Source organism: Lytechinus variegatus, chromosome 14 (genome assembly GCF_018143015.1).
Source record: "Lytechinus variegatus isolate NC3 chromosome 14, Lvar_3.0, whole genome shotgun sequence".
NCBI classification, from domain to species: Eukaryota; Metazoa; Echinodermata; class Echinoidea; order Temnopleuroida; family Toxopneustidae; genus Lytechinus; species Lytechinus variegatus.
In genome coordinates, this window is record NC_054753.1 from 22,898,361 (window position 1) to 23,042,539 (window position 144,179).

Below are 144,179 nucleotides of genomic sequence, written 5' to 3' on the forward strand. Positions count from 1 at the left end.
CTTTTCGATCGATGTTGTTATTATGATATAAGTCACCTCTCTTCTCGTGTGTGTCAGCGTTATAATCTAAATGGGTAAACCAGTATTTTATATTCATTTATTTACTCTTTTATCATTGATTTCCTTATTCATTTAGCCCATTGACATGATTGAGCATGTAACAGTTTAGGCCTATCTACTACATTTTCACTATTTTCCTTTTTCAAATTGGTTAATTGTATTAGCGTCCACAAGCTATGAAGAATTTCGGCTGCTAGCTTCAACCGAATTTCTTCTGAGAGTTTGCAACGAAAAGTAATCATTAAAGTGAGGATTCAGGTGGCTTGCTGATAAAAGTGGTAAGTTACGTGTTAAGTTATGATGATACATTACAGAATGTGGTATTTCATATCAGTTTTGTGAATGAATTGATTAAAGCTTGATTATTTTTAAGGCAGTGTATACAGCCACACGCGTGTGTCTTTACCATCCAGCCACACGCGTGTGGTTATATCCAGAACACCTATCTGTGGATACCGCCACACGCCGCCAGTAATAACAGTAAAACGCGTATGTAGGTCTGACCGTCTATATCACGATCAAAATAACCTCATTTCTTCATTAAATTCTTACATTCTAAACCACTCTGATTTCTTTAAATCGTTTCAATTTCATTCTCACCGTCTTCTTTCCTTGTCTTGTTACAAAAGGCCGCCTGTTAAATAGCAAATTTCCACACTTTTTCTACTTGTGTCGATTCTCTACTGACTCTAGGCTATGTGCGTGTACGTGCGTACGTACGAAACTCGGGATTCGTGCATGCTTAACGCTTGGTACGAAAATTATTCGTACCAAACGTAAACGTAACCCAAACTGTGTATGTCTACTGCGCTGCGCTAACGCTGTATGGGTCTGCCACCGTACCGCGAAGGAAGCCAGAATCGACACAAGTAGAAAAAGAGAATTTGCTGTTAAACAGACGACCGTTTGTAACAAGACAAGAAAAGCAAGGAGAGAAGACGGTGAGAATGAAATTGAAATGATCTAAGGATATCAAAGGGGTTTAGAATGTAAGAATTTAATGAAGAAATGAGGTTATTTTGATCGTGATATAGACGGTCAGACCTACATACGTGTTTTACTGTTATTACTGGCGGCGTGTGGCGGTATCCACAGATAGGTGTTCTGGATATAACCACACGCGTGTGGCTGTATACACTGCCTATTTTTAATGGGAAAGTGATAGCTCTCGTAGCTTTATGATGGTGGGCCCCAAGTCTGCGCACCTAACAATTTGAGTTAAGATTTAACATGAATTTCTTCTTATTTCACAAAATCTTTTGGTTAATAGTGTTCCTTACATTATTAAGAGTTAGTGTACCAAATTTCTCATTAAAAAATGAAAGAAAATATAAGATTTTCTTGAAAAAACCTCGGGCAGTCATTTTCAGATTGAAAAAAAAAATGGTATACGGCTACCCAGTTGTGGTGTGTCCGGACAGGTTGTGCGTCCGGACGATCAGTTTTAGAAAGTCATTTGGAAAAATTTACAAGCGAAGTTTCATAAATGTTTGGTACAAATGTTAGGAAATATTATAGAGAACATAATAGAAGATGATTACAAGTATTGAATTCGTATTTTTAGTGTAATCCAAAGACAAAAAAGAAGGCTTCAAAAATATAAAGTGTCCGGACACCCGACCCCCCATCCTACCCCATGTCTGCGCACTCATTCACTTTGCACACGATTCGGGGATTTTGATGACAAAGGCTGCATTTTGAGGCCGTCACATGAAATGCCCTGAATTCATTATTTTTCCACCATTTTGAGTCGGATTTTTTAATGAATACCTGCCTATGTATTGCATGTGTAAAGTTCGTGCCCGTTGCGTATCTTCTTTTACTAGAATCGCGCAGATACGCGGGTGCGCAGACTTGGGAGACCGCGCAGACATGGGGGAACTGACCATACGTCTTATTATCAGATTATGTTGTCCCATGTACCGAATTTCGTGTACTGTACGCCCAGTATAAAAGACAATGAAAGATGAAAATCTGGGCGTCGCCGCGCCGCGCGCGCTGCGCTCTCACGGCCGTGGCTGTTGTGTGGTGTGGTTCAATAATTAATGTTTGTCACATCCACAAGTGGCAGAAGTGGGGAATGGGGGGGGGGGGGGATACAAGAAAGATGTGTCTCTAAATGTCTCCCTAAATTTCAGGTTGGGGGATATCGTCCTTAAATTTTCTGAACTAAGAAAAAGGAAAACTGGAAAAGAAGGTGAAAGAATTAAGTGCAGGGAAGGTTAGCTAAGGTCATAACTAGGTCTAAAAGAAAGAAAAGATAAAAAGTAAAAAAGAAAGAAAAAGGAAGAAAACACCAGAAAGAAAGGGAGAGAGAGATAAAAAAGGAAATAAAAATATGAAAAAAAGTTTAAAATAAAATATAGAAAAAAAGGAAAGCAAAACTTAAGAAAGAAGATTTAAAAAAAATGCAATTGCAGCTTGTTGTAGACCACTTGCTTGTCAGAAGAGGCGTTGTGGCTCATTGAAAAAGTCTATGAACTTTGAACCACAAGGTCCAGGTTTTCTAATGTGACCATGGCACTTTAGTCCTTTGGCAACGCCCTTATTTATATTTGCCACTCTCCACCCAGGTGTAGTAAATGAGTGCCCAGTAGGATGGAATTCCTTTAATGCTCAAGCACTTGATCAGGGTTAATAAATTGAAGCTGTTATTAAAAAAATTTCAGCATTAAGCTTATTATTATTTTAATCAGCTTTTTGTTAAGGGTGGACTTGCTCTTTGATGTAAAGTTTTATGCAATGTGCCCATGGATTCTGAACAGTAAGACTACTTGGAAAATCTGAAAGAAAACATTCCTTTGGCACAGCCCTATTTAAATTTTTGACGATGATTTATGGACTGATACTGTTCTTTATTATCCAAGGTGAGCCATCATGGGGAACCAACTGACCGGTGTTGCCCCTTCTCAGATCCTTCCTGTGGAGCATTACCTGACCGATGTGTCTGACTATGAGTTTGACCACAGTCTCGGCAGTACCCGCTTCTTCAAGGTAGCAAGAGCAAAATACAGGTAGGTGTGGATTCACAACTTGGGCCTGTTTCATAAAGCTGTTGGTAAGTTACAAGCTACTTTACAAACGACCGGTGACCCTCTTTTAGGAACTGAATCAACACCTATGAAAATCTGGTGTATATCATTTACCACAACAGTGGGTTACCAGTCTATCGTAACATTGCTTGTAACTTACAAAGAGCTTTATGAAACACCCACATGTTGCCCGTTTAAAAAAGAACTTAAGGTAATGATAATATGAGGAGCTGCAGTAATTGGAATTCCCTGCCTCCATGGATGTATTGATTTGATTGGCAACTGAGCCATGTTACCATGGTAGTTACCATCGTGGCAGAGTTACCATACATGTAGGTTTTAATGGGGCATTGCAAGAAACTTGCAATCACTTGCATGTCTATTTTCGTTCCCGAGATCAAGCATATGCCGTACAATTAATTTGCGATTGATTGCTAATCTGCTCCATGAAATAAAAGGAGTGTAATCTGATTTGCTATAATTAAAAGTGATCAATCAATTGTAAAATTGCAATGGAATATATGTGATTGATTGCAAATATTTTCTTGCAACACCACCTTAGTCTTTATGAAATGGGGCCCTGTGTTACTTGTGTTCTAATTGTGGTTCTTTTAGCCAATTATCTTTGTGACAATTGTGACCGACAAGCAGCGATTACCTAGTCATTGATTTATAGTTCTGAAGCCTGAACAAATTAGGTTTTGCATCTTAACAAATGGTGTATCTGAGACTGAGTTATACTTATGGCCTGCAAGGCTACTACATGTAAATACTGCATTAAATGAAATGATTAAAAAATAATAAGGTGGATGGATGAGTATATTTAAGATGGGAAAAATGATGAATGAAAAGATGAGAAGGTATAGGTGGAGGGATAAATTAAGGACTGTAGTTTGGTTTGGTGCAATAAGCCAGTTCGTAGTTCCTTTCTGCGCATGATCAAAAGATTCTACGCATGATCAGAGAAAGGTCATTTGTACTAAAGTGAAATGGTGGTTTAAAATCTAATGAGATAAGCACCAATTTTGATGTCTTGATTATTCATACTTCTTTTGAATTTAAAAAACAATGTGTCCACGAACGACTGGTATTTTACAGTTTGCCAAGTACATTGTGCGATATGCTATGATATGCATTCAAAGTAGGAATGCAACAAATACCTTCATAAAGTGTTCATTGGTGTGCTATTTTAGTCACCTGGTCTATTCAATTTCTTCATCCTGCTATGTAAGGCAAGCTTACGTAATATCTTGCTTTGAAATCTGCCTATCATAATGAAAGAAATGAAAGGTCATTTGACCAAAAGTGTTAAGTAATTACGAACTGGTCTGTTCTGTGCTGAAATATATAAAGATTGAATTTGTTCCATTTTCAACTCCATGATCTTTGAATAAACTGGTGTGTTGGCTCAGTTGGTAGAGTGTCCATCTCACAACCAGAAGGTCAGAGTTCAAATCCCGGCTGTGTCAGACCAAAAGACGTTAAAAAATGTGAGTTGCTGCTACCCTGGTCAACAATCCATCAGAAAGAGCCTTGTCAATCTGGCGCTGCACAGCGGCTGCCGGACCTATGATCAATTGGGAAAAACAAATTTTCAGAGTATTTCATTTCTGATGTCTATTTGGAACAATAAACTATGGATAAGTACATATTTTATGTTGTGTTTGTCATTTCAGGGAAGGATTGGCTGTGGTGAAGGTGTTTGTAATCCACGATCCCTCCTTACCACTCAAGTCATTTAAAGAAAAGATCGAAGAAATCAAAACAAGACTTGCAAATGGCTCCAACTGTTTACCCTTTCTTAGAAGCACGGTAAGTTTAGCAGCAAACATAGGATTTATGAACATTTGAGCGTGACAAAATTGACAATGGGAATGATTAATTATATGGGAAGCCTCAAATATTTGAAATTAGTGTAATAATATAACAAGAATCATAATATTGATGGAGGCATCTATTAAAAATACCTGTTTCTTTAAATTATGAATGTGCCAGAGGTGGGGGCAATGGGTTATAATTAATGCATATTACTCTTAAAAGAATAAAATCTATAGATTTTTCTACTTTTTTTAAAGCCAATTACTCTCATTTATTTTTTACTTAATTTTTTTCCTATTGATCAATTTTGTTAACTAATTTGCCTTATTTATTTTTAATTTTATTTTTGAACACTTTATCTCAGAATTGTATTTTTTTTCCTTTTCACAGTTATCTGATAAAGCCGCCCTTTTGTTCCGTCAGTATGTGCGTAATAATCTGTACGACCGTATCAGCACCAGACCGTTCCTTATATCCATAGAAAAGAAATGGATTGCATTCCAATTGCTTTGTGCGTTGAACCAGGCTCATCTTGTAGGGGTAAGTGTTAGTGCTGGGCGGTATTTTTTATATTTTCAGAATTATGCAATACAATACTGGTTTTATGATGATGTTGATATATTGCAGTAATGCAATATACCCATAATGTTATTGATTATGAAAGTTAACCACTATTTATTTATTGACCACAAATGCTGCTCTCTTGCTTTCAACCAACTCAGAACTTTGTAATTTAGTACCCAAATGTCTGCTTTTCATGGACAAGCACCAATGAAAAACTTACTTTTATTTCACCCTTCCCAGTTCTCACGAAATTGCAGCTCATAATTTACGTTTACGTTACATATGATGAATTTTCAGACTCGCAATATGTTGTATTTTCAACGATATTGTACTGGCGATAATCAACTAAAATCAAATATTGACCAGCGCTAGTAAGTGTTGAACTTCTGTAACTTACGAATAATTGTTCAGTACAATATCTTTGTATGTAGGTATTAAGCTTTTACGACTAAACAAACCCCTACATATATCTTTTTCCATCAGCATTCTTAATCTGTTCACTGCAATTTCTTTCTTTTCTTACCCTTATTTACATCCTATTTTGAATTAAAGTACCTTAGTAATATTATCTCTTTTTGAAATTAGGCTTTATTGTATTTGATTTCAACAGATGGAATTTTCTGTTTTCATTTTTTTTGCATTTTCCCTCCCATCTTTTCTTTCAGTACATACAGTATTCTATTTTACTAGTATTTTAATTATATGTTGAATGGAAGTATTATAGTATTTATTTTATCTTTTTACAGCCGCTATGACAGCACCTATAATATCCAATTTAGGATTTTCTACACACTCAACATATAAAATATAATTATTTCTTTAATAGAGTTTTAATAAATTGTTATTGTTTATTGTGAATTGTAATTACTATAGAGAGCAAACTTTGTTAATTGAATTGGAAATTAGTTTTGTGACTTGGATTTGATATTGTGAATTCGAAGTATTGTAAATTTTAATTGGTATTTTTATTCTAATCGAGTGAAATTTATTTGATTTTTATTTTGAATTAAATGGTAATTCAGCCTCCAGGGCTGCAAACTTGAATAAATGTGTTTTTTCTGCATTCATATCAGTTGTGTAATACATAAACAAACTATATTGATTACTGTGTTGTTTTTTGGCTGCAATAAGATCATAAATATATGTATTTTTTTTTAATTCAGGTTTGTCATGGTGATATAAAGAGTGAGAATGTCATGGTTACTGGCTGGATCTGGGTTCTTCTGACAGACTTTGCAAGTTTCAAGCCAACATACCTCCCTGATGTAAGCACCTAATACTAGAGAACTTAATTAAAGGTCAAGTCCACCCCAGAAAAATGTTGATTTAAATCAATAGAGAAAAATCAGACAAGCACAATGCTGAAAATTTCATCAAAATCGGATGTAAAATAAGAAAGTTATGACATTTCAAAGTTTTGCTTATTTTCAACAAAATAGTTAAATAAATGAGCCAGTTACATCCAAATGAGAGAGTCGATGATGTCACTCACTCACTATTTCTTTTGTTTTTTATTGTTTGAATTATACAATACTTCAATTTTTACGAATTTGACAATTAGGCCCTCCTTGCCTGAAGCACAAAATGTTAAAATAATGGAATTCCACGTGTTCAAGGAGGAATGAAACTTCATTTCACATGACAATGATGAGAAAATAAAAATATTTCATATTTCATATAATGAAATACAAAAGAAATAGTGAGTGAGTGATGTCATCAACTCTCTCATTTGGATGTAACTGGCTCGTTTACATAACTATTTTGTTGAAAATAAGCGAAACTTTAAAATGCCATAACTTTCTTATTTTAAATCCGATTTTGATGAAATTTGCAGTTTTATGCGTGTTGGATTTTTCTCTTTTTATTAAAATCCACTCTTTGTTGGGGTGGACTTGTCCACATGACAATGGAGCAACAGGTTAATATCCATGTTAACGTGATTCAACGACCAATCAAATCAAGAATTCCTTGGTAGTTCCAGCTGGGTTGTTACAATTGGATTGCAAAGATACTATAATAGTTACATTATTCCATAGGACCATGGTTTGCTTTCTCATCAATACAAAACCATGACAAACGAGGTTTGTTGGGACATATAAGAATTTGTGTATGGTTGGGCATGTGGTCAGTCGGTCTGTTGCAATTTTAAAAAAAATTTATTCAAACAACTTTGTGAAGTATTCACACATATGTCGTGGAGTGCAAGAAATGTGTGGGGTATAGCAGTGGCATGGTAACAAAATGTGGCAATGAATCAGGGACAAATGATACATTCATTGATATATGTTCCTCACATAAGCCCTGTTGTGATAGGAAAGCGTTTTAATTGTGTTAAATTGTATTCCATTTTCATGGTGAATTTACCTATGTATCTACAATTTGAATAACTTGAGATATTTATCAAATTTTTTGAATGGAATCCTTATCATTTTTAGGACAATCCTGCAGACTTCTCGTTCTTCTTTGACACCTCCCGTCGTCGTACCTGCTACATTGCCCCTGAGAGGTTTGTAGAGGGCAGCAGTGCCAGATCGTCTGACAATGTCTCATCAGAGACTGTAGAGGGCCTCCAAGTCAGACAGGATGTTAAAGGAGGAGAGCTAACTCCAGCCATGGACATTTTCAGTGTTGGGTAAGACCTTGATCATATCGTGCTGGTGGGTGTTTCATAAAGCTGTTCGTAAGTTAAGAGTGATTTTACAAATGACTGATGATACTTTCTTGTGGTAAGTAATACCATTGGCGTTGATTTAGTTCCCAAGAGAGGATCACCAATCGTTCTTAAATTCACTCTAAACTTACTAACAGCTTTATGAAACGGCCCCCTGGGGCCCGTTGCAGAAAGAGTTGCAATCAATCTCAACTCTAAAAAATCAGGCGTAACTTGACATTCAACCAATCAACAGCGCGCGTTTGGGACTTGCGATTGATTTTTTGACTTGCGTTTAAACGCAACTCTTTCTGCAACGGGCCCCTGGTCATGTATTTCTTTGTTTTTTATTACTGTGGCCCATATTCTGAAATCCAGTTTAACTAAGACCATGGTCTTAATCTGTTGAAATTATGGGAAGCCAAAAATTTCAACATTGCATTTACATTATATGGTTTCATTTACATTACATGTTTTCTTTCTTCACTTGGCTCTTTCCTTTTGTTTTAATGGTGAAGAAAAAATTCTCAGTAATTATTCTCAGGCAGTTTTTAATGATTTGAATGTCAAATGAGTTGACAATTGAACTTGAAGTGCTCGAGATACCTGTCACAATTGGCTTTCCATATTGAAACCACAACTTTGTACCAGAGTTTCGATTAAATCTGAGTTCAGAATACGGATATTTGTATTCACTACATGCAATATGCAGTGTTCAATAGTTTGTTTACAGCTCTCATGAAAAAAAAGATGAAGATAAACACTATGCATCATAAATTCTCTTGAAAAATAAATACAATAGCATGAATGAATAAAGGCAGCAAATTACATGGGAAAAAATCATTCTATTTCTATTTTGAAAGACCCTATCACATCAATATTTAGAGTGACAAGTTTAAGATCTGGTAGCTTAATCAGATGGTCTGATGAGACTTTAAAAAAAAAAACCTTCCAAGAATAGACAAAGTGCTCATTTATACACTATATGCAATAATGATATTCTGAAAGAGCAGATGTTTAATAAGCTATGTAGGGTTTCTTTTTATGATTAGGATGGAGCTTCGTTGAATAAATCATAAAAATTCTTCAGATACTACAGTTCATATATTTTTGCCACAAAGAAATGTTATTTAAAACTAATTTTTCTTACAGATATTTAGATCGACACTGTCAGGATGCAAATATCGCAAAGGATATCTAGAAATCACTGGTACAAAATAAAAATGGGCAATTTTTTTTTCTTTCAGGTGTGTAATTGCAGAGCTCTTCACAGAAGGAAATGCACCCTTTGACCTCTCTCAGCTGTTAGCCTATCGGAGTGGAGCATACTCTCCTGACGCTGTATTGGATCAGATTGAGGATGAACATATTAAGGTATACAGAGCAAGAATACATTTTGGGGTGTAGTTTGTGCACAAATTTTAGGCCAGATTTAGCTTTTTTTTTAAAAATTTGCTTTGATGAAAACACAGTTGAATTATTTCTTATTCTCATTTAAACTCTACTCAAATTTCCAACTTTAAACTTGCTGATAATTGCATTTTGAAACATGCTTAGGTCAAAATGTTTGTAGTAAACAAGCATGAGTCACTGTTTGTATGAAATTTCACTTGACATTTTTACATCTGTCATCCATGATTACTGCAGAATCATGTGAAAGAGCTTAATATGCTCTTTCATTTGATGCCAAATTTGTCATGGTAGTATTTATATTTTTGTAAACACTAAGTCAATTTTCTAGAAATGTGTTTGGCAAGCAAACCAATTCCTTGAATTCTATGGGTGTGTGTAAACTTTTGGCCTCAACTGTATATATTAACAAGCATATAGTATATGAGGTGAACCATCAGTTATGTCTCCATTTTCGTGTTTTCTTTAATAGGACCTCTGTAAGCACATGCTGCAGAAGGACCCCTCCAAACGCATGTCAGCTGAACAGTACCTGGTAAAGGGGCGTGGCACGGCCTTCCCAGAATTCTTCTACACATTCCTCAAAGTTTACATGGGAGAGTTTGCTGGCATACCAATCTACCCGGCAGATGAGAAAATAGCGAGGTAAGGAGGCAGGGGGTTTATCAGGAGGGGAGGACTCATTGAGATTTACCTGCCCATAATCTTTAGTGTTTATATTTTCCCAGTCATTGCATACTTAAATACTACATTGTATTGATATATTATTTGTTTCATACAATTCCCGCTTCCCCAGGGCTCTGGAATCATGCTTACTTTTTAATTTTTCCAGGCTACATGTATCTGGTGGAGCTGGTGATGTTATAAGCTAATTTTTCATTTTGTATTTTACAACATGAAACCTCACGTCTCAAAAAATGCAAACTTCTGCTTTAAGAATGATTTAATTCCATAATTCCAAAATTTTCATTATCTTCATTATTGTAACTTATTTTTTTTTCATTGTAGCTTACTTTGAAGAGATTGTGTATGTGTATAAAACCCAAGATGAATGTGAATAGAATTTAACATTTCAAGGGTTGTACCTTTCAGCTGGGTAATATCTTAAGCTACAAAGTATGTTCATCCAACCTCCTATATGCAGGACTTTCCTGAAATGATTAGCCTCATTGTGTTTCATATGAAAAGGTGTTCTGGTGTAAAACTTATCATGGATTCATGAAGTAAAACATGAAGTGAAACAAAAGCTAAAAAAATGAGACAAAAAGGTTGATTATTTTATGGAGTTTCTCAGTATTATCGACACCAATTTTTTTCTCATACCTAGGCTTCGTAAAGACATGGGGAGTATCATGCAGACTCTGGTTGCCAATATGGAGGATGGCGACAACAGTCATCGCCATAGCAACAATGGACTGGTAATAGTCCTGTCTCTGGTAACGTCTTGCTTGAGATCACTAAAGGTAAGATTGAACACAACTGTTTTTGTATTAGTTGATTTTGTTTTAAGACATAAATTATGTGTACTCAATGTTTTTCTTCACTCTTGTCTGTAATTTTTACATTTTTTTTAAACATAAATCACCTCTTTATTGATAAATCATATAAATCTTATAGTAATGAATATAAAAGTGATCTATAATCATTTTATTTCGTATATTTAGTTCTGTGTTTCAAGATTGGGTGCCCTGGACATCATGTTGATGATAGCAAAACATCTACCTGATGATATCATATTGGACAGAATCATTCCCTGTATTGTGAGTATACTTGCTGATATGATGGTGGTGGTGGTAGTAGTGAAGGGGAAAAGGGCGATGATGATGATGATGGTGGTGATGATAATGATGCTGATTCAGTGTTGTTATTAATGATGATGATGATCTTATTCTTTGTGTGTATATAGTTTTCCTTTTTCTTATGTTATGACATGAAATCATTTTTACATACATATGTAAATGATGTGTCTCCATTATGATGAAATAAGTTGCGGCAATAAATAACTAATGGACTTGATAAGTTGTCAATCCAATTGTTTTATTTCTTGATAGATGCTGAATTAACCTAATTTCATACAATAAAATAAAAAAGAACAAGTGGGGATATGACATCATCAGTGCACCTAATGAATATTCACGAAGACATGCCTAGAACTGTTTCACTGGAATACGACAAATCTTTAGAATTTAATAACTTTGTTATTTGTTATCCGATTTTGATCAAATTTTCAGCACATTGCTTGTGAATTTTACTCTATTTATTAAGATATAAATATCTCCAGCCTGGACCATCCCTTTAATGATATCAACATTTATAAATTTTTATTGATGTCATCTCCTCTTACAGCTCCACTTTGTACGTGATCCGTTTCCAAGAGTTCGAGCAGAGGCCATCCGCACCATCACCCAGACCCTAATCCTGGTTAAGTCTGTACCGAGAGGGTAAGAACTGGATATTTATGTCATACCTGATGGGTGTTTCATAAAGCTGTTTGTAAGTTACGAGCGACTTTAAGAACGACTGGTGAACCTTTCTTACGCTCTGAATCATCGCCAATGAACATTTCGGTGTATATTGTTACCACAAGAAAAGATCATCTGTCGTTCTTAAAGTCGCTCTTAACTTGAGAACAGCTTTATGAAACAGTCCACTGGATATATCTGGTGGACTTTGGGGGGTGTTGCAAGAAGATATTTGCAATCGATTGCAAATATTCTGTTGCAATTTTACAACTGATAGATCAATTTTATCTGTAGCAAATCAGTTTACACTCCTTGATGCAAGAAGCACATCAGTAATCAATTACAAATTTGCAATTGATTACAAAACATGTAATTGATGTAGGGACCATAGGCGGCGGAAGGGGGGGGACGGGACAGGTCCCCAAAAAAAATTGAGGTGGGGGGACGACCCCCCCCTAAATTTTTAGTTGGTAACCTTTTTTTTTTCTTTTTTTTTGCTTGTTAAAATTTTGTTTCCTGCATCCCCCCTAAATTCTGGTAGACCCCCCTTAAAATGTATTTTGTCCCCCCCCCTAAAATTTATGTTGATGACCTTTTTTTGTTTTTTTTTGCTTGTCAAATTGTTTTACATGTGTCCGTCAAAAAATGACAGGTAGACCCCACTAATTTTTTTGGCTTCCGCCGCCAATGGTAGGGACCCACTATAGACTTGCCCTTGATCATTAAATTTTTTTCGTTCAACACCATATAAAATATGTTTATCTAGAATAGGTTTTTTATCAACTCCTGCAAAAGCAAGAAATGAAAGCTAGAAAACAGTTTACATTGTATGTACATGTAAGGCTAAAGAATATTTATTAATTTGATATCCATAATATCCATATTTGGGAATCTTCAGATCATATCATGTCAGCACAAATTCAAAACAATATTGATTTTGAAAACAAGCAAAACAATCTTGAAGCAACCGAGCAGCTCAACAAATGCGATGAAAATGGTGCATCTAGCTGTGTGCATGCATTACCCTAACTTTCCTGGCTTTCCTGACCTAGCAGAGCTTCACTCTACCATAACCTTACAATAGAGTGCCTGACTATATACTATAGAAAAACCCAAACCCTCATTGATACCTAGGAATTACAATCACCTGCTATACTGGCCTACCAGCTTAAAGAACTTGCTATGATTAAATTTGCTACATAATTATTACAGTTTGGAGGAGGGGGATGATGACAATAATGATGATAATTACAGTTTGTAGTCTTTTTGGTTCATGATATAAGGATTCAGTTACAAGTATTATAGAAAACAAACCCTTGTATGCTTGTTTTTTCATGCAGGGACGCCAACATATTTCCTGACTACATACTACCAAATTTAGTGAGTTATTTTTTATATCTTTCAATTTTTTTTTGAAATCAACAATTTATTCTGATTCTTCAGTCAATTTTTGAAGCAGTTATTTGAGATATTAGGTACGCGTAGATTTTAGAGGCAATGATGTTTCAATAAAAGGAGTATCTAGAGTTCTGAGATGTTATGATATATTTCATCTCATCAGGATTTTTATTATTACTCTGATGGCCATTTTGTTATGATTAATAATAATGATAATAATGGATATTTAGAGGCGCTAAAAACAAAAATACCATAGCAAATAAATAGTCGGTGAAGGTAAAGATCAAATTGTTATGTCGATGCAAGAACGCCCTTAGCACCACACTTTCCTGCATGTCTTATGCGTGAAAAAGGTCCTTAGCAGCACGCATAAGGGCATTCGGCACTAATGGGGTTCGCGGAAATGTTTTGCTAAGGGCGTTATTGCACCGACACAACAAAATTATCACTTTGAAGACAAGGTGGATGTAGCTCTTTATGAATTTGTATATCTTTTTCATCACATAAAGAGTAAATCAAATTCACTTCAGCCATGGAGCTGCAATGCGTAATCAAGCAATGAAACCTATTAAATTCAATATGAACGATTCGCTTATCTATGCAAATACTTCACTTTAATTTTCATCATATATGTTCCAGTCCAACATAGCTCAGGATCCCATTGACATGGTCAGGATGGTTTATGCCGAGAACATCGCCGTGCTGGCGGAGACCGCCCTCAGGTTCCTGGAGATGGTGCAGCTTGATCAGAACGCTTCCCAGAGCGGGGAAACGGACGGAGTACAGAATCCCGCCCAATATCAGGTACATGTATGGCAAAAGATGTGAAGAAAGGGGGGGGGTCGTGGTCTAATGATTACGACTCTCGTCTTTCAATCAGAGGGACGTGGGTTCAAATCCCCGCGAAGGCGTGCTTTTTTTCAGCAAGAAATGTACCCACATTGTGCTGCACTTGACCCAGGTGAGGTGGATGGGTACCCGGTAGAATTTATTCCTTGAATGCTTTAGCGCCTATAATGCGGCTCAGCCACAGCCAGGGTAATAATGTGATACAAAGTATCAAGCGCAGTAGAGTATATGCAATTAAATTAGCTGCACTATATAAATGGACCATGTTATTATTATAAGCAATTACAGTGAATAAAAAATTTCATTTTCAATATCTTATAACTGCAATGCAGTTGATTTTTCTTAATTAGAGAAAGTCCTTTTGTTAAAACCGAAGTGCAATTTTTCTCTTGAAATGAATTGTTTCCATAAAGAGTATGTTGTAAATTTTACTTTGGTGGTGTGTGGAAAATGAGAAAAGATGGCATGTTTTATATTTTTTGATAGGTTTGTGTCTATCATCTTTTGATGTCAGGTCTGAAATGTTGCCTAGTGCTTTTTGGCTGGATCATTTCTTTAAGGTTGAAGTATGAGAAAGAAAATGGCTGAAGAAAAGATCTAATCAAGTGAATAACATTTCTTTGATTCCAGGCTAGCTATGACGATGAGCTTCAGAACCTACACGGGATGATACAACAGAAGGTTGTCACCTTGCTCAGTGATCCAGTAAGTCTCATCTGAAAAAAATCTATAATTTAGAAGATATTTGTGTTTGTTATCATTTAAAATACATATTGTGAATTGTACTAAATTGTTTATTTCAAACACTTGTCAAGTAATAGAGCGTTATTTTATTATTATAGTTAGTATTCATTTTCTGTTTTATTAGGAAGCATTCATGAGAGGCCAATGGCTATTTGCTACTCCCTCACATCCACATCATCACTTACGTTTTTCTTGATTTTTTTAAAGGATGCGAAGTGAAATTTGAAATTGAATTCTGTTTATTGTCATTACTTCATGATAATGATAAAGTGGAGCGTTGTGGCCCAGTGGATCAGTCTTCTGACTTTGAAACAGAGGGTCGTGGGTTCGAATCCCAGCCATGGCGTAATTTCCTTCAGCAAGAAACTGATCCACAATGTGCTGCACTCAACCCAGGTGAGGTAAATGGAAGTAATTCCTTAAAAAGCTGTGTGCGCTATGAACTCCTAGCTTAGCGGGTAATATAGGAGCACCTTGAGCACCTAACAAGGTGGATATGTGCGCAATATAAATACCCTATATTATTATTATTATTAATGAAAATAACATAATTAGAATTTCAGAGCAAATGGGGAAAAACAATATGTTACAAAAAAGAAGTGGGAAAATCAGCATGGAGGGAATCTTATATCAATCATGTTTAATGTTTTTATTATTATAACAGATATCAATGGTTGATATTACCTTGAGCCAGTGTGTAGCAGTACCTTAATTTCTTAAAATGTCAGAGCTACCAAGTAGTACTGGTTTTCAGTAATTATTACTGAAAAATGAAGAAGAATACTGGTGGTTTCATGCAAATAATGATTTCTAAAGTTGCAGTGTTATGTGTTCTATGGTTTTTCTTTGAAAATACTGATTTTTTCACAAAAATATTTATTTTCAGTCAGTAAAATACTGAAATATTCTTGATCAGGTTGGCCATCTCTAATGTTTATAACAAAAAAAGAACATGAAACCTTGATCAAATTTTAAAACACATCTCAGTTTTAAGAATGAGCGCAATGCACAATCGCATAATCATTCTTTCAAGTTTCACTATTAAATGATAATTTCTGCAGGAAAACATTGTTAAGCGAACCCTGCTGGAGAATGGAATCACCCGTCTGTGTGTTTTCTTTGGTCGTCAGAAGGCTAACGATGTCCTCCTCTCGCATATGATCACATTCCTCAATGACAAGGTAGGATTTTGCCTCGGCATATTTAGCTTTTTGGAAAACCATTAAAATAAAATTACCCAATATTGGCCTGACACTAATCATTATCCTGATCATCACGCTAAACCTTATCCTAACCTTACGACTGTTCCGCAATGAAATTTTAAAAAAAATTGCATTTTGTTTATTTTCTTAAATTCTAAATGAAATGTATCTTTTTATTTGAGGTTCAAATTAATTGTAATAGTACTGATTCAACAATTTTGAATGATAGCAAGCCTTTATTTGGGAGTAAAGATGCAAGTGGTTTCAAATCATTGTACGATTACTGTGATATCATTATGACTAGATATATATTTCTGTTTTATTCCAGCAATGATGGAAGATTAGTCACAGATTTGAAAATAAGTATTTGAACAATGGCATAAACTTCACAGAGAGAGATGTGCCTTATTTCAATATTTGCATCAAATTTGACCATGTTTTATTCCAAAAATAAATCGGCTGCAGACCCTATGAGAGGTTTACCGCTGATTTTTTTCTTCAATATTCTGAAACCCCCCCTCATCACAGGTATAACTTCAAGCTCCGACGGGAGTTACTTCAACAGAACTTAAGATGGATTATCTCGTCACCAATATGGTGATGAAATTGGTTACAATTATGTGTTAGAATTTGTTTGTTATTAATTATGTCTAGTTCATTAAACTTGGACATTAGAGTAATAATAATAACAACGCGCCTCGGAATAGAATATTTCTAGATAGATGGCGCTATATAAATGCCTATTATTATTATTATTATTATTATTATGTCACTTACAGGAAGATTGGCATCTTCGAGGATCATTCTTTGATAGCATAGTGGGCGTGGCCGCGTACGTGGGATGGCAGAGCTCGTTCATACTAAAACCTCTCCTTCAACAGGTTAGTCAATCAGTTGCTAGGTCCCGTTTCATTAATGTTCAATTTCTTTTACCAATTTGCTCTCGTCCAATTAGACTGTACCATATCAGTAGCTTTTAACTGTAGCTTTTAAATTCATTTATACTGGAACCACTTCTTTAACATGTGTGTTGGTCAGTCAGTCAGTTGCCAGGTCCTGTTTCATCAATTTTTTTTTTCTTTTTGATAGATTGGCTCTCGTCCAATCATACTGTACCATATCAGTAGCTTTTAACTGAAGCTTGTATATCATCTGGGCTCTATCATAAATCTTGCTTTAATCATAAGTACTGTATGATAGCTCTCACAGATTGTTTTTATCGTAGTCATTGGATTGAATCAGGCTTCCCCCTCATCCATCCAGTGTATGTGTTTCTCCTGTCCCTGGGGTTTATTTCACCCAGCTTCTGTGTTATCTTTGTATGCCATTAGGAAAAATCGATCATGAGGAGATGGGTTTCCCGCACACAATATATGCGTGTTCTCCACTCCCTGTGGAGTAATTCAGTCCATCACTGTGTTTACAAACCTCAAAGGGATTAGCCGACCATGAAGAACAGGTCATCTGCAGAACCTTTTATAGGCCTTTTTTTGTAATTACTCTAGTTATTGGACTCTAATCCCCCTCCTCTCCACATACAATGCATGCATATTCTCCACTCCCTGTGGAGTAATTCAGTCCATCACTGTGTTTACGTACCACAAAGGGATTGGCCAACCATGAGGAACAGGTCATCTGCAGAACCTCTTACAGGCCTTTTTCTGTTATTACCCTAGTCATTGGACTGTAGTCCCCCTCCTCCCCACACACAATGTATGCATGTTCTCCACTCCCTGGGTAGTAATTCAGCCACTCTGTTTTTGTCTCACCTGCGAAGCAAAGTGAGACTATAGGCGCCGCTTTTCCGACGGCGACGGCGGTGGCGGCGGCGGCGTCAACATCAAATCTTAACCTGAGGTTAAGTTTTTGAAATGACGTCATAACTTAGAAAGTATAAACTTGGCCATAAGGTTAATCAAGTATTACTGAACATCCTATTAGAGTTTCATGTCACATGACCAAGGTCAAAGGTCATTTAGGGTCAATGAACTTAGACCATGTTGGAGGAATCAACATCGAAATCTTAACCTGAGGTTAAGTTTTTAAAAAAGGCATCATAACTTAGAAAATATATGGACCTAGTTCATGAAACTTGGACATAAGATTAATCAAGTATCACTGAACATCCTGCATGAGTTTCACGTCACATGACCAAGGTCAAAGGTCATTTAGGGTCAATGAACTTTGGCCGAATTGGGGATATCTGTTGAATTCCCATCATAACTTTGAAAGTTTATGGATCTGAGTCATGAAACTTGGACATAATAGTAATCAAGCATCACTGAACATTTTGTGCAAGTTTCAGGTCTCATGATTAAGGTCAAAGGTCATTTAGGGTCAATGAACTTTGGCCGAATCGGGGGTATCTGTTGAATTACCATCATAACTTTGAAAGTTTATTGGTCTAGTTCATTAAACTTGGACATTAGAGTAATCAAGTATCACTGAACATCCTGTGCGCGTTTCAGGTCACATACCAAGGTCAAAGGTCAATGAACTTTGGCTGAATTGGGTGTATCTGTTGAATTACCATCATAACTTTGAAAGTTTATGGATCTGATTCATGAAACTTGTACATAAGAGTAATCAAGTATCACTGAACATCCTGTTCGAGTTTCAGGTCACATGATCAAGGTCAAAGGTCATGTAAGGTCAATGAACTTTGGCCATGTTGGGGTTTTTTGTTGAATAACCATCATATCTCTGTAAGTTTATTGGTCTAGTTCATAAAAAGTGGACATAAGAGTAACCATGTATCACTGAACATCTTGTGCGAGTTAGAGTAGTATTCAAAGTCAGCACTGCTGCTATATTGAACCGCGTGATGCAGGTGAGACGGCCAGAGGCATTCCACTTGTTTATTCTTACCATACATCAACAGGTCAATTATAAAGACCTATATTAATAAATATGACTTATAAAGCGCCAAATCCGCTCTGTAGAGTGATCAAGGCACATAAAGAGCTAAGAGTTAAATAAAGAATGTTTTAAGAAGGTTTTTGAAAGTTTTGACAGAGGTACATTTTTCTATACAGACATAAACTATTTAGAAATATTATTAGCCTAGACATTCAATTCATTTAGGGTTTCCACTCCACCCACACTCAAACGATATATGCATGTTCTCCACTCCCTGGGGAGTATTAAATATATTTATTCTGTTGTTCTTTCATTTCTTCACAGGGATTAACCGATCATGAGGAACAGGTCATCTGTAAAGCCCTGAAGAGCGTGACTGGTCTGGTCCAACTTGGTCTTCTTCAGAAGCCTGCATTGATGGAGATGGCTAATGAGCTGGTACCATACGTCTGCCATCCAGTGAGTAATAAATATAGAAGACTTGGAAAAGAATAGCAATTAAATAGTGATCAGAGTGCTTGATTGATCATCATTTCTGCTTCTTCATGTTCAAGAACTATCTGATGGATATGTGAATGAGTAATGAATGATAATACAAAGCTTGATGATGAAATTCCAACTTGTATGAGTGAATAATGAAATTTGTTTTTTTTAACCCTGCATTGCCAATTTAGTAAAGTTGATGATCAGTTATTAAAAAAGTATGTAAAACCAATTATACTTGATTGTAACTTTGTCATCATAGATTGAGATCTGGTACGTTAATATAAAGTGATTTTAATGAATTCATGAAATCTGAGCTGAAAAATGATCACATTTAAAGGGGAAGTTCACCCTGACAAAAAGTTTATTGTAAAAATAGCAGAAAAAATAATAAAAAATATTGCCGAAGGTTTGAGAAAAATTCATCAAATAATTAAAAAGTTATTAGAATTTCAATTATTTGATTTGTGACGTCATATGCGAGCAGCATTTATACATAGCGAATGGTAAAAAATCAATGAAATGTCATTTTCTCAGAAAATTGAAAATGGTTTTCACTGTAACTTTTGTATATCAATAGACAAATCATTTCACAACCGATCATGAAAAGAAAACAAAATTAAGTCATCAGGAACGATACAAAATTTGAAATTCATACATTTTATATTACATAACACATGGGGCAGCTGCTCGTTTATGACGTCACAAATCCCAAATTTTGAACTCTAATAACTCTTTTACTCTTTAACAGATTTTCCTCAAACCTTCACCAATATTTTTTACTATTTTTTCTGCTATTTTTACAACAAAGTTTTCTTCAGGGTGAACTTCCCCTTTAAGATCGCCAACACAGGTATCACATGTGGGACAGTGTAAACATTACCCCCCCCTGACACAGCATGACGTCAATGTCATTCAGACTGTTAGAAACCCTAGAAAGCCTATTGTCGAAACCTGTTAATGTAAGTTTTCTTTCTCAGCTGGTAAGCAGTTTATATGCATAAAACTTACATTGTCTTTCTTTGTAGCTTTAAGAGTTACCATTTTCAGGTTTTGCTCTGGTTTGGGCCTTTGAGGTTTGCCATCTCTGTCGATATATTTTTTCTTTTCTGTAGAATCTATGGATCCGCCAGGCCACAGTTGGCTTCATAGCAGCAATAGCCAAGTCTCTGAACATTGCTGACGTGCATTGTAATCTGACTCCTCTACTCTTGCCATTCCTGAAAAAGCCCATCATACAAATTGATAAAGAGGTTTGTATTCATTTCAATATGCCCATTTTTTTTACAATGGCAATACCAAGAATGCTGTTGGCCTGAATAATGGTCATAACAATGCAAGCTATGCTTTTTGATAAGTTCCTCATTTTCATTTTCTTATGTTAATCATAATCTATAATTTGTTGAATTATCTATATGTATGTTGAAACAGCAATTTATTTGTTTGCCAATCATATGCCTATGATATTATTTATAACTGAAGTATTTAGTGTGATAGTTATTCTGTTTGGTATATTCATATTTGTTTCTGTGCTAAATGTTATATTCATTATTTGAAAATGGAAATAATCAATTAAAACTTGAACAAAAAATGAAATATTGATTTATTGAATTTGATTAGATAAATTCTCTCTCCAATATGATAAAAAGTGATTAAAAAAATTTAGTAGCAGCAAACCATTTCATAAGCCTTACTTTTAATTGCCTCAGGTAGGGATATCTAGGTATTACAAGTCCTTGCCTTAGTTTATTTCTAATTCGTCCAATTGCCAACTCGTCTACTACCATTTGGTCTATCATCAGTTCGTCTACTCACCACATGATCTACTTTCATCTAGTCTAATGCCATTCCGTCCAATAACCAGTTGGTCCAATAGCCATTTAATCCATACACCATTTGGTCTAATTAAACTAAGTGTTTATTGTGCAAAATGAATGAAAAGAAAATGATTATTAGACCTACTGGTTATAAGACAAAATGGTTATATACGAAATAGTGATAGACAAACTGATCATTTGACTAAATGGTTATTTGACCAAATGGTTGCTAACGAAATATTGATGGATGGAATAGAATTAGACTAAATGAAGGTAGATTATGTGGTGATTGGACGAGTTGGCAGTGGACGAATTGGCAATTTACCCTTGCCTTTGCACAGTAGAAAAACACAAGCAAACAATGCAATTAACAAGCAAATAAAAAAAGGTGAACATTATCTATTCATTCTATTGCAATGAATGAAAAAATGAACGTAGATATATACAAGAAACATAAAGAACATTGATATTAGAGATATAACAATTTGAAGTGTGCAGCAAAGATCTGTGGCAGATATATCTATTTAAATATTGTAGAGACATTTGGGATGCCAAACATACCATATCTGCTAGATTAACACAGTGACAAATCATCAAAATAAAAGGGTACAGAATTGGTTATTTCATTATGAAATAGAACACTCTATTGATTTGTTTCCTTGTTTCTCTGTCTCAACAAATTAAGGCAGACTTATGGTAATAACTATGTCAATTAATAGAACCGTAAAGTTTTTAAATGTAATATCCCCTTCAAAATTTTCAAAAACCTTTCCTCACACAGGCTATCATCATGAGCGTGTTGAAGAGCCCCGTATCTCGAGCCGTCTACGATTACATCCTTCGATCGTCGATCATCATAGACTTCTTTGACAACCTGACCGACAGGCAGTTGATACGTAACCTATGCAGGCCAGGTTACAAACCAGAGTACAATGAACCCGAGATGGGACAAATGGCACAGGTATTGAACTCTCTCTTAACTGGGCTAGTTCAAACCAACATATACGGGGGGGGGGAGGATTCAATTTGACTCCCTCCCCCCTCAGATCTCAGCTGTTGATTGCATGATCGCCGCTAGAATTTGCATGCGTGTAGAGCCGGATGTTAACTACAAGACTGTATAGTAAAATTTTCAAAAAATTAATTGCTTGTATTTTTTTTACTGATTGATTATACAAATAAGCATATGAAATTTGACCTAACGGCTTAATAATGTTAAATGCTTGAATGCCTGATCAAAGCTGGGATGATATTGTGCAGCACTTAGAAACACTTTATTAACCACTGTATAAGTGTTTCATATCATTATTGTTATTTCATCAATTGTGTTTGATGTTTATTAAAATTTGAAAATCTCTTGTATTGAACCTTTGAAAATCCTTCACTCTACATGTCTAGTTAGCTTAATGCTGTTTATGTTTGGTTTTATGTTAGCTATTCAATGGGTTTTGATTTTGAAAGCTCAGTAGTTTAATTTGATATTCTTCTCGTAACTCCTTGATTGTGCTCTTTATCTTCAATTCTTTATATGGATAAAATAATGCAAAGACATGACAATGTCTCTGATTTTTGGGGGTACTATTTTCTATTTTCTCCAGCTCCTGAGGAAACTGCAATCACAAGGAATGACGGAAGAGGATGAAGATAAACTTCTATATCTGAGAGAAATCATGTTGAAGCAATCCAAGGCTAAGATTGGGTAAGAGATCTCTATGAAAAAACAAAAGAAATCCAAACATCGCTAAAAGTATCTTGAGTTGCAGAAAACAATGATTTTATGCCAAATTCTTAAAAATCAAATTAGGCTGTTGTCTTATAACGTTATATTGTTTACACGGACCTAAAATGGCCACTCTGAAGATCGCCAACACAGATAAGCACATTTGGGATAGTGTATTATTATTGCTTTGAAAAAGGCCTAACACCGAGCTAGAATACCATGCTTATTTTTTCCAGAATCTCAGCAATTACACATTTTCTACCATAATCATTTGGGATATATCTTTTATTTTTACATACGAATACTTGGGTTGTCATTTTATTTGCTTCTGTTCAAAATTATTTTTAGATTGTTACCATTACTGGCATGTATTTTTGAATGTACCTTCCATTTTTGGAAAGGTCACAGTATGAATTATAATAGACACAGTATTCTGGTAGAAAATTAGAAATTGCTGAGTAATAAGCAAAATGAGCATGGAATTTTGTCAAAAATAGTATTTTATCTATTATTATACACATGCCAATTTATGCTTGTTTGTTTTGCTGTTTTTCAGCATAATTCTCTTTTTGAAAAAAAAATCCTCAAATTGCCCCTTTTATTCTTAGGATGGGTGATCTAACAAACCAAGCATCATCACCACATGACCCCTTCACCCCAGGTCAGGTCAACCTCAGCGTCTACCCAGCCATCCAGAAGAATCACGCTGACCTCATCAAGCCGTCTGACCTCAGGTCAGAGGTCATGGAGAAGGGTCAAACTAAGAAGTCCAAGAAGAAGCAGAGCAATGTAGATACAGCAATGGTAAGTGGGAAATGGTAAAATCGAATAAGAGATGTTATGTCATTCATACCTTCATGACCTCATGTCAGAGGTCAGAGGTCATGGATAAGGGTCAAACTAAGAAGTCCAGGAAGAAACAGTACTGTAGATCCAGCAAGGTAGGAAGGAAATTGTGTATTGTTACAAAAGAGATGTGTTTTATGAAATTTGACATGAAGTTTTTAAGGATGTTGATAATACATGTATTATGGTATAATTTTTGTTCAAGATAAACGGATTCAGTTAGAAAAGTATAGATGTTCTGGTAAATCTCATGGTATATTTATATTTTACATGCTAGATTTCTAAATTTTTAAAGTAAAATAGACCAAAAAAATGTCAAATTCATGAAAAGGAGTGTCTAGGATATGATCTCTAATATCAAGAGTAGAAAAATAAACTGGTTGATATGTAAAATACTCATGTTTCATTATTTATTTAAATTAATACCTACCCATGTTTCGGTGCTTTTCTATTTTACAAATATGATGCAAAATTAAAGTCATTGTTCTAACAAGCCAATGTTAATGGTCTATGTACTTTGTGATTGACGTGGTATCTGATTTTGCAGCTTCTCATCTTTTTGTCCCAACGACTATCATTTCAGAACGAGGAATGGAGAAGTATGTTTGGGACTACCCCTGACCCCAAGCCAGCCAAGCCCTCCCTGCAGCAGCAAACCTCTATCAACACGCCTCCCCTTCAGTCAGGAGGGGACCTCCCACCCCCTCACGCCCCCGTCCAACGCTCCACCTCCAAGGCCGCCCTCCAGAAAGCCGCCGCCCAGGAACAGACCATGCCCTCCATTGGTCAGGGGCAGCCACAGGCTCAGGGGCAGCCACAGGCTCAGGGACAACCCAAGCAACAAGCACAGGCAACGCAGCAGCAGCGTGTGGATGCAAAGGCAGCAACTCAGAAAGGGAGTCCAACAAAGCAACAACAGGGAACTGGCAAGCAGGTACTCTTTGTAAATATCATGAATTTTGTTGGAGATTTGTCTTGGAATTTTATTGCTCTTGTCATTGAATTGGCTGATATTATATTAACAGGGCTCCCACAGTCCTGGAAAATCCTGGAAAATTTTGGGGTCATGGAAAGTCAGGGAATTTGGAAAATTTGTGAAAAGTCATGGAATTGTGATCAAGATACCAGTAATTTTAAATTTTGTGTGTTGGTAAAATGAAAATGGTACCCCAGGTGGTCAGAAACAGCCCACATACTAATGATAATAAATGTACATGTCATATTGGGTGGAACCGATGGATGTTAGGGGAGGAGGAGGCCACCACAACATGTCTGATTTTGGAAACTGTGCCAGAAAGGAAGTCATGGAAAGCAGCAATTTAGTCATGGAAAAGTTGTGGAAATGTCATGGAATTCTGTTTTCAAATATCTTTGGGAACCCTGATTAATCACTGGCATCTAAACCAAGGTTAAGATTTTGAATTATCAAGATAATTTTGCAAGTGTCTCTATTCCATTTACCCTTTATTTAATGGTCAGGAGGTTTCAGCAAATGGACTAATGACATATCTGGTCATTAGGCAAAGGTCAGAAGTCATTGTAGGTCATTTTCATGTGAATTTCTGTTTTCCCCCCTCCCTTTGTTAGAAATTATTTATTGTACATTGTTATTGTTTTCAAATTAAGCTCTGCTGCTACATTGAATTGTGAAATGCAGGCAAGACTACCAGAGGTGTTTCACTTTTTTATACTACATGTATATTGGATGGTTCAGAATGGGATACCAGTAATATTCCTTGAGTTAGGAAATACTGTCATGTAGATGACGCGTATATGGGCCCTAACTAGTGGAATGATTCTGATATCCCATGAAAATAAAGCCAATAGGCATTCTCAATACTCTGCTAAAGTCAGTTTTCCTGCAGTCCCCATTGTTTTGTCTAGGGTGACTGTGATGATTTGTGATGATAACCTACGTTCAGGATTCCTGCAGGAAAAACAATGCTCTGACTTTTTACAAGGTGCCCAAGTCACATCTCTGTCAAGTATTTTCAACTCAGCTTGATGTGTGAAAGGGAACAGTCAACAGGGTGATTTTATAAATTTCAGTGATAATTAATGAAATTTCTAAACCATAAAATGTCCATCTTTGCTTCAGGTATCTCCAACTCAGGCTGATGCGGGCAAAGGACCAATCAACAAGGGCCTCATGGCCAACGAGCCGATCAGCATGTCACAGCTCCAAGCGGCTGCTGAAGGAATACCTGTCAAGAAACCCGTACAGGAGGCAAAGCCTGTATCTTCACATGGTAAGTTCCCAATTACTACTGGGTTATTGCAAGAAACTTGCTATCAAACTTGTGATCAAATTGCGATCAATTACAAATGGCAATTTCAAATCAGGGGCCCGTCTTACGAAGAGTTGCGATTGATTCGATCAATCGCAACTATGAAAAGCGAGCAAAGTCAACATATAGAATGCATGTTTGTTCAAAAAAATTTCAAGATATGAATGTATATCCATAAATTCATTGATTTTTTGACAATTTGGTGTGATCTCCTTTGTTTACAATTGACATTTTGCAAATTTCCTGTAGAAAAAATTATGAGACTGATTGATTTCCATAGAGTTACGATTGATTGGATCAATCATAACTCTTTGTAAGACGGGGCCCAGGTTGGGGTGTCCAAATGAATCATATGTCTTGTAAATACTTGCAGATTTGCGATTGATTGCTGATCTATTACTTGCAAGAAGGAGTGAAAGTTAATTAATTCAATTCAAGTTTATTTTGCTATCTGCATAAAAATGAACACAAATGTGGTAAAATACATAGGAACAAAGTTTACATAACATCAAAGACATAAAAAAGCATTGAGAGGGAAGCAGCCAAAAAGCAAAAAACCTATTTGCTTCAGCTCAAAACAGATCAATCAATTTTAGAATTGCAACAAAAAAATTTCTATCGATTACATATGCTTTAAACCCTCTTAGACTGAGTTTATCATGTTATTTGTGGTACATGTGTATTGGGCTGCGACAGAATTTTTTCTACATTTGCGATCTAACATTGCTCCCGTCTCGTACCAGTGAGGTCAATTTCCTGGAGATTTTTTTTCTGGCCTTCTACAACCATCAGGAGAGCATCTCATGAATTGAGAATGTAGCACTAAAAGACAAACTTTAATGTTACTATATATGAAAAAATAAAAACAGATAATCAAGGCTTTAAATAATGACTTGTCCTAAAACATTTTTTTTTTAATTTCAGTCCAAGTCTCTCCTTGCCGGCTGAACCTGAGAAGCCTCGTCACGCGGAAGCGAGATCAGTATGCCACAGACATCATGAGAAAGATGCTGATCCACGATACTACCTTCAATGCCAAAGCTCCTCAGTCATCATGGAAACCAAGAGGTCTGTTAATAGCACATCTCCACGAACACAAAGGTGCAGTCAATAGGTAAGTAGTTGGAAGTAGTAGTCGCATCATCCAGTTCCTTGGTAACATAGAGCTTATCTTTAAGTCATACAGTTGATTGGTATGATTGATGTTACATAATGGTCAATGCATTTAACAACTAAATCATCCCTGAGATTGATGACTAAGTTTTTGTGTGTAAGGGTTTAAAACACACTAAAATACAGAAAAAAATGTATATATTTGCTTGTAAAGCTACATGTTTACTGTCAAATTTGCATGGGTATAAAAAAGACTAAAATGCCTTTTAAAGGATGTACTTTTTTCCCAACACTACATATTTAGAGTCCGATTTGAAGGAGGTGTGGGATGTGGGCAAGGTACTTAACCCTTTGTAAAGGTAAAGCTGACGTCTGTGATCACGTTTGTGACATAGCAATTAAAATATCACTGTAATTGATTGGGGTGTCCATTCAGGGATTACTTGTCAAGGTTACTGTTTTGTTTCCAATACTTGTTAAGGGGTGCATTTTCAGAATATGGAAGATACTGGTGTAGGGTACTTTCCAAAACCCCATGGTCATGCCTGGTATCCACTTGTCAATGGAAGTTGCCCCCCCCTCCGGTGATTACATTGATTTTTTTTGTTCAATCAATCATAAAAACCACCTGTACAATCAATAACTATTATACAGATATTGACTAATGGGGTGTGTAATATAAACATTCTTTGGACCGCCGGATTTGTATTTTCCCGAGGGGTTATATTTTCCCGAAGTGCGCAGCGCTGAGGGAAAATATGATCACGAGGGAAAATATTAATCCTTTAGGTGGTCCAAAGAATGTTTTTTTTTACACATCCCATCAGTCAATATCTGTTATATTAGATAGCCTCTAATGATGAAGATAAAGTTAGGCCTAACGATGCGTGCAGCATGTTTATGATATTCAAAGTGATTGATTGAACTGGTATAGATCTAACATTAGATCTTGATCTATATATATCTAAGTAACGTTAGTCTAACGCAGTGAATGACCCTTTTCTATTCAAATCAACTTTGTTTAGGCCTAGCCCTAGATCTAAATCTAAGTTCGAGCCCAGTCCAGGTCCAAGGCAGGCCGATAATGCATGGTAACATCTAATCCACAAGAGGGCGCCATACACGTAGAAAAATATATTCATGGACCGGTTGGTCAATATATTCATCGAAGGTGGACCGGCTGGGAAAATACATTGATTTCGATCATATCACGTGACGCGTTATGAACCAATCGCGCTTGGCTATCTGTCTTGGCTATCTAATATTATACAGATATTGACTAATGGGGTGTGTAATATAAACATTCTTTGGACCGCTTGATTTATATTTTCCCGAGGGAAAATATGATCACGAGGGAAAATATTAATCCTTTAGGCGGTCCAAAGAATGTTTTTTTTACACATCCCATCAGTCAATATCTGTTATATTAGATAGCCTTTAATGATGAAGATAAAAATGGCCTAACGATGCGTGCAGCCTGTTGTTTACGATAGTCAGTGATTGATGGAACTGGTATAGATCTAGATGAAACTTTAGTCTACTACTACTACTCTAATGCAGTGAATGGCCCTTTTCTAATCAACTCAAGTTTGTTTTAGGCCTAGCCCTAGATCTAAGTTAGAGTCCAGTCCAGATACTTTAGTCCCACATATTTTATTTCCGTGTAGTTGGTAACATCTAATCCACAAGAGGGCGCCATACACGTAGAAAAATATATTCACGGACCGGTTGGTCAATATATTCATCGAAGGTGGACCGGCTGGGAAAATACACGGATTTCGATCATATCACGTGACGCGCAATTGACCAATCGCGCTTGGCTATCTAATATTAAGTTGTGTCACAGGCCCTTGATATTGAAAACCATATTTCTTGTTTTAGTAAAGATAATAATAATGATATGCAGCATGTTTTGAAGATCTTTAAACCCAATTTTAGTTGTGCAGTGTGAGAATGTAAGACTTATATTTGATTATCTGCTGTCTGTCGATTCACATGTATCGTCTCTTCAATGAGTCTGAAACTATGTGCGTTCCTTGTTGACATTGTAGATTACAAGTCAGTAACGATCACACGCTCTTCACCACCTGTTCTGACGACGGCACGGTGAAGGTGTGGGACTGTACAAAGCTGATCGGCAAGGCCAACACCAACAAGTCGAGGCAGACGTACAACAGACAGCCGGGGAAGATAAAGACGTTGACCTTCTGTCAGTCATTGCACAGCATTGCTTCCGGGTCAGACGACGGCTCAATACATGTCAATAGGTGAGTGTTACAACTTCGGCATTCATGTACATGTATCTTCGCATCCTGGGGCCCATATCACAAAACTTAGCAATGATTGTAGAACATTTTTCTATGATTGATTCCATTGACTACAATGTACAATCCATAGTGAAAATCAAGCATACGATCAATTGCTAACCTTTGGTCTAGTGGTCAATCTGAGGGACGTGGGTTCGATTCACAACAGTTACTGTGGTGTGATTTCCTTCAGCAAGAAATTTACCCAGATTCTGCTGCCCTCAACCCATGTGAGGTTTAGTGGGTACCCGGCAGGAAGAAACTCCTTGAATGCCAGAGTACCTGTAGGAAGCACAGCTATAGACGGATTGTCCACATGGAAATTAGTTTTGCTCACATAAACATTTATAATAACACATTACATATATCACATGCGTAGATAAAATCATACAAAATTGCATTAGAAACTGACAAATACAAGGGACATTCTTCAGGACAATATTGATTTTTTTCCAATGAAAAAATATTGTAATAAAATACATGTAGAATTTGCGCAAATGTACAATAATTATTTCAAAAATGTTATTTTGTCATCCGACATAAAATGCAAAAAAACACAAAAACAGTGTCACTATTCCTTTTAAACTTGTTTTAGCAGACCCTAAATATACAATTTCAATGTTTTTGTGAGAAACTATCAAATTCTGGTGAAGAATTTGCTCAAATTTTCATTCATTGGCTTGAAAATCTCTTATGCATTATGAGTGCATAGGTAAATCATCCCATGCGTGATTTTCTTTTTGCAGAGAAGGTAATTATTTTATTTAAAAAAATTGACCGACTGACTTGACGTTCTGATTTTTGGCTTATGAACGTAACATAACATTCTTTTAAAGGCCTTTATTTATTCATTTAGTTTTGTATTCTGTCAACAGGATAGGGGCATTGGTTTGGCCATGATATATATTCAATGTATATGCTGTATATGCACTGATATTTCATACTTTGCTTTAAGACAGGAAAGTTTCCATATAGTTTTCATGTTTATTCACTTTGTAGGCCTGTAAATGTACCAGGAAGTGAATGTTTGAATGTTTGTGGTTATTCATGAGAATAAAATTTGTAGGATTATATAATTTATAAATGTATCAGGAAGTGAATGTTGTGGTTTTTCATGAGAATAATACCACCATAACATATAACTAGTAAGCATGTCCATTGAATACTAGTAATGGATTTGGCATCATTTTGTATGTTAAAAGTATTACTCGGTGAAATTATCATTTGGGTGTGATAATATGTACATATTTGTTATATTGGTGTAGTCTTAAATTCCTTTGTGTAGCTTACATTCGGCTGCATGATGACAATATTGAAATAATCAGAGAAAAAATTGATTTAGTGTTTTCTTTTCAAATATTGATATACCTTGTATAGTTTGAATGGACAAAAAGCTTGAAGCTGTCAACAGAATGAAAGAATGATGTATGCATTAAAATTCCCCCAGAAAATTTATTGAAACTATTTAAAGCTTATATTTATTCTTACATATTAAAGGACTTTGCACTTATCACAGAAAGTGCTATTTTTTGGTTTATACTCGTGCTTCTTGCTACCCATCGATTTATAGTTTTGAAGACCGCTTAAAAAGACGTGGGAACGTTTAAACATGAAAATCCCTGACTGAGTTAATTTTACACCCGATTTGATTATTTTCAGTGTTATATTTTTGTCACTTTGTCAGCTTGTTGTTGGGTTGGATTCTGACTCTGAATGCTCTGAATAAATCAGGAATTTCAACATTTGGACAGTGCACAAACAATTCGCTGGATTCACAATACGTGTGCCCTCTATCGGTTGCTGCGCGCAGGCCAAACTTCACAATGTCTCATGGGGAAAAAGTCAACATCTGTTGCACACGCTAGTACTAAAGTACATGCAATTAATCAGTGCTGGCCTAAGCGGCTTAAAATTTGCCCGCTTATTTCTCTGAGAAATTTAGAATTTTTTTGTGAATTCCTGCCATACGGTTTTCATTTTAGAAGAATCGCAGTCACATTACAGTAAAATAGCACTGTGCGCTGCCTGCCCCTGCGTGTGTTGTCAACTGCAAAGTTAGAACATGGCCTTGTCACTGCAACCTATAGATGGCGCAACATATTGTGAATCCATCGCATTGAGAGAGAACTTTGTAACTTTATTTGCTTTTTTTCTTGTTTTAACAGGATAGAAGCAAGTCCTCCGAGACTAGCTCCTCTTGACAAGCGAGAGCTGAACGTGAGTGAGGAGGGTGTCCCGGTGGACCTGGCCCACTTTGATACTGGTCCACAGTCGGTCCTGGTCTATGCCACATCCCAGGGCTATCTGGTAGGCTGGGATCTGAGGTCCCCTACGGAGGCCTTCAGGTTACGCAATCAACAGAGACATGGTAAGGTTATCAGGGACCCGTTTCATAAAACTTGTTATAATGACAAATTTACAATAACAGTTTAAAGCTACTGAAATCCTTTGATTTGATTGACTGATGGTAAAATTGTTATAGAAATTGGACTTTTGCTATTATATAAGTCTTTATGAAACAGGGACCCAGGATAATATGTAGGCCCTGTTGTATAAAGGTTACTATTATATACCTCATACTAATATTTTAATCACCGATTGATCAAAACTACAACATATGATCAAAACTACATCATGTGATTTGCTGCAGATTCCAAATATCTTTGGTTACTGACAATTCATATCTTAAATCTTTCAATCTTTGAATTTATTGTAGTATTGATCACACCTTTGATTTCATTCGCTCACATTTGTTTTAGGTTTGATCACATCGTTTGTGGTAGACCCCCAGCAGTGCTGGATGGCCGTCGGTACCACGAATGGCAGCCATATTTGTTGGGATATGAGGTTTCAACTCCCCATCACCACAGTTCAACATCCCTCAGGTACAAACATTTTCTGATTAAAAGTAGAACTTGAGATGTGAGAAAGGTGAAGGACCATGTAAGCTGTGAAATTCTGTTGAATTTATTTATTTTCAATTGGAGAATATTGTTGTAAAACTAATATGTTCTATAGCAAAGCATCATTGTTGAGATGCATCCACCTTTAAAGTGCATAACAAACAGCTTAAAATTTGGGGTTGAATATTTGTTGTTATTCTGAAACTTGCATTTTTATATTCCGCACATGATTCACAATGAAGCACTTTCATTGAACAAATCCGAAGGATATTGCCATGCTTTGTGTGTGTAAAGTGTTATATTGGTCGTATATAAACAAACTTCTGAGAGGCATACTTCATATTTAGATTTTCTTTATTAGTCAATCCATTTCATATCTAAGAATAAATGTTTTCTCCCAGAGCTGTTCCATTCATTTCATATTTTAACCAATACTGCTGTTAAACAAATTCTTTTACAAAACCTGTTATTCCTGTTAAAGCCAAGAGAGCAGATCTATTCAAATTTAGTTCTCCAAAATGATGAAAAAGTTATTTTGTTTGAGTGTTTATCAGAAAAGTCTGCAAAATTGATTGTCATCTTCATTGGCCCATATTCTGAAGTCAGGTTTAACTTAGACCAGGGTCTAACTTTATGCTAAAATTATGGGAAGCCAAAAGTGTCAAAATTTTTATTAAGTTGTATATTTCTTATGTTTACTGCGCTCTTTCCTGATTCATTAATTGTGAAGACAATCATCTATTTATACTTCCTAGACAATTATGAATGATTTGAGAGCCAAATGAGCAGAATTATGATATCTCTACAGTTAGTGATATATGTAACAATTGGCTATCCATACTTAAACCACAACTTGAAACCTGAGTTTAAGTTAAACCCTGACTTCAGAATATGGGCCTGTGTGTTTACCTGGCATTGAAATGATTGATTCTATAAAACAGGTGCTCTGGTGAGGAGGGTTCGTTTACACCCCAGCCAACAGTCCCTTGTAATCTCAGCGGTGCAGGGGAACAATGAGGTCTCTATGTGGGATATGGAGACAGGGGCAAGGCAGTTTACCCTGTGGGCGAGTCCACACCCCCCTCTGTCCCTAACACAGGTACATATAGAACATTGTTTTATATAAGGTTGTTATTATTATTGATATCATTCTTATTGTTATTATTATTATTCCTCTAAACAGGATCAAGTCAATATTTTTTCTTGAATAACTTTGCTCTAACAAAAAGCACCAAGTAATTTCAAGTGCAACTGAGGACTTTTCTCTACCAATGTCCGAGAGTCTTTCTTACCAATCAGGTTGTACCCAAGATAGCTGCCGATTATTATTATTGTTATTATTTTTATTATTATTAGTAGTAGTTTTATCATTATTATTATTGTTATTGTTAGTAGTAGTAGTAATATTAACATTATTACTATTGCAAATATTATTTTTATCATCATTATCATTATCATCATTACGATATAAACTCTCTATTACAATTTTTATAGAATTTTTTTTTCATAAAACACATCAAAACAATTGTAAGCATAAAGATTGCAGATATTGGCCATGATAACATGAGTCGTAAACTTAGGTGTAACTTACATTAAAAATAATTCAGGTTATATGATATGTTCTGACTCTTGTATTTTCGATAATCTTATACCTCAGACTTCCCAGCATGCCATTCACGCCCTATACTGCATTCCGTCCATGGAGCAGACGCCATGTTTCTTGACGGCAGGTTCTGATCAGAGAATCCGCTACTGGAACATCACCAACCCTCAGCAATCGTCCATCGTAGCGGGATCGGTCAATGACCCGGTTACACAACTCAGTGTTTCTTACAAGTAAGATTAATCTTAAAGGGGAATGAAACCTTTGGAACAAATAGGCTTGTGTAGAAACAGAAATATCAAATAATAAGAATAAAGAAAGTTTGAGAAAAATCGGACAAATAGTGAGAAAGTTATGAGCATTTGAATATTGCAATCACTAATGCTATGGAGATCCTCACATTGGCAGTGCGACAAGGATGTGTGATGTCACTGATGAAAAACTTTTCCTTTGTGGACTATAAAATACCCTCAAAATGTCTCTTTTGCTTTTTATTATGGTGATACAAACTCTTTATCCATGATGCATTCTTAGAAAAATATGTATTACATGCCCTCATGTAGAAAGAACAGTATGATTTATGGATAGATGTGATAAAAGAGGAAATTCAGGTGAAATATATACTAAAGTAATGGGGAGAGTTGTTCACAAGTGACATCACACATCTTTGTCGCATTGCCAATTTGCTATCTCCATACCATTAGTGATCGCAATATTCAAATGCTCATAACTTTCTCATTATTTGTCCGATTTTTCTCAAACTTTCGTTGACCTGTTTCTTTGATTTTTCTGTTTTCACACAAGCTATCTTGTTTTAATGGTTTCATTCTCCTTTAATGATAGTAATCATAACATGACATCAACCCCCAACAATCACCTATCATACAATGTAGCTCGATCGGTCAATGTCCTTGTTACACAACTCAATGTTTCGTACAATAAGATTAATCTTAATGATAGTAATCATAACATGTAACCAACCCTCAACAATCACCTATCATAGCTAGATGGGTCAATGACCCCATTACACAACCCAGTGTAGTAACTCTAGTATTAATGATGATGGTAGTAATCATAACGTGTAACCAACCCTCAACAATCACCTATTATAGCTAGATCGGTCAATGACCCCATTACACAACCCAGTGTAGTAACTCTAGTATTAATGATGATGGTAGTAATCATAACGTGTAACCAACCCTCAACAATCACCTATTATAGCTAGATCGGTCAATGACCCCATTACACAACCCAGTGTAGTAACTCTAGTATTAATGATGATGATAGTAATCATAACATGTTAAAGGAGAATGAGATACCTGGGGAAAGTTTCAGTTTAAATGAAAAGACGGAGGATAGAGAGAATAAATTAGAAGAAAATTGGTCGCAAAATAAGAAAGTTTAAAAAATTCATTTTACTTTCTATTGTAATCCTCAAATTGGCAATGTTGCATGAAAATGGTAGGTTTAGTAGTACAACTCTCATATTTTGTACACAACATATTTATATTCTCCACCCCCCCAAAAAAATGCTGCTTGTCTCTTTGTGAAGTTTGAAAATTTGATCAGTTATTAATTCTCTTCTGTTATATGACAACTTTTAGTTGAAAGTTACGATTCGTTATCTATTTTAAAATCTCTCCTGTAACAGTCACCGAGTAATAGACGGCACCGAAGTCATCGTTGAAACGTACGGCAAGCAGCGTGGCGGATCGGGCACAGCAGCGACGTCTGTCAGTGACGAGAGTCAGAGACGCAGCGCCGAGCAGGTTCCGGTCGGCCATCGAGACGTGATCACTGATATGGGTGTCTTCCAAATATCGTCCACAAGTAATGCTTTAGTCACGACCTCACGTGATGGTGTCGTCAAAATCTGGAAATGAAAATTTCTTTGATATTGACTCATCTTGAAGGGAACGATGAAAACGTTGCCTGCGACAGAATCCTTTTGCCAAGTGATGACCATGGTGCTTATCCAGGCCGCCTTTGGGCAAGAAGTTCTTAGTCGCGTCATGCACCCATCTGCATCTGCACAAGGAGAACTAGATTATTGACTTGCAAATTTATTATTCTTTTGAAAAAGAAGAAGGCAAAGAGTTGACAAATCAACATATCAGTAGAAAGCCTGTCAATTAACATCATATACCTATCTCTATTTGAAGCATATTCATGGACTACCAAAGAACCTCCATTTAACATCCTATCCGAGGGATGAAGTGTTTTCCACTGTGACATAGCCTGCACCTATGAGTATTTGTATCTTAAACAAGCAATCCCGTGAGCAGATCAGGCTGTATTGCCTTTGAATTCAGTATGAATTTAATGACCAATAATTACTTCCTCTTTCCAAAGTAAGGGAGTTTATATTATTTGTGGAATATACATGGATATCATCAATGACAACAAATGTAGAATAATGAATTTTATCATTGAAATGCACAGTCAGAGGATCATTTGGCAGCTTTGAATTTGTGATGCAAAGCGTGAAGTGCAGAATATTCCTTTGCTGATTAGTGTTCTCCTAGCTTGCATGAGTTGCAAAGTCACTCTAAAGTTTGTGTGATGAAGCAGTGCAAATACTCCTAAGTTCAAGGGCAAGGAGAGTCGATGCATACCCACTGTGTCAAATACATGAATCCATTGTTAAAAGGGAAAGTTTACCCTGACGTAAAATGGGTTTTCATAAAATCAGACAAGTAAATGAAATATGACAGATATGAAACTCTGAGTAGAGACATGTTGTAAGGGTTCAAATTTTCAATTTTTCGTTCAGACCGTCTTCAGGAATTCTCAAGTCATTTTAAAAGAAATATATTAACAATGGTACTGTTAAATCCATCATAGGATAACAATATTATAGATTCCTTAAGTTTTCATTTTATGATGTTGTGTACGAAACCATCACCATTGAATATACCATTTACCACAAGAAAGGATCATCAGTCGTTCTTGAAATCGCTCCTAGCTTAAGAACAGATTTATGAAACACCAGATTATACAAGGGGGGAAAGCAGATTTTACAGGATGGTCTAGGTAGGCGTTGCATAAAGCTGTTTATAAGTTACGAGCGACTTTATGAAGGACTGATGATCCTTGATTAGGCGCTGAATCAAAATCAATGAAACTTTGGTGTATGTCATCTACCACAAGAAAGGACCACCAGTCGTTCATAAAGTCGCTCATAACTGTAATATGAGCAGCTTTATGAAATAACAACCAGGTCCCCATCTTACAAATAGTTATGATTGATCCAATCAATCTTAACTATGGAAATCCATGTGTGTCATAATTTTTTCTACAGAAAATTTGCAAAATTTTTTAAACAAAGGTGAGCACACAAACTTGTCAAGAAATCAATGAATTTATGGATATACATTTATATCTAGAATGTTTTTTGAAAAAACGTGCAATTTATATGGTGACTTTGCTGGCTTTCCATAGTTCCGATTGATCGGATTAATCAAAACTCTTTGCAAGGCGGGGCTCTGAACAGTTGTCAGGAATGAGGGAGAGTAGGATAGTTAAAAAGCAATTTTCTCTTGTATGCATATAACAACGCTTGTAATGCCATATAATATGCATGTTAAACAAGTTGTGTCCCAATATCTTTATTGATCGGTATATGGTAGAACCTACAGTCCTATAGTATATATTGATTTTGAGGTATGAAATATTGTTCCATCATGAATGTTTAGATCTTTATTGACGAATTGAACGAGCTTTGTTGACCAACTAACAGGCTTTGAATAGAAATCTTATGTGAGATTATTATGGCATCAAATAACCAAAGGTGCACGTTGATCTTGCACGATGTTGTCACCGAATCAAACAAATGTTTGCACGATGTTGTCACCGAATCAAACAAATGTTTGCATGATGTTGTCACCGAAACAAAACAAATGTACTTGCTGATTCATTTATTTTGAAAATGAATATTAATGTCGCCTTCACATTCCATGTAGTTTTTATGTAGAAGCACAGTTAATACACAGTCGCTTGTTACGAAAGACACAATATTTATAATACCTTGCCTTTTGCAGAAATTATCAAATGTGAAAATGAATGTGAAATATTGCCGATATATATTTTGCATTTCATTGCTATTTTTTATACTAGGTGCTGTATAAAAAAATGTTGAATGAGAATTGTAGATGATTTTTTTTTTTCGTCCATTGATTGATGACATTTAATAATGTTTCTGACAATGACCCTTCTATCAGTGGGGGTTATGTAGAGAGAAAATCGCTTGTATTCTCAAAACCAGCTTAGGTTACAAAACCATGACCTGAGTAGACCAGGCTCAGCTAAAGGCATGTGCCTGTTAAAGTTAGTTGCTAGTTATGCGACCTTATGTCAGTAGTCATATATGTATAAGTTAGGTGAGACTGTAGACCAGCGCTAAAAATGAGGTAGCTTCCAAGAATACAGGTCAATGTTTGAGCGCATTTGTTTTGGATGCAAGTATTAAACCAATCTCACATTTTCACTCAAATTATAAAAAAAAATCTTGTATTTTAGTCCACACACGTTGTATGGGTGGTCCATGTTTATTCTTTATGATAATGTTCTTTGGTGCACTTCAAGTGGGAATTAAAAAAAGAACAAATAATTACCAAGATTAATGGAAGAAACAGTTGTTTATATGTAGTATTATCACCTGTATCAGACATCTGAGCTGGTCATTTACAAAACCGTATTGCCCTAGATTCATAAATATCGGGAAGGGAAAGGTATATTATTTGTATTTTCCTCTGTCTCAATGCGCATATTTACTTTTCATGCAGAGACGACGCAAAATATACCTTTGTATTTTCCCTGGTCTCACATCCGGGCATTTGAGGATTCGTATAAAGAGATACGCTTCATAGGATCTGCGCCACTTATAGAGATCAGTGATCTGCGCGCCAACAATATACGTCATAATAAAGACATCACTGGATCCAAGCGCTTGCAAGTACGTCATAATGGTAAAGTGCAGAGCCTAGACCTTATATTAACAAGACACAATATAACTATATTAAAAAGAAATATATCACCATTATCACAATTTTTGCTCTAGATATCTGATTTGGATGATAATAAAGATATTGACTGGCTCTTCTTTCGGGGAACATCAAATATATTGCCCTTAAAAGACCCATATTGCCCTCGTCTAAAGACTTGGGCCAATATGACTCTTTTGCTGGCAATATATTTGATGTTCCCCTCAAGACCAGTCAATATTATATAATTATTTCCATACAATTGAGACAACATGAATAATGTAGGCCTACATTGCTTTGTTTATTTTGAAAGTCTTGTATTTTGTATTCTCGAATGCACATGAACGTACTCCATTTCATGAAAGAGTTAGAAATTTGTAATCAATGACTGTTTTGACTGGAAAAAATAGTGTAATGAATTATGTGCAATCTTGTAGATTATGTTATAAATTATATATATTTCTATTACTTTATTTGTATCATGCAAAGATTATTATTTTGTATTTTTCTATGTGTTTTATTTTGTTTGATGGAACCAAAATCACATTGAGAAGAAGTACTTCAAATTTGTTTGATATCAAAGTTACTTGCCAACTTTTAGTCCTTGAGAAAAATTCAAATAGAAAAGTTAATTCAATGGTTTTTAGTTTCCAAAAGGGAAAGTTGTCTTTAGATCTTCATGTGAGGATGTCGTTTATTTTTTATTCTACTGCACTCTCCTCAGTTTGCACATGTATACAATCACATACACACACACACACACACACTCAACCTCACACACACCTCCCTCTGACATATACAGAATGGCTAATAGAGACTTTATCAACTTGAGGATTTCTTCAAAAGTAGGATTAAAATCGAAAATACCAGGGGCAGAACTACTTATATTTTTTTTCTAGCAGTGAAAAAGAAAAAAAAAGAACGAAGAAGGAAAGGAGATCAGAAAAAAGAGAAAGAAGAAAAAGAGTATAAAATAAAGATGTAATGGTTGTGTAGCCCTGTATTGCCCCTGTATTTAACCACTATATGCAGTGAATTAAGGTCCATATTTCCACACCTGTATGGATATTTGTAAGGTATTATTTGCAATTAAACTGTAATAATAATACTCAATTTTTATTTAGCGCAAATTACAGTTAAGTCTCCCAGCACTCTAGAAGGTAGTATGAGAAAGAAAGAGAGAGAGAGAAAGGACAAACAATCATATTGAACATAAATACATCATCAAACAAACTAAAAACACCATTTTACACATTTGAGACTGAATTTTGACAGTTTGGAAATAGAGAATGCACCATTGGGGAATTTGAATTTATCTTTGGAAAAGGTAACACTTTAACATAGACTGCAGTTGAACCAAACATGAAATATGTAAAACCACTCGAACTATAATGTATGTCAGGTGTTAATGGTCCGTATTTTGAAGTCTAAACTCTGTGCTAAAATTATGGGAAGCCATAAGTGTCAAAATTTTTATTAAGTTGTATGTTTCTTATGTTTACTGTGCTCTTTCGTGATTCATCGATTGGTAAAGTCAATCATCTATTCATACTTCCTAGACTATAATGGATGATATTAGAGCCAAATGGGCTGAAATATGATATCTCTAATGTTAGTGATTTATGTTAAAATTGGCTGTCCATACTTAAACTACAACTTTAAACCTGAGTTTAAGTTAAACCGAACTTCAGAATACGGGCCAATGAGTTTAAATTCACGATTTGATCTCTTGGGAACCACAGCTATGGAATAGCCTTCCCCAATCCATCAGGAGAGCAGAGACCCAATCAACTTTTGAGTCTCACGTGAAGACCTTTATGTTATCCCCTCCAACATCATTGCAAGAATAACATGATTATAGCACTACTGAGACATTTGAACTGAATGATGATCCTAAGCACTGTTTAAAGGCATTGAAACTTGTGAGATATTTCTTATGTTCGAACGAGCCTCATGAATGCCCAGCAAAGGCGGATACCGGCGCTATATAAGAACCCATCATAATCATCATTTTCTTTTATTTTCATATTTTGAAAACAGTTGGTTATTTCATAATTGTATTTTATTACTTCATGTTTTTCTTTTCATGAATGAAGTTTAATTCTATTTAAAAATTGTTATGAAATGAACAAATTTTGAAATAATTTTGTGATTGTCAAGTATCATGAAATGAAATTCATAGTTGTAAGACAAATTTTGTTTATATGTATAAAGAAATAAATTCAAATATCTCACTATTATACTGCAAGACTGCAAGTATTGTTGCCCTAATCTCCATTGTTATTCCATCATAAATCATCTGATATAACTGATTATAATGAAAGAGAAATAATATAATAGTGAATTTTAAGGAAAATGAAACCCTGGGAATAAGTCAGCTTGTGTGAAAAATCAAAGAAACAAAATTAATGATAGTGTGAGATAAGTTGAACAAATTATAAGTGATTTATTAGCATTTGAATGTTGAGATCACTTTCGAAGTGAACATTCTTCCATTGGCAATGCGGCGAACATGACTGTCTTGTACAACTCTGTCCCGATTACTTTTCGACATATTAGTAAATAAATTCTTACATTTATCAGGTCTATCCGTAGATCAGGTATTTTCATGGGAGAAAACATCATGGACCAAGAGTTCGTGCTGTCATTAGAATGAGCCAAAAACAAAATTATATATTTTTTGGTATATATTTAGTGAACAAAGGGGGAGTTGATTTTTTTCAAATAATAGAAGGATCTCCATTGCAGTTGTAATTTTGATACGTGGGAGAGATGGAGGAGAGAGGTGGGAGAGAGAGAAATAGGATTTGCCGATAATTTCTATTAAAATGATTTCAACATTCAAACTTTCATAACTAGTATTGCTTGTCCAATTGTCCTCAAATTTTCATTTATCTAATTCTTCAGAGTTTTTTTTCATACATGCTGAACTTTTTCCAAGGGTTTTATTCCCGGTTTTATTCTTTGGCAAACAAAAGAGAATGCCTCATATGTGAGTCAGAGGCCCAGGGTCAGAGGATAGGAGTGTGTGTATATGAGAGAGATAGAGAGAAAAATAGGGGATGGGGAGGGAGAGAGGGGGGGGGGGGACGGAGAAGAGAAAACGAGCATGAGACAAGAAAGGTCAGTTCGCAGTAGTTTTGCAGTCTGGTAACCCTGGCTCGGTTCCAAATTGGTGCGCAAGTGCCCTTATGCTTGCTGTAAATGCATTTATCTTCACTACCAAATCCCTCAGGGTGAGGGGACCTCTAGGGTTGGGTCCTCTAGTTGCTTTCTTAAACCCCCATTCCAAAGAGAGCAATACCTCTGAAAGACCACGGTAAGACCATGAAACTTGCTTGATCTTTCGGCAGAGGTCTTGAAATCAACTGTCAATGATCTCTGAGGTCTTTCATAATTCCTGATTGATCTTTCAATGATCTTCGTGGTCTCCAGGATATAAACCTTTTGAAATGGCAGACGGTCAGCTGACTTTCAGGAAATGGTCTTTTGATGGTTTTTCAGCTGTCTCTTGATTAACTTTCAAAGATCTTATTAGCTTTTCCATGGTCTTTTGACACTCTCTCAAGATTTTTACGACGATAACTGAAAGACTTGTGGGAGATCATTGAAAGACCATTGAAAGATCAGGAAAATCAAATCAACATTTTTCTGGGGTGGACTTGACCTTTAAGGATTAGGATTAGGGTTTATTTAGTTTTGGAGGGTAGGTTTCATGTTGAAGTACAGATTTACCATCAGAACAATTGTCATACCGCTGTAAGACCTAGCCAATTTTTGGTCTTTCACAGTAAGGTTTCTCTTAATGAGGGCCTACCATGCCTACAGTCACAAGCATTATCTAAAATACCACCGCGCGCGGGAGAGATGGGAAAGAGAAATCGGATTTTACTCTAGTGGAATATACTGATAACATATGTCATAAATTTTCATTAATATTTGGTCAAGAGGCAAGTGCAATCAAATCAGAGAAAGGGAAAATGGTAATGATGCCATGCAAGCGTGCGTGGTGTTTTGGGGGTGTTTGAGTTTGGTGGTTTTAGCGACAAATACAACGGGGCCGGGGAATCCCCTTTGGATATCCCCAATTAGCCTTAATTCAAACTGGCTCTACTGTTATTAAACTCAACATTTTAATCAGTTATTAAAAAAAAAAGATTTATGAAAGAAAAAGCTTTAAAATTCTGATTAAAAATAACATTTTGATAAATCAAGAGCAAAAAATAATACATTGTCACCGACTAGACCAATATTTAGAGCCAGGTATAAAACAATTTACTCGTTGGCAGCCCTGTTGGCAACTAGTATTCTTGGTTTTTTTTTGGTTTGCTCATTATATTCGCGGCCGACCGATATCGACGTCGCGCAATTATGTAGCTAGTGCATAGCTGGTGCAGGCTCCTCCTGTCATGTCAACCCTGTGTTATATTATTTGCGCAATTTCAGGAAGTTGAAAGACGTTCTTGCACTTGAAGTTGAACAATTGCCGGGACCAATCGAAGCTGGACCTGGAGCAGTGACTTGAAGTTGAGATTCCCTATATGAGTCAAAGAAACGACAATGGATTCGTGATCATGTTTTTAATCTGGCTGAGGGAGAAAAGGTACGGTATACTAGTTGACGCTGGAGGTAGTTTCCCAGTTTTATTTTGCTTTTTTTTACTTTGCCCCTTAAGTTTAGTGGCTTTAGATGGATTGAACATGAGTTGAAAATTGAACCTGATTGATGTTGAAGCTATATAACTTTCTCTTTGCAGGCGACTAGGCTGCTATGCCTATGATGATTCTGGTAACTAAGTAAGTAAGATATAATAATCTCTTGTCTTGACTTGTGTATTCATTTAAATGAGGCCTATGCCCTAAGTCAGGGCCTATCCATATATAATTTATAAAAAATATTTTCGTATTCATTGGTATTTGATTGGTTCAGTAACATGCGAGGTTAGTAGGTATATTTTTTTTTTTGGGGGGGGTGTCTAACTTCTAAAACAACCACCATCATCATCCTCCAGAGATGCCAAGTTCAAAGACCAGCTATGCGTGAGATTTTCTGTGAATCTGAGTGAGATCATCATCACAGACATTGTGTACAATGTATATGGGGATAGGCTGTGATAGTTGCATGAGACAGAGATTTGAGGGGATGAACAAGAGTCCAAAATGCTTGAGTCTCACGCATAATGCGTGAGACTTGGTAGCTCTGCTCCTCATCACCACCACCACCACCATCATCATCACCATCATCCATCATTGTCATCATTAATCCTCTGCAGAGGATTTGCTCTCACAAATTGCATCAAGTAATTTTAAGTGCAACCAAGAAGCTAATTCTACTGTCATGTGTGAGAGTTTTTCTTTTCAACCGAAATTGTAGGCCTACCCAAGATAGCCTTCTGAATATCATACAATATGTTGAACTTGAAGTACCATAAGGGCACTAGTATTCAACCCGTTTGGAGAGTTTCCTCAAATATATAGAAACATAGAATTTACCTGAATTTCAGACCCGTCTTATTTCTAAGAGCAAATGCTGGTTATTCTTTTTCCGTTATTTTTTCTTCAACCAGTCGACTGTGTGCGCGGGCGATCGAATTATACGGCGACGGTTTTTTGCACTAGTATTCAACCCGTCTGCACTAGTATTCAACCTAGCGATGAAAGATGGTCCTGTCTCTCAATCTGCCCTTGTCCCATCCGACTATGGACTAGCCCATTTGAGATGAGAGCCTCATCTCAAATGGGCTAGTCCATAGTGAGACCAAACAGGGAATTAATCAAAGCCAGAGACTTACATAGATCTAGATCTAATTTACCAATATAAACCCTTCTGAGATTTGCTATCTATCCTCACTAGGTTGAATACTAGTGCAATTCAGTGCAAAAGGCCATCGGCGCATAATTCGATCCTACGCGCATACAGTCGACAGATTGATAAAGAAAATACCGACAACAGATTACCCTGGAAATAACAAAGGTATGAAATTAAGATAGTTTCCATATTTCTAAATATTTTTGGAAATATGTCAAAATCTTTGAATTATGCCGGGTTGAATACTAGTGCCCTTACGGTATCTTGTTTTATACTGTACGCAGACTTCCATTCCCTTTTTCACCCTTTCCTGAGTGATGGCTTTGTAACCTTTACCTTCATATTCTGCATTATAATTTATATCAATCTTAATCCTTAGGTCTTGATACTTGAAACATTTGTCTCTTTCATTTACAGAGCTGTTGATGTCACGGGGTACAGAGATTTCAATGATATAATCTGTTTTCTTTACCCTGACCATGCGATGATGTCTCTAGCTTGTTACAATTGATTGACCTAGGCTATTGATTAGTATCCTCAATACCAGTATGTGGCTGGCGTTCCCAAGCATTATTATATTAATAGAAAACCACAATCCTTTCTATTATCCTTATGTTAACATCATTATTAATAAATCAGAGTTAATCGATTAATATATAAATGAATATAGAATAGATTTTATATGTCATTGAATACATTTCTTATAATTCATAGGATCAAAAACATATTTTCTTGAGTTTCCGCAACATAAGCTGGTCATCTGAAACCCTTTGAACGGGTAGAACTCCCAACATCATCAACGTCCAGCCGCGATGTCTATTGAACTGGGCACTCGTGTTGTGCGTGGTCCAGACTGGAAGTGGGATGACCAGGACCATGGGGAAGGCCACGTCGGAACCGTGGTCTATATCGGGAAGGGGGATCCCGTCGATCGTCCGGAGAAGACCGTGCTCGTCATGTGGGACCTCGGAAGGAAGAACAATTACCGAGCTGGATTCAACCGTGCCTATGATCTCAGGATCTTTGACAATGCACAGACAGGTTGGTACATATGGCAAGTTCCCCCAAGTTTGTGCAAGTCCCCCTTGTCTGTCCACATGCGTGTCCGCACAATTCTAGTAAAAGAAGATACGCAACATGCCTGTGCAATTCTAGTAAAAGAAGATACGCAATGAACACAAACTCTACACATGCAATACATAGATATTCATAAAAAATCTGATTGAAAATGGTGGAAAAATAATGAGTTTTGGGCATTTCTTGTGATGGCCTCAAAATGCAGCTTTTCTCATCAAAATTCTAGAATTGCATGCAAAGTGAATGTGTGTGCAGACATTGGGCACCATATTTTTGTTCAATCTGAAAATGACTGCCTGAGGTTTTTTTCCAAGAAATTTTTATGAGATATTTGGCACACTAACTCATAATGATGTAAGGAACATTATCAACTGACAGATTTTGTGAAATAAAATGAAATTCATATCAAATCTTAACTCAAATTGTTAGGTGCGCTGACTTATGACCACCATCATATATATTTTCCTTAATATCAAAACTTGTCTAGTGCTGGTCAATGTATGATTTCGATGTTAGTTGATCACTGCTAGCAAAATATCGCTGATTTAAACACAATATTTTGCCAAGTCTGAAAAATTAATTATATGTGTCCAATATGATCTTAAATTCTGGGGAGAGGGAAATGATAGTAAGACTTTAATCTGTGTTTATTTGTGTACCAACTTACAAAGTTCTTAGTTGGTTTAAAGCAATACAGAGCAGCATTTGTTGTCAATAAATAGTGATTAATTTTTCATAATTCACAATATTTCCGGCATATTGTGTTACCTCTACATATCAAACATAATCATGAAAACCATTATAGAATATTCAATATTTTGTAAAATATTGCAGCATTTTGATGAACTGAAAATATCACCCAGCGCTAAGCTTTTTTAGGCCTATTTATTGACAGGAATAACCGTCGTTTCTGGGGATTTATTTAACAATTTCTGACATTTCACTATAATCCCCATTGGAGCCAACGCTGATCAGCAGAACAACCAAAATACAGAGACTGACAGAAGGTTTTGGTGTAGTTTATTTAAAGCTTTTGTTAAAAGGTCAGTTATTCTTGATTATCATATTACATTGGACAATCTTACAAAACTGCAGTGGCAGTTGAATCTTTCTGAAAATTTAAATTTTGATTCCGTATTTTGTATGTCCCTTTTTTTGCAGGTGTTGTTCATCCCGACGTGTCTTGCATTGTTTGCAATGAAAAGATTCACGGAATCAGATGGAAATGTATCAAGTGTTTCAACTGTAACCTCTGTACACACTGTTTCATGGATGATAAACATGATATCAGTCATCCCTTCCAAAGGTTTACCACCAAAGATTCCGCTGGGTAAGTGTTATTTCTTGAAATCATCAGGGGTACAGGCCTGGGAGGAATACCCTTATTGCCGTTCAACTGTTCGCAAAGTTGAACAATCGAATAGTTCGACTTTGAACACAATCAGGATTTTTCCTGGAAATCACACACAAAAAAATGACCTAATTTACGTGACCTGCCAGTGGTCAGACATAATGGCCGGAATTCACACTACTGCTACTATCCTCATTCGTGCCCTATGGCACATAAGGCCTCCACGCTTTTTTTGGCGGTCTCTAGCACAACCCCTGGCCTCATTCCAACTCTTCCATCCGTAGGTATTTCTATCCTTCTCTACAGTTCTCCTCCATGTTGTTTTTGGTCTACCCCTTTTTGTGTTTTCCTCCTGGATTCCATGTTAGAGCAGTGTAACAATGATGGTCATCCTGCATTTTGAGGACATGACCTATCCTATTCCAACGTCTTCTTTTGACCGAATTGGCCCGAATTCACAATGGTGGTTTTTAAAACCCTTGGTTGAACCCCTGGTTTATGCAGATTTCCTGTATAAATTACGCTTAATTTAGTGCGTATCGGGTGCGTGTATAAAAAATTCCAATGCTGATGAGCGCTTTTGTCACAGTGCGCCAAATTGACGCCTGTTACCGTGGTTAGATACGCTATTTTATTCATGAGTCCACTGTTTGAAGAGTGGACTCATGAATAAAAACAGTGGACTAATGAATAAAATAGCGTGGATAACCATGTCAACAGGCGTCAATTTGGCGCACTGAGACAAAAGCGCGCATCAGCATTGGAATTTTTTAATACATGAGGTAAAATAAGCGTAATTTATATGGGAAATATGCATAAACCATGGACTCGACCGTGTGTTTTCAAAACCACCTTTGTGAATTCGGGCCAATGAGCAAGCTGACTTAGTCAAATGTCCTAGGACAGCCTATATGACATGTACAGTAGGGCAGTCATTCTCTTAAGATATTAAGCCTGCCCACTCATCCGATAGTAACTTGCCCACATGAACAGTAATAATACGTGTAATTCTAATCTGCCTGCATGTAGTATGCACCTTCTCCACTCCCAGGGTGATAATAGTTTTTGTGTACGTTTCTCCATGTAGGAGAACCCTGTATTGCAGATATGGATGTAGGAAGGTGGAGGCATTGGGCACCTTTCCTGGGGCCTCGGTCCAGAGAGGCAACGATTGGAAGTACGGCGATCAGGACGGTATGTATTTCAATTTATAATTAATAATAGTCATGATGACGATGATGATGGTGATGATGATGATGGTGATGATGCTGCTGATGATGATGATGATGATGACGAAGACAACTACGATGATGATGCTGATGATGGTAATGATGATAATGATGATGGTGATAATATTACTAATGATGATAATAGTAATAATAGTCATTTATATACTGAAGTGCCATTTATCTAGACATAGTCTACCTCGAGGTGCAATTTTATTATTATTGTTTCCCTAGCTTTAACTCGAGTTGCCTTCCACCGCGAAGTGCATTCAAGTAATTACGGTAATCATAAAACCTATCTTAGTATTTCCAGACAGTGAGCTATGATTGTTTTGTGCAGCAAATAAGCTGAGGAAATAAACCCACACTGCGAAGAGATTTGTGCCACAAAAGAACTTCTGCATTGATGTCATTGCACCACCATACTAGAGGCTGAAGCTGCTATCTGTCTGCTTTGGTGATCTACAGCTTGCACATTCCTGACAACTCTGTTTAAGCATATTCCTATATCCTCTGAGGGAGGGCGCTAAATACATAAGATCTATTGGCTTCCCTGGGTAAAATATGATGCCATTATTATTATTGTTGTTTTTGCTGTTATCATTATGATTGATTATTATCCATGGTTAAACCGCAACTTCAGATGAAATGAGATCTTACTTCTGAACATTTGCCAATGCGATTATTGTTACTTCTACCCTTGAACCCTTCCCTACAGGAGGAGATAGCAGTCGTCCTGGTACTATGGTAGACGTACAAGGATGGGGTGATGACGGGAACAGGGCGGGAGTGGGTGTGAAATGGCCTGGCAAGAGTAAGCTCTACCGATACCGTCTCGGATACGAAGGGAAGGTGGACGTCAAATGCGTTCAGGAAGCACAGAAAGGAACGTACTATCCCGAGCTGCTCCCGAACTTAGGTATCGTTCATTTACCGTTTTCATTCTCTGCGAGCTTTAAGGTGTGTTCATTGTTAATTTTCAAATTTAAACAGCAATATGATGAAAATCCATATTTTGTTGTTCAAAATAGAAATTAAATACTCAAAAAATTTGCTCTGCCCAATCGATCGTTGGCCCGGCAGCCGCTGTGCAGTGCCAGATCAACGAGGCTCTATCCCTTTAATCGTTGAACCCAGCAACCATCTTTTAACGTCTTTTGGTTTGATGCGGCTGGGGTTTGAACCCCGGACCTCCCGGTTGTGAGACTGACGCTCTACCAACTGAGCCAACACTCCGGTTTTGAATAATGATACAAAACTCAGATATAAAGAAAACAAAGGGTGCATTGATTGTCCCCCATTCTTGGTCGTAAAAGTTATCTTCTTTCTTCAAACTCCCCAAATAGTGTGCTTTTAAAACGATAAGCTTTGATTTTAAGACCTCCAGCATCGCCAATGCACCAAAATGCAACACTGAACGCAATTGAGTTTTCAAACATCGTTGTGTGATTTGTCTTACTGTCGGTGGGCTGCGTTAATGTTGTTAGTGTTGGGGAACGGAAAGATTATCAGCTTGTAATCAGCTTTAAATTTTCGACCATGAACGGTTCACTGCTGATCATGTTTGTGTTCTGTGTTTTGTAATTGCGTTTTGTATCATGATTAATTTTGATGTCTTAATTTGAAAATCGACTTTGAACACACCCTTAATGTATAAAAGAGTATCAGTATTCAGTAGTATGCTGCACTCTGCGATTGTTACATGTATTTTGCATATGCTATACACTCTAGTTATAATGTTGTAGTTTATTATTGATTCTATTAATTAAGAGTTGGTTGAACATCGGTAGCTTGAGTAGAAATAAAGGTTCTTCAAGGATCGGCAAAATCCATCAAAAATGTGTGGATTAGTGCATTTTTTTATTTCATGACATCACATATCACCAACTCCTCTGCATACATGTATTACAAAAAATGAATTCTTTCAAATGCCCTTTTTTCTCTAAATACTGAAAATGATTTTACTTATACCATCAAACGATAATAACTCATTATTTGACATACATTGAGTGTTTATGAATAGAATTTATTGTAAGGCTGAGTCGTGTTGAGATTTTTTCTAGATTCCGATGGAATGCACCTTCCCAGTCTAATTTGGGAACGGTTGCAGAGAGCATTGCATTTAAGCACAAGTCAAAAGATCGAGCGCAAGTTCAGAATGGACGCTTTTGATTGGTTATAAATCAAGTTATGTTTGATTTTGGGGGGTTGTGTTTGATTGCAACTCTTTTTCCAGCGGACCCCAGGCCCTCGTCTTACAAAGATTTATGATTGATCTGATCAATCTCAACTGTCTGGAAATCCATCATGCCATAATTTTATTTTACAGAAAATTTGCACAGTGTCCTTTGTAAACAAAGAGAAGCACACTGAACTTTCAAGAAAACATTGAATGTATGGATATACAGCAAATCTATAAAATCTTCTTGAAGAAACATGCATTTTAGATAATGATGTTGCTAGCTTTCCATAGTTGCGGTTGTTCGGATCAATCTAAACTCTTTGTAAGACGGGGCCCTGATCTATTGTAACTATGGAAAACAATCAATGTCATAATTCTCCATTATATGTTCCTCTGCAAACAATTAGAATTACCCTGGTTTGTAACAAAAATGATGCCCACAGGAGTATTGATCATATTTAGAAAACTCTTTTAACTAACATACATGTATGAATTCCAGATGACAGGATAGCTGGCTTACCATAGTTGTAATTTACCAGATCAATCGCATCTCTGGTTGGTTGGTTGGTTAATAGTGTTTTTTTTTGCAAGTCAGTCAATGATGACTATAATTCTCTCTTTCTTTATACAGCAGAAACATTATTTTCGTTTGTTGTTTTTATTTCAGACATCTCTTTAACTCACAAAATAATAATGTAAGACTAGACACTGATTTGTTTTAATTTTTTTAGGTGAAACGGAGGACCTTCAAGTTGGTGATACTGTTGTGATTCAGCTGAGTAAAGATACTCTAAAATCATTTGGTGATGCCAGCATCGGGGTTTCCCGACAAATGCAGGAGGTAATGATGATGATGGTTTTGGTTGTGGTGGTGGTAGTGATGATGATGATGATGATGGTTGTGGTGGTGGTAGTGTTGATAATGAAGATGATGATGGTTGTGGTGGTTGTGGTGATGATGATGATTATTATGATGGCTTTGGTGGTGGTGGTGGTGGTGATGGTTGTGATGATGACAAAAGAGATGATGGTTGTTATAATAATGATGATGAGGATGACAATGATGTTTGTGAGGATGATGACGATAAGAATGATGATGATTACGAAGATGGTGATGAAAATAGGGATGATGATGATGAAGATAACGATGATGGTAACGATTATGATCTTGATGATGATGGTAGTAGTAGTGATGATGTTGATGATGATTATGATGGTTGTGGTGGTTGTGGTGATGATGATGATGGTTATAATAATGATGACAAAAGAGACGATGATTGTTATGGTAATGATGATGAGGATGACAATAGGGATGATGAAGATGATGATGTTTGTAATGATGATGGGGATGATGAAGAAGAAGATGATAGGGATGATGATGATGAGGATGATGTTTGTGATGATGATGATGGTAACTATGATTATGATGAATATTGTGATGATGATGATGATGGTGATGATGATGGTGATGATGAGGATGATGATGGTGATGGTGAGGATGATGGTGTTAGTGAAGATGATGATGGTGAAGATGATGATGATGATAGTGATTGGGATCATGATGATAATGCAATATATGATTTTGATGATGATGATGTTTGCAGCTATACATTAAGGAACACAAATGTAACCTGAGAAACTGAACATTTCATATTCTGCATTTTTATGAACGGATATGATTTTTATGGTGAGTTAAAGTAATTTTTGTGAACATCTGGTAGCTGTTTCATAAAGATGTGTCATAATAACAAATGTACAACTTTCATAACAAATTCACTATCAGCCAGGTATATTGAGTGATTTCAGTAGCTTTGAGCTGGAATTGCAAATTTGTTACGACAACAAGATTTATGAAATGGGGCCCCTCGTGTGTTGCTGGTACATTTGTATACCAGTGTAAAATAAGAAGATTAGGGCCGTCTGCACCAATCCGAGTTTTCAAATTAGCGCGCTATTTCTGATCCGGCAAATTATCCTGATCTGATCAATCTCGAGATTATTTGTAATGGAGACGAAATTATCGCGCTAGTTCGTAGGATTAATCTCGAGATTGCAATCCCAAGTCAACTTGGAATTATTTGCAAAATAGCGCGCTATTTTATGAATTATCGTGCTAATTTGCAGGTGCAGATGCACTCTGGATTATTTATTCACGGCGTCAGACCATAATGCATCGATGCCTCGCTCGAGCAAGAATTGCTCTTATTGCGATGGTGGAGACAGGGTTTCTTGAATCTCGAGATTAATCGCAAAGAGGGCCGATCGGGCTAAAATTTCGAGATTGAGCAAACTCAGGATGGTGCAGCACCACCTATTGTATTTATACTTAATCCCTTATGATACTTTCAATTTTATTTTTGAGGTTGCTGGTGAGAAAGGCGTTATCAAGACAGTAACTAACAAGGGAGAGCTGGGCATCAAGTACCTCAGCGGGCAGGTGCTCCATGTCAACCCTCTAGCAGTACAGAAGGTTGGTTACTGATTTATTATGTTCCAATGTTTTGTTAATCTTTCATTGAGTATTTATGTATTTTATTCTAAGTATACCTATATTAGACTTAATTACCTCTTTTGTAAAACGCATAGAGATTGTGTAGAATATTATGCGCTATATAAGCATCTACTACTTTTATTATTGATTTTATTTCCTGTGATTATGCCCAAACATAGTACAAAATCAATACATTCGATATCATGAAGCACGATATTAAAGCCAGTTGGGTGTTTCATGTAGGTGTTCGTTAGTTACAAGCGACTAAAAGAATGACCAGTGACCCATTATTGTGCTACATGCTAATCCTTATGTAATTGACTTAGCACCAAAGAGTGTTTTCCAGCATGTGCACAAAAACTTGGCCTTACGCAGAAATCTTTAGCTGGGGGGGGAGGACACGCTTGAAATCAAGGATGTGAAGCGACAGTGGTTGTTATTCGGGCACTTTTGTATTTTGTAATGTGAAATTGAAGGATTTTATGCATAGTTTTGGTGGGGAAGGGGCAATGGCCCCACTTGCTCCCCCTCCCCCCCTGCCTACGACTTATCAATACCAGAGGTCATTTGTACTGTGAAGTGGTTTCTCACAGTAATGGTGAAAAATTTGGTAAACATGAGTAAAATAAATGTAGAATGACGTATGCAAGTGCCAGATGAGTTGAAAACCAAAGAGCTCAGAGCTCAGAGCTCAGAGATTAGACTATCCCATTAAATCCCAAATAGAAATTGCCATCTTTGTAGATGGATGGTTGCTAATTCATATATGATTGTATCTCATTCCTTGTGTGTATATGTTTTTTTTTATGACACAACCTCAGGTTTCGGCTTTCAACGTTGGGGACAGGGTTCGGATCATCACCGACCAATCGCAAGCCGAGAATCTTCAGAGGGGGCATGGAGGCTGGAACCATTCCATGAGAAAGGTATTGTGTTGTACAGTATCTCGTACGGGTGTAGTAGTTCAGTCGATTGACTTCAATCTGTGGGTTCAGGATGCAAATCCCACTAGAGGATAACATCCTTTGGCAAGGCACTTATCCACATTTAGCTACTCTCCATCCAGGGGGGTGTTTCACAAACAGTTAAGTACGAATTAGAATCGCACTTGAATACAGAGTTGTACGCGGTATCTAAGACATGACCACGTTGGTCAGATCATGCCAAAAGGACACGCACTACTGCATATTGATCAATAAGATTGCCCGTTGCGTTTCATTTGCGCATCGGCATTTAAGTGTGACTTAAGTCATACTTAAATCTTTGTCAAACACCTCCCAGGTATTAAATGGGTACCCAGTAAGAAGCAATCATCAGTGTTATTAGTTTGGCATGTGCACACTGGTAATAAATGATTGCGTGGATAGGAGGGTACATGCATGGGCAGTTATTGTTGCAGTCTGTTCATACATTTTTTGAAGAATACATATTTGTTGAAACTGTGCCTGGGGGCCGTTTCTTAAAGCTGTTCGTAAGTTAAGTCGACTTTAAGAACAACTAGCGAACCTTTCTCACGTGCTTAACCATCGCCAATGAATTTACCGTTTACTCCAAGAAAGGATCATGAGTTCTTCTAATGTTGCTCTTAACTTACGAACAGCTTTATGAAACGGTGCCCTGAACTGAAATATTTTAAAACTGCTCAATATCATTGTGTATATAAGTTTAGATGTGTTTCGTTAATATCTTCTATGTCACTCATTCCCTGTCAAATGATCCTTTGTCGTGGGATATTGTACCTTATCCTTTGTCGTGCGAGGATTTAAAAAAAAGATAGAGTCGTGTGGATTTATCTAAATTGTGTGATTTCTAACCTTGTCCAGATTCTTGGTAAAGAGGCATGTGTAGAACAGATATACAGTGATGGCGACATCAAGGTTAGGATAGAAGCTACTTCTATTAAGCTGCTATTTCATCCAGCATGTTTGACGTTGGTAGAGCCAGGACAACATGAAGCTGTGTTTGAACAAGAGCCAGGAGGTGGGTAGAATCTATATATCTTTCTGTTCATCTGTCTGTCTGCCTGTCTGTATATCTGTCTATCTATCTATCTATCTATCTATCTATCTATCTATCTGTCTGTCTGTCTGTCTGTCTGTCTGTCTGTCTGTCTGTCTGTCTGTCTGTCTGTCTATCCATCCATCCATCCAGCTATCCATCCATCCATCCATCCATTCATATGATATCCATCCATCCATCTATCTACGTATCTATCCATCTATCCATCCATCCATCCATCCATCTATCCATCCATCCATCCATCCATCTATCCATCCATCCATCCATCATCCATCCATATAATATCCATCTATCGACCCATGTTGGCAGTAAGTTTTGGCATTGGAGTTGTACATGAATCATGTTTTGAGCAGTTTGGGTCTGACATGTGTTCACAAAATGTTACATACCGGTAATGTTAAAACTGCATAACTGGGCATTATTGATTCTATCTCATTCTAAAAAGTTTGTGAGACTGCAAAGATGAAAAAGTCAGGAGGCATTGGGGTCAAAATCTATTTGTGATTGTAACTAACCATGCAATTTGTCAAAGGGGGAGTGGGCGTGTGTGCCCCCCCCCTAGTTAAGGCTAAATCTCTTATTTCAATCACTTCATTCATCTAGCATTCTATCATATTCTGATTGATTCCTAGATGGGTTCCTATCGCTGCTTGACCAGCAGAAATCCATGGGCCTTCAAAATGACCAAGCTAATAAGAGACGTCTTAGTAAAGCAGCAGCTATGGGGCGTGTCGGAGAGGTCAGGGACATCCTAGAGGCGCATCCCGATTGGGTAAGAATCTTCTGATATCCATTATTTTATCATGAATGACCAAGGAGGCGCGGCAAGATAGCGCGGGCGGTATAGCAGGGATTTCGGATTCTGATGACCAGGGTTTGATCTGGAGTGACCTCATGGGCAATTTTGGTCAAATGACCTTTCATTTCTTTCATTATGATAGGCAGATTTTAAAGCAAGATATTATGTAAGCATGCCTTACATAGCAGTATGCAGAAATTGCATAGACCAGGTGACTAAAATAGCACACCAATGAACTCTCTATGAATGTATTTGTTGCATTTCTGCCAAGAATGCTAATTAGCATGTTATATTAATGTACTTTGCCAACTGTGAAATACCAGTCGCTAATGGACGCATTGTTTTTTTTGTAGATCTAACTAAAAACACAATTCAAAAGAACATATGAATAATCAAGAAAATCAAAGTTGGTGCTTATCTTATTAAATTTTAAACCACCATGTCACTTTAGTACATATACGAATGACCTTCTTCTGATAATGCGCAAAATGGAACTCCAAACTGGCTTATTTTTGTGGCGTGATTATCGGAAGTAGAGCAAGAGTTTACAGCTTCTGCTTAAAGTCTGTGCTACATTTTGGTTAGTGAACAATAAGTATGTGCAACAGTGACCTTGATTAGCTATTATTTGATTGATTGCAAACATTTGAGTAATTAGGTCCAGAGGGGTGTTTCACAAAGATTTTAAGTATGACTTAGAGTCGCACTTAAATGCCGACACGTACATGATATGAAACGCACAATCTTATTGATCAATGCGCAGTAGTGTGCGTCCTCTTTGCATGATCTGACCAATTCGGCCATGCGTTTCGTAACGTACGCAACTTGGCATTTAAGTGCGACTCTAAGTCATACTTAAATCCTTGTGAAACACCCCCCTGGTTACAAGACCTCTTTCTGTCACTTAACATCCATGCTTTCTCGAATCTCACTTTATCTCCTCTACTGTCTCTTAGATTGACTCGTTATACTCGAATCGCACAGCACTTCAAGTAGCAGCCCACCAAGGTCACCTGTCGACGGTGAAAGAACTGATGAAGTATAGACCTTCTTTGGAAGCAGTCGATAACGATGGAGATACTGCTCTGCTTTATGCTGTTTATGGGTGAGAAAAGTTTTAAAAAAGTATTCTTGTGTACAGTTCTCTATTCTAAGACTGATGTAAGATTTATTTATATTGATACTTTGAAATATTTGTGGAAATAATTTTGGGGTGTGTACAGTCATTAGAGGTGTTGTGGCTTCGTAGATAAGTCTCCGGACATTGAATCACAAAGTCCGGGGTTCGAATCCCACGAGGGCTCTTGTGTCTTTTGGCAACTGAAATTTTGGGGTGTTCCAAACTTGCAATCAATTTCACATTTTAGATGTGATTTTTTTTTACCCTATCCAGCCTCCCCCCCCTGATAAATCTGTAACACAAGAAGATTGCACCATGACGTTTCATGACTTTTTTCCTTCAAGTCTCGCACGACTTATAAGATCAAATTCGCATAGCGGATCCAGAGTTACATAACATTTTTTAATTTTAGTACCCTAAAGAAGACTGTTGTTTATCTTGTTGCAGCGATAAACCTGTCATGGTGGAATACTTGTTGGATAAGGGTTGCTATATCAACGTCGTCAACAAGCAGAGAAGGAGCTGCCTCCACGTTGCAGCTCGTAGAGGTCATGTCAAGTGTGTCGAGATCCTCCTCAAGAGAGGATGCCATTGTAATGCTCAGGTATAAAGTCTATGTGATTGTTATAACCTGTCTTTAGTGCATGTCACCATTCCATGTCATTATTAGATAATATTAAAGATAAATTCCAGTTGTGGTAACGATTGCAAAATGAGTTCCTACAGAATCCAATGAAATGACCACCAACGTGTCTGTGTGTATAGATAAAAAAAAATTGCTGAGGCTTAATTGGCAAATAAGCATGGGATTCGGGTCAAGCGTCGGGCTGACATTCAAAGCAATAATAATACATTGTCCCACGTGCGCTTATCTGTGTTGGTGATCTTCAGTGTGAACATTTTTCAGCGTATATTTCAAGATTTCACAAAGTTTCAGTTTATGTAACTACCAGATCTAGATCCTCGATGATATTGTGACAATTAAACTTGGTTTCACACTCTTTTTCGTGAAATCAGTGTTTAAAGCAACTACTTTCATTTATCTTTAATGTTTGTGCCACAAAACTTTTTTTTTCAATCAGAATTTAATTCATTCAGGTGCATGATCAAAATAAAAAATCTTTATATTTCTGTGTTGATTGTATAAAAAAACCCTTCTCAAGCATGAAACTGCCTGAAAATTTTAGGAAATGATCTTTGTCCATAGCTTTGTAATCCAATGACTAAATACGCAAACCAAGCGCTCAAACAGCTATTTGGAATATAAATAAAAAAACATTACAGAGAGAGGGTGCGAGGTTTCAATTTAAATCTTAACGGCCGGAAAAATGCCATATTTAAATTCTCATGGGTAAAAAATACATTTAATGACTGCTACATATGTTTCTGTAATATTGAAATGTATAGTTCACATTACCGACCCTTTACCAAAGTTTTATACTGGCTTTGAGGTGGTGATGCAACATTTGCTCCGGCAGCGATTTCTCAGACGGCAATTGCCCCGGGCTTTACTTTGTCAAAGATATAGGGTTTGGGTTGCAATAGGGTTTATTTTAGGATTAGGGTTAGGGTTAGGGTAGGGTATAGTGTTAAACCCAGGGTTGAAATTGGTCATTGGGTGATTTCAAGTTCAGTGTTGACCTTTTGGTGTTGGTGTTGGGTCAATTTTTACACGATTATAACACCAAACATAAAATGAGGATGGTCCCGAAAAGTCACTCACTAGTTGTTGAGATGTCAATAATGTGATCTGGATCAGTTTTACAAGCTCTGAATAAGTTTTGGAGCTAGGGGAAGCAACCGAAATTTCAACACTAACACCAACACCAAGGCCAACACCGAACTTGAAATCACCCATTGTATTTTATGTGTGGAATTTGCAGTGGAGCAATTGTTGTCGGAGCTAATGTCATGGAACCTTTAAGGCTGGTGCAATCTGCATGAGCCATTTGCACTGCGATTTGGGAAATATACGAAGAAACAGCATTTGATATAAAACTTCCAACCAATTGAATTTTGACAGTCAGGCCCGTATTCTGAAGTCGGATTTAACTTAGACCATGGTATAACTGTGCTAAAATTATGGGAAGCAAAACGTTTCAAATTTTGTTTACAGTGATTACTACTCATTTTAACTGTGCTCTTCACTAATTCTGTAATGGTGAAGACATCTGTCATAGTCATCCTTCCCAGGTGGTTAATAATGTATTGGGAGTCAAATGAGCTGATACATTGAACCTGTACTGTTCGAGATTTATGTAACAACTGGCTTTCCATAGTAAAACCACAACTTAAAACCAGAGTTTGAATGAAACCTGACTTCAGAATACGGGCCTGAGAGTCTGTCCTCATTCTATTTTTCATCAGGATAAAGCTGGAGACCTTGCTCTTCACGATGCTATCCATAAAGACAAACGTGAGGTGATAGACGTCCTTGTTCCGTGGCCGAAGTGCGATCTTACCCTCCGCAACAAAAAGAATTTATCGGTACTACATTATGCTGCCCTCAGGGGTAACGACTAGTAAGTATGAATAAGCAAAAAAAAATTTCAACTCGCGTTCGGTCCATTTGACGAATTACACAAAAATATCAGCTATGGCAAACATGCAAACGTTATATGCAGGCAAGCCCTGACCAGAGTTAAAATATATCTTTAGTGTGCTGAGAGACATTTATCCAAGGTATTATGGGGTGTATACAAGTGGAATATTATTTGTTATTTTATTTTTTGTTTGAGTGATTTATCAGTACTAGTGCCTTGGAAGCACCTTGGTGTAGCGGTTCTGACTCTCGCCTTGTAATCAGAGGGATGTGTGTTCAAATCCCACCGTGGCCTAGCGTCCTTTGGCAAGGCGTTAATCCACACTTTGCCACTCTCCACCCAGGTGTTAAATGGGTACCCGATAGGATGTGAAAGCCTATATGTAGTATGCCTAGCAATTTAGTCTTGGAACTCTTGTTGGAATGCTCCCCAGGGAGTGGAGTAGGTGCATACATTGTATGCGGGCATGCAAGGATCTGATGACCGGGGTAATGATATGTCTGTAAAGCGCTTAGAGACATCGTTCCGATGTATTAAGCGCTATATAAATGCGGAATATTATTATTATTATCTTTTAATGTCCAGATTAGTACGATTAGGCTTTATATCCTTCCGTGGTGATAATTGACTGAGTTTAGTTTAGTATTTTTTTCTATATTTTACAATTTTGTACAATTTGAAAATTCAAAATTGATTTAAGAATGACTGATTTCTATAATTTTATTACAGTTCAAAACACAATCAAGATATAGAAATTATGAGGGGCCTTAATATAAATTTTTTTCTAAATTTCTAGACTCCTTATTTGTGATTGGGCATTGTATATTGCATGTAGTAATCTTGAATCTATCTTGATTCTTGAATCTTTAGATTATATATAATTTGCTTGTTTTGTAAAGACCAAGACCTTAATAAGCGCAGTTAACTTCTCCTACAATTTGAATTCATTTTTTATTTAACAATTAGTGTATGTATAAGTGGTATTAGTGTATGTATAAGTGGCCCAGTGAATTAGTCTGCTGACTTTGAAACAGAGGGATGTGGGTTCGAATCCCAGCCATGGCGTAATCTTCTTCAGCAAGAAATTTATCCATATTGTGCTGCACTCAACTCAGGTCAGGTGAATGGGTACCCGGCAGTGAGAAATTCCTTGAATGCTTGAGCACCTAGGCAGCCCAGCTAAAGCTGGGGTAATAATAATAGCAGGGCCCACTGGGAGAACAGTTTTCAGAACTGAAGTGGCTTCTGTGGGTAAATATACCTGTATTATTATTATTCTTTTTTAAACTGTACCTGAAAAAATATTTAGTGTATTTTTACATGACAATAAATTGTCTTAGATCTTGAGTTTTCAATCATTATTATTATCAGGAACATTTAACAAATTTTCTTTTATTCTTCTTTTCTAGTGCTGCTGAACGTCTGGTCTCATATGCACCCAATCTTCTTAAACTGAAAAGAGATGGTGAAACTGCTCTTCACGTTGCCGCTAGCAACAACTTTGAGAAGGTTGCTCGATGCCTAATTGAGAAAGTAAGCCTGTTTATCAGTTGTAGTTTTTCTGTAAGCAAGGATTTTTTATTCTAGTTAGTCACTTTAATAAAAAAAGTCCCTGAACCTAAGGAATTGTTTGTGATTTACCTTAATAATTTAAAATGTTATTTTATCAATTTTTGGTGGGGGGGGTTGTTACAATGATTTTTTAAAATATATGATCAATTACAAATTATATTTGCACGTTTGCTGTTGCAAAATAATTCCAATTATATTAAATCAATTTATACTCTCCGTAGCAAGAAGTAGATCAACCACGCCTTCATGAAAAATGTACCTCTGACTTCCGTTTTAATCCTTGATCTTTTTTTAACCAAATGCTGCCCTCTTTAGGACCGGAATATACTCGATGACCGCAATTCACAGCAGAAGACGCCACTATTGATCGCTGTGTCAGGGGGGCATGTGAGCATAGTGAAACTGCTGGTTGAGGCTGGTGCTGATGTCAATGCCAGTGATGCTGATGGGGATACGTGCCTGCATATAGCTGTGCTGAGATACAAACACACCCCCTCTGAGAGTGATGCCTCAATACTCCAGCCTGTATGTGTGATATTGCATTATTTTGTACAGATATTGCCTACCTAGAGCTTGAATATAACATTTCCTCTCCCGACAGAGTTATATTTTCCCAAGGGATTATATTTTGCTCGAAGCGTGCAGCGCCGAGGGAGAATATTTTCCCCGAGGGAAAAATATAGCTTTGGAGGGGATTTGAAATGCTATTTATTAAAAAGATAGACCAGGCAATATCTGTTATATTATATAGTCTATGTAGATTCGCCATCAGAGATTGCATTCATCATCTGTCTCCAACCCGAAATTCTTGCTGCAGCTCTGATCCATTTATAGACAAATTTTGGAAAATACATCAAGCGAGTTCTTTATGCAATTGATGCATTAACACTAGCGCATACATCTACTAAACTACCTGATTATGCTACTTGTAAGCAGCGAGTGACGTCACCTTAGTTCAATTCAAATTCAATTCAAATTTATTTTCATTCTTCAAAATGATACAAATAAGTACATGATAGATTGATTCAATTTAAATAAACAATAGCATGAACAAAATTCAATATTGGAAGAAAAAAAAATACATATTTGAAAGTAATCTAAATATAAATTAACATACATGTCAAATTAAATCAATATAATCAATATCATTAGATATAATTGAATCAATGCAATTATATATCATAAGAAGAATGGAGGGGTGCACTGAAAAGCAAAGCTTGTATAATGTGGACCCCTCAAAAAATAGATACAAGGAATATAGAAATATACGTAAAGTAATACATGAAGATAACGAAAAGGCAAGTAATAATAGTAAATAACACGAAACAACACAACACATGAACATGAGGTGGACAATAGTACGATAACAACTGCCTAGAATATAGAAAGAAAATAGAGATAGGGAGAGGGATGCAAAAGCTAATTTGCTGCATATAATTATATTATGTCTACACATACATACTCATCAATACACGCACACACACACATATATATATACATATATACACACACATACACATGCATACATACACGCATACATATACACATTACACATAAACATACACACATACACCCCTCCATACACACTTATACAAATACACCATTACACACGCACACACACACACATACAATATAAAAGGTACAATATAATGTATAGACAAGCTATAACTTTCAAATTTTATGTCTAACTGGAAAAAAATAAAAAATAATAATAAGGCTTTATGTTCTGTATAAACATAGATTAGCAAAGAATGATACAAAATTTTAGTTTAAACAGTGAATATAATTCATTAGGAAATAAGGAGCATAAATTTTAATTTGTTTTTAAAGGAAAGTAAAGAACGGGCATCTTTAATCTCATCGCCAAGGGAGTTCCAAAATCTTGGACCTGTATATAAATAAGTATTTTGTGCTAGATGCGTTCTGAGGAGGGGCAAGTGATATTCATTTGACTGCCTGGTGGGATAGTTATGGAGGGATTGGTTTTGGTGAAACATAGAGTCAAATATGCGTGGCAATGAATTATTTTTGTATCTATACATGAATTGACCTAATTGAAATAAATATAAATTTTTTATTTTCATGATTTTATGTTCCAGGAACAATTGATCTGTATGAGAACGAACTGGTGCATTACAAATAATTCGGAGTGTTTTCTTTTGTAAAACTAATATTTTGTCCAATAAAGAATTATGGGTATTTCCCCATGCTAATATTCCATAATTAAGGTACGGTAAAATTAAGGAGGAATATAACATGAGTAATGTGACCTGAGGAAAATAGTGTTTTAACTTATTAATTATACCAATATTACGAGATAATATTTTGCTCACATGAAGAACGTGGGGTTTCCAAGAAAGTTTATTATCAACTATAATTCCTAAAAATTTAATTTGGGAAACACATTGTAAAGGTGTATCATCAAAGATAATGTCAGAAGGTAAAGATTCAATAGAATTACTAAATATCATATATTTGGTTTTGTTTAAATTAAGAGATAGTTTATTGGCGCGTATCCATTGAGTCAAATTTAGCAGTTCTAAATTCATGATCTGAACTAGAGTTTGAGGGTTTTTGTGAGCAAAAAATACATTGGAATCATCTGCAAAAAGAATGAAAGAAAGAATGTCAGATGATCTATGAAAATCGTTAATGTAAATAATGAATAAAAGAGGCCCTAATATACTACCTTGTGGGACACCACAATTAATGTCATGTTGATCAGAGATGTGATTATTTAAATAAACATATTGTTTTCTATTTTTAAGGTAATTCCTGAACCACTCCAAGGCAATTCCACGTATTCCATAATGAGAAAGCTTGTAAAGTAAAATGTCGTGGTTAATAGTGTCAAATGCCTTGGAGAAGTCCAGGAATATACCAATTAGATGCGAATGATCATCTAAAGAATGGGCTACTTTATGCACAAAATTTAAAAGAGCGTGGATAGTGCTATGTTTTTGTCTAAAACCAAATTGGAAGTTAGTGAATATATTATTGATTTTAAGAAATTTAGTTGTTCTAATAAAAATTAATCTCTCTAAAATCTTAGAAAGAGAAGAGAGTAAGGATATAGGACGGTAATTACCAGCATCAAGCTCGTCTCCCTTTTTAAATAAGGGAATAACTTTCGCAATTTTCATTTGTTTAGGAAAAATACCACTTAATATAGATTTATTTAATATATGTGTCAAGGGCTCAACAATAGACGATATGGTTCCTTTTAATATAAAATTACTTATGTCATCATGACCAGCACTGTGTTTATTATTTAAGGAGGAAACAATATCGGTCACTTCATAAATAGTAGTCGGATAGAAGAAAATGGAATTGGCATTAGGTTGTCCCAGGAATTTAGAAAAATGCTTATTGGATTGTGGAATTTTTTGTGCCAAATTTTCCCCTATCGTAGAAAAGTAAGAATTCAAAACATTGGCGATTTCTGTGGGATCTTCTATATTCCGATTATTAAATCTTATTTTAGTAATATTTGATTTCTTTTTTGAAATATTCAAAGCTTGCTTAATAACTTTCCATGTGTTTTTCATATCATGTTTATATTGTTCTAATTGAATCGAGTAATATTTCTTTTTTTCTGCACGCAAGACTTTTATTAATGTATTTTTATAAGAAGTATACTTAATTTTTGAATGTTCATTCTTCTTCAATTTGAATTTATAGTACAGTCGGTTTTTTTTTATTAATTGAGCGCAAGAGGGAGTTAGAAATCCAGGGAAGTCTGGGTGATGTTTTATAATTAACTCGATTATCATTCTTTTTAGGAATATGATCATCTAGATGTTTTTTAAATATACTTAAAAAATTGCCTAAAGATAAATCAACATCGTCAGTGTTATAAACGCTAGACCAGTCAACTCTATCTAAACTGACACCAAGACTAGCTAATTTTTCTGGGGTGGCCCTACGTCTAGCTGGTAGTGAACATAGCGCCGCAGTTGACAATACAATGCAGCTACATTCACTGAGGTGGCGTCAAAACCTAGAATATAACAATTGCAATCCTTGCAGCTATGGTTACGTGATGGTTTATTGACCTATCACTGATTTGAATCTACATATTATACCTATGTAATATAAATTTATAGAGTGCAGAAACTATTCCATAAAGTATATACTCTTCAGCGCTTTATAGGACTCCTAAAATGCTTCTTAATAATTACATAGATGTGTTTTGAGCTTTGATTTAAAGTTGTTAAAGGATGGTGCTTTCCTAACTTCCAGCCCTAAGCTATTCCAGTGCTCAGGGGCTACACAAGCAAATGCTCGATGACCTAAAAAAGTGTTTCATTTACCCAAAACGTTTGATTCTTAACCACTGATTCAAGTTTTTCTGACATTTTACATCTACAGTCTTGCAAAGATGTTGAATCATTAATCTGGGGCCCGTCTTATAAAGAGTTGCGATTGATCCAATCAATCGCAACTATGGAAAGCCAGAAAGTCAACAGTCAAAATTCATGCTTGTTCAAATTTTTCTCTAGATATGAATGTATATCCATAAATCAATTGATTTCTTGACGATTTGGTGCATTCTCCTTTGTTTACAAAGGACATTTTGCAAATTTCCTGTAGAAAAAATTATGACACTGATTGATTTCCATAAAGTTACGATTGATTGGATCAAAAGTAACTCTTTGTAAGACGGGGCCCTGAACTCACTATTTCTTCAAATTATTAAAAATAATTTCACCTCCATAGTTATGTAAGGGTGTCGATGACTCCTTGCTGAAGAAGGCCGGAGTACCATTGATTGTCTATCTTATCCAAAATGGTGCAAGGATCGACATATCTAACAGGAGTCACAAGAAACCCTTAGAGTTGGTGGAAAACAGTGGAGTACTGAAGGCTCTCTATGGCATTGAAGGAAACCCAGTCAGGTAAAGATCCAGGGGGGTGGGATGTTTGACCCCATCCTCATTACTCTTTCTAAAAAAAGTTTACTGGAAACCGGTTCAGGAAAACAGTTTGGAAGATCGCTTTGCCAGCGTTCCCATTTGATCACCCGAAAGTGGTTTTCAAAATCGCTTCATGTGAAGTGATCTTGTTGCCATGGGAATGCTCTCAGTGGGGTGACACATTTTGCGTGAAATTTGAAACTGCATCGTAGGCATTCTACACACAGTGTGTAGAGTAGCGCGCTCGAAATGTGCGAAGACCGCTTCCCGATGAATGCTAAAACCAGTTTGACGAGGCAAAGCGATCTTGAAAACTACATCGCTATCTGGTTTTATGAACAGGTTTGGAAGAATGCTTCCAAGATCGCTTTGTCCGTTCAGACTCGTTACACGTTGAACTAGTTTCCAGTAAACAAGTTTTAGGAAGATATTGAGAACGGTGTCTTTTACAAAGATTCAAGTGTGACTTGGAATTTCATGATATTGCATACGGTAAGAAAAGGCATCACCACATTGGTGATATTGTGCTAGGTAATGCATGCACAGCGTATTAATAAGATTGCATATCACATATCATGTTTGCGTTGACATTTAAGCATGACTCTAAGTTAACACTTTACTTTTATGAAACATCACTTGGTGTATATTGGCACTGAAATCGGGTCACGGTGAATCTATTATTCCAGGGGGCCGTTTCTTAAAGCTGTTTGTAAGTTAAGAGCGACTTTAAGAACAACTGGTGATCCTTTCTTACACACTAAACCATTGCCAATGAATCTAACATTTACCGCAAGAAAGGATCACCAGTCGTTCTTAAAGTCGCTTTTAACTTACGAACAGCTTTATGAAACACCCACGAGGCCTATCTACATTAAGTTTTCATATATATGCCTCTAATTAAACAATTAGAACTATATAGTGAATTTTCGTTGACAATATTCGTCAGTCCTTTACAAATTTCTGTCTCTAATGCCTCTAATATTTTGACATGGTTCCAAAGGTTTTCTTTCAAAATTACGACTCCCTGCAACTTCTTGTATTGGGCTTTATATCATAAATGAAAATTCCTTTTCCATGTAGTGTCCCGGCGCCTGTAGATGAAGTTGACGGCCTCCAGGTAGATAGTGCCAGCCGGGTTTTTAATCTCAAGTCCCAGCAACCACCGACCCAAACAACACCACCAGCAAGCTTGCAACAGACCCATAAAACCCCACCACAGAGTCTAGATCAACAGCAACAGCCGCAGCAGCAACCACGTAGTCGACCGAAGTTGTCCATGGGACAAGGGAAGCCGCGTAGTTTCAATCAATTAAGAGAGAACTTACTGCCTAGGTCACCAAGGTCACCTCCTATCTCTCAGCAGCCCCCACAATTCCCAAGAGGTAGGTAGTGGGGTTTGTATCAAATTCATCTAATGCCAATTAGTCCAATTGCCAACTCATCTACTATCATTTGGTTTCACGAGTGCCATTTTCCATAATTTGCATCAGATTTTGTAAAGGGTTATGTATACTTTAATCATTTTATTTCATAGTTCCATTATAGCATATTATACATGTAGCATACATTTTACATCATAAGTCTGATGTTGTTATTATATCTCGATTCAAAAGGTTTATTTTCAGTTGGTCTAATGCCAATTCATCCAATTGCCAACTCGTCCACTATCATTTGGTCTACCATCAGTTTGTCCTCTATCCACATGATCTATTTGCCAATTCGCGTCCACTCACCTTTTCGTCTTATAGCCAGTAATGGGCCCAAAATTGTGCAAAATGAATGAAAATAAATGGATATTAGACCAATTAGTTATGAAACGAAATGGTCTTAGACGAAATGGTGATTAGACGATGTGATGATTTGATGAAGTGATGATTGGACCAAATGGTTATTGGACCAAATGTTGATGGACGGAATGGCATTAGACTATTCAATAACAGTAGAGCATGTGGTGAGTGGACGAGTTGGCAGTAGACAAATTGGCAATTTTACTGGTAGGGGGTTTGGTTGTAACCTCCCCCCTCCCCCCAAAAAAAAAGAAAAGAAAAGAATTAAAAAAATAAATATATGATGATGATAGTAAATGATTCAATGAAATTAAAAAAGATAAATAAATAATTATAAATGAAATTGATAAAAAGCTCCAAAATAAAAATAAATAAATTGAAATATATAGATTAATGAATAAATACACTGTATGTGAATGTTTGAATGAATTGATGACTAAATGAATGAGTGAATGAATAGATAAATAAAATGATTCATAAATTGATAAGTTAATGAATGAATGAATGAGTGAGTGACTTGAATGTATCAATTAATGATTAAATGAATGAATGGATGTCTGACGGAATTGATGAATGATTGAATGATTGAATGAATCATTGACTGACTGAATGAATGACTGATGGAATCGATGGATAGATGAATGAATGAATAAATACACAAAACAAAAGCACACACAAAAATAGACTCCTCAATTATATCACATTAAATATACTACATCATGCTATGGGTACTCATGCTAACATCTCTCCTTTCAATGATGCACTGTATTTCATATTGAGCTGCAAGATATGACTATTGGGGCATTGTAAGAAACTTGCGATCAGTTGCAAACATATTTTTGTTCCCTAAATCAGTCATATGTCTTGTAATTAATGACAAATTAGTGACTGATTACTGGGCCCCGTAGAGTTCCGTTTGATCCAATCAATCACAACTATGGACAGCCAGCAACGTCAACATGTATTATGCATGTTTGTTCAAAATATTTTCTAACTATGATGTATATTCATGCATTCATTGTTTTCTTGAAAATTCACTGTGCTTCTCTTTGTTTACAATGGACATCGTGCAAATTGCCTGTAGAAAAAAATTATGGTATGGATGGATTTCCGTAGAGTTAAGACTGATTGGATCAGTCGTCATTCTTTGTAAGATGGGGCCTTGATCAGCATCTTCACACAGTCAGTGCAGTGTAATCTGATTTGCTAGAGTTCAAATTGATTTACCAGTTGTAAAATTGCAACAAAATATTTGCAATTGGCTGCAAATACTTTCTTGCAACACCACCTATGCTAATGAAATATTATTGTTATTATCTTTCATGCATGTTAAGCATCACATTGAGAGGCAGACGAGACCATTATATTCAGCTTTTGGAACAACTCAATTGGAATCCAACCCATGACCTAACGTTCATAAGGCCATGCTATACCACTGCCAAGTACATTGTAAAAACCAAATTTACTTCTATACTTTTCATATCTTTCCACCATCAGCATTTGAAGGTGTACACAGGATCGATGTGAGTGAGCTGGACCTCAGTGTTGAGATCGGCGGAGGTTCTTTCGCTAGGGTCTATAGAGGGCGCTGGAGGGGGACTACGGTCGCCATCAAGAAGATGAACATAGCTGGCAGCAAACGAGCGGAGATAGAAAAGGAGGTGGACATACACAAGTGAGTAGCAAACAACTTAGAAGAGTAATAATAAAAAATGACTGATTCAGGAATCATGGATGGAAAAGATATTTTTACCTTTTTCATTTCACCTCCTTTAAAGATAAATGCCAATTGTGGTAATGATCTCAAAATGGGTTTGAACCGGGGGGGGGGGGCACTCAGTATATAATGCATAGTGGGTATGTGCCGCGGAGGGGACCCCCATTTTCACACTCAAATTTCCGTTCCAAGGCATAGCATTTTTGCCTTGTTGAGAAAAAGAACAAAGAAAGCCGCTCCAAGGCATAGCATTTTCTTCTTATCGAGAAAAAAGAAGAGAGAAATCCGCTCCAAAGCTTCGCATATTTTTCGTTACGCCGCTCCGATCGCATTGAATGAGCCGCAATTTTGGTGAAAAGCCGCCGCAGAGCTCCCCCGGCGGAGGCCGCGCTAGCTGCATCATGCACACATGACCGTTCCATAGGGATGCATACGCACTCACACGCTGGCGATCCGTTCCAAGGACCCCCGTTTTCACAAACATTTGTCGTTCCGAAGCCCGTTCCGAGGACCCTCCATTTTACAATAAGCCCGCTCCAAGGCCCCCGTTTTTTGTCTCGCCCGCGGCACGACCCCACCACTTTTTTGGTCGAGTGCCCCCCCCCCCCGGGGTTTGAACAGAGTCCAACAGAATGGCCACCTAAGTGTTTTTATTTATAAATAAAATATAATTTATAAATAAGAAATATGTGCCAAATGACTTAGAAAAAATGTGTAATTGCTGAGAAATGAGCAAAATAATCACTGAATTCCATAAAATGTCAGGTATTTTTCCAAGTAATATTAATACACTGTCCCACATATGCCTTTTTGTGTCTGTGATCATCAGAATTATTGGTTCCTGACCATGCGAGGTTTATTATGGATGTTATGTATGCAACTGTATGAATGTGTAACAGTTGACCTCCCATTTGCTAGCATACAATGGGCTAAGTAGGTGTTGTACAATTGTTGTACAATATTCTTTCTTGATCGTATCATACACAGACAAGCCATGCATCCGAACATCGTGCAGTTGATGGCCCTGGGATACAGTGATGTCTCCGCGTACCTTGTCATGACGTTCATCCATGGCTCAACGCTTCATCAGTATATCTTCCCAGGAGAAAAAACAAAGGTAAACCCCTTCAAAAAAGGGGTAGTCGCAGGTTTTTCTAATGTTAGGGGGTTGGGATGAAGAAAAATGATGCCTTTTTTGTCAAATTTGGTTGACAAAAAGGATTCTCTTTGTGAAAATGGAATCGCGGCCCAAAAGAGGAAAGGAAAGGACTTTTATTTTTCCTAAGAGGGGAAGGGACGGAGACTAAGGGGCACTTGTGACAATGGTGGTGACGATGATGGTGGTGATGATGGTGATTATGATGATGATGATGATGGTGATAATGGTGATGATTGTGATAATGATGATGAGGATGATGATGATGACGATGATGGTGATGATGATGGTGACGACGATGATGATGATGATGGTGACGACGATGATGATGATTATATCTGTAATGATTATGGATGTTCAAGTGATTTTGATATTGAGTTAAGTACAATAAGTACAGTGAAAGTAACAGCAGAAAAAGAACAATGACAATGGTAGCTGAGCCAAAGTTATAGATCATCATTTCTAATTTATGTCAGTCTGCAAAACTCACATATTTTATTGTTTTATCATCCTCTTTGAATGTTCAGAGCTCCACGCTGACGGTCCCACAGAAGAACGAGATATCAAAGGCTGTACTAAGCGCTCTGACGTTCATGCACGCCAGTGGTCTGCTTCATCTCGACATCAAACCAAGTAACATCTTGGTAAGCCTTTTCTCTTTTTTCATATCGTTGATTGTTTTGCAGAAGGGTATTAGGATTCATGCCATTCCCATTCCTTTGAGCCTGGCAGAAAGGCATGCAATTAGGTCAAGAATATGCAGTGTGCTAGAGAGTTGATGCCTTCTGCAAGGTATACAGGAATAATTGGAATCAATTTTTGCAGAAACCCGAACACACTTCACCCAGACAGACGGCAATATATCGTATTGATGCTGATAAGGAGACAATATATGAAAGTGATAGTGAAAACAATAACCCCTTACTAGTTTGGGCTTTCTTGGTAAATAATCCAGTGGTGGGAGGGGGAGGGGGATGGGTTAGAGAAGTGGAAACCCCTCTCCCGACCTAGTTTTGGTTAATAGATATAAATATTTTTGCCTACATGATTAATTCCAGAAGTACTCTCATTGTGTAGAATAGGGTATTTTAGGAATTTGAAAAGGTTAATTACTCAAGAATGCTGTTCAACCTCTTCAGATTGAGAAGGGGATATGGAAGACCAACCTCTGTGACTGTTGTCTATCATGCATCAAGGTTACAGGGATTCAATAAGGTTAATTTCTCAAGAATGGTATTCACTTAACATAGATTTAAAAAGGGGACACGAAAGACATACTTTTATGACCTTGATCTATCCTAAATGTACATCAAAGTTATGGAACTTTTTAAATTTCTAAGTAAAGGTGTTGTGGCTCAGTGGATAAGTCTCCGGACTTTGAACCACAAGGTTGGGGTTCAAAGCCCTCCGCAGCGCTCTCATCTTTTGGCAAGGCGTTTATCTACAATTGCCAATCTTCACCCAGGTGTAGTAAAAGGGTACCTGGGAGGAAGGAATACCTTGAATGCTTGAGTGCCTGATCAGGGCAGCCGTGCTAAAGCCGGGGTAATAGTATGCAGCTCTTAGAAGCATTTCTATTCAGCGCTATATAAATATTGCATTTTATTATTATTAAGGAATATATATATATTTTCCTCCCTGCAGATTGAGAAGGGGACGTTGAAGACCTACCTCTGTGACCTTGGTCTGTCCTACATCAAACAGAGAGCTCACATGTCTCTTTCAAGTCACCTTAGTAAAGCAAGAGGAACGCCCATGTACATGGCTCCGGAGATGCATGCCGATCATTCGTGAGTAACTTGAAATTGTCTTCTGGAGATATTGCCCCCAGTATCACAGTTTTGTATTAAAGGGGGGGGGGGTAAGGGTTTAAACCCCCACCTTGGGCTCCTGAAAACAATTTTAAAAAGGAGTGTGGAATCAAACTCCATGACCCCCATCAGAATCATCATCTTCATGATCACCATCACCATAATCACCATCATCATTTTTATCATCTGTATCAGAATCATCATTACCACCATGATCATCATGATGATCATCAACATCATCACCATCATCATCATCATCATCACCATCATCATCACCATCATCATTATCATCATCATCATCATCATCATCATCATCATCATCACCATCATCATCATCATCACCATCATCATCATCACCATAATAATCATCATAATCCTTGTCATTATCATTAGTCACCATCATTTAATTTTCATGCTCTCTAATATTTCACATATATTATTTCTCTCTCTAAATTACGTAGGTTGAAGGTGAGCAGTGCTCAGGATGTCTGGTCGGTAGCCTGCACCTTCATCGAGCTTTACGGAGAGGTTCCGGTTTATCCCCCCACCATGACTCTATGGGGGTTAGCGAGACGTTTCATGTCCGGACTAATCATTCCCGATTCCCTCGAGGAAGTCTGTATGCCGCAGAAAGACATTATCAAGCCGTGCTTCACCGTTAAGACCAGCGCTAGGCCGATGACTAGTGAGCTGCTACGGAAATTTGAGGATCTTTGCGAAGAATCGTGACGACGGTAGATGACTCTGGTCGTGCAGAGCTTTAGAACTGAATACCACCAGATGATCCATTCATGGCTATTTTGTGGCTATTTGTGGCTATTTACGAACAATGAGATTGGTTCATGGCTATGTATGGCTATTCATGGCCATTTATGTGATCCATTAATAGCCATTAACGGCTATTTATGGAAAAAACTTGGTCTATTGATGGTTATTTTTGGCTTTTTAATGAATGCTGCTATCCATTCACGACTATTGATGAACAATGAAGTGGAATCAATGGGAAATATCACAAGGTCAAGAGCTAGAAAGCCGCTGCTCAAACCAGAGGAATCCTGCCAAGAATCATGACGACTTGAAACTCATGCCTTCGATGCAGAGCTATGAAGTTGAATGCAAAGGTACATGTATAATCATGAATCTCTGTGAAAGACATAATAGGACAATGCTCCATTGATTTGATTTCAAGGGAATAGCAAAATACTACTGAAATATGAAGACTTCTGCAATGAATCGTGTCGTCAGGAGACTGAATCTGTCGAGACAGAACTCTTAACCTTGTGCCTTGTGGCATCGCATTCATGTACTTCTTTGAAAGACCTCACAGGACAATGTTTCTCCTTGACATGTTTTCTAGGAAATAGCAAAATACTACTGAAGACATCTGCAATGAATCGTGTCGTCAGGAGACTGAATGTGCCGAGGCAGAACACAAAAGCGTAGACCTGACAGGACAAGGAAGGACAATGCTTCATTTATATAATATCTGGGCCCGGTCTTACAAAGAGTTACGATTGATCCAATCAATCATAACTCTATGGAAATCCATCAGTGTCATCATTTTTTCTCTAGGAAAATTTGCACATCGTCCTTTGAAAACGAAGAGAAACACATTGAACTTTCAAGAAAACAATGAATGCATGAATATACATCATAGTTAGAAAATACTTTGAACACACATGCATAACAGGTTTTGACGTTGCTGGCTGTCCATAGTTGTGATTGATCAAATCAGTCGCGACTCTTTGCAAGATGGGGCCATGGGGAATATTGAGATGCAACTGAAATACTAAGACCTAAAGAACCATGCGAACAGGAGACCACGGGTCCATTTCATAAAACTTGTTGCAGTAACAAATTTACAATAACAGTTAAAAGCCACTGAAGTCCTTCGATCTGATTGGCTGATACTAAATTTGTGATAGAAATCTTGCATTTGTTATTAAAACAAGTCTTTATGAAATGGAGCCCAGTTTTTTGTTCCCATTCCAATTTTTCAGTCGCCATGTGCCTATGAGTGATATCTGTGCTTTACGAAAGAAGGAACTCCATGATTTTGTTTGTGGAGATATCCATGACAGGAAAATATATACTAGTACTGGTGGATATTTTCTTTCAATGTTAGTCGTTTATCGGCGGCGAAAAATGGCATGTAACATGATTTATTGCCGAGTCTTGAAATTCTTTATATACATTCATTATGAGCTGCAATTCTGAGAGAACAGGGAAAGGAGGAATGAAAGTAAGACCTTTATCAGTGCGTATCCATGAAAAGCAGGCATTTGGGTGCCGATTTACGAATTTCTGAGTTGGTTTAATGCAATACGGAGCAGCATTTTGGGTCAATAAATAATGATCAAGTTTTCTCAATCAACATTATTTTCGACATAATCGTGTTACTGCTATAAATCACCGTAATCTTAAAATAATTATCAAAGACAGTATTCTTTCAATATCGCATAATTTCGATAATAGTGATATATATTCCAACACTAACAGACCCTTAGACCCGTATTCTGAACTTGGGTTTAAATTAGACCCTGGTTTAAAGTTGTAGCTTAACTATGGAGAGCCAATCGGGGCACAAATCTCTATTAGTACATGCTAAATTTAATAACTCTTATGACACTAAATTCACTCAGGACTGTCTCAGAATGATGGCTTCCCATAATTTTATACCAGCCTTAGACTATGGTTTAAAGTGATCATTTCACTTTGTTCTGATTTAAAAAATTCTCATTTTGGTTCTTAAAAATGGGCTTAACATTAGACTTATATTGTACAAATACCATCCCCAAAGTTTCAAAGTATATCTACAGGATATGTAAACCAAAGATCGAAAATAATTGGGAGTTGGTTTCAGTGACTATGTGCATAGAGCGAATCTGTGCAACCCAACACATTGAACACAGCATGTCCTACATACAGTGTGTACAAGGTATACACTGAATGTACAGTGCAGCTAATAATAGCGTGTGTATAGGAGATACACATAGCAGAAGGCAGTCAACATAGCCAACTGACTTTTTGAATTGGAGAAAACTGGTCATAAGCTGAACCCATCTACTAGACGGTTCTCAAAATCAAGCTAATGAATTGCTTCTTGTATCTAGATTAGAGTTTTTCATCCTATATAATACACATAGCAGAAGGCAGTCAACATAGCCAACATACTTTTTGAATTGGAGAAAACTGGTCAAAAGCTGAACCCATCTACTAGACGGTTCTCAAAATCAAGCTAATGAATTGCTTCTTGTATCTAGATTAGAGTTTTTCATCCTATATAATGGTCTGTTTCAGGGTTTTTGAGGACAAATACAGGCACTCATATACATGTATCGTCTCAGTTTGAGATTTTTTTAAATCAGCTGCTCAAAAACAGCTGACATCAGGGGAACGTTTCATGAAAGGACTAGTCAGACGTTTTATCTGACAGTTACTATAGTAACAGTGCTTCTCAACCAATCAGAATCCAGGAAAGTTGTCAGATCTGACAACTTGTTGGATGAAAATATTGATGAAATGCCCCCCAGATGTCAAACCTAACATCAGAATGCGGACCTAATTGTCTCTCGGAAAGTGTATCTTTGGACCATCACAAAAGATCCATGCATTGATGATATTACAAATTTTATGAAGGTTACACTGGTATTTAATGGTCACCAGTGATTTTATTTGGACCATTGAGAAAGTGGAATATATTCTGCAACCTGCCAATATTATGTTTGAATGCATAATGTCATAGCGTTACTACAATTTCTATGTATATTCTATTATCTGTAAATAGCTACTGTGGCAATAATTATGAGGAATATATTAGTGGTGCCCCATCTACTTGAGAGTGCTCATTATTGAGTGGGGGCGTCAGGATCTCGAGGTTAAGACTCTCGTCTTTCAATCTGAAGGACGTGGGTTCGATTCCAAGCCATGACTTGTTTTCCTTCAGCAAGAAATTTACCCACATTGTGCTGCACTCAACCCAGGTGAGGTCAATGGGTACTGGCAGGAAGTAATTGCTCAAAAAGCTGTGCGCACCGGGATTGGTAGACTAGCTTAGCCACAGTAATATAGGAGTGCCTTGAGCACCTACATGTAGCAAGGTGGATATGTGCGCTGTACAAATCCTATATTATTTCATTATTATCAAGAATCCAATCGCTAGAGGGTATTCATTTGTCTCGCAATCTACTATGGTCAACAAGGAAATTCGTGATCACTCTCGCAAAAAGTGTTAACTGGCTTTCTAGGAAATTCGTGATCACTCTCGCAAAAAGTGTTCACTAGCTTACAAGTTCACGAGCTTTCGAGTGCCGCTGCAACTCTTTATCAAGTGACACGGATTGTCCGATATCGTACTCTTATTTATACTAACCTCCAAGACCGTACGCACAAACGCGAGAACAATAGGTGGGCACTGATCCGTTGTGTGATTGGTCAGGAGTTATGCAAATAAGCCGGGGGTATATGCAAATACGCCGTGGGTCGGCAATATGCAAATGAGACCAAAATTGGCGGGCTCTCTAGTTTCCTGTTGGCGGGGGTTGACTGGCTGAGCGGTCCCTCGATCGGCGCCGGGAACGATCGGGTCGGCGTGCACTGCCAGGTAAGGGGGTATTGTGCTGTCGGATGGTTCGCATCCAGAAATCGGGGATGTCGATCCCGCTGTCTCTGTTGAAATTGTTAGGACAAAGACGTATACTAATAGCCTCCTTAATCCTGCGTGTATACCAATGTCTTTCTTTGGCAATGCAATGTACACCCTCCCAATCTGGGTGGTGTTGCTTCTCCCAAGCATGTTCTGCCACCGCGGATGTGTCGGTTCGCTGTAACCGAACATCGCGCTTGTGTTCAGAAATGCGTCCATAGTAGATTGCGAGACAAATGAATACCCTCTAGCGATTATTTCAATCTGCAATAATACTTGTGCCCTTGCTTAAGCCTGGGACCTGTGACCGTGGGTTGTAGGGCATCGCATATTTCGTTCCTTGTTTACAGGGCGCGCGATGGTAAGGTAATGTGAATAAATCCAAATTTATCATATGTTGTCCATTATTCATTTGCCACTCATCAATTGATGTTAAAGACATGAAGGTAATGTTGTTATTAGTAAATAATGTTTAAAACATCCAAGTCAACCTGAAATATGCATATTAAAGCATGATAATTACTTGGAAATGCTGGTATTGTTTGGTATCTTTTTCCAATATTTGCTTAGAATTTCACTGTTTTTAAAAAACATGTACTTTGGATAGGAATTATAATTGAAGTCAAGCAGTGTTGTCTTTTCAAAGTAGAAATCTTTTTTTTTACTACATGTATTTCAAAGTAACATGTTTATTTTCAAGTTTATTTAGTATGTATTTAAATGATCCTAATGAAAAGAAGGATATATGGTGGAGTACACTGTAATATTGTTTCCAAATAACGCCCCAGTTTAACATACTTCCTGCGAACTTTACTACAAATATACGAGACGCTCAGATTTTTATTTGTAAACTACAACTCGTATGTTCATACCATTTTCAGTTATCAGGAAGGAGATTTTATTATCTACAAGTGTTACTCATGAAAAAAGGAGACAAGCTAAACCTCTTTAAAGATGGAATAAAAATGGCTCCCTGTACAAAATGTGTTGAGTGTTATCCTGGAATTTCTGTCTTTTTGAAATAAACTTGCCAATATAAAGATTACAATAGAAAGTAATCAACGGCGGTTTAAGGTAAGAGAATTATTGTCAGAACATTAGCTTGAACAATAATTTGATAAGGAATCACCTAAGCATGTACATGTATCTGAATGTATGGTAATATCAATTTGTTATAATGGTCAGCAATGACATATATTATCAATGTCTTTTATTATCAGCAGAGGAAACAAGTCTGAGCATTCATTGTGCTTTATTTTTATTTTTTATAATAGAATTTATACCCGAATATTATTACGGTATTCAGATTTAGCAGTACAGAATATACGGCAGGTGGGCTCACATTATTTTCAACTGTATGGAATGTAGAATCTTCACCAGTGCCATTTTCCATAATTTACATAAGATTTTGGAAAGATTATTGTATACTTTATGTTTTTTAATTTGATAATTCCATTATAGCATGTTATACATGTACATGTAGCATATGCATTTTACGTCATAAGTCAGATGATGATGATATTATATCGTGATACAAAAGGTTTATTTTCATTTGTTCTAATACCAATTCATTCTTTTGCCATCTTGTCTTCTATCATTTGGCCTACCATCAGTTTGTCCAATATCCACATGGTCTAACTGCCATTTTGTCCACTCGTCATTTCGTCTAATAACCTGTTGGTCCAATAGCCATTTAGTCCATATACCATTTGGTCTTATTGAGACTAAGGGTTAATTCGGCAAATGACTGAAAATTAATCGTGTATTTGACCAACTGGTTATGAGACGAATAGACAAGTTGAATTAGTGATTAGCCGAAGTGGTGATTGGACCAAATGATTATTAGACCAAAAAGTTGTTAGACGAAACGTTTATGGACGGAATGGCATAAGACTAAATGAAGGTAGACCATGTGGAGAGTGAATGAGTCGGCAGTAGACGAAATGGCTATTTACCATTCAAAATTACATTGATTTCATTTATATTATAAATAGGATAAAGTGCAATCTCTACCGACAACTGGCCCTGTAACAAGTTGCTGTGATAAGCTACTAAAATTTTGACATATGATTAGCGGAAAGCAAATTTGTAATAAAAAATATAGTGTTTGTCATTGATAAAAGGCCATTGTAAATGCCCTTTTTTATATATATTACAAATATTCTCACAACCTGACACAACCTGAACTCTTTATATAAAAATTAAGTTCATATAACCCTTTTCTGAACAGATCACATATTCTGTGGTTTGTCTCAATGAGTTTTGGTGAAGGGTAAAAAAATGCATACATTTTTTTGTGTTTTGAAGTGTTTAACAATTTTAACATTACTTAACAATTATGTTACTATTATTTTTAAAGAAAAGGTATTGATAATAAGAAAAAGTACTTATTTGTTATCACTTAGTACATTTTGCTCAATGTAAACAAAAGTAATTCAAGGAAAATTATCACTAAAATCCTTGAATTGGTAGTTCGAAATAGTTATGTTAACAAAGATCATTGTTTTCCATGTTAAAGCAAAATTTTAACATATAAAGCCATTCACAATTTCTATTTATATCTTAGTTTTATTATTCTTTTACTTTTTTGCTAGCTATTTGGAGCAGTTGCACGCATATCCATGTTATCTTAATCATTATATAACTCATTGAATTGGATTTTCTTCTCTTTTTTGATGTTACATTTGCAAAATATTTCAGTTGTAGAGGAAAATAGAAAATGATGTAAAGAAATATATTATACCTTCAAAAGGTTTACATTTATTTTCTGTTTCGAGAAAACTCTGTAAATCAAATATATATACAAATGTATATGAATTTTTAATATGTACGTTTGTAATTATGCAGCTGTGTACATTGTAAATGTCTGTAATTATCATTATCATAAGCCATTTTTGCCAAGAATACAATACTTGTCTAAATGCATTTCTGAATATATATTTGACAGATGCCGATCTATTATGAGTAAATCATAAATAATCATAATATTTGCAATATGGAATTATTTGTTCTTACTTGAATTGATTTCCACATTTCAATAACAAAGGTAGATACAAGACAGCATGAAGTTAGCAGAGCCTAGTAATCACTGTTCCTCTTGGTCTGTTATGCCATTATCACACAGCATGCAAACAGGCAGGGGGGACGTGTCCCCCCTACTCAAAATAGTAGGGGGACACAATTTCAAATGTACCCCATACTATTTGTGGTATTTTATGATGGTAAGAAATACATTAGTCGAAATCGAAATGAAACATGTACAGTATTTTAGGACGAGATGACATTACTTTTGGGATGATTACCTTTTTTTTTCTTGTCAACCAGCCCCTTGTCCCCCTACCTTTTGGGAGAGATTTCTGCAGGCAAAGTGGAGTTACTCTGGAGTAACTCCGGATTGAGTTGATACACTTGTACTATAGACCGACATTACACCCCCTTTCAAACTGGCAAGCTCCACAGCGGTGTATCCGCAGTAGTTCCGTAGTTTTTAAGCAAGTTCGCGCCATGTGCCGTTTGTGTGGCGTGTGGAATCTCCCCCATGCGGACTTACTCCGTTTGCAACCCTCTTCTCGAAGTAGGTTGAGTACTCCACTTTGAATCCGGATCGAAATAATCCTAGAATTTTTATACTGCCCTCCAAAGTGGAGTAATTACTCCTGGACTCAAGAGTAAATCCACTTCAGCTGTCAGTATGAAGTGGCTTTCAAAAATGTTCAAGTTTTTGTGCAACTTGCTCTCATTTCTTTATTTCTGCATTGATCTTGATTACACTTGGTTCGAATGATCATTGGGTAATGCCACATGTATTTTGTTGAGGATGGTGGGTCAAAGGTCATCTATGGGTCAAAAGGTAAGTTTTTGTTCAAATTGCTCTCATTATTTATGAATCATTTATGTTAACACTTTGTACAAATGATCCCTGGGTAATACCACGTGTGTGTGAAGGGGTCGAATGGCATCTAGGGGTCAAAAGGTCAAGTTTTTGTTCATATTTCTCTCAGTGTGACAAAACACTTGTCGATATTCCTTTCTGAAAAGAGGGACAATTTAAATAGTTGGAATGATTGAAAATATTATCTTACTTATTTAAAAAAACTAATGAGAGCGCGATTTTTTTTATACTGAGGCCTAAAAACATAACACTTTCGAAATTATGAATATGATGCATGGGTTAATGTATATTTTAAACAATTAATGCGAGCGCAAATCGCGATCCGAAATTTTTGATCAGCTGTGGTGAAAATGGGATTTTACCCAGGACCAAAATCCAGTTGAAACCAATTAGAGCAAAACCAATTGAAACCAGTTGGCCAACTGGTTTCAATAGGGAAATTGGAACAACTGGTTCCAATTGAAAACCAGTTGCCAACTGGTTCCAGTTAAAACCAATTGGGCAACTGGAACCAGTTGGCTATTGGTTTCAATTGGTTCCAGTTGTTCCAATTTCCCTATTAAAACCAGTTGAATCCAGTTGGAGGCAACTGGTTTCAATTGGTTCCAGTTGAAACCAATTGGAGGCAACTGGTTTTCAACTGGAACCAGTTGAAACCAATTGGTTTCCAACTGGATCCAATTGGAACTTCCAGTTGGAATGAACTTAATTAGTTACAAATTAATTAGCATTTGCACTAACTATTGCTCATGCCAACACAGAAGCAGTGTTATTTGTCTATTAATACCAATGTAAAGGGCATTGATAAAATACAGACTTTCATAGGTATATATTCATATTGGAGTTCTTCAAATATATGTATTATTATTTGATGTAATTTGGTAACAGTTAGTGGTGTACTAATTATCTTTGAATCTGTTTTAATTATAATCTATAATATTTATGAACATGGTTTTCACTGCTAAGTATTGGAAACACTTATCTGAAAAAAGTGTGGAACTTCAAATTGAAAAAAATTAAATAGATACATTGTAAATTGTGATGAATCTCATAAAACATTAATCTGTGCACACTGGCAGAAAATATGCAAATTAACTGGTTTCAATTGGATCCAGTTGGGTAACTGGAAAATTTCCAATTGGAAACCAATTGGAAATCATTTCCAGTTACCCAACTGGATCCAGTTAGGATTTCCAGTTACCCAACTAGTTCCAATTAGAATTCAGTTACCCATCTTTCCAGTTAGAAGTCATCTCCAGTTACCCAACTGGTTCCAGTTAGTTGGAAGTCATTTCCAGTTACCCAACTGGTTCCAGTTAGAAATCATTTCCAGTTGGAAGTCATTTCCAGTTACCCAACTGGTTCCAGTTAGGATTTCCAGTTGCCCAACTGGTTCCAGTTAGGATTTCCAGTTACCTAACTGGTTCCAGTTAGAAATCATTTCCAGTTGGAAGTCATTTCCAGTTACCCAACTGGTTCCAGTTAGGATTTCCAGTTGCCCAACTGGTTCCAGTTAGGATTTCCAGTTACCCAACTGGTTCCAGTTAGAAATCATTTCCAGTTGGAAGTCATATCCATTTACCCAACTGGTTCCAGTTAGGATTTCCAGTTGCCCAACTGGTTCCAGTTAGGATTTCCAGTTGCCCAACTGGTTTCAATTGGTTTCAACTGGAAATTGTTAAATTCCAGTTAAAACCAATTGAAACCAGTTGAAACCAATTGAAACCAATTGAAACCAGTTGGAAATCCAACTGGTTTCAATTGGATTTTGGTCCTGGGTAAGTCGTTTTTTTCTTTAAATAAAATCGAGGTATTCATTATTAACCAATAAAAATGTGAGCGCGCAGTGCTAGCTGATAGGTTTTGGCAATCGATCCTGAAAAATATATTTTGATAACTTTTGGGATAAACGAAAAGAATATGTCCTTCCAAATCAAATAAAGCGAGCGCGCAGCGAGTTATAAATGTTGATACTTAGACAATAAACCGGAGATTTAAATTTGTAAATCAAACAAAATAATGAAAGCTCCATGCTCGAGCTGAAATAAGTTTTGTATATTGACTTCAAAACTTGAAATTTTAGGTTCCATATTCATTGGCCTATTTATTGAGCAAGATATGTACATCAAAATCGGATGTACATATCCGATTTTCGTGTATCCCATCATCCCATATGTGGAAGCGCCGTGGTGTAGCGGTTCTGACTCTCGCCTGTAATCAGAGGGTCGTGTGTTCGAATCCCACCATGGCCTAGCACCCTTTGGCAAGGCGTCAATCCACACTTTGCCACTCTCACCCAGGTGCTAATTGGGTACCGGTAGGAAACAACCGTCATTGTGGTTGGTTTAGCAAGTTTGCGCCTAACAGGCTGCTTGGAATGCTATGAATCCAGTGACCGGCTAATAATAATTGTGAAGCGCTTTGAACAGTCGTAGATTGATAAAGCGCTATATAAATGCCAATTATTATCATTACATGTATTTCTATACCGCGACGCGCGCGCAAAAAATATATATATTGGCATGAAATATTTAAAAAATGTATCTTCTCCCCTTATTTTATTCACGCGTCTTCCTCTTTTTTTCCTCTTGATTTTTTTCTTTTCCTCACTTCCCTTGTTTTTCTTTCTCCCCCTTTTTTGCTTCGCCAATGGGGGATCGAACCCCTTCCCCTGGATCCGTCTATGGACGTGGAGCAAGTCAGCTGGATGACGGGCTAGATGATCTAAATTATTTGTTTCCCTCAATCGAACAGAGATATAAACGATCCAAACGTCTGATTTTTTGACGCTTTTTGGGGGTATTTTTTCTTTCCATTCCACCAGTGTTCCCTTAAAAGGTCAGGTTCACCCTAGAAATAAGTTGTTTTGAATAAATAGACAAAATCAAACTAGCGTAACGCTGAAAATTTCATCAAAATCGGATGTAAAATAAGAAAGTTATGACATTTAAAGTTTCGCTTATTTTCCACAAAACAGTGATATATGCACAACTCGGTGAGATGCAAACGAGACAGTCGATAAATAAAAATGTTCCTCTTTCACTCTTTCTTTTAGTTGTTTTTGTTTGAATTATACAATATTTACTTTTTTTACAGATTTGACAATAAGGACCAACTTGACTGAACCATGTACAGTATCAAACAATGCCAATTCCACATTTTCATGGAAAAATTAATCTTTGTTCCACTTGACAATGAGAAAATTAGAATATTTCATATAATAAAATACAAAAGAAATTGTGAGTGGGTGACATCAATCTTCTCATTTGCATACCAACAAGGATGTGCATATAAATGTTTTGTGAAATTAAGCGAAACTGTCAGAATGTCATAACTTTCTTATTTTACATCCGATTTTGATGAAATTTTCAGTGTTATGATTTTTGGATTTTTGTCTTTTTATTCGAATCAATATTCTGGTGGGGTGGACTTTCTTAAACTTTCTTTCAATATAACAAATTGCCCAGATTAGTACTCTGTTGAATTGAATCTATTAACCCATGTCATTACAAATTAATTAAGTACATAACAATGAATTGATTAATTCGTTCGGGCAAGCCGAGAGCGAAAAAACGTCTTGACGTAAGGGACGTAGGAATGCTACACAGCTGTTGCAAGATACTGTGATGGGTCAGAAATTATTTGGGGTACAACCATGCCAACAACAATGTAAGTTTCACTGATCAGAGGAGCATTTCACGAAACAAATATAATCAGTGATTGTTACAAGCTACTAAAATCCATGCACCCCATTGGCTCAGAGCCAATTTGCCATTAAAAAACACCGACCATTTATTCCAGTGAAAATGCAGGTGACAAGAATATTTCGACATCAGACATATCTTTTGGTAGAGCTGTCTATTCAAATGACCGTTTTACTCAATTCGAATTTATTTATCCGACTGAACAAAAAAGTGCAAAGACGACGCCCTGGGACGACTCCACGGTGGTAGGGGGCTGAAGAGGGAAGGAAATAATCCCAGAAATATTTATCAATTGTTTAACAAAATACAAAGGGGAAATATATGGAAAAGCCTGTGTCATTAATGTATTCTTCACAGAGGCTAATTTCCAAAATTTTATATAAAGATACTAAAATATAATATAAATATAATATATTGATACTGATGAAACTCCGTTCTGTCCAGGGTCGATGTTTGCACTCTCTCTCTTCCTAATGGATCGGGGAATGGGGGAGACCCGGCCCTCAAAAAAGAAGGAAATTATGTAATTCTTGAATATCTATGATATCTCCTTTCTGGGAGATAATTAGTTTTTGTGTGCCCCTCCCCCATTTGTGAAATGCAGTACCAGCCTCTGGTGACCCGACTGAAAGCTTGGCTGGTTGTTGGATTAACCTCGGATTAACCATGGATTAACGTTCGAGGGAACAGCATACCATGCTTTATTGTTGCTACGTCGGAATAAACACTTTTTGTACTGCACCGCCGACTTGCATGACCGCTGATCTGAATGCCGCGGCGAAGATAATCATGTATTCATCCGCGCTGTAAACACAGCTCATTATCAGCCCAATCGTTCTAGTATGTTTGGATGAGGGTTACAATTCCACGTTTATCACTTTCATCCTACAAATTTAGATATTTAATGTCATCGGAAAGGCAAGCAAAGAGGTATGGTTTATTATTAGAATCTTTTATTTTTATGAAATATAATTAAGCATGAAGGGAATTTTTATTTTTAGTTTTACTTATTTTTTTTTGTTAATATAAAGGGCACATAAGCATGTTAAGGCAATGGTCAAATGCATTTTACATTTCCATTGAATCGTGAAGATAGATCATTAATTTCATTTCTCGGTTGAATTTAAAATATAATAATTAATTTTCCTTTGCATTGAATTACGACAGTGAAGCTTCTTTCTTGAACACTGAATACAAAGTAAAATAATTGTGCGATACAGTAAGACTTTTAATCCAAGTTTAACCAGAAGAGTGTCAACCAGAAAGTGACAAGAATTCCATATGTCCACTCCGATAAAATTAATTGGGAAATTAGGCAACAAGTTTAAAAATCACATCTGATAAGATACAAGATATATCTGCACCTAAAAAAAATATGTTCAGATCTCAGATGGCGTTAAAAATCAAAGACTTTTTAAATTTTTTTAAAGCTTTGTAGGATAGGTTAGCCTCGAAACAGCAGGAGGGAAGTCACTGTAGAATAATTTGAGACAAGGAAGCAACTCGACAGTTCTTGTAAGATCATCTCAGAACAGAAAGCGTTACGTGTTAGTGCTGATAACCTATCCTGTACCGAGAGCGATGGAAGATTGGTAAGTAAATAATCTATAATAGAAGACTATTACATTTCCTACAAGTTGATACCATTTTTATGACTCTTTCAGAATTTGAGGCAGTCTGGGAAACATCTTGAATTTTGACATATTTCCCCCAAAATGGTACAACCTGGAAATGATATTTAATGGATAATAAAAACATGCATTGGTTTGTAACCATCTTACAAAAGTCAACTATTGTGCTTGAGATTACAGCAAAATTCAGAAAGTTAGAGATATTTTGGTTTTGGGGATTATTTTAGGTCTCAAAATTCAGATAACGATTTTTTTCAAAACGTACGCGTGAAAATCCAATAGTTTGTAATGCTTGTTTTTATACTTGTTATGTTTGTACTAAACATTTTCATCTGTTCAGTGGCGGCAACAGGATTTTCTTTAAAGTTGGGGGCAGTGAAGGACAAGGGAAAATGGTCAGGGGCGAGGGAGGATGGATTAACTCCATAACATATTTTTCTTTATTATAAAAAAAATCGAGGGGCAATTACCTCATGCGCCCTCTCGCCTTGTTGCCGCCACTGCCCTACCCCACTCTCTCTCTCTCTTTCGCATTCTTCGATCTCACGAACCGGAATTCTTGATCGTAGTTAGCTGCCAGTACATTTATGAAATAACAAGCAAGGTATTTGGATTTTTCGTTCTCCAAAAGAAATTTGCAATTTTCACGGATTCAAGCACGCGCGCGCTCATTAAAAAGATGTATATTTCACGACCCGCTGAATATGTTGAAGATGAAGTGTACGCGGCACGTACGGACAGTCATCACTCCTTGCAGTCATGTCACTAAAAACTTATTCTAAACCCATAATTCCATCAAACCCACTTTTCCAATCTCTTCATGGGGATACTCCAGGCTGAAAAAAGTTTTATTGAACAGAATAAAATCATCATACACTCTAAAAACTGTGGTGTTAAAACTGACACCAATTGGTGTTAATAGAGGACCACACCCTGAGGTGTTAAAATAACACCCTAGAGATTGAACATAATACCAGAGTGTAAATGTAACAACAATAGGTGTTGTAATAACACCTATAAGTGTAAAACTAACACCACCAATTTAACACCGATGTAAAATAACTGGTGTGGTCCTCTATGTACACCGGTTAACACCACAGTTTTTGCTGTGTACACACACACAAAACACACAAAAATTTGATCGACATCAGATGATTGATGTTGAAATTATCTAAAGTTGAAGTGTTATTTTAAAACAATTTTAAGCATGCCTTTATAAATATACAATGAGCTAGCCTAGCTGACGTCATATCATATATTCTTTTGTATTATATGAAAGCATATCTGTTTAACCTTTTCCTTCATGAATGTAAAGCCAGGATTGACTACTGATTTAATTTTAAAGATCATCAGTACAAAGGACCACGTAATAACAACAGTTTGCGAAGGTCGAATGATTTCGTTAAACATAATATCTATTTGTAAATAAATGAAATGAAAGTTTAAGTTGAAAAATTGATAAATTTGCTTATTGAATATTGAAGAAATGCATAGAACTGTTTCACCGAAATTGTGCAAATCTTTATCGTGTCATTTATAACTTCGATATTCCTTGTCCAAGTTGATCAAATCTTTAGTGTTTTGTTTTTCACAATTCATCTGTTCAAATCATTTTCAGCCTGGAGTACCACATTGATTCAGGATAATGCCAATTTTGTCATCATAACGCAGATATTGCGCATGTATTGCGCAGGTTTGTGACAACTTATTTTATTTAAATTTATAATCCTTCTGGTATTCACAGTCCTTTTCGTGTGTTTTATTCGATTCCACAGTTTTGACAGATTTGGGAATTCGCAAGTTATCCAAAATTCCTTCCGAAATCTGGAAATGAAGATGGAATGGAATATACGACGCACATTTCAACAATAAAGACTCGATTACGCCCAGGACTTTCATTCATCGTCAACTTCAGTACTGCCAAAATACCACACCCCTCCAATGCATTTGAGAAGTGCAACCTGTTGGCTTGGAATAAGAAGGCTGCATTTGTAGACTATGGACACGAAGAACGGAGAATATGTAAAAACATTCCTTGCGATACATTCCTCGCTGCCCGGCACAGGTGCATGTTGGGTTGTTGGCGCCAACTGCATCCATCTCACCAAAATTAATGCGTCATATTTCAAGTCACGTGACCATGCAGAATCCTTTTTTCCCCGAGGACAGGCACAGCAGGTTTAATAGTTTTACCGAAGCTTCAAACGGGATATGATTTATATCCAATAAGATATATTTGGTAGTTGGCGAATCCTTGTTCATTGGAATATCAATAGGAAGAATTCGAGATATACAGAATGACTTTACAAAGTTTTTTTCTTGGACAGAAAGTCCTCAATCAATGTGTGCGGACAAGACACCATTTTTACGGCAGAGCTTCGCCGAGGCTAATCCGAACCTCAGCCCCAGCTCACGGGAGGTTTGTTGATGGGTCTCTGGACGGTTGTTCTGCCCCTGCTTTATCAATTTGAACTTTATAATTTTGTGACTATCAGCGGACGGACATATTTTTGGAGCTTGGGAGAAATATTTCTTAATTGGATCTTAGGAAAATGTGTGATGTTGCTGAATTTGTGTTACTTGGATCACTGATGCATGACGACACCATCAAAGAGAGGACAGATGAACATGCTGAGACTGATCAAACGTTGCTGTATGAGTAAGTCAGTTTACCCGGAGAACAATACGGCAATATCACTTAATGGTCTTAATGAAACTTAAAAATTTATGGAAATTGGTTAAGTCTGTGTTTTAGTGCCAGGATTCGTAGCGTAAGTTAATTTAGCCCCCCCCCGTAGGCGTAGAATAGGCGCCTGGTCGAAACTTATTCTTTAGCCCTTTTCCATAAAATTTAAAGTATCATGTCAAGAAGATTGCTGTGTTGTCACCTGCGGGTAATGAAATTCAATTTTATATTCTTGAATGTTTATTGTTCGCCGAAAGCTTTACAACTTTTTTTGTATAAAAAGGTGGTAACGCTTTTACTGTTCCTGACAATTCTTGTAGAATTGTTCGTTTATGTATGAAACAGGGGCGGTGTCACAGGGAGAGGGCATGGGGCCTCATTCCCCCAATGAAAAAATCAGACAGAAAAGGAAAAAAAAACGAATAAAGAAGAACGATATTCAAGTATTCATGTTTTGGGTCGTTATAAACTGCAAGACTCCTATCATTAAATCGATGAAAAAATTATGTTACCTTTTGGTAGCCTTGCCCCTGTTTCCCCGGCACCGCCCCTGAATGAAAATACTTTACCATGCCAAGATTTTGGCTGGTGAAATTTGCGCAAAACGTTAGCAATCGATACTCGATTTCGCATCCGAAAATGGACATCACGTTTGTCCTCGTTGAAATACCTGTTTCGTATATGTTTATAAGGTGAGTTTCATTTATTTTTCCCCCTTCATCTTTCGTTTCATTTATTTTTCCGTTTTTCTCCTTAATCGTATATTTCAATTTGGCATGGTAAGTATATTCTTAATTTTGTTTTAAATTTTCTTAATATGCTCAGATGGCAATTTCAAGCTGCACCAACAATCCAATTCACAGTCCACACACATAATATAGAAATGGATCTCGAGATCGTTGCCATGGTTACTCAAATGATCTTGGATGGAAAAGGGTCCTGGGTGCATACAGGGGGAAGGTGATGATAATTATAGACTACTTGACAACAACCTAGCTTTCTTTTAGTTATTTAGAACGTAACTGAAACAAAAACCATGCTGAAACGAAAATGTTTATGACGACACGAAAGTGATTATAATGATGATTATTGTCAAATATGACAGACGATAAAGCTTATTTAGAATCTAACTGGTACAGAATTCCTCGCTGGAAAAAAGGAATTACGATGGTTATTATGAAAGTTATGATTGTTGTCAAATATAAAAGACAAGTTTATTTAGAATCTAACTGAAACAGAAAACCTTGCTTAAGCAAAATCTCTTTATGATAATTATAAAAGAATATGATAATGATATTGTCCAATAAGAAAGAACATGAAGTTTAATTTAGAATCTATACAGGAAACATTACTGAAACAAAAAGATTTATGATTATTATGAAAGTAATGATGATCATTGTCATATATGACAGACGATGAAGTCTATTTAGAATCTAAATGATACAGAAATCATCGCTGAAACAAAAAAGATTATGATGATTATGAAAATTATAATGACGATTGTTGTCAAATATGAAAAAATACGTTTATTTAGAATCTATCTGATACAGAAAACCTTTCTGAAACAAAAAGGTTTATGATTATGAATATTATTATGATTATTGTCAAATACAAAAGCAATTGAAGTTTATTTAGAATCTAACTGAAACAGAAATCCTTGCTAAATCAAAATGTTTTATGATGATGATTATGAAAAGGATTATGATAATATTGTCAAATATGAAAGAACATGAAGTTTATTTAGAATCTATCTGATACAGGAAACATTGCTGAAACAAAAAAGGTTTAATTATTATAGAAGTAAAGATCATTGTCTTATATGACAGACGATGAAATCTATTTAGAATCTAACTGATACAGAAATCCTCGCTGAAACAAAAAGGATTATGATTGTGATGATTAAATTTGTTATAATGATTGTTAAATATGAAGAAAGGGCGTTTATTTAGAATCTAATACAGAAAACATTGCTGAAACAAAAAGGTTTATGATTACTTATAAAGGTAATGATGATCATTTTCAAATACGACAGACGAAGTTTATTTAGAGTCTAACTGAAACAGAAAGCCTTGTTAAAACAAAGGTTTAGGATGAATATGAAAGTGTTTATTTTGATTATTGTCATATTTGAATGAAAATTAAGTTTATTTAGAATGTAACTGAAACAGAAAACCTTGCTGAAACAAAGCGGTCAACATGGTCAATGATAATGAAAAAGTGATAATGATCATTGTGAAATCTAAAAGACAATGAAGTTTTTTTATATTCTAGATCTAGCGCATAATGCATTTATTAGATTAAGAAACCATTATAAATACCAAGCTATTTCATTAACATTGATCTTATTGTATGTTTATGTTTCAGGTATGGAATGCTCAAAATATCTGCACTGATACAGGAGGTGTTTAGATTGTTTAAAAAAAGCGTTGCTTATTTAGGTTTCCCGCCTGTCGACCTCAGCCCCATGAGCGTGAGCAAAATTCTGCAAGATCTATTCACCTGTAGAACAATACAGTAATATCACTTCATGATCTTAATGAAACTATGAATTTTATCGAGCTGGTTTGTTGAGACCAAGTTTAGTGTCGGGATTTCTAGGTAAAATTCATACATTAGGTCCCCAATAGGCGCCTGACAGTTTAAGCTTGTTCTTAAACTAGCTCGGTAAGATTTATTATTTCATGTCAAGAAAATTGCTGTAATGTCACCTACTGGTAACTTGTTTTCAACTTCATTGGGATAGTTCGATCGTTTCGTTTAGCTTTTTGTTTTCTGACGTTAGACTAAGGATTAGCAAAAATCCGCTGTAAACACTCGTCCATTTGTTAATTCTGTCGTGCGATCGTATATTTTTTGGCTTTTAATCAACTCGTCATGTACATCATAAATCATAGATCGTCTCGTTCTTTGAATGATCACGGTAAGTTAAAAATCATTAACACTCTTTATGAAATTTACTTTATAAACATCAATCACTGATATAAATGGATATTTTAATTCGTCATTGATTTATTGCTGTTATGCAACTTTCTTTGATGTTAACATTTTTGTATGGAACCACTACATTGTCCTGCCCGTACATGAACGGTGATAGAGACATAGTTCGTTGTAAAATTATCTTGAATTTTAGAAATGTGAAAGGGGAGTTTAGACTCATTAGTTATAGACAAAGCGCTAAAACTGATCATGATGATAATTAAACTTGTAGCAACATTGATTTGGTGAGAAAGATACGATATTCAGTGCCAAAAATGTGGATAGGGACAAGAGTCGGTTTCGAATCCCACATCTTCATAAACGTAGGTCCTAGATCTATTATGCCCAGTTGATAATTTTCGTCATTCTTGTTCGGCAGTTATAAGCTATAACAACAGTCCCACGCACAATCCCACACACATAATAATATAAATAAATCTAGAGATCGTTGCCATGGTTTTTACTCGATCATGGATAGGAAAAGGCCATAGGCGAATACAGTAGGGAAAAATAATAAAAATATAGACTACTTGAAAAAAAGCCTAACTTTTTTCCGGTCATTTAGAACCTAACTGAAACAGACAACCTTACTGAAACTAAAAGGTTGACGATTATGAAGTGGCGATAATGATCATGGTCACAGATAAAACAAAGTTTATCCAAAACAGAAAACATTGCTGAAACAAAATGTTTATGATGATGATGGTGACGGGGATGATAATGATCACTGTCAAATGTAAAATACAAAGAAGTTTGTTTTATGTAGATCTATAGCATGATGAATTTTAAACATTAGGAAATCATCACCAGAACCAAAGTATTTTGATTAAATTGATCTGTTTGTGTGTTTTTGTTTCAGGTATATGGAATGCTCGGAATACTTGTACCTACATAATAGAGGACGCTCTAGATTGTGACAAAAGAAACATCGTTGCTTTAATATATAATCGGCACGTTAACCTGAGTAAAAATGGTAAACTTCATGCATGAGCAAGAACAATTTGCCTCTAACAAAATGCAGTAATATCACTTCATGATCTTAATGAAACTATGAATTTTATCGAGCTGGTTTGTTAAGGCCAAGTTTAGTGTCAGGATTTCTAGGCAAAATTTATACATTAGGTCCCCAATAGGCGCCTGACAGTTTAAGCTTGTTCTTAAACTAGCTCGGTAAGATTTATTATTTCATGTCAAGAATATTGCTGTAATGTCATCTACTGGTAACTTGTTTTCAGCGTGATTGGAATAGTTCGACTGTTTTGAATAACTGTTGAGGATGTGCCTTATTTGATATCCTTACCTTTTTGTGTTCTGACGTTAGACTTTCGGTTTGCAAAAATTGCGCGCGTCGTTAACACTCGTTCCTTAATTCATTCGTGCGATCGTATGTTTCTCGCTTTTAATCGTCGTTTTCAACAGCTCAAATCATCGATCGTATCGTTCGTTAGAATGGTCGCGGTAAGTTTAAAATCCTTTACACTCTTCTTAATATTTTTTTTCTGCTCTAACTATGTATATTTTCATTGGGTATTGATTTATTGCTGCAATTCAAATTTCGTAATTTGGATGTAATATATTATATAGAGCAACATTCTCATGTATGTACATGTATTGCTGTAATGGAAACATAGTTGTTAGTAAAATGATCATAAATTTTATAAATATGAGAACAGACCAACTAGTTGTATACCAAGCGCCAAATTTGATAATGATAATGAAACTAGTATCTAGTAGTGACATTAATTTGATATTTGATGGCACTTGCAGATAGTAGCAGATATCCAATATTTAGCATCAAAAGTAAATAAGGACAAGAAAAGTTTAGAATTCGACAACTTTATATATTTTAGGCCTAGTTCTTTTTTTAAAGATGCTCTGATTTGATTTTGTCGCCATTCTTGCTCGGCAGTTTGAAGCGACAACAGTCCCACGCGCAGTGCCACACACGTAATTTAGGAATAAATAACGTTACTCGTGGATAGGAAAGGGCCTAATTTTCGGTTTGGAAGCTAACTGAAACAGAAAATCTGGCCGAAACAAGGTTATGATGATGGGTATGGATATGATGAAAGTGATGATAATCAGTGTCAAACAAAACACAATGAATTTTGTTTTTCAAATTTTGTTATTCAAATTTTCGTAATTAGGCTTGACATTCTTGTTTAGGACATTATTTTGCGCATACGCATAATTTACTGGAGACATTTTTCTTAGTAAAATTACTTTGAATTTAAAACTAGTTATACAAAGCGCTGAATTTTGTATCGGTGATTATAAACTAGTAGGAACATTGATTGGATATTAGATTTAGGTATCAAATAGAAATAACGAGTAGGCCTACATATTTTTTTTGACAACATTCTATGGAAGTATATTTTTTATTCTATATCTATATGGTACATGATATATGTAATTATAATTCAAGTGTAATAAAAAATGTCACTTAGCCATCAGAACAAAAAAATGGTATTATCTTGCTTGTTACAGGTCTGGAATGGAATGTCAATACATCTTCGTGCAGTTTTGGAGAGAAGTTTCTGCAATAATGTTGACGAGGAAAAAGAGCTCTTAAAAATGGACCAAGCTCTTCGCAAGCCACATGTCTACGGAACAAAAAGGAATGTCACAGCAAATTACATATAACTGAACATTTTATGAAATCTTTAAGAGGAATTAGAAATAAGGGTATCAAGTAAAGCAATCACATAATATTTGGAGTATGATTGATATGGTTATGATTATTTTGTTTGATATGACAGAGCATGGGTACACTGATTATTTTGTTTTATACTTTGGAGCAACTGGTCACCTTCTTCCTCCTTTCATCATACAGCAACAGGTCGCCATTCATCTACAACTATTCAAAGAGTATCAAGTTACTCTTCGTCACCCTTTCATCAAATAACACCAAGTCAATATTTGTCACCCTTTCAACATAGAGGGTGAAGTCATTCATCGTCACTCTTTCTTCAAAGAGCATCGTATCTTTTCGCCACCCTTTCATCAAATTTCACTGAGTCACTTTTCGTCTACCTTTCATCACAGACCATCAGGTCTCTTTTAATCAGTCTATCGTCAAAGAGCTTCAAGTCGCTTTTCACCTCCCTTTCATCAAAGAGCACCAATTTACTTTTCGTCACCGTTTCATAAGATCAATTAATTTTTGTCACCCTTTCAGCAAAGAGCATTAAGTTGCTGTTCGTCACCGGCATTAAAGAGCATCAAGTCACTCTTCGTCACTCTGTCATCAAAGAGCATAAAGTCGTCCTTCGGCAACCTTTCATCAAAGAGGATCAAGTTATTTTTAGTCTACCTTTCATCCAAAGCATCTTAACATTTCGTCACCCTTTCGTCAAAGTTCTCCAAGTCACCCTTCGTCATGAAGTTACCCTTCATCTCACTTTCATTAAGAGCAGAAATTTACTTTTCGTCCCACTTTCATGAAAGAGCAAGTCACTCTTCGTCACCCTTTGAAAAAGCATTAACTCCCTTTCGTCACCCTTTCATCGAAGAGCATCTAGTCACTTTTCGCCATTCTTTCATCAAATAGCGTTAAGTTTATTGTCTCCTTTTTAACAAAGAGCATCAAGTTAGTTTTCGTCTCAATTTCATCAAAGTGCAACAAGTCACTTTATGTCACTCTCATCAAAGAGCATCTAGTGATTCGTCACCCTTTCATCAAGAGCATCAAGTTACTCTTCGTCACCCTTCACCATAGAGCAACAAGCCACCTTTCATCTACAACTCTTTGTCGCCCTTCCATCAAAGAGCATCAAGTCACCCAGCTTCTCCATGTCATCAGAGCATCAAGTCACTCTACGTCAACGTTTCATAAAAAACACCAAGTCAGTGAAATCACCCTCCATCTCCCTTTCATCAAAGAACATCAAGTCACTTTTCGTCACCCTTCATCAACAAGCATCATGTCACTTTTCGTCACCCTTTCATCAAAATAGAGTCAAGACCTTTCGTCACCCTTTCATCAAAATAGTGTCAAGTAACTCTTAATCACCCTTTCATCAAAAGAGTGTCAAGTCACTTTTCGCCATCCCTTCAAAGAGCATTAAGTTTCTATTCGTCTCCCTTTCAACAAAGAGCATCAACAGCTTTCGTCATCCTTTTATCAGAAGAGCACCAGTGTAATGAATTTTACATTTTAGGCGGCATCCCAGTGAAACTGCAACCTTTTAAGGCAGAGGTCCCATTCAACTTTCAATAGTATTTGGATTTCTACAGTATGTAACTTTTGACCATTCTCTTTTCAGACTGGATGTTTCTCAAGCGTTATATTGATGTTTATTATTTACCCATCATAGACACTTTTGCTTTTATTGGCTGTCATTCTCATGAAATTTTTATTCCGTTTCTAAAGAGTGATTCTAATTATCTCAGGTAGCCACTTCGATTAGATATTTACATTTACGACTATCTCAAAGCTGTATCGCTAACAGAATTAAATATGTTTCCATTCTTAATTATGACCCTTAATTCTTCAGGAGAGCCCTCGTGGGTTATCCCGGATGTCTTCTCATAATAATATTATTTCCTTTTTCAATAGATGGGGTTATAAGAAAACAGGAGTACCAATGTTGATACCGTATAATGCGATATATATATATCTTTTTATTTGAAATGTAAACTTATCCTTGATGATTTTTGAATTTAGCATTTTTTAACTTGTTACGTCGAAATATCTCTTTCAGGGCTGAAGGCCGTAGTTTTAACCCAATATTATAAATCCCCATAATGACAGCATTCCAGCATTTGATGCAGGGTGACCATCATTTGCTACCGGACTTTCAGCTTACCTGCATTAAAATCTTATTATTGAATGTTCTTATTGATTTTACCCAGGTGCCTTTACCGGTCTTCCGGTAGATTTTGCTAAACATCATCAACATTATGATATTATTTTGTATCCGGAATGACTGTATAATTGTATTACTTGGATGCATTTTCAAAATTAAACATGTGAAATCCAGGGTAGTCACATTTATTCGCTGTCTTCCGGCATGCCTTAAGGCTTCATCGCTGAACACGATATTCATTTATTTCCCATAATAATGAACTTTATTCACCTCGGAAAATCACTCCAATTTCTTTATTAATTCAGGGTAGTCACTTCGACATTCATTTGCAGACTTCTAGCAGGCTTTACTTGCTGAACATGATATAATCATATTTCCTGTAATAATGATTAATATTTATGTAGAGAAATCTCTCGTATTTACCTGTGGTCAACCAACGCAGCTGATCCTACTTAACATAACCGTGATAACAGGTACGTTATGATTATCCTTAATTACTGTTATTTTACCCAGGGAGTCCAAGTCAGCTTTTATCATGTTTATTATTGGTGGTTAGGTCTTCAAGCTGGCTTCGATTAACTCAATTTCAATTGTTTCTTCTTTACCCATTTCATATTTTTGTTTGTTTCCCATCAAGCTCTGGTTTTACCATAAAAGCAGACATATTGGTTGTTGCTCTGGCTATTTGAATATAGTGTAAATTTTCCTGCTTGTAATGCTCTGTTTTGACTTTAATCTCGTTTTGATCATTCTTCTGCATGCATTCTTCTGCATTTTATTTAATTATTTTTTCACAGAAATCCATTGACATAAAGGAGAGCAGCAATGGTTGAATATCTTTCCTGATTGAATATTGTAATTGAAATCCTAATTATCTTATCCCCCACCCCCTGTAGGCCGAGGCATTCACCCTCAGCCACCATCGCCTTGTTCTTTTGCTGCATTCGCCTTGTATCTCCGGTTACCGTCATCACGCCCTTGTCGCCGGTTACCTTTTGGCCTTGTCTCCCCCCCCATCACGGCTCTTCAGCCGGTTACATTCACCGTGAACTCTATACCGTTACCGCAGCGCGCTGCAGCGGCGCTTCGATTTGCATCCGCGTCGCTTGCTTCGGCTTCTTTGTGTTTTTGCCTGTCATTTTTTAAAATACAGAAATGTCCTTGTATATTTGTGCATACATGTGTCCGTCTGGTGCCTATATGTTTATATTTGTGCATAGTTGTGCCTATTCGTACCCGTAAGTGCCTATGTATTTATGTATATTTGTGCATAATTGTGTCTGTTTGTGCTTTTATCTGTTTGTGAAATTTGCTACGCATGTAGTATTTATCATTTATTCACATTCCATTCATTGGGGTTTTATACTTACATTATTTTTCATTGCATATTTTTGTTCTTTATTTTGATTTCAGATCACCTTTAATTTTTACTAACCCGGGGTCATGCTGCTACCTTCACGCGGTGACTCTGTTATATGCAAGGGCGTCACTAGGCCCTATAGCTATGTGGATGCCAAAACCAGACAACTATCAAACTAGAATTCGCCCACAGGCATTTGAAGAAATTATTTGTTTATATATACGATAAAAATAATCCTAAAGAGAAACGATCTAGATGCAGAATACTTCTCCATATAAAATGAATGAATAAATAATATAGGGGTCATATAGCGCACGTATCCACCTTGTTAGGTGCTGAAGGCGCTCCTTTATTATCCCGGCTATGTTAGTCTACCTATTCCGGTGCTCACAGCTTTTTGAAGAATTACATATGTATAAGTTGGTGCGCAAAACCTGGTAACGCCCTTGCACAACTAAAGCAGCCATTTATTTGACGTGATCGATTTTATATCTATTTCATCTCTTTAATGACGTCTCTTCATTAGTACAATTCAGCAAATTCATCTCACAGCGCTTAATAAATTGTACATTATATAAGGTGCGACCCATTTAAACAGAAAAGGACTTTATCATTCTTAATAAGACACGGGATTTAACAAGTCTGTACCTGCATAGAGTGAAATGGCATTAAAATAAAAGAACCGTCCATTCTGATTGATCATCTGTATTTTTTCTATTTTAAAGACGAGGAGAGGTCATCCTCGAAACAGCTGGGTGAGATATCGCATTTCAGATCAGAATAAAAAAAATCTGCTGGCGCTTCGCGCTCGCATTATTAATTTAGGAAATACCCAATTGCCCATATAATTTTCATGATTTACAGAACATAAAAATTGTGAAGTGGATGTGGATCGCACTTAATAAATGATACGAAGCGAAGCGCGAGCTGATATTTTTTAATTATTATTTTAACTTGGGACCAGGACATTTTGTCATATGACAATTATGACTATGTTCGTATTCCTCTTCCTAAGCGGAAGGTAAAACTTGTCTATATTCCATTCTGAAAACGAGAACAATTTAGTTATGATTAGAAATTCATGAAAATGTACCTTTTTTATTAATTTAATAAGCCTAATGAGATAGTGATATTGTTAATATTGAAATCTGGACATTTTAAGCACTTTTGTAATAATGGATGTAAGGGTTGATATATTTTTAACAATAAATACGAGCGAAAATTGTATATAGTGACATCAGTGAAATATTCTTATTTATTTTCCAAGTCTCACACTTACCTTTTTTTTATTTACTCATCTTCCTCTTATTTTTCCTCTTGTTTCCTTCATTCTTTCCCCTTTTTCTCCCCCCCCTTTTTTTTGCTCTGCCAATAGGCAAACAAATTAATAGCCAAAAATCAGTCTATCAATCAATCCAATTAAAATGACTCTACTTTCATTTGTTAATACTAAAGCAAAATTATTTAACACTCAATCAAAATCAAGGTTTAAAAATGTTGCCATCCATTTATGCATCGATGAGACGATGACAAAAGTGCAATTTTCTGGATGACGATCCGATTGAATATAATGGACTACTACTTTACAGGCTCCGACTATATAAGTGAAAGATCGCCCTCTGTTGAATAGATTTAGCGAGTCGGTGACTGGATTTAGGTGCCACGCGCGTAAAACATTCCCCATAGACTTGTGTGTTAAAATGGCACTTTTGAAAAATTCATAAAAAATAAATGTGAAATTAGAGGGTGGAATGTTTACTACCATTGGATAGGATATATATCTGGCATTCCATATCTGACCAGGAAAGGGTAGCGTAGCCAGCTCATTTTAAAAATAAATTGCCATTTATGAAGATAACTATGAATGGATCAAATTTATCGACTCAAACGGTAAAATAGCCCTAATTAGTCCGCCAGTCAAAAAAATAGTTCCAAGTCACTTTTTTATCTTCTCAATTTGGTCGAAGGAAGTTCAGTAGTTACCATTTCTAGAATCAGTGTTAGATTTTGAATCATATTCATACAGTTTTGTCAATCAGCAACATCAAATTGAAAAAAATTTGAATGGGTTGGGTCGAACGAATATCTTGAGCCCTCCTGATGTAATTAGGCTCATGGCACCTTTAGAATTTTATATAAGTGACATCAGTGAATATATATTTTTTTTAATTTTCCAAGTCTTCACCTCACCTTTGATTCACTCTTCTACCTCTTACTTTTCCTCTTCTCCCTTTTTTTTTGTCTTTTCCCCTTTTTTTCTCGCCTGCAAACCTAAGGTTTCCTTTAAATGACACAACGTACAAAGTATATAGAGCTAGTTCTTGAAACTTGGATATGAAGTATTACTGAACATCCTGCCTGAGTTTTCATATAAAAGATCATTTAGGGTCAATGAACTATGGCCATGTTGGGGGTATTTGTTAAACTGCCATTATAACTTTGAAAGTGTATGGTTATAGTTAATGAAATATGGACAAAGGGGTAATCAAGTAACATTGCTCATCTTGCACAGGTCTTGTTCAAGGTCAAATGTCGGTTCCATGACATTTGCTCTGGCGACAATACCTCAAAAACTAAAACCCTAATCTCAATCTTTACCTCATTCTAAACCGAAAACTATTACAATCCTAACTCTAATCCTGTGCCTTCTGAGATATTAAGACCGGGGCAATTGTCACACGAGCATATAAGTCGTGTCACCCAAATGTCATTTAGGGTCAATGAACGTAGTATTTCTTTGTTATATGAATGGTGTTTTTTGTGAATAATTATGTTATCAAAGTCAGTACTGCTGCTATAGTTATTGAATCGCGTAATGTAGGCGAGACTGCCAGAGGCGCTCCACTTTTTTTTGCTCCACCAGTAGGGGGGCTTTGGGCCTCACTGGATCCCCCTGTGCTTATAGATTAAAAGCCATTTAAATTTGGGATAGAAATATCCACTATCAATGATTCTACTTTAAGTTGTCAAAATCAAGGTTTCAAAAAGTTTACCATCAATGCATGCATCGATGACAAAAGTGCGATTTTCTGGATGACATCCAATTGAATATAATGGACTAGTACAGAACTGTTTATTTCTCCGACTATATATGTGAAAGGTCGCCCTCTATTGAATAAATTTAGCGAGTCAGTGAATGAATAAAAAAGGGCTGCTGTCGTGACGCTTATCGCCAATGGCAAGTTACAGGCTACTATGAGAACCGTTTAATTCTATGCCCAATTTGGGGTTTTTAACTGCACGAATTGTCCATGTTCCTCAATAACTTCATATTTATGCTCTGTTTGAATATTAAGTATACAAAAAATGTCACGTGTTTGAGTTGGCGGCTTTTCAAAGACACTCGTATTCAGTAGCGAACGCAGGGGGGGGGGGGGTACGGGGTTACGGGGGTTCTCACCCCCTTAATTTTTATTTAACCTTTTTTTTTGCTTGTAAATTCTTTTGGAAGAAATGACCTACACTTTTTGGTTAAGATTTTTTTTGGGGTTTTTTGCTTGTCAAATTTTTATTCAGCACGAATCCGTGGTACGCTACTGCTCTGTATATTGGGCAGATTCTATCATCAATTACATGTCTGTGGCGTAAAAAATACATTTTCATAACATGGAAAGAGGTTTCATGTTCCTCTTTTTTGCAATGATATAAAAATGTGACGATCCGCAACATTAATATTGCGCCATATTTCTCTTAAAATATTCAAATCTTGGACTTCAATGAATAGGAAAAACATGTCCATAAAACATTCAATGCAATGCCCGTAATGTTTTATAACAAAGTTTTGGTATGGATTGTGAATATGAAGAGAAAAAATCCGATTGGTTCGGGGGAGGCGGAACTTTTCAAATTTTACCACTATGACAACTACTATGCTAACATGGCTTAACAGCCAATCGCAATCAAGGTTTCCCTGCCCCATTGTAAATGTTTTAAACAAAATGCTCATAAAATATACAAAATCTTGGACATACATGTATTTGCCATTTAGCAATTGATTGCAAACTTATTTTGTGTGACAGTAACATTATCCCAAGGTTCTGGTAGCAATGGGCAGTGGTGTAAATAAAGAAAAAAATAGAGGGGTTGAATCTTGGGGAAAATATGACTTGTGAGTAACCAAAGCAAGCAAGCTGAAAACAACATTTTTGGATAAGTGATACAATTTGTAATTAATATGGCAATTTAAAGGGCTTGTTGGCCAGCAAGTAAAGGAATTTTTGTTTACAAATTGATGTTGATAAACAAGAAGTTTACCATTCAAGAAAATGAAAATGTCATTGCCACCGGCCCCTCCCCGAAGCACGCTAATAGTCTTTGTGTTACGTTTAGTTCAATAACGTAGGTAGGCCTAATATTCCTTGTTCTCAGTCCTGCTTGGGCATGGTTTAGTTTAGTGACTAGCCGTTGATGTTTCAAAACTGATATCCTAGTCTAAGTTTGTTTATAACCTAAGTTGATTTTCAAAGTGTCTGCTATTCTTTGCAATAGTAATAAAAGGGAACTTATCTGCGTGTATGGAAAAAAGGAAAATATCGCTTGACGGACATAACTAGAAGCACAAAACCTTCAAGACTCTGGTAAGAAGATTTTGTATAGTGAAAATGCTCAAAGGATCTGATGGATTTCAGCCCCCAATCTTTCCTGAAAAATAAAGCAAATTCCATTAACACGCACAAAGATAAGACGCGTGTGCGAAGCGTGCACCTGTACTTGAAACTGTTGTTTGAATACCTCTTGAAAGTGACCAATAAAAAGACGAAAAACAGAAGATTTAGTCGAAAATCATGATTATACTTTTTCCAAGTCTTCTTTAAGGCTATTACTGCATTAGTTTCCAACTCCACAAAATCCACCCGTCTTTAGTATTGAAGGCCGTAGCCTCGAGAGGGGTATCTTTGACTTGTAAAGGGGGCATTAGCGGTGACAATGCCCCGATGATTAGGTCTTTTCATTGTAATTAGGGCGTAATTAGCACACAAAGAAAGTGGGATGAGCTTGGTACGGATTGTGATTAGGGGTTACAATGGAAACCCCCCACGCCAAGCGTAGTGGCTGAAAAGGGATGGGTGGAAGGGCCCCCGCGCTCTAAAGAAACTTTTGAAAATTTTGAGCAGCTTTATTTCTTTACCGGATGAAAAGGTTGAAGTAGGGGTTTCTGTTTTCGTAAAATCCAATCTCCTCCTCTGCTGATTATTTGCTATTCATCCACTCCTCCCATCTTTTTTGTTAGTTGGTTTATTATTACCCCACCGTCCCCACCCACCCTTTAATATCCCAAACTACTTTCACTTCTTTAGTTCTTTTTTCTCCACATCGTTGTTCACCATTTTCTTCTTCTCCCGACACTCACCCTCCCCCTCCCCAATTTTCTTCTTCTCCCGACCACTCGCCCTCCCTCTCCCCACTTTAGGCCTACCCCCTTAGCTTCTATTCATTTCTCATTCCAGTCACCATGGTCGCAAAACCTTCTTTCTTATCTCCCTCAACGTTTCTCAACCCCCCCCCCCCCACCTCGAATTCTTCCCCATCACATGATCAACACGTGATAATACAGCTTTAGTATGCAAATTAGGCTGTATTCTATTCTCAAGAATGTGAATGACCTTTCTCCATCGACAAGATGCAATGTTCCTGTAAAGTTTCCCCAAAATTGCTGGATTTGAAATGATAAAATATGGATATATTGGGAGCCCAACTCCGGCTTTTGTATCGGCAAATATATTTTGGTGGACAACAATGCTACTATACGCTCGGTCGTTGATATTGTATGGAATGAAATGAAAATGATTATCATGTGAGCATTTGCCTCAAACTACAAATAGTAATGTTTAGTTCTTTGGTGTATTGACTGACACCTGTTCTAATCGATATAATGTTCATTTTGTGTGATGAAAAAATGGAGAATGAATAATAATGCTGACGGTCATGTTGGTTGAAAAATAATCCTAAATCCCGACGTAATTTGTTTTTCATGGCTAGTTAACACCAAAGCCATCAAATATTTAGAATGGGGGAAAGCAGAATTTAAGACCGAGTGAAATAGAAAAAATAAAATGGATCATGAATCAGAATTTCAAAATAGTTTTTAAAATTTCACATGTTGCTTGTCACTGCATGTATTGAATAACAGTTTTCAAATGATCGTGAATTTCGGGTCGAATTGAATGTCGGAACCTGGTATTATGAAGACCTTTTTTTCGAACGCCAACTCAAGGGAAAGTTCTTAAAACTTTTTGGGAGTTCTGTAACTTTCAAGACGAAAAGACGCTTCTCTGTAATCCATTATACTTCGAATGACATTTATCAGATCATCCGTGTAGGGGCCTGATGCGATGCAAGACGGGGGGCGCCTCACTGTCATTATGGTCGACAATTGGTTTAAGAAACCAGAATCAAAGAGTTAATGGGCTGTGATTTCAGCTCTTCTACTTGCTGAAAACCACTCTTAAGGAGTTCGAAACCTCACTATGAATGAAGATTTGGGCTCCTGTTGTCACGTATATAACTTGATAATCAAGATATAATACAGGTGGGCAGGCCCGGTCCAGATAGTCGTTAGGCCTCACAAAAAAACTCTAAAAAGTGTTATTCAGTTGGAGTGAATAGAACGCTGATTACCGTAAACTTGGTGACGCGCGAAGCAGTATTACCGCGACAAAAGTGGGGGAACGCGTTTTATTGTCTCTGGAATAAATTTCTGAAGTTGTTTTCAACTGATATTGTTGCAGAGTCCTGTGGAGATGAGCCCTTTATAAAGATGGAAAGATTGGTTTAAAGTTTAAGGAAGGGGGAGAGAAAGGGTTTTCTTGTGTAAGGTGCGGTAAGCCCTCGAAAATATGGAAACCCACGCGAGGCTTAAAATGTAACCCGGGGATAAATCGCATTTACTTTCTCTCTGTAATTGCGGTTGAGATTTGTCTCATTGTCTTTTGAGGTTTCTGTTTGATGGGTTACATTTTCCTCCTTCCGCCAACATCATCATCATCATTTGTTATAATTTTGTAATGAAACTAAGTTAGGGGCTTCCGCCAACATCATCATCATCATTTGTTATAATTTTGTTGTAATTTTGTAATGAAACTAAGTTAGGGGCTTGCCTTGTACAAGCTGTGCTTTTTTTAAATACAAATGCCATCTGAGGTGACTATTTATTGAATTGTGTTCCTTAAATGTATGATTATGCTTTATATAAACATATATATTATATTTTTGTCTTGTAGTATTTTCGAACTTGTTATGTTTATCATATTATATATAATTGTGAAACGGAAATCAATAAATCAAATCAAATTCCTTTTCTGTTATTTTTTCTTCCCTCCCCATTGTTATTCCCATCTCCCTTTCCTCTGCTGCAGTCTTTATCATATCCTTCCTCTTTCTTTCCCATTTTACATCTTTTATTTTCTTTCCCCTTCTATTTCTTGTATTTTCAATTTTTTTTTACATTCCCAAAATTTCACGAATCAGTACTAAATCAATATCATGTTCTACAGTGACGTGTCACACACTAAACCACATCAAACCTCGATTCAAATGGTATTTAAAGGGGAATGAAACCTTTGGAACAAATAGGCTTGTGTAGAAACAGAAAAATCAAAGAATAAGAATAAAGAAAGTTTGAGAAAAATCGGACAAATAATGAGAAAGTTATGAGCATTTGAATATATTGCAATCATTAATGCTATGGAGATCCTCACATTGGCAATGCGACAAGGATGTGTGATGTCACTGATGAACAACTTTCCCTTTGATGGACTATAAAATACCCTCAAAATGTCTCTTTTTGCTTTATCTTATGATGATACAAACTCTTTATCCATGATGTATTCCTAAAAAATATGCACTACATGCCATCATGTAGACAGAACACATGATTTTTTGATAGATGTGATAAAAGAGGCAATTCTAGTGAAATATATAATAAAGTAATGGGGAGAGTTGTTCACAAGTGACATCACACATCTTTGTCGCATTGCCAATTTGCTATCTCCATAGCATTAGTGATCGCAATATTCAAATGCTCATAACTTTCTCATTATTTGTCCGATTTTTCTCAAACTTTCGTTGATCTGTTTCTTTGATTTTTCTGTTTTCACACAAGCTATCTTGTTCCAATGGTTTCATTCTCCTTTAAATATCTTTCGATTATCACATACATTCTTGCAGTTTTCATTGAAAATATGTTTCTTCCATTTTTATTTTTTTCTTTGAAATCTTGAGTCGTCTTGTCAGCATTTCATAATTAATCCACTGAAAATACCACAAAATGGTCATTTATCTTTCCCAGAAGCCATTACAAATCAAAGGATTTTTTAAAATTAATTTTAGGGGCGACAACTGAAAACTAGACTTAAAAAAGCTGTACAATGATGGCGCCGTTATTCATGGCAAATGATAGTAAACCGAAAGTTCAAGAAAAGGAAACTTGTAGAGTCAGTCAGTTGTTACAAACTTTCGAGTAGGCCTACCTTTTCTTTGGAGTTTCTCGCTTTATCAAGCAAATGTTTTGTTGAGGAACCTCTTTACGAGGCGCCAAGCGGGGGCGCCACACTTTGTTGACGTCAACTGAAACGTAAGTGGGGGCGAAGCGGCGGATTCTTGGGCATGCGTTGGTCTAGTGGTTCTTTGGCTTGGACATGTCGTCTTATGGCTTTTATTTTCTCTATAGGTTCCATGAGCCTAATTACAACAGAATGGCTAAAGATATTCGTTCGACCCAACCCATTCGATTTTTTTTTCAATTTGATATTGCTGATTGACCAAAGTGTATGAATATAATTGAAAATCTAACACTGATTCTAGAAATTGTTTCAGTTGATAAATTTGATCCCATCATAGCTATCTTCATCTTTTAAAATGAGCTGGCTAAGATACCCTTCTTTGGTCAGATATAGAATGTCAGATATATATCCTATCCAATGGTAGTAAACATTCGACCCTCTAATTTATTTTTTTTTTTGTAATTTTTCAAAAGTCTATGGGGAATGTTTTACGCGCGTGAGACCTAAAGGGAGCAGTTATCGGAAGAGACATCAGAGATGAAGGCCTATCTCGTCAGTTGAAAACACTCTATATACAAATGACGTACACTATCGCAACTCACCAATTCACTTCGATTGCGATGTTTTTATTAAACAAGTGGAATGCCTCTGGCCGTCTCACCTGCATCACGCGGTTCAATATAGCAGCAGTGCTGACTTTGAATACTACACACTAACTCGCACAAGATGTTCAGTGATACATGGTTACTCTTATGTCCACTTTTTATGAACTAGACCAATAAACTTACAGAGATATGATGGTTATTCACCAAAAAACCCCAACATGGCCAAAGTTCATTGACCTTACATGACCTTTGACCTTGATCATGTGACCTGAAACTCAAACAGGATATTCAGTGATACTTGATTACTCTTATGTACAAGTTTCATGAATCAGATCCATAAACTTTCAAAGTTATGATGGTAATTCAACAGATACACCCAATTCGGCCAAAGTTCATTGACCTTTGACCTTGGTCATGTGACCTGAAACGTGCACAGGATGTTCAGTGATACTTGATTACTCTAATGTCCAAGTTTAATGAACTAGACCAATAAACTTTCAAAGTTATGATGGTAATTCAACAGATACCCCCGATTCGGCCAAGTTCATTGACCCTAAATGACCTTTGACCTTAATCATGAGACCTGAAACTTGCACAAAATTTTCAGTGATGCTTGATTACTATTATGTCCAAGTTTCATGAATCAGATCCATAAACTTTCAAAGTTATGATGGGAATTCAACAGATATCCCCAATTCGGCCAAAGTTCATTGACCCTAAATGACCTTTGACCTTGGTCATGTGACGTGAAACTCATGCAGGATGTTCAGTGATACTTGATTAACCTTATGTCCAAGTTTCATGAACTAGGTTCATATATTTTCTAAGTTATGATGACATTTCAAAAACTTAACCACAGGTTAAGATTTCGATGTTGATTCCTCCAACATGGTCTAAGTTCATTGACCCTAAATGACCTTTGACCTTGGTCATGTGACATGAAACTCTAATAGGATGTTTAGTAATACTTGATTAACCTTATGGCCAAGTTTCATGAACTAGGTCCATATACTTTCTAAGTTATGATGTCATTTCAAAAACTTAACCTCAGGTTAAGATTTGATGTTGACGCCGCCGCCGTCGCCGCCGCCGCCGTCGGAAAAGCGGCGCCTATAGTCTCACTTTGCTTCGCAGGTGAGACAAAAAGGGAATTTTGAATCAGGTTCATTCTTCGAGAAATTCCTGGATAGGTTGAAGGTCTATTTCGTCATTTAGAACCTTTATAAAAATGACAAACATTGTATCGCAAAGCAGCAAAACACTTCTATACGATTAAAAAAGGTTTAGAATAACGTTCATTTTTCCAAAAATTCTTAGAAAAGATAAGAGCCTGTCTTGTCATTTAGAATGTTTTATACATAATCACAACTCACCCAAGCACATAGCTGTTTTATAATTTTCATTTTTGGTGAAATTTACTAGATCATCAAATGATCAAATTTCTTATCTGAAACAACCGGTATATCGACCATCATCAAAAAAGAAAAAAAAAATCTTGAAATTACTTTTAATTCACAGGTTATCTAGCACTGCGTTTCTTCCATTTCAGTATTTATTTTTTTGGTTATTGGAAGGTAATTTTTTATGGTTCTGTCATTACAATTCTTAAACGAGTGTGTTTCGTATTTATGGATCTTTTTTTTAAGTTCAAGATAAAGAAAATTAGAATAGGATTCAAGTATCTTATATCAGTTGCGAATTCAAAACGGTAAACATGGTAAAAGCAAACTAAAGCAACCTCTATGCGTTTTATACAACCTGGCTTTCTATTAAGCAGCGATGAGAAACGCTCCACATTAGATTATTTGATGCTGTTTAAATGTTTAAAAAGTTAAAAGGCTCTTTAAATACTATTTAGAGGATGGCTGCATAGTTCCAAACCGCCTTTGCCATTTTGTCTACAAGATTTTCCAAATATTTTAAAGATAATCTTGAAATTATATAAGATTCATATTGGTTGTTTGATTTGTTTTCTTCTCTGAAATTAAAAATATTGGAGCAATATGCGTTTTAGTCAAAGTTCAAAATAGTTGGGTTTCCTTTAGTTTTATTTGTGTCTTATTTGTGTACAACCAGTCTTTTGTTTGTCTTTGAGGCACACCTAGTTACCAAGAATGCGTGTAGCATTTTCATTTATTTGAATGCAGGATAAAAGAGCAGAGTCGATTAAATGTTTTGCTCACGGGCATAGGTGCCGCGGCCGAGGATCGAACCCCAGACTTTCCAAGTAGGTCTACAGTCAGGCGCCTTAGACCACTCGGCCACGGCACCTATCATGCAGCTTTTGTTCGATACCCATCCAGGCACCAATACCCCTAACAAGATAGATCACTCATTGTCTCCTAAATTAATTTAGACCTTAATGGGGCACACGTCTGGCTGATCTATAGAGGGATGGTCTTGGGTCTATTGTAAAGTTCTCGTAATTGGTCGAGGACTGGCATGGGCCGAACGCCTTAACAGTTAGACCGTCTCCAGATTGGAGATGGCCATTGTCTTCTAGGTGTCCATATCTAGGGATCCCAGGGTACCAAGGCTTTGTACCCTATTTATAGCTTTTGTTTTGCAACGCGTTCGTCTCAAGTGGTTCTTTTGACAATGGTCGTTGGGGTGTCGAAACGGTCCCTGTCTGGACTGTTTGATGGTGGATACTTGAAACACGATCCGTCGCCTTTATTGTCTTCAGCGACACCAGGTCATTACTGCTTCTGAACTTGACAAGGAGTTGTGACATGTCATATTCTGTATCTTAGCAGGGTATTATTCAGGTCAAGAACCCGACGGGCGTTGACCATGCACCAAATCCATGAAGGGTGCTGATGTCCAGCGACTCCAGCCATTTGGCCATTGTCCAGCAATTTGATGACCATTGGCCATTGTCTTGCTACACCATTAAAACGCAGTTTCAAAGAGAATCGTTGAATACTAAAGGCCTTTCATGGGTATGATCCCAGGACAAGGGTTTGCGATTTATTACTGGACGGGCAAGTTGACTTGTCTCTATTGTTTCTGGACATCATCTAGATTAAAAACACTGGGACATGTTGGAGATGTCAGTTTGATATATCGCATCCATTGTTTCAACCGAGCAATATCCAAATCAAAAACATTACTCTGGAGATGAATGATTGACATGTCGCCTACATTGTTTAAACCACGCATCATCCAGGGTGATGACAGAGTGACACAATTTTTTCCATTGTTTTTGGCAGCCATTATTGATTCTAAAACACTTGAAGGTGGCAACATTTAAATACCATGGTTAATAAAAAGGAGAGGTCGAACTACGTTACTGACTACCGACGAGAAAATCACATCACTCGATCTCTTTACTACACCAACAACCAACAACAATGCGCAACTAAAAATGCATAGATTTCTTGTTCGATTATTTTTAATGATATTGCAGTATGTTATATTCCCATTTGTTATTCATCAATACGTTATTCTCTCGCAATCACCAGGAATCTATGATAATTGTATTATGTGATATAAATCATTTGATGTATATATTACTGTTATAAAGCGATATACTGTTATAATCATCTTTGTCATTACTGTATATAATATTATAAACAAAATATTCATGTCAAGGGGATGAAGTTTATGAATGAATTCAATTCATGTTACATTCAATCGAAACTTACAGAAGTTTGACGAAGAAGAGACGAAAATATATTTTAAAACATGCGTATACCATTCCCAATCGGAAATTGAGATATAATGCTATATAGAAATACATAGACCATGTACATTTGCACACATGACACAATAGATATCCAAACTCATAATGTCAAAGTTCAGCTTTTAAACACATAAAATAAACAAATCGTAGTTATGATTAAAAATATATTCCTGAACATCACCCACGAAATTTCATAAATTGAAAAATAAAGATATGTTTAAGAAAATTCATAGAGCGTAAATGGCTATAAAAAATCGCGGCTCATGTTTGGTCATTGAAAACTAAAATCTTTTATTACCAAGGACGTCCCTGGTTATTACATGGCATTAGTTTTCCTAATAATCTTGCAATTTGGGAGTTAATTATGCCAATGATACCGGCATTTCAGAGTTTGCAAACATGAAATCCCGCCAATTATTTCTTATATTAATGAGGATAATTCCTTACCACTCATTTGACCGGGTTTTAGCTGGTCTGCAAACATAACGAATTGCTGTTATACCCGTAATCACCTAATTTATTATATTAAACCCTTTTGAGTAAAAGGTTATAAAATGGAATTGTATTATGCGATGCCAGAATCTCTAAAAAGCATATCAAAATATTTGTCTCCATTTAGAAGAGATTAAGAGAATTAAACTAGCCATTTAAAAGATATGTCTTCAATGTGTCAGCATCAATGAATCCTAGGGTATTGGTTATTGTGACCTATTAAAGGACAAGTCCACCCAAACAAAAACTTGATTTGAATAAAAAGAGAAAAATTCAACAAGCATAACACTGAAAATTTCATCAAAATCGGATGTAAAAAAAGAAAGTTATGGCATTTTAAAGTTTCGCTTATTTTCAACAAAATAGTTATATGAATGAGCTAGTTACATCCAAATGAGAGAGTTGATGACATCACTCACTATTTCTTTTGTATTTTATTATAAGAAATATGAAATATTTTTATTTTCTCCTCATTGTCATGTAAAGTGAAGTTTCATTCCTCCCTGAACACGTGGAATTCCATTATTTTAACATTTTGTGCTTCAGGCAAGGAGGTCCTAATCATCAAATTCGTAAAAATTGAAATATTGTATAATTCAAACAATAAAAAACAAAAGAAATAGTGAGTGAGTGACATCATCGACTCTCTCATTTGGATGTAACTGGTTCGTTCATATAACTATTTTGTTGAACTTAATAAGCGAAACTTTGAAATGTCATAACTTTCTTATTTTACATCCGTTTTTGATGAATTTTCAGCATTGTGCTTGTCTGATTTTTCTCTGTTGATTCAAATCAACATTTTTCTGAGGTGGACTTGACCTTTAAGAGCCTTTGTTTTGCAACGCCTTCGTCTCAATTGTTTCTTTTGATAGTAATTGTTGGGGGTGTCGAAACTCGGTGGTGCTCCTCGCCCCTGTCTGGACTGTTTCAGTGGATATTTGAATTGGATCTGTCGCCTTTATTGTCTTCACCAACACCAAGTCATTACTGTTTCTGAACTTGACATGGACTTGTGACATGTCATATCTTGTATCTTAGCTGGGTATTATTCAGGTCAATGAACGGACAGGCGTCGGCCAAAGCACCAAATTCAGCGACTCCAGCCATACGAGCCATTGTCCAGCCAATGACCATTGACAGTTAGGTTGTTGATGTCTAGCCATTTGATGACCATTGGCCATTGTCTTGCTACACCATTAAAATGCAGTTTCAAAGAGAATCGTTGAATCATATAGAATTTTCATAGGTATGATCCTACAAAGGACAAGGGTTTGAGAGCTATTACTGGACAGACAAGTTGACTTGTCACGTCTATTGTTTGTGGACATCATCCAGATTAAAAACACTCGGGCGTGTTAGAGATGTCAGTTTGATATATCGCATCCATTGTTTCAACCTAGCAATATCCAAATTAAAAACATTACTTTGGAGATGAAAGATTGACATGTCGCCTACATTGTTTAAACCACGCATCATCCAGGTTGATGACAGAGTGACACAATTTTTCCATTGTTTTTGGCAGCCATTATTGATTCTAAAACACTTGAAGGTGGCAACATTTAAATACCATGGCCGTACGCAGTGGGAGCTAGGGGAATACACGCCCATTATAATGATTCTTATTTACCCAGGGTAGCCACTCTAGCTCACTTGAACTGCTCTCCCAGTGGGTCCTATCATTACCCTTCTCCATTCTAAAACATCGAGCGCCTATAACAAGGCGGAAGGTTCAAATTTTATAAGTCTTTAGGCATGGTCACACCGCCCGAGCGTTGTTGGAGCGGTTGGGAAAGAGGGCCGAATTTCGCTCACAAAATTGGGGAAAAAATCGAAAAAAAAAACAAAAATCGAAAATGGTAGACGGTAGCGAGCGGTGATGATTTTTTTTCTCCCCTCCCCTCCACGACTGCTCCAACAACGCTCGGGCGGTGTGACCAGGCCTTTACTCTGGGGATCAAATCCATGAACTTAAGTTCAAGAGGCGGGTGCCATCTATACAGCTGACCCAGAACCGTGTCCGAAGAAACTTTCTGAAATAAGTTTTATGTAAATCACAGCCCTCCGAAAAAAATCCACTCAAACGTGTACACCCAGGACCCTTCACATGAAGAGATACAACTATCATGACCATGGCAACTTTGCTGCCATGGCAACTGCCATGATTACGGAGCACAGCAACCTTTCGCTGTCAAGGTTTCCATGGTATAGTTACAATAATGGCGAATGTGCAGTAGTTGTGACTCCATAATTATGAAAAGAGTTCCATATCTTTCTCATCAAATTAGAAAAAAAATACGAGAAAAACAAAACCTGCAGTCGCAATCAGCACATTCCCTGAGGAAAGAAGAAGAGATAAAAACAGGTAATGCTTGGGGGAATATCTGAATTTTGACTACCTTCATGATTAATGCCTTTTTCTTTATGACGAGCCCCCCCCCATCCTCCCCCCCCCCAAAAAAAGTTGTCAAACTACATTGATCTTCAGAACATATATAAACAAATATAAGAAAAATGAAGGAAACTGGTTAATCAAAAAGAGAGAAAAAATGAAAATACTGACGAGAAAATTAACTCAAACAACCCTCTTACTACATAACCAATGCCAATGTCGCCATTTAAAAAAAGGCAAAAACAAAAGATTCAGGTTTCATTCAAATGGAACAAGTTTCAAAACCTATAATCCATCAGCCAATCGGAAATTGAGAAACAACGTACGCTATAGAGATGCAAAAACAATGTACATTTACACGTAATAGATCCAAAGTTCAGCTTTCAAACACAGAAAATTAACCGATCATAATTATGATGAAATATAGATTCATGAACATCACCTATAAATATTCATAAACTGAAATAAAAGCGACATTTAAGAAAGTCGATAGTCTAAATGTTGAGCGTCAATGGCCATAACAAAGATTGCTGCAGCCCATGTTGGGACATTTTCTGTCATTACATAGCATTAGCTCGCATTAGTTTTCCTAATAATCTCTCCGTATGGAAGTTAATTAGGCCAATGATACCGGCATTTCAAAGTTTGCAAACATGAAATCCCGCCAAATATTTCTTATATTAATGAGGATGATTCCTCCATTTGACCGGTTTTGGCTGGTCTGCAAATATAACGAATTGGTGTTATACCCGTAATCACCTCATTCATTACATTAAACCCATTGGAGTATAAGGTTATAAAATAGAATTAGATGTCTATTAAGCATATCAAAATATTTGCCTCCATTGAGAAGGGATTAAAAGAGAGGGACTTAATAAACTGGCAAATTTTTAAGGACTTTATTAAGCAAATGACGAGAATATGTACATAGACATGAAAATAGTGTTTTAAAACCTGTTCGTTTTATTTGATGGGTGGCTGAACGGCGACGGATTGTCCGCAGAACCGAGAAAGATCATTGACCCTTGTTGTATACCATGATACGTAAGATCGTATCTCTGTGAATATAAAGGTGACATGCGCCATCTATCGGGAGGAATATGCCAAGTCATAGCGACAGGTGTATTTTCAGCAGTAACAGGTTGGCTTCTGTCGAGGGTGAAAGATGTGTGCATGGAGCCTGTTGAATTGACTGATTTAGGCTAGTGATGATACTAGTTGTAGTAGAAGTTATCATATCGATACTAATTATGATAACATAAACAACAACGATGGGATTATTTTGGGTATTACACACAATATAAAAAGATAAAATTGATTTTATTTTAAAAAATCACGTATATACATGTATATATAATATATAATAATAAATTTATGTAATGGTGTACGTGTACGGGTCTCCTTCATAATCATATTTGAGATCAAGATGGGGTCGTATTGGTTTAGATTGTATATTGATATAGGTCCTGATGAAGGGCGTGTGCCCGAAGACTAGACTGGTCTTATGACGGTCCCTCCGTACTCCATGATCTCATATATATATATATATATATATATATATATATATATATACGTATGTATGTATATATGTATATATATGTATGTATATATATATGTATATATATGTATGTATATATGTATATATATGTATGTATATATGTATATATATATGTATGTATATATGTATATATATGTATGTATATATGTATATATATGTATGTATATATGTATATATATGTATGTATATATGTATATATATATATGTATGTATATAAATGTATGTATGTATATAAATGTATGTATGCATATATACATGTATATATATATATATATGCATACATAATATATATATATGTATGCATATGTAGGTATATATATATATGTTTTATATATATACGTGTATATATGTATATATAATATAAATATAATGCCCTGCAGGAGCTTTTCGTGGCGCCACGAGTTTCTCTGGGGCTAGGATGTGGCGTCGTGCAACGGAATGCGATGTGCTTGTTATCGTATATTCCTTATGACGTCATGTCTTTTTCCCGTCTCCATTCACAGAAGCACGTGAGCAAATGAGAAGCCAAGAGTGGGAAGGGGGGGGGGCTAAGATTAGGAGAGAGTGCGAGAGAGAGAGCGTGAGAGAGTGACGGAATGGCATTGCGAAAGAGGCCTATACCTTTCATTCTGAAAAGAAGAAAAAAGTAGGTGATTCGATTCTCTTTTTCTATGCCCCCTCGTTTATTCTTCTCTTTCTTCTCGCAACAGCAGCTCAGTGACTTCTTTGACAATGTCTAACCACATTTTGAAAGGGAGGATTACCATACCATCAGTTGGTCACACGCTTTACCCCCATTAGCCTCTTGTAACCTAGCCCATAGTTTCTCTTCCTTTTTAATCCCTCGTCTCCTTTTCTTTTCCCTTTCTTTTTTTTTCTTCTTCTTCTCTTTGCTCCGGTAAGTAAAAGGGGGACTTTTATTAATTCGCGTGTGGGACCTGTGCGCGGCACTGTTTCCCACGCCAGGATTAAGACCCCCTTAAACCAATGGGTGCAACATGGGTTTGTTCAAGGGGAACAGGTGGATTTGGGGAGGGATTGATGAGGGGTAACGCGTGTGTGGGAATGAAGCGAGAAGGGGTAACAGTATTGGAATGCGAGATGTCAATAGCAAAAGCGAGAGAGAGAGGCAGGATGAGAGACGACCAATCGCATTGAGGGTAATTTATTAACATTAATCTGTAAAGTTACTGCATCATTCAAATTTGAAAATACATCAATCTACCTATATGCAGAAACACCTGGAATAAGTAAATCCCTGTTCACGTTATTATAATGTATTTGAAACACTGTTCTATATTTGACCTTATTACATGTATTATCAAACCCAAGCCCCACAAAAAGAAAGTTCACGTCAATACTTTTACCACAAAAATGTTGCCGATGCCGAACTGTTCGAAGATGTCCACGTCTAGGCCAACATCCCAAGTTATTTATCATTTTTTTTTACACAGAGGTTCACGTTTTAGACTAATTTAGATTAGATGGCACACTTACAAACATTTTTCATTTTAATCTGAGAAGTATTCATTAAGAAATAGATCAATCGTCATTATTTTAGCAGTATAATTCATGCAAAATGAAAATATAATTCCTAATGAAGATAATTTTCTATGTATAGATTGCAGTGTTCAAGTAAAAGCGGCACCCTAAAACAGTCTAAATAGTGAACAGATGAGATAAACTCATTGGGAATTCATGGTAAAATAAGTATGTTAATATTAATCAACCTATGTACTCAGTACCAACGGAATATAAATACAATAATGCGATGCTTCCAAAATTAGCTACAATTGTTTTCTCCAATGAATTAGTTGACTCGCAAATGTGGTAAATTTTGAACAAGTATATTTCATTTCAGGTTAAATGAAATTATTTTTCTTATCTGCTTCTGTTATCAGGGGATAGTAATAACAATGTTCATGGTTTCTAATTCATGTAAACCCTTGTCCCTCTTCGAAGCCATCTTTGCCGCCCTTAATTCTTTCTTTGTCTGAGACTGCAAAAATAACCTCTCAAGGAAGGAATGATAAGAGGCAAGTCGCACAAAGAAGAAAATCGAAAAAATATTGGCTTACGGATCATGCGCGCAACAAAAACTGTAACCGTTATATGCTAACGACTTATTTTCCCCCTCACTTGTTGAGCCCAACCGGCGAGCTTCGCAAATAATCTTTAAAAAATTTAACATCTTTTTAAACGAGATTTTTTCCCCTGTAGTTATGGGTGTAATAAAAGGGGTTTATCGACAAAGGCAAAATATGTATTTAAAAGGCCAGTTCATCCTAACAAATGTTTGAAAACTATTGGTGACGGTTTGAGGAAAATCAACCAAAGAACGAGGAAGTTATTCGAATTCTAATTATTCGATTCGTGACGTCATATTATGTTACAAAAAAATCAAGTTACTTAATACAAAGAATATGCGAGCACTCTTTTCTTACATATCCTATGGTAAAAAAATCACTAAAGTGTAATTTTTTCAGAAAATTGAAAATAGTTTTTATTGCTTCATCATATCAATAGAAAATCATTTCACGCCCGCTTATGAAAAGAACCCAAAAGTATATGTCATCACAAACCATTAAAAGTATGAAATCCATGTATTTTATATTACAAATATGACCGCTGCTCGTATATGACGTTACGAATCAAAAACTTAAAATTCTAATAATTTTCTTAATCTTCAATTGATTTTCTTCAAACCAATAATATTTTTTCTGCTATTTTTGCAACAGACTTTTCGTCAGGGTGAATTTCTCCTTTAACTCGAAACCGGGTGATTACTTTTTTGAAATAAAACATGAATTTTGTTCGAAATCAAACGAGCTGCACCTGTTGCCTCTTTCACGTAGCCGTTTGCACGTACCGTGTCTCGTTTTTTCCCCCATAAGCATGGTAAATTGACTTTATAGCCTCACAAGAAATCTGCAAATATTAAAAACAAAAACTCGAAAAATTATATGAAATCATTCATGCTTCTTTGCATATCAAATAACAATCAACACATTAATGGAACCATCTTTAAATCTGAGTGCAACTTCATTTGGCTCACCAAATTGCAAACAATGGCCTACAATAATTCAAATGTCAATAATAAGCTCTAATAATCACAATCAAACCCCACCTTTGGCGACAAATCAAGCAGACGACGGGCGGCGCATTTCCCGCCCAATGAATGCAACGAAACGCCACAAATTTTGATGGTGTCTGGAGCGCGCGCTCTTCTTGCGCAATCAGCCAGCTGGTTCAAGTGTATAAATTGATCATTAGTTCGTCGCGTAAAGAATAACGGCGCGGCGGGTGGGATAGAGTATGAATTCCACCTTCTTTTGCTAAGCTCTGTTGGAAGCCGGTGTTTTTAATGATATCAGTGTCTAGAAAATACTAGAGTGTGAAAGAGAATTAAACCATACATGTATGCATTTTCTGCACAAAAATCTTGTAAAAGTTTTGGAGAAAATTTGAGGGAAAACCGGACAATATATGAAAACATAAATTTATGGGGATATTATAAGCAGGGCGTCAATCAATGCTTCAAATGGGGGGGGGGGGTGGGGGTGGAGCAAAACTGAAAAAATGCAAAATAAAAGTCATATACCACGGAATTTAGTATTTTGGCGCTAAGTTTAATGGTTTCATTCTGTTTTTGAATTCATTTCTTATTTGCATTGTATATAATTACATTTTCAAATTGTCATAATATTACCGCACTATTCATAATAGGACAAAGAGTTATTATTTTTGTTAACACATTTTCGGAATAACATCCATGTGATTATGATCGCATGCTCGATCTGTAATGAAAGAGATGTGGTAATTAACAAATAAAAAAACACTAAATATATATATAGATTAATTGTTGGGTTTTATTTGTATATAAAGTAAGGGTAAGAAGAGATTTTTGTTTAGTAACATTATTTATTAAATTCATCCTATATTCTAATCATAGGTTATGTTGCATTGTATAAAGTAACGTACAAATTAACACACAATGGTAGCTAGTTCTTCATAATACAGATTTTGTTTTCATTCAGTGATATTTCATTCAGCAAAGTACTTGCAAAAAGGAATAAGAATAATGATTCTAATATAAATATTTTTCTTTTTTTTGGTCATAATGATAAATGATAAATTTAATGAATTTAGTTCAAATTGTAGGGTATGTCGTTCAGAGGAATTACTTTCGCGGGAGGGGGGAGAAAGATGTGATGTCCAGGACAAAAAAGGCCCTCTATTTACCCCCTTTTTATCCGTGCATTCCTACTCCCCAATGCCGAACCCTCTGAACTGGGCATTTCTCGGACAATTGCGAAAACGTGAGGCGAGCGATTTTAGCTCAAAATGCGGCGAATATCAAAGACCGGACGATACGTGCTAACTCTATTGCTAAGCCGCCCATCTAACAATGCTTAAACGTTCCGACTCGTTTGTGATGAGGGGGCAAAATCCGCCGAAATGGATGAAAATAAAGAAATAAAGAAGAAAATGGAAATAAATGTAAAAAAGTTCTGGTCAGAGACAGTCAACCGCAATGACGCCACGCAATGAAAATTCAGTTCGATTCGTTCTGGTTATGTCCACTTAAAGGTAAATGCCAGTTTTGGTAACGGTCTCAAAATGACTTTTTACAGAATCCAATATAATAACCACCCAAATGTCTGTTTGTATGAATAAAAAATATGTGCCGAAGGATTCTGGAAAAAATTGTGTAGGGGCCTAATTGCTGAGAAATAAGCAAAATAATCGCGGATTCGGGCACTTCCGTCGGGTCTTATTTATTCCAGCAATATAATATACACTGTCCCACGTGTGCCTATATCTGTGTTGGCGATCTTCAGTGTGATTGTTTTTCAGCTTAGATTTTATGATTTCACAAAGTTCAGTTTATATAACTGTACCAGATCTAGATCCGCGATGATAAAGTCATACTTAACCTTGGTTTTACAGACTTTCTAACGAAATCCGTGTTTTACTGCAAATATACTGTAATTCAGCTTTAAAGTCGGTATGAAAATATAATTATGTTATATCGGCCAATAAAATACTATAAAAGGATATTTATTATGAAGTGGTATTCGTCCATCGGAAGTTTTAATTACCAACATAATACTTCAAAATATTATCTGTCACAATAAAAGCATTGACCGGAGTTGACGTCGCCGCATTACGTTTGACCAAATCATGAATATTCTAAAAATTAATTTATTTACAGCGTATATGGATTAAGACTGCCTACTAATTTTCTTTGTATTCCTAAGTAAATAAACATATTTCCTCTTCTCTCCCACCCCCTCTCTGTATCATTTATATGTAGATATAATTTATATACTTGCTCCATAAATTGTACAACCAGCCACGAAATTAAAGCCTAGCGCTGAAGCTTAAGATAGGGCCAATAACATGAATAATGTGCCATCTAACATTAAAATCATATTTAAGAGTAGTAACCTGTTAAAATCATATTTGGCACTGTTTCGTATGTGGCGCCCTCTCTCTGCAGTGTTTCCATTTTATTTTTTTCTTTGAAATCACCTTCATATAGCGATAGGATAATCAGAAACTACAGACAAAGATTATAACCTGAAGATTGTAGCTCATTTCATGCCTTGTGACATGTTTTGTAACAAAAACAAAAAAAACAAACAAACCAAAACATGTATCTTGATCGGGTTTCGATAAAATAAAAGAAACAAACAAAATACTCATGTACGTGTATCTTAAAAAATAACAAAACAAATTATGACAGGTCCGTGTCCTTTAGGTTAGAAATTTTCTCAGGTTATTTCACCTCAATCACTTTAGGAAGTTTACCTTTATCGTTCTATAATCGATGCAATATGTAGTCTTGGTATCGTGTTTATGTTTTTGTCTGGTCTTGTGTTAGACAGGAAAAAGAACAATAATCCGGTAATGATTATCATGTGTCCCCGTTAATGAAACAGCGCCGAAGGGCATTATTTAAGGCATAGGTTAATCATTGATTTGACTTTTAAAAAAATCTGAGCTGCAAGCAGGCCTGGCTGCAAGGTTCCACCTGTCACCTGTGTCTGTGACATGTTATAAAAATGAAGCCCAGAAGAAAAAAAATCTTGCCCGAAAATCACTGTTGGCTTCAAAAAATGTGAATATAAAATGACCGGAAACACCATCTACATTTCATCCCATCCACTAAAATGTTTCACGTTAATCTCCCCATACTGATTTAAAGATAATGGTTTCTCAGTCACAGCATCCATGGTCACAGATAGTTCTGAAAGTTCTCACACGATTTTATGCTAGGTGTTTTTTTTTCCATCGATAAATTAAAAATTACTTTATTACACCGCAAAAACTTCGGTGATAATTTAACACCAGCCCGGAATCTATAAATCTATGAATCTATGTCCCATAGAGATCTCTATGAACTGTCCACACTAGAGAAGTGTTAAACAACACCAGTTTCGTTTTGCATGGTCTAACACCAGATAGGTGTTTATACAAAACCAATTATAGTATTAAAACATCATCGGTTTGATTCCAAATTACTTCTCTGGTGTGAACATAAATAGATTCCGGGCTGGTGTTAAATCAACACCGAAGTTTTTGCAGTGTTAGTTTCAGCAGATGGATGGGTCATTTCCGGATGGGAAGCATGATACAATATAATACATCGCAAAATCCATATTTAATCAACACTTCAAGAACATAATACGATACTAGACATGCAAACACTGGATAAAGAAGAACCCTCAAAATATTTGATGAATGTATCGAAACTGAAGCTTTTCTTCTTCCGGTTTTTTCCCAGTCGCTCAACTGCTGTTGTCGAATTTCAAACAGATTCATCTTTTTTTCTTTGTCATATTTATCATCTGCAAATAAAACAGCGGATGGAGTATCCCTTCAAAAGGAAAGGGCGGAAAGGCACGATTGCCAATGGATAAATGATTCGTTAAAATTTTTATTTGAAAAGTTGTCTGCAAAACCCAATCTGCAGTTCATAGGAAAGAGGGGTGGTAAAGTAAGGAAAAAACCCAAATATCAAACCATTGTGATCAATGGGAATTGATGAATAACTTGATCCCGTTATTATCATTTACTATTGTAATTAGTCTTTTAATCATTATAGTTATTAATTATTACTATAATATCATCATGAATACAAAACTTGTTGGCAAAGTAATACCATTTCTGAGGATTGACTGTGATCAAAAGGCTCGGTGTAAAAATGGCAGAGGTAAAAATGGCAGAGGTAATAATGGCAGAGGTAAAAATGGCAAAGGTAAAAATGGCAGAGGTAAAAATGGCAGAGGTAAAAATGGCAGAGGTAATAATGGCAGAGGTAAAAATGGCAGAGGTAAAAATGGCAGAGGTAATAATGGCAGAGGTAAAAATGGCAAAGGTAAAAATGGCAGAGGTAAATATGGCAGAGGTAATAATGGCAGAGGTAAAAATGGCAGAGGTAATAATGGCAGAGGTAAAAATGGCAGAGGTTAAAAAGAGTCAACCCCCATGAAAAAAAAATAAAAAAAAACCCGCATGTAAGCCCTACATAGATTAACTAAGAAAGGTTTTAAGAAAATAAAAATAATGGAAAGGGTGACATTTTTAAAATCATAGATAGATCGTCTGCACCAAATTGATAATCTTTTGGCTAAAATATCTTATTTTTTCTGGACTCTCATGGATGGCCTTCTCCTGTCAAATCGCTGTATTAGTATTCAAATTTGAAGCACACTCTTGATCGCAATTGTACTTAATTCATTACAGGGGAAGTTCAACCTCGGTTAAAAGTCATTGTAGAATAGCAGAAAAAAATAAAATGATAATGGTGAGGGTTTTAGGAAATCAATCAAAGATTTAAAATGCTATACTTTTACATTTCAATGGTGACGTCATTTGCGAGCAGCTTTCCCATATTTGGTGTGTAGATAATATTAATGAAATGTATTTTTTTAGAAAAATCCAAATATTTTTTTTTTATCTTCAGTATATATCAAGCGACAAATTATTTCACTGACGCTCCTGAAATATATTTTAAAGCAATTATGAACCATTTTTTAGTGCATAAAATGTCATGGGGCAGCTTCCCATATATGACGTCAAACCCTTTGGAACCTGGCATCCACTTGGACTAGCTGCATTGAGGTATTGCTCTATAAAGACTAAACAATAATTGTATCATTTACATTTAACGTATCACATTAATCAGGGGCAGATCCATCATTTTCCAAGGGGGGCACATTTTCCTGAAAAATGACATGCAAAAAAGTTTTCCGCCTACTAACTCGTAAACAAAATAAATAGCAAGCAGAAAAGGGTCTCCCTTAAAAAAGGGGGCACACTTGAGTTAGCATATTTGCTAAGATTTTAATAATTGCCTCTCAAGGGGGGGGGGGCACGGGCCAGCTGTGCCCCATGGATCCGCCAGTGACATCACTGGCGGATCTATTCATCATGATCCATCATGATATGGAAATTAAAAAAATACTTTTATTACAGAATGTTCAGTTATTTTTTTTTATCCAGTTTAAATTATGAAAGTAGTTCGACGTAGACCCGAACTTGTTCGTTTCAGAGGGTTAGTGGCTGCACACATTGGTGTTTACATTTTAAAAATCGTTGGGTTCGTATGTAAAGCGTTGTTCTGCTTACGAGCTTAAGATCCTTTCATCATGCAGTCACTAACTGAAATCATTTTGGCAAGAAAATGATTGAGTTTAGATCTTAAATGACGAAAACAACATAATATTTAATAAGTTTTTATAGCCCATTTCGTCGACAAGAGTCCGGTCATGGATGATAATCATAATGTAGCCTATGTTTATCATCTTTACCTCTGCCATTTTTACCTCTGCCAATTTTACCTCTGCCATTTTTACCTCTGCCATTTTTACCTCTGCCATTTTTACCTTTGCCATTTTCACCTCTGCCAATTTTACCTCTGCCATTTTTACCTCTGCCATTTTTACCTCTGCCATTTTTACCTCTGCCATTTTTACCTCTGCCATTTTTACCTTTGCCATTTTTACCTCTGCCATTTTTACCTCTGCCATTTTTACCTCTGCCATTATTACCTCTGCCATTATTACCTCTGCCATTATTACCTCTGCCATTTTTACCTCTGCCATTATTACCTCTGCCATTATTACCTCTGCCATTTTTACCTGGCACCGATCAAAATGATATTTGTGCCTTTTCTGAATATTTTTGTTTAAAGTTCACACTTTCATGACGCACAATCGTGATGATTGCGTTCATTCTGCCAAAATTGTTTCGAACCTCTCTTCCCTTCGATCTCTCATTGTATTTTTGTTCTATATCCCTTTCTTCTTTATATCACTGATGTACAGACTGTGCGCGGGCTCTGCTCTAAACCTCTCACAAATAAGAATATGATATGGCCAATTCCATGTATCACTAAATTAGATATTAATTTGAAAGTCCCAAATTTTCCCACCATACTAAATAAAGACAAGAGATGCCCAGAGTCGATCAACGATAACAAAAATGCTTATTAGAAACTCACTTCGAAATTGCATGTCTCTCTTTTTTTTTAAATTCGGTGTTCTGCCCCGGGGCGTGCCAACGGTTTTTTTAAAGAGGCGCGATCAGGCGGGCGACACGTGGCGCCTCGGGTGGGGTCCCAATGGGCACGCGCTTCCCTACACGTGTGTGTGCGTGCAGGGGCACGGCCCACTCCCCTACCCCAGGGGCGGATCCAGGATTTTCCAAAGGGGGGGGGGGCATTTTCCGAGGGAAAATTTGTAAGCTAAAAAAAAGTTTTCACTTTCAGGGTGGAGGGCACACTTTTATTCTGACGGCATTCATACATTAAACAATTGAATTGTGCCTCTCGGGGGGGGGGGGGAGGCACGGACCTGCTTTGCCCCCCCCCCCCTCCCTGGATCCGCCAGTGCCCTACCCCCATCCAAGCAATTATTGTAAAGAGTGGATGTATTGTAATTACTGCGATTAAATTTAAAATAAAATAAAGGGATCCATTGACCATGGGTGTATCTATGATCCTTTCATGATTCAATAATTTGAATAGAATTTGATTTTTTCCCATTTATCCTTACAGAGTGTGAATATGGTCATGGTGACTGTTAGATCTATCATATTGCATTCGCCCTTTGGCTCTTTATTAATATTTGAAATTGGACATTAAATCATGTCCAAAGGTTTGGTAAAGGATCAGCGTGGACCGAGAATGGAGTGTCGTCTTACACTCAAAACTCTTACCATTCTTTCATTTGTTGATTCTTTGCGAAAACTTTAATTAATAATTTGTGAATATTCATCTCGGCGATGCCTTTTTCCCTTGAAAATATAATTTGAAGTCAAATTACGTAATTCGTGATTGTACATCAGAACAATCCAAAGTGTATTATCCTGAACTTTTAAACTCATTCCAACTATGTACAGTGAATTATATATTGTAGTTTAGTATATAAAATGAAGTTTGTTGGTGACACCAAGCCAGGCAGACATGCCTAGTTATTGAGTAGAGAACGAGACCGAGTATGAGTTCAAGCAGGGAAGTGTTATGTGACATAACACTTCCCTGGTTCAAGTGTGTATTAGAGTTAGAATACGCATACACAAAAATGGTCACGAAACCATTTGACCAAAAATTTATCCAATATCCTCAAGATCATGATAGTCATGTGGTTATGCATGTTAATATCGACATGCATGTTTTTCACATCTTTTTCGTGAGTGTTATGCAGATCTCGATCTTCTCCATTTTTGTGTCTGGACTAATTGTTGTGGTATTTGCCCTAAATTCCAGAGAAGATAATCGTTCTGAAGTCATAATCGATATCGAGTGAGAGAGGCCAACCATTTCCTAAAGCACCCTCGAAATACTAGTAAACCATCAATTCATTGCTCTTTCTCGATTTTTTTTAAGCATCGATGAGTAAATTAAGATTCCAAGGTATCGCATACTCAAATGTCAAATCAGAATTCAAACTCGATTTTTTTTTTCAAAACCGAAAAAATCCCTTTTTCTCGGGCGGCGTCACATTTGACACTTCCCCCTTTGATTTTGTAAAAAAATGAATGAATAAATAAATAGGAGAAAGTGGGAACAGAAGACGGGAGAATGAGAAAGAACACCGAAAGAGGGTCATGGGTCGTAAAATTATTATATAATATCCCCGACAATAATCATAATTTTCTTTTGTAAAAAGGAAACAAATGAAGACACCTCTTGCTGACCCCTACCAAAATACCCTGGCCCTGATCATCAGACATCCATGTTGGAATAGTATTGTAGCCATTTCGTTTTTAACTATAAATCCTGTAAACCATTCATGTATTCATTTACACATTTATAATCATTGTTTTGGTTGAAATTAATTTGTTTATTCATAATCTATTATTTATTTATTTCTTGTTTTTATTTTCTATTTATTTTTTATCCAGCGATTGACTTTCGTTGTTTTTTTTCTTGTCTCTTTCACTGAAGTCAGATTCTGATTCCATCTGATTCATCCCGTGTGTAGGGTGTTGGATGATGGGATTGGCGCGAGTTTCTGCCAATAAATCGTTCGAAATTCCCGCCTTCCTTCTCTAATATTTTTTTTCTCCCCGTCTCCCAGTTCATCAAGTAGGGTCCATGGTTTCAGCCTTGTTTTCATCTCTCTCTCTCTCTCTTTCTCGCATCATCGTCATCATCTGTTTCGTGGGGGGTAACAACGGTCCTCCTATAAGGTCCTCTCATGGGGCTAACGCCCTGGCATTTCGCCATCATCTCGGGTTTGAATAGGCACGCGTGCTAGGGTCCCTGTGAAGTTCTATTGTTCTCCACCCGTGGGAAAATCTTCCCGACAATGGGACCACATTCTGTTTGTCCACGCGACGGCAAACGCGACACCAACAAATTAGTCTTGACGATCAGACCTCGGTAAAAAAAAGAGCTGAATTGATGTCTACGTCGGTCAATTTGTAAGAGTTCATAACATGCGTTCCATTTTTAAATTCCATACACATCTTTAAAACTTATAAGGTGTTTATAATAGTACTCACTTCATTTTTTTCTGTGTCTTCTACCTTTGTTTTTTAATTTTAATTTTTTTTAGAATTCCTAAGAAGAAAGGCCTGATATAAGTCAGAAATATCAAGGAGTTTGGAAATATTGTCAGGGATTTGAAGTTTTAAAAGCAGAAAGGTAAAACAGATTTCTAAAATCTGAAAATGTCGGAAAAGTATAAAATAAATAAATTCAGGGGCGCGCAGGGCCAGGAAAGGGGACAGATTACAATAAGCAAAAGGCCAAGGGTTAAAAAGGGTCTCTAAAAACCCAGAGGTGCAGACAAAACAATATCCCAGAAAGTGGAAAAACGGGTCTGAACTCCAGCACTACATCGATGAGTACTTTGCGAATGGAGAAAAGTTGAGGGGATTTGAATTGAGAATGAAAGAAAAAAGGGAAGAAGATTACGGAATTTCTTGCATTTTCCCATCGTTTTGCCAACCAGGCAAGCACGTGTCGGAGAAAAAGGAGGAAGAAAACCCGCAGAGAGCTAGTGTGGCGCGCGAAGTCATCCCGATCTACACGTTTCCATTGCCACGGACTTCGGTCACACATGGTCCACCAACAGAACCAACTTCCCGAAGCGACTGATTATGTCATTGGAAATATCGTAATAGCTTTGATCGGCCTGGAGTCGGTTTCTGTAGTATGACTGTGTTATGAGCAGTTCCCAAACTGATCATAATAATTTGCCAAAATAATTCAGCAAAAAAGAGCGCACCAAAAATAAAAAGAAAGAAAAGAGGACAGTGAAATGGCAAAGTCACTGGCGTATATGGAGAGAGACCAAGAAAAAATAAGAAAAGGAAAGAAAATAAAAGGAATAGTGTGAATAATGATATTATTTTTAACAATATTGTCAATTTATCAGAAAATGATTTTTCTTACAGAGTAAAAAATGTTCGCTAGCTCGCTTCGCTCGCGACGTTGTCAATCTTTGTACATTACATTTCGTTCAGCCCCCTCAAATTTTGACTCATGATATTGAGAGAAACGCGGGTTTTTTCCAATTGACTTTTCTAGTTATAGTTTTCAGCTTCAAGGTCAGAAAATTAAAACGTCAAGATGCTGAGCGAACGAAAATCACCTCGGTGTGAATGGAAAAAAGGGGAAAAAATCAACTCCTTTTTAAACTGAAGTTTCATTTCTAATATCTTATCCATTACGTCTTGTTTGGTAGAAGTCCCAATAAGTGTAGCGGTCATATCAAGAAAGTCGTGCAGTGGGAACGTGTTGCATCTTGCAGGGCTGGAACACCAATCAGTATTTCTGGAGGAATGTCTTGTTAAAAAGCGCGGGAAAGACAGCTTCGTGACCATGAAATTGACGAAGATGACAACTATATAAGTTACTCAGCATGATGCCAACAACATCACACGAGGAAAACACAGCTCTTGTACGTCCTATGGAATTCACATGAAAACTACAACAAAATATTGACGATATGTGGGTGTTTTCAATTTATTGAGCCACAATAATATAATGTGAACAAAATATTAACTAACATTACATTCCTGAAAATATAATTATGATTAAAAGTTTACGGTATCACTTAAAAGGAAAAAAAGATGGTTATTTACTCAACTCTATCATGTCTACACGAAAGTGATACATGGGGCAAAACAGGCCTGAGATGTTCTTCATTTTGGTTGCACATGCGCAGTCAATCTTTCTTGTTGAAATTTATGTTAACCAATTGCAATCAACGGATACGCTCTGAAAAATCAAAATACAAGTTTGAGAAAATTAGTAAAAAAAAGACATTGAGCAGGCATAACCCAATCGTTTATATACACATTCCTATTTCCAATTTTCAACATTCTAATTCTTATTTTAGGGGTAGGTAACAAAAAGTGGGTAAAATACGAACCGAAAAGGACATGTAATATATATAGTACATTTGGAATACATAGAATATCCCGAGTTTCATCAGGCTTTATCGATGTGACATTATATGAATCTTTCAAATTCTTAACATTCTTATCTAGAAAAAGAAATTTAAAAAAAAGTTAAATGAAATCATAATAAAATTACACGTCTACTTTTGTACAAAGAAATTTCCAAAGAGAGAGAGAGGATGAAGATAAAAGAGAGGGGCAAAAATTTTAAATGGACCGGTTGTGATACTTCTCAAGCACCTTACAATGTTAAAATCAAGTTCATAAATGTCCCGATCGCATACATTCGTAATTCCGAAGCTTCGTTATTCCGAAGGTTCGGATATTCCGAAGGTTCGTTATTCCGAAGGTTCGTATTTCCGAAGTTTCGTAATTCCCGAAGGTTCGTAAGTCCAAAAAAGAAATGAGGTTCGATGTTCCGAAGGTTCGTTAGTCCGAAAACAAAGTGAGGTTCGTAATTCCGAAGGTTCGTTAGTCCGAAAACAAAGTGAGGTTCGAAATTCCGAAGGTTCGTTAATCCGTAAACGAAATGAGGTTCGTAATTCCGAAGGTTCGTTAGTCCGAAAAACGTAATGATTAACGAACCTTATTTCGATTTCGGACTAACGAACATTCGGAACATCGAACCTTATTTCGTTTTCGGATTATCGAACATCGAGGTATAGGCAATTTACGTGTTTCGGAATAAGGAACCTTCGGAATTACGAAGTGTAACCGTCCCGAAAACTACTGATGGCATTTATTTTTCACAATTTTCTCTTGAAAACATGAAACCATGGAGCTAAAATAGCTCCATGATCAGACTATCCACGGTGGCGCCAAATCACACTAAACCTTCTTGATACAAAATCGCCTTATATGATCTTGGCGTTCAATTTTAATAATAGTTTTATCATATTTATGAAACAGAATTTTGGACAATTAGTTCTGAAATCCTGAAAATTGAATAATCCATTCATTACAACAGAGTAATCATACTTTTCTTTCATTTTAACCACCATCTTTCGCAATTTGATTGGAATTTCCCACCATTTCGCAACTTTCCGAACTTTCTTGCATGATATGATGTCATATTCCTATCGACCAATAAAGCGCCTTCAATGCGCAGATGGCTACGTTACAAACCTAGCAAAGTGTAAAAAATCTTGCATTCTTGGCATATTTCGACGGTATATTTGTCATATACTCTATTGATGTACTACTCATCATCTTATTCAAGGTTGCCGAATACAAGGATTTCGCCACCCTTCAGTTGACAAAAACAACTATCACCTTCCCTCTTCGTCATATATGCGTTTTCGTGCACTATTTTTCCACGATCAGACTCTGATAAGGAGTTGTAAAGTAAACGTTACATTGAGAAGCGGGGAGATAAGACGAAAAAAGAAGGGCAATTGTCATGATCTGATTTTTCAACTGATACAAAAGTGAACCACTTTTTGTCACCTTTCGTGGAGGAAGCGAAGTTTCGTAAAAGATTCTGAAAGAAAAAGTTACATATTCAGCCTGTCCGTCTCTTTCTCCCCCCCCCCTCCTCCTTTTCGGATCAAAATTTAGAACTAATTGGGCTTTGAAACCCAACCTAATATCTCATGACGTATAAGCAAGCCCCAAACTATAGAATTAACCTATTCAGTTGTATAAATTTGGTGTTACTCTTTGTGTTTATATGCTTATGTTAAAATTTAGTAAAACGGGGCCTTCGTTTGCGGTTTTTTTATTATTTATATTATGTCCCATTGCAGATTAAATCTAATCTACTTATATGTAAAAACTTCCTTATATGCAAATCAGAGGTACATTTTAATGAATTAAAAAAAAAATCACCGAAGATTGATATTTTCACAAAAAGCAGCGGATGGAAAAAATTATCGATAGTGCACTATTGTAAGATTGGAAAGAGAATCCAATTGAATTCACATTTAAAGTTTGCCAAATCTCGAGGGGGGGGGGGTGGGCTTTTAAAACAAATTTCTTTTTAAAAAAATAGGAAAAAGGAGGACGGATTCGCCCACGAAGCCCTATTTCCCAAGCGGAACTGGATTCAGAGCATAATCGTTGCGCAGGTTCGGCAGGTGTTACACACGTGGTAGACGAAAGAATAACAGAACAAACCGGTGAATCACTCTTTAGTCTATTGATCTTTATTATCGACCACAATGCGCATCGTTCGATACCTGTCCAATTGAATTAGTCTTTACCCACAGACCCGTGTGTATTTGAGTTTTGTCAGACGTGTAACAATCAGATGATTATTTACGTCTGGGACCGACCTTTAACGTCACCATCCGAAAGACGTGACCAGGGCTCGAACCTCTTGCATCAATTTGTAACTTCCCCACAGCTTGAATTACAGGCGCACGCCACAACGCCCAGTTACTGAATCACGGATGAATACTGCATGAAGTAGTTATGAAAGTTCGGGATTCGAAGCCCGACCTCGAGGCAAAGCGCACGAAGGGCGATGTGACAGCTCGGTCCCACGTGACGTAAATCAATCTGACTGATACGAGTCTGTTAAAAAAATACACAAATGGTATAAATAATAAAAAAATTCACATAAATCTCTGCCGAATATTAAGACAATAGTTACAAGGCCATTTTGATCTTTAAATGCCTCCAAATATTATATAATATAGGTCTACAAAAAAAAATAGATTGATTACATTTGAATGATATTATACAGAAATTAAATCGTATTAATCTCCCGAAAATATTGCTAACCTATTTTACGTACGGTATCAAATCAACCATTACATAAGAACAGCTTAAATCTGGCAAATATTTTATTGAAACTTCCAACCTCTACGCAATTTTCACCAAAATTTGAAGAATCTATGTTAAGGACTTAAGGCATGGACTATATAGTTGATCCAACTTTATAATATACTTGTACGTTTTCTTGAGATTAAAATCTATTTCAATTATTATATACTTGTACGTTTTCTTGAGATTAAAATCTATTTCAAGACTATTCGAATGCCTTTGTTTTCTTCAAATTTGTAAGGATCTACTTTATCTGCTGTAAACCACTCAGTCACGGCACTTCGACTTCGTGTCTTAGAAAATTAAAATGAAAGAATGTAAATTATCCTCCGATTCCCCCTTGTGATAATTACCTACTTAAATATCTAAAAAATACTTCAAAGTTGTCCGTCGTGACCACTGGACTTATGGCTTCAACTTATCATCATCACCAGCGCTCAGGTGTGATGTTTATTCCTCGACTTATTTTTTTTTTTGCCGCCTCATCCAACATTCCGAAAGAGAAGGATCAATGTTTATCCTATTTCCTTTCAAAGACCCTGTCTCATTTCCCTTCTTCATTTCTTGTTTTTTTTTCTTTCTTTTCAAACTTCCAATTTTCGAGTGAATGGTTGAGGAGCGAATTCTGTCGATAATGCTTTCAGTATGTGAGCGCCGAGCCGTGTCTCCCTGCTTTGCTCAAACACAAGTCAAAAGAAAGTAGCTCGAGTTTCCCACGCTCGGGAAACCATTGTTTCAGCAGGGGACTGGTGTCGGCGAGCGAGCGTCGTTGTGAAAATAGCGTACAAACGCAGACTCTTGTCAGAACTGTTTCTTTAAACATGACATTTAAAAAGTACGGTTTGGATTTTTCCTGTTGATCTAACTTTAAAAATGCATTTCGTATGAGCTTGCCGATTTTTTTTTCATTCGCTTGGCGACTTTTGAAGGATTATCAATTAAAAATTACGATTTGGGGGGAAGAGGTCTGAGTGCAAAGACTAATTTGGGAAAGGTGGTGGAAAATAAGGGTTCGCCTTTACCGTGGGAAACTGCGCCCGAGAACAATAGTGCGATACGCCACGAAGAGTGGTATTAACTAGGCCTGATAATACCCCCAACAGCCCTTCGCGTGGCGACTAAGGAGCACATAATGATCATAAGAAACCACACCAAATATGGAATCAAATAGAGGCTAAAGAATTGTAACAGGCGTATATTCTCTCTTTTTTTTATAATCAGTAGTTTACTTTCCGACGAAGTCGTCATCTGATAAACACAATCGGGACCAACGTTTGCTGTGGTTTTTATTTTTGATAGGAATGGGAATCTGTCGGGTGGGATGCACGCGCGCGCGTCCAGTTTTTTTTGTGGTGGTGGTGTGCAATGTGTGTGTGGGTGCGTGCGTTCGGCAAAAGATATAATTACTTGCCGATTTTTATGAATCATAACTAATAAGCGTGCGAATTGGGCAAGATGTCGTTTATTTGATTTCAATCACTCGTCGATTCGATATACCAGGCACGCGCGCTCGAACGACCCAAGTCTTTATAAACTGCATTATACTATTTTTTTTATCTTACCAGATGGTGTCCTAGTTATCATGTCCAAATTATTCGTAAAATTAAAAATTAATTCTAATCATATAAGTAATCTGCGCTGAATCGTGTCTTGGCTTAAACAAAGCAAGCCAATTATCATAAAGGCTAAATCATCCGTTTCGATACAAAGAAGTATTGTGGAAGTCTGTTACTTTCTGATGAATGATCTAAATTCAGTGCGCATAGATATTCATTTTTTAATTAATCATGGGAAAAAAGAAAAAAATATGGTGGTATCTATCCTTTAATTTGCTCAATTTTTAATTCACAGAAAATCGAATATATTGTTGACTTTACCTTGAAAACGGCGTGTGAAATTAGTTATGGGTGAACATTAAAAACAATGTTTAATCGATTTTTTATATTTTGTAAGAAAGGTGGGAAAAATACTTCGAACATGTGACCACGCAAACTTTACTCTTCACTTTTACTTTCACTTTTAAAGGACAAGTCCACCCTAACAAAAAGTTGATTCAAATAAAAAGAGAAAAATCCAACAAGCATAACACTGAAAATTTAATCGAAATCGCATGTAAAATAAGAGTTATGATATTTTGAAGTTTCGCTTGATTTCACAAAATAGTTTTATGCACTTCCTTGTTGGTATGCAAATGATGTGACTGATGACGTCACCTATTCACTATTTCTTTTGTATTTTATTGTATGAAATATTCTAATTTTCTCAATGTCCTCTGAAACGAAGTTTTGTTCCTCCCTGAATATGCAGAATTTCAATTGTTTTGATATGTTATGGTTAAGTCAAGTTGGCCCTATTATTGTGACATCCGTAAAAAATGAATTAATGTATAATTCAAGCAATAAACAAAAAACAAATAGTGAGGGACATCAATGACTCTCTCATTTGCATATCACTGAGTTGTGCATAACTGACTTGTTTTGTGAAAAATAAGCAAAACTTAAAAATGTCATAACTTCCTTATTTTACATCTGATTTTGGTGAAGTTTTCAGTGCAGTGCCTGTTTAATTTTTCTCTATTCATTCAAGTCCAAAATTTTCTGGGGTGGACTTGAACTTTAAGTTTATTTTTTCCCTTATGAAATATCAAATATCTTACAATTTTTAGAAGAAAAGGAAACAGATTTTGTTAATTGCGATGACGAATTGTAAATAATATAAAGTCGATTTGACGTTGATAACAATAATAGATCGTGATTATCTCTAATCAGTGTGCTAAAACAATATAATTTGCGCTCTTCTTTATGATAAGCGCTACTTGCACTTAATGAAATGCAAAATCATTTTGAAAGGTTGGCAGAGTGACGACCTTTTCAAGATGTAATATCCAACCTTGCATCATGCCGGATCCAACATTTTAAGTGTTGGCTCAAACTATTTAAAAAGAGGTAAATGCAACATTTAGAAAGGTTGTCACTCCTCCAACGTTTGGAATTTGATCTAAAAATAACATTTCATGTTTTAGAGAGCTGACTTTCAGTTTAAGAAAATACAAACTTGCGTATTTTCGCATTTTTCATTTATGCCTATACAATTTTACATACCACTCAGGCTGACTTCAACTTTTTTTTCGTTCCGAATGACCCTGTCAACTTGTTGATTGCTCGGCGGGTCTGGCGTCCAAGACTATAGGCCTTCCAGGGTCCACCGTTCGGGCTCAAGATCAAGAGCAAGTGAGAGGCGTGGGAAAACGGAGCTGTCCAGTCACAGAACCATGAAAGAAAATAATTATTTTCAGCTTTTTTTCGCTCTCTCTCTCTCTTATTCCTACCTCCCTCTAAAAAAACTGATGGGACAGTTCACGGCTGAGAACAAGTGCAAGGCCGAGGATGGTGTTGGTTGATTCAAGAGGGAGCGATTCTCACACTCCTTCTGTACATCGCGATGTCAGGTTGTTACTAACTGCTAAGTCATTATTATGATGACGAGAAAAATAGAAGACAGTTTTTTTTTTGCTTTATATCATTTTTGCTTTTCTGGCAATTTGAATCATAGAGCCGCTCCGTGTTCTCACGATCTGTTAATATTGTTAGCATGATGAAAGTATTAAAGTCCCCTTTTTTTACTTTTATAAGCCAATGGCGTCTGATAAAGTTCTAACAAAATAGTGCTTTGGTTTGATCTCTGATGAATGATCATTGGAAGTAAAAGTGATTTTATTCTGGGGTTAAAATTTCAAGAGTGTGAAAAATATAAATTGGGATAATTTTAATGACTTGAATCATTGGATATGTTTATTAATGATAGTGTACTCACTCTCAAAACTTTATATGGTAATTTTTTTCCGAGTGGCCTATTAACATATATTTCATAATTGTGATAATTTCCAGTTCATTATAGGGGAGATGCTTTAATTTTATATTTTTCATCCGAATTTGATGACGTTTTCAGTGATTTTCTTCTTCGATTTTCCTTTTTTATTCAGTAAACATAAAAAAATAAAAATATACTTAAAAACCTCATTTTTTAAATGTAATCTATCATTATGTATTATGCTGCACACGCAAACATATCTTATGTATACATGTATTTCTTTAACTCTAAATGCAGAAATAAAAAGCAATTTAATTTGTTTATTAATGAGGTACAGTTGACCTTTAATGTGCAACTTTTTTTCAATTTTGTATGAAATCAGGATAAAGTACGCAAGAACGCAAATTCTTCTGCCACGTGATCACTGAAAGGAAAAATCAAGATTCACAGCCACTATAGAAATATTATATCGGTCAAGCGGAAATGGTATTGTAATAAGTTATGGGCAATAAAACCAAATATTATCCCGACCAATGACCTGTGAAAATTGTTTGTTAAAAGGGGGACAAAATTGTCCCCACGATAATTACATCAGTTGGGAATATTTTTTTTTCTTTTTAGGCACTCCAGTTTTTACTACCGTAACTTTTTCAGATGGATCGAAAAAACGTTTCCGGATAATTAGTTCATTAAGTTTTATTTTCATTTCAACTTTTAGATAAAAAGAGGGATAAATGTAGCACCACCTTGCTATTGATTCTCAGGAATTGATGGGTTTGGATTCGGAGGTTGATATGACGTCAGGAGGATGACTGACTGTATTAGCAGGAAAACGAGAAATTTAAATAAAAGGACAAGGGGACTTTTTGTATATTTATCCATCTTCTCCTATACCAATCAATTTATTTCATTAATTCATTAAGAAATATATTTTATCATTCGAGTAATATCATACTGTTTCTTCTATTTCATTTTTTTCACTTTCATGTAAATTTTATTTTGCAATTTGTTCGTGTTTCTTTTTTTTTAGCTTCATGCCAAGTGCCTGATATAATTTGTAGCAGAAACTTTACCTGAAAATCTCGTGGACATTAATTAGTCAAATTGTTACATTCCGTCACATTGCAACATTTGTCACATTGTCAGTGACACGGTGACGGTGTTCCAGCATCAGAACACGGGTGCTCTGAAAGACATACCTCCAGCTACGGATCGGGGAGGGGGGCAAAGGGGAACGTGCCCCCCCCCCTTTGAAGACAGTTGATCATTTTCCGTTAACCCTCTTTATTATTTTTGTTTGTATTTTTATTCAAAGCGCCCCCTTTTGGTCAGACCTTATCCGCCCCAGGAATACCTCCCTATTAAACTGATTGGTTAACATTGGTTTGACTGAGCTAGAAGGTCACACTTGTCACCTGTGTCTGTGATATGTTACAAAAATGAAGCCCAGAAAAAAATGTGTTCGAAAATAATTATTTAGTGCTTCAAGAATTGAAATATAAAGTGACCGGAAACGCTAGCTTAATTTCATCCCATACATTAATGTGTACTGTTAAGACGCCTATTTACAAAATCGATGTTTGTCTTGTAGTTTTAGCTTTTCATTCTCAATAATAGTTGTTTTCAGGGTTTATTAAATCGGCTGCTCACAAAGTTAAAAAAATACCTTTAACTTGTTTGAAATCTGCTTGGTCTGTGGGTGGATTTCAAAACTTTTTTTACGTGAAGATGTTAGAGCTTTGCGGAATGAGAAGACTGTGTTTGTTATCATTTGATGATGATATCTACACGGCACGAGCCTTGATGGAATGCGCACAACAGATGGATAGTAGTCTAGATCTAGTCTTATAGAATGATCAAAATCGTCTAAATACATTTAATTTTCATTAAAAAAACGTGACATCAGGCAAAAATTAAGTGTTTTAAGAATATCGTATGGTACCAAATAAGCTTTCCTTATCGCAAACGAGCTATTCATTATTATGATTGACTTCGCTCTTATCTGATGATGACAATTTTATCTGATTTTGGGGGGTACTTAAATCTATAGATTGCTTTTAAAGAGGCTATGGGAGGCACGAGCCCTAGCGTAACGAGAGTAACAGATGGCAGATTGATGGTGGAATGTTGTAACTCTATCTACAAATCTTATCAGGCCACATGACCCACGAATTACTTGACCTTAGCTAATGTTATCTGAGGACACGAAAGAGAAATTTATTACATTAATGGGGACGGGAATGGGGAAAACACAGAAAAACAAGAAATTTGCAGTTATTAGGCATATACTGTATATATGTGTACGTAGGCATATATATATATATATATATATATATATATATATATATGTATGTATATATATGTATATATATATATATATATATATATATATATATATATATATATATATATATATATATGTATATGTATATATAGATATACATATGTACACATTCTTAATTTCATCGCCAATATGTAGGCTCGGGGAGGGATGTACAGCGGGGAAAATGAAGATAGGGAAAGGTTGAACGGCTGAAATACCGATTCACCTAGAGAAAGTGGAATATTAACTTGGTAAAAAATGAAAGAAAAAAATATGACGTCATATATATAATCAGAAAGGTACAAAATGTTTCACAAAGAACTCATGAGCTGCTATTATTTCAAGCTTTCAGCTTACGATAGCTGGCCTCTACATTTAAATTTGTTGTTTACATGAATTATGTCTATATTTACTTAACTACTTATTGTCACCTTTGTAATTTCATCATTATGTATGTTTGATGTTATATATCATTGTTATGAATTTGCAATTTTGATTTATCAATAAATGCAGAAATACCTACTTAAAAATATGAGGGTAAATACCATGGAAACATTAATTTTTATCGATTTCCTATTCCAAACTTCACGGTAATTAAATCACACAAATGTGCTATCCAATATAATCATAACAATTTTATTGACGAAATAGGTCCCAGATTCGCGGTGACCTTGTTCTGTAATGATTTTCTAATTAACATTTCCATTCGTGATACGAAATGAACCAAAACCGTATCGAAATACATAAGCAAAGTATTAAAAAAATGAGACAAGTGCATCTTCCCCAATCATAGTATTTTTATATTAATGCAAATTCTGATTTCATCGGTCATGTATAATTTACTTTCGTTTACTCTTGAGAGATTCCGTCATTTCAACAGGAAAAAAAAAGAAAAAGGAAGAGATAAAGGATAAAAGGGAGACGCATCAAGGTATCGTGTAAGGGTTGTTTAATTCGGAATTCTTTTCAATTGTCTCCCAATCCTATTGACTCGTTATTGAGCAGATGTCGACGAAAAAACACCACGAAGCATATCCCCAAATTACCCCTTGGGCAAAGGGGTTACAATAGAACGGCGAAGTTTCCCACGGTACACCGATGTACCCACGCGCTCCCACGGTTGCCTGTACGATGACATACGGATTAAGCCAACAATCATTGCATTTTCATTGTCGCTCAGTGTTCGATTTTTTTCCCCTCCTCCTCCTCCACTCCGTCAAATATTGCGGTGAGATTTGGTGATTCACTGGAGCGAGTCCCCCTCCAGCCAGCGCTGTTGTTGGTGTTCTTTCTCTTATCGACTATACACGGCGAGCTACTGACCCCTGCGACGGTTGTTATCGTAATGGTCGAGTCACGCGCCGAGCTTGTTTGCTCAGTAAAGCCACCCATCTAACGCGGCTTGTGATTGGTTAGCATCTCGGCTTGTTTGCTCGGCTCAACGCTCACGCCGACCAATCCGCACGCGAGGAGCGCCCTCCGTTGAATCCCCGTGCGGGGCGAGCGAGGGGGATGCACAAGCCTCGCTGATTGGCTACTGTGTGGAAGAATTTCACGCTCGAGCGCCGAGGGCACGTGCTGTCTATATATAGCGGTCGTCTGCCCGAGAGTAAGTCATAACAACTGCTCTCACGCTCGCTGTAACATCCACAGCTGACTCGCAGATACCATTTGACATTCTCTGAGCCTCTCTAAGGATCTACTCTTGTGATTTATAACTTGTCATCTGTTCACGTTAGCAACCATGCTTAACACTACTGGATACCAACAAATGGATATGTGTGCTAGCAGGCCTAGGGTAAGTTTCTCAGCTATTTTCCTTTTCCACTCCTGTCCTCCACTTGAGTCAACTTCAAGTTGTCTTGTCAACAGTTACGATGTCATCAATGTTTTCATTTTTTTTTCATTGGCAGAAGTAAGAGTTATAGTTACTACGAGATGCACACATGACAAACACTATCAATTCTAATAGGATGTTTTATTTGCCAGTTGAATATTTTTATCATGTGTCTTGTTGATGATTAATTTGATTTGTTGACTGCAACTTATTGTATGTTTCTTTCTTTTTTTATTATTGCAGACTGCCAAGCACTTGACTGAACGTAAGCGACGAGCTCGCATCAACGACAGCCTTCTTCAACTGAAGAGCATGGTCTTTCCCGTTATCAAGAAAGATGTAAGTATTTCCTCAAATCATTAACTTACTTCAAACTAAGTTCAGTAGTTTTATCGGGTTTGGTGATGTTTCTGTAAGTTGTGGGTGGTTACATAGTGCTCACACACATTTTCATGATCATTGGCTTTTGCAACTGCCCGAAGACGCCAGTTTCAAATTTGGCGCTCAACCTGTTACGCCACCTGAATCTGGTTCCTTGTCTTAATTGGGCGCGAAGATTCACCCCTTTTCTTCTGCGAAGAGTATCTTTGTCCTTATCCACTCCGATTATTGATTAATTAAATCCCCAGCTCCGTCCTTCTATTGTTTGTGTTGGGCGTCGTTTGTATTGAGGGGCAAGAAGAGATGGGACGTGCGAACAATGTTTGTTCGGGAGAACAACAGAGGAATTGGTCGTCTATTGAATGGGTTCACTCTGGCCTCTATTGAAAGGGCAAACCGTGGGAAAGTTGGGAAGAACTCCACGAATCTTTACGGCCCACGCCTAACCACAGCTGCGGCTGGGCTTGGGTGTCGAGTGGTGGGTGGGTGGCTTCAAGATTTTCTTATGCACGTACTTTTTTTGCTTTCGTTTATATTTTGCAATACTTATGATCCTTTCCCATTTGTTTCTTCTAATCCAGATTGCTAGACATCCTAAGATGGAAAAAGCCGATATCTTGGAGATGACCGTTCGTTACCTTAAGGACGTTCAGAGCCCAGCACAAGGCGAACCCAAAGGCAAGGGTGTCACCAACTACCACGCTGGCTTCACCGAATGCCTGAGCGAGGTCTCAACCTTCATGTCGAACTGCGACACCATCGACATCGAGACCCGACTACGCCTTCTTGGTCATCTAGCTGATCGTTGCAGCACCATCAACGACTCCGAGCAGAAGCCTGATGTGTCGAGACTTCAGCCTGCACAGCAGCAGCAACAACCACCAGCCGCATCACCTGTGCCAACCACTCAGCAACAACAGCAGCAACAGATCCGAGTTGCCGCTCCCAGCCCAGTTACTGTTCCCGCCTCATCGCCTGTTCAACAGTTCGCTTCCACGCCAAACGGTATGGTGCTCCTGTTGCCCGCCCAGCAAACCATCCAATCAACCCCTGTCATCTCGGTTCGAGTCCCGGTCAGCGACGGCGTCCTGACCCCTCCACAGTCACCCATGTCACCCGAACCAGCAGTCGGCATGACCCGCTTCACCCCGTCACCAGTCGACATCAAGCCATCCAAGACCACCTTGGCCAAACACCACCGCTTTGCTCCCTACCAGGGGCATCCTATCAAAGCAGCAGAGAAAGAGATGTGGAGACCGTGGTAATGAATTAATAAGCCACCCCAGCCCATCTGGAAAGACTCTTTACATCATCAAAAGTACTACAAATGCCTTGAACTTTCATATTTTCTGTGACTATTACTATGCTATCCGAGGGAGATCGCGGGAGTTCGATGTGGACTTTTTCAAATGACTTTATCCAAGAAGCGAGCATAATTTTCTGTTCATTTATTATGAATTGACTGTATTTTTCTACTTTATATTATGTTTATTTTTCTTGAAAAATGATATGAGATATAAAATTGATAACAAAGATTGTGTTGATTGTCGCCGGTCGATAGAAGCCAATTGCTATATGAAAAAACACAAAATAATGAATAAAAAATAACAAAATTAAATTTAATTCATACTTGTCCTGGTCATATTTAGCCTTGATATTATCTTCATGTGCGAGGAGAATGAGTGTGTGTGGGGGTGGGGTGGAGAAGAGGAGGGGGGGGTAAAGATAACGGTGACAGATACGTAAATAGATGAAGGGAAGGAGCGGGAACAGAGGAAAGAAGAATAATTGGAATAGAAGAAAGTAGAGAAGCAGAGAAAAGTGAGCGTGAAAGAAGGGTAGAATGGATGAGAAGGCGAAAGATATAGGTAGAAAAAATATGAGGGAAGAGATCATTGGGGGAAGAAAAGTAGAATCCATGAGAAAGCAACAGAATGTGCATGAAAAAAGATGTCGAAAGGAGTTCATTAATGAATTCATTATTTTTCACCAAATAATGAATCTGCTTTATCTAATATTCTTTCGATATCTTTCATTCATACTAATGTAAAAAAAAGGCGAGTCCAGAAGTGGTGTAATAAGAAGTATTTTATCATGAACCCATATGGGGCATAACTGACGGTGGAATGAAACACCAATTGATGAAACAACAGCCGACCTTCATAATTTCTGCAAACTAATCGGTAGGGTGGTGGGGAAGTCACTCCTTTGATGTTTGCATTAAACTAAAACCAAAAGAGATGAAAAGGATAAGAAAGAAAAAAAATACTGCCAAATATAAAAGGGAGGTTTGAGGTCTTGTTCCTATGTCATACCCCTGTTAATATGTAAAACGAACTATGACGTCACCCTTGAATCGTCTTGACCCTCCCCCCCCCTTATTGAAGTACCCTGGCTCCGCCCCTGGTTGAGGGGAGGGGTAAGAAAGGCGGGAAAGGAACAGGTCCCGTGGCTTTTTTTTATCTGAGAACAATAGCACCTGTAACGGCCCTCTTTCTCTAATCACCCATAGAAATAATACGTGTACAAAGACCCAAATTTGACGATCAACCCCGATTGTTAATTGTGTATTGCGCCCTCACGCGGTATGAAGAATACAGTATCTCTCTCTGAGTACAAGCCACTGATCTGAATGATAGTTTTTCAGATCAGTGGTGCAAATACTGTCATGTTCTCATCGATTATGAAGAAGTTGGACGGTTCTTTGCACGAAAAGTGACAAAATCTAAAACGGGAATGTTTACTGTTAAGCATATTCGTTAGCATTTATAAAAGACATTTGTCTTAAAACTGCATTTCGTCAATTCGATGACAGTTTATTACATTTTGGACTGACGTGACCTTATAAAGGCAAAATTGAACTCAACTCTTCTCACTGTACACGATATCAAACGATATCGTATAGGGATATCGTAAATGTAAAAATTTACAAAATATCGACGAAGATGATTTTGACAATGAAAATTAAGACAGAAATCGGTAGGTCCCTATAAAGTTGGAGACGTAAATCAACCATTCAAATAGAAGTAGAGTAAACATGATGGAATTGTGATCATATGAATACGATTACTGTCATAACTTTTTACTCTGCAAAATGATGCTACAAGCGATATGAAAACGCATATTCTTAACCGTTGCAGTATATCAAAAATATTTTTAATTCAATCATTCGGTTTAAAAACACGAATAAAAATCATAAGTCCAAGAACCAAAATTTAAAATTGTATAGTACATACAAGGCAAATAATTGTATCCTAGAATTTTGCCTACAAGAAAACTCGTAATTTTACCAGCCCAAATACTTTCTTACAGTCTGATATGTTAGTAATTACAACAATGTTAAAAACTGACATTATCATTAATTTTCAAATCCCATTATACTTTTGTCATAGCTATGTTAACAGTTTTTCATGGACATATAAGGCCACACGAACGGCCGTCATAAGTAAAAACACGCGACCAATGCCTTGTTTGTCGCACGACCGAGTGGCTCGTGCATGACTCTGAGTTTTGAGTCAGT

General features: G+C 36.5%; 3 protein-coding genes across 3 annotated transcripts; all 3 read left to right on the forward strand.

Moving 5' to 3' along the window:
* The first annotated feature begins 231 nt into the window (after nt 1-231).
* On the forward strand, nt 232-37,430 carry LOC121427518 (phosphoinositide 3-kinase regulatory subunit 4-like). Its single transcript, XM_041623955.1, has 30 exons — nt 232-338; nt 2,928-3,074; nt 4,769-4,904; nt 5,301-5,450; nt 6,638-6,739; nt 7,910-8,106; nt 9,372-9,498; nt 10,007-10,179; nt 10,862-10,997; nt 11,199-11,294; nt 11,881-11,975; nt 13,337-13,376; nt 14,034-14,198; nt 14,874-14,948; nt 16,049-16,168; nt 16,969-17,070; nt 19,373-19,507; nt 20,647-20,784; nt 22,130-22,309; nt 22,947-23,047; nt 23,677-23,872; nt 24,498-24,848; nt 26,013-26,163; nt 27,127-27,316; nt 29,367-29,582; nt 31,787-31,989; nt 32,381-32,506; nt 33,466-33,623; nt 34,182-34,360; nt 35,779-37,430. Exons 2-30 carry the CDS (start codon nt 2,938-2,940, stop codon nt 36,008-36,010), a joined length of 4,407 nt encoding a protein of 1,468 aa, XP_041479889.1. The 5' UTR covers nt 232-338; nt 2,928-2,937; the 3' UTR covers nt 36,011-37,430.
* Nucleotides 37,431-45,635: 8,205 nt separating this feature from the next.
* LOC121427579 (E3 ubiquitin-protein ligase MIB2-like) lies at nt 45,636-73,496 on the forward strand. Its single transcript, XM_041624038.1, has 21 exons — nt 45,636-45,958; nt 47,156-47,324; nt 48,433-48,539; nt 49,290-49,490; nt 51,485-51,594; nt 53,116-53,223; nt 54,066-54,170; nt 55,068-55,224; nt 55,896-56,035; nt 57,019-57,167; nt 57,630-57,786; nt 59,550-59,704; nt 61,135-61,258; nt 61,613-61,822; nt 66,017-66,195; nt 67,294-67,595; nt 69,498-69,675; nt 70,705-70,834; nt 71,401-71,517; nt 72,518-72,663; nt 73,146-73,496. The coding sequence occupies exons 1-21, from the start codon at nt 45,730-45,732 to the stop codon at nt 73,411-73,413; spliced, it is 3,441 nt and encodes a 1,146-aa protein (XP_041479972.1). The 5' UTR covers nt 45,636-45,729; the 3' UTR covers nt 73,414-73,496.
* Nucleotides 73,497-140,043: 66,547 nt separating this feature from the next.
* On the forward strand, nt 140,044-142,282 carry LOC121427575 (transcription factor HES-4-like). The gene is made up of 3 exons (XM_041624034.1): nt 140,044-140,239; nt 140,522-140,617; nt 141,241-142,282. Exons 1-3 carry the CDS (start codon nt 140,186-140,188, stop codon nt 141,922-141,924), a joined length of 834 nt encoding a protein of 277 aa, XP_041479968.1. The 5' UTR covers nt 140,044-140,185; the 3' UTR covers nt 141,925-142,282.
* Nucleotides 142,283-144,179: the final 1,897 nt, after the last annotated feature.

Coding starts and splice junctions, on each gene's coding strand:
- LOC121427518 (XM_041623955.1), top strand. CDS start 2,938: ATGGGGAACCAACTGACCGGTGTTGCCCCTTCTCAGATCCTTCCTGTG. Junction 11,976..13,336: donor GTTAAGTCTGTACCGAGAGG/GTAAGAACTGGA, acceptor TTTTTCATGCAG/GGACGCCAACATATTTCCTG. Junction 13,377..14,033: donor ACTACATACTACCAAATTTA/GTGAGTTATTTT, acceptor TATATGTTCCAG/TCCAACATAGCTCAGGATCC.
- LOC121427579 (XM_041624038.1), top strand. CDS start 45,730: ATGTCTATTGAACTGGGCACTCGTGTTGTGCGTGGTCCAGACTGGAAG. Junction 47,325..48,432: donor ACCACCAAAGATTCCGCTGG/GTAAGTGTTATT, acceptor TTCTCCATGTAG/GAGAACCCTGTATTGCAGAT. Junction 48,540..49,289: donor GAAGTACGGCGATCAGGACG/GTATGTATTTCA, acceptor CCTTCCCTACAG/GAGGAGATAGCAGTCGTCCT.
- LOC121427575 (XM_041624034.1), top strand. CDS start 140,186: ATGCTTAACACTACTGGATACCAACAAATGGATATGTGTGCTAGCAGG. Junction 140,240..140,521: donor TGTGTGCTAGCAGGCCTAGG/GTAAGTTTCTCA, acceptor TTATTATTGCAG/ACTGCCAAGCACTTGACTGA. Junction 140,618..141,240: donor TTCCCGTTATCAAGAAAGAT/GTAAGTATTTCC, acceptor CTTCTAATCCAG/ATTGCTAGACATCCTAAGAT.